We start from the raw sequence: 138,654 nt of genomic DNA on the forward strand, positions 1-138,654 counted from the left end.
AGGTTGGTCATTTTCACATGCCTTTTTAGAATTCCAGCACCCCTGCTATGTCCATGCATTTGTTCAAGACAAACTTGAACGTTAATCTTGCTCTTCCTTGCTCCTGATCTCAACTGTTTTAGCATGCTTGTGCAGAGTTCTTTAGGTCTTTTTTCTCCTTGCTTTCCTCGGATGCTATTTTGGTGTTCTAAATACAGAAGGGTTGGGCTTCAGTTACATGGTCTTTGCATCCTTCTCCCATCTGTGCTTTTACTCGAATAATAGTGCACAAGAGCTTTGGAAGCTTAAAGTACGCACATCTGAAATTTCTCCTATAGCTTACAATTTACAACATCGGGAGAGGTGTCATTTACACAACATTCTTAGATTACACCTATCATCTCCCTTATGCTGTTGATTTTTTCCATATCGGTCCCTCCTTTAACTCTTAAAAGGTTGATCCATGCTTTCCTCATGTATAGTTTCGAAGTCATGAGAGCATTTTCACTTGTATACAAGTAGGCTAGGCCCATTTTGGGCTGTGGTGACTGCTACTAAACTGCAAACTCAACAGCCCCTAAGTCAGATATCTGAACGAAATTACACATGCAGGTCTTCTTTCACGTGTTTTAATGGCTGGTTGTTGCTTCAGTCAAATTGTGACTCGATAGAACAAGAGAACAAAGAGTTTTTTTTTTTCCAGGGAGAATAAACTAGTTGACACCAATGATAATTTACTCGACTTTAAACATTTTCTTCACCTTGTCTCTATATGTGAATCAGTGCATGGAAGATTGAGAGTGGTCATTGATTTACTTTTATGCATGTGTGAGATGAAAGATCTAATTTAATTTCATCAAAATTAAAACATGAACCTATGCTGGAATCTTTATGCACTTTCCAATGAACCTAGGACTACGCAATGAGGGATAGCCTCCTACATTACATTGTTATAACACTAGAAATTGCTGTCACTGGGACTTGGACCTTGCTTCACTTAAGGAAGCTATCGGTAGGCTAAGTCTGATATTCTGGTATGGTTTCCAATGAGATAAAGAATGCAAAGAAATCTGCAATTTCACGCCCAGATATTGCTTGTGTTTCATCATCCATCTTTTTTCTGTATACATATGAACATTGTTTTAATTTCCTCCTTTAATTGTGGTTCTATGGTTTACATTAAGTTTCTCTGACCTTTTCAAATCATTGCAATTTTCCAGTTGAATATTACTTGACATCAGAAATTAAAAACTTCAAAGAGATTGCCAGCAAAAACAACATAGAATCAGCTACAGAAAGCATGTTAGTGTTCTGTTGTTCATGATCCTTAGTGAGAAGAGTTCCCCATAAGTGCAGAGAACGCTGTTTTGCAAGTGAAAGTGGCCTAACATACAAGTGAAGCATTCAGCTGACTTTCAAGTGTTTTGTGCCTCTTGCCATGTGATTTGATCGATGCACAATATCATGGAGAATGGTTTGTTTGGTGTTCCAATAGATATGGCAGGAAGGAATTCTGTTGCTACAGATCGATCATCACAGAGAACCCCAAACTCACTTGTCCAGTTTGATTCATTCAACCTTAACAACCATAGTCAGACAGTGGTTGGATTTACCATGCTTCCGACATTGCAAGGAGAACCTATCAATGATCTCCATGCAAGCATTCACTTGGCCAATCGATCTTCAGTTATGAACTCAGAGGCATTAGTTACATCTCTTGGAAGGAATGTAGTGGGAGATGCTTTACCTGGCTGTTCACGTTCTATTAGTAACACTCCGTTTGATGAGCAATTTGGGGGTGGAACAACAATTTCTAGTTCTTCACTTGCTACTCTTTTAGCCACAAGAAGTGGTCTTCAAGAAAATCCGAACGACTTGGCAATTTCAGGACCGTCAAGCTACCCTTTAGACGAGTTCAGGTCTTTTGTTTCAAATGACTGCACCAATGCTTTGAGCTCTTCATTTGCGTCGTCTTTGAATTATGGATGTGGTGAAGTATTTGGTAACATGAATAGTAAGGAGGATTTTGACAGGTTTCCTGCTCCTTTAGAGCTTGGTGGACGAACATCTGTAAGAGCAGGATTTCAACCATATTCGTCCATTGGAAGCCTGCAGCTGAATAGCTGGGTAGAGCCAAATGGTGTGAATGTGAGTGCAGGTGACCCTTTTGCATCTGGTAAACCTACTAACGAGCTCTCTTTGAGTCTTTCCACATCCCAGCCTTCTGTCATAGATAGAAGTATCCCAGATCAATGCTTGGAGATAAGTTGTAATCATTTAACACGCCATTGTTTGAAAGAAACAAGGTCATGCTCTGAACAAACTTCTTCTAGTAGTAAGGAGCTTTCTTTGAGTTGCCATTCTTATAACGCTGGTCAATTCTCACAAGTATTAGTAGGATCCAGATATCTTCATGTAATACAGGAAATACTTGCTAAAATTGCAAGCTATTCACTAGAGAATGTGGACCAGATAAGCTCTTCTACTGTTTGGTTCAAGACTGGAGCAAGTACACCATTCTCTTCAAGTTACCCTACTGAAGGAGGTATGTTGTCGATGGGTTCTGATGAATCTCCTGGTGTGAATGGTAGATTTGAAGTTCAAATGGATCCAGCACTTCAGAAACGGGCACTAGAAGCAAAGAGAACACAATTGCTAACCCTACTACAAGTGGTATGTCGATTTAATTATTGGTACTGACTAATTATGAAGCCGTAAAATCTAGTCTAGTTATGAATCATAACTCGTGATTAGTCTATATAATCACCACTTACTTGTATGGTTGAAGCTAGCTAGCTTTTCTCTTGTTACTATGTCTGGGTTTGTTGGACATGACATATTTGCATGAATAACGCACCCTATTTATTGTTTGCGCAGGTTGATGAACGATATAGCCAATGCTTGGATGAAATACACACAGTTATATCAGCGTTCCATGCTGCAACTGAGTTGGACCCACAGATTCACACTCGTTTTGCTCTCCAAACAATCTCTTTCTTGTGCAAACGCCTTAGGGATAGGATTAGCAACCAAATCCTAGCAATGGGAGCTCAGTTAGATAGTGGAGACACCATAGAGATAGAAGGATCTTTTGAAAGTTCGTACTTACAGAAGCAATGGACTCTACAGCAGCTGAAGAAAAAAGATCATCCGCTGTGGAGACCCCAGAGAGGATTGCCAGAACGATCTGTCTCAGTTCTGCGTGCATGGATGTTCCAGAACTTTCTTCACCCGTGAGCTCTTTTCTCCTAACTAACCTTGTCAAGAGCCTTTTAGTATCGGTAAAATGCATTAGCCAGGTTTGACAACCATGCGTCAAAAGTGAGTTTTGTTATCCGTTCGATTTCTTTCAGGTACCCTAAAGATGCAGAAAAGCATTTGCTAGCAGTAAAAAGTGGACTCACAAGAAGCCAGGTACATAAAGATTATACAGTCGGCTTGAATATTTCAAGAATCTTAAGGACATGCTGATACCTTGTGTTTTAGTCACTTGATACTATTAAATAGATTTTTTTTGCCAAGTTCTCGTGTTTTCCTTTACTAAATTCCGGAAATGAACAGGTATCCAATTGGTTTATAAATGCTCGTGTTCGTCTATGGAAACCGCTGATAGAGGAAATGTATGCTGAGATGAACAGAAGAAAGGCGCACCAAATCGAGGAGGGAACCTACAGCAATCACAGAGGCCAGATTAGCATCAGCAATCCAAGATTTAATGTGAATTAGAGAGCGGGAAGTAAAACTAGACATGGTGGCATAAAGAACCACTTGTTAATTACTATTATTTAATAGATGAAAAAAGAAAGACATCCACAGCTGGATATAATAGTATATAAATGTTCCACAAAGTTTTGGGGTTCACGATTTAATCATGTATTATTAGTATTAGTCCTCCATTAGCCTGGATAATTAAGTGGAATTATTTTGTATGCGTTGGACATGCCATGCCCAACCTTTCTTTTATTGCAGACCAGATTATATGTAGTATTCTTTTGACTTATGCCACATAAATAACTAAAAACTAAAGAGTGGGTGTAGCGTGTAGCGGGTGTAGAATCATGTTTGTGTCTTCTCAACTAATTCCTTGCTTTTATTTTTACGAGGTAGTGTATCAAAATTATGCCACTATCGTTATTTTATACTACACATGATCAAGAATCTGCAATCTGTCTACCATCTGTACAGTACAATTGTGTATAATTTGTAATATAATTGTAAGCTGTTTTTGTTGACCTTATGAGTGGACGTGCTGCGTTTACCATTATATCAGCTGTCTTGAATTCTTCCTGGGATATGAGCTTATCAGAGCCAGCATCTGCTGGAAGTTGTTTTACTTGGACACTTCCATGGAATACCCTGTGAAGTTTGTCTCCTTCGCAAAAAGGAATTAAGACTCAATTCTGTTACCTAAAGAGAACAGATTCTAGTCTTGTAATAGCTCTCGTATCGTTGGTCCTTCAACAATTGAAGCACATACCTGGGAAGGGAAGTGATAAAAGCTTTTCTCATTCTCAACGTGTGCAGTGCAGTGTATTGAATGAACCAAATTACATGTGTTGGTGAAGCAAATGGGGCTGACGAAAAGAGGGATGATATTGCATGGATGATTGATGACTCTTTTATAATTAGGTAGAACTTTATGGATTTTAAATTTTAATTGCTCTCGGCAAAAAAAGGAAGTAATTGCGAAAAATTTGATTATTTACTATCTATATTTTAAAGGTTTCAAACCCCAGGGCTGGCAAGGAAGAAGATGCATGAGGTTTGATCTCTATTGTGTAGGTCAGTTTTTGAAGGGGACAGGAGAGGATGTCGATTCAAAAACCAATGGACTATCCTTGTAACCTTAAAAGAAAAGGTAGAACATGCATGTTTGGCCTTTAAACCGTATTAATTATCACTAATCTTTACCCAGAAAAACTATGACCAAACTCAGACAGTGAACTCGTGGACGTCCATTAGGAGTTCAACTTTTAACAAAAACACAAGCACTCCACTGCATACGCGCCATGTCTTTGTAGTGCATGCAAAGCTGTCAGCAATTTCTGGACACGCCGGCCCTATAAGAACCCGCCTTGCCAGTTGCCACACCACTCTCTGTCAATACTCAATAGATCAGAAACTGGGAGTTGGAGGAGTGGCAATGGCAAAAGTGGTGGTGGTTTTCGACTTTGACAAGACCATTATTGACTGTGATAGTGATAATTGGGTCGTATAAGAGTTAGGTTTCCATGACTTGTTCGCTCAGCTCCTTCCTACTTTGCCTTGGAACCATCTCATGGTTAGTTCTTAAATATGTATCACTGATTTACATTAGTTTACCACACATTATTAATGTCAATGTTGCATGTAATTGGCAATGAACTTTTTACAAACGGGGTTCATAACACCCTTGATTCTTTGATATATAGTAGTAGGAGAATGATTTCCTGTTTGTTTTACTAAGGAAAAAACAAATAAATGTTGCTGCTTTTTGTCTGCTCTATATAATTTTTTTTATTATTATTGGTTCTGGAACATTAGAGGGATTGATTACTTAGTTCTAAAATTCGTTTTTCTTTGTAAATATCAGAGACTGACATGCAGCTAGTATTTTTCAGGATAAGATGATGATGGAGCTTCACTCCTGAGGGAAGACAATACAGGTTATTGCTGAGTGTTTGAAAAAAGTCCCAGGATTATCTCTGCAATTAAATCAGCCCCTGCTTCTGGGTACTCTAACACAACTGTTTCTTCTTCTTCTTCTTTTTTGGTCCAGAGGGAGGCTCGAGTCAATGGGATTTAGGCTAGTCCTTCCTCGGTCCCTAAACTCCAATCCCACCCCTTCCAGGGTTTTGGTTTGAACCTGAGAGTTCCTAGTGGAATGATATTCTTCACAGCTAGGTGTCGCCTTTGAGACATGCGTCAACTGTTATTTTCAATGATACACATAACCATGTTAGGATAAATTGCACAATTGGTCTTTCAGGTTAAGAGTTGATACCAAGACTGTCCCATATTCTGATTTTGCCAGTTTATGTCCTAGGGGTTCGAGTATATGATGTATCAGCTCACAAATTCTTAATGCTGTACAGAAAAGAAAAAAACATTGCATGCATGGATTGCTCGGGTGTGATTTAGCGATTCGAATGACTTCTTTATAGAGACATTCTTGATGGACTGATGGATTGCTTCTCTGAGATCAACACAAGCCCAAGCTATGTTGATGCAGAAAGAAGCTAACAAGCCATCTTCTCATATGTACATCATTTGCCCTCCCAATATGTGCAAGGCAAGTTCATTAGTTCCCACTCTAATGGCGTTTTTAATCCCTACTAAAAGAAATTCTAATTGCTGCTGTGCATGAGCGCGGTAGCTCGTGTGTGCTTGAAAAAATTCAACCAAGCCAAGAGAATACTATAAAGAGAATTTGAGGCTATAATATCATGTCAAACACAAGATTTTGGTGTGAATACTCTCTTTATGAGAATTGCTTTCTTTACATTGAGACTGGAGCACATTACAAGGCTAAAAATCAGCCATTATATCGGACTATACAAGATAAGAATAAAGTCCATCAATTATATACCTATATAATAAATATTTCTATATATAGCTAGACTAAATAAGATAACACGTATTAAGCCATCAATTTTGCTACTGATTTTCTTAGAAATGACTTTGCTAATGACAAGTTTATCATCATTGAGAATCAGAAAATGACAAGAACACTCGAGGCCAACCACACATAGCACCCTCAACCACCCCGTTGTCATGAGTGGTAGGAGAGCCCCACCATCCTGGACATTTCATGGCGGGTTGTGATTTCATTTTTTATGCCAAAACGCAACCAATCAAGATCCATGTCGTTCATGAAACTTCTCCAGCTTTGCCAGACAAGAATAATACTTAATGCTAGAAGAATATCCTGCTATTATATCTAACAATATTGACGCTCCATTTGGCTACAGTTAACCACTCATTATACTTTTTAAGTGCCAGCTCGGCTCTAAACACTGCATTTGGATCTCTTACAAAGAAGATGGTTTAGAAGAAATCCAAACCAAACTCAACACCACTGGTGCTCAGGTCTTGTCGCAGTTATGAGGCTGAGGGAAATATAAAAATTCCAAAAAGGTTCCCATCATTCAATACCATCTGTAATAGGAAAGGGACTTTCCACTGGTCACAGCATCAGCAAGCTTAAATTACCAAAAAAAAAGATTAAAAACCTGCCAAAAAGCTTGCTCTCTTACCTTATTAAGAAAGACATGGCTGAATTGACATGGAACCCAACAAGAAGAAATATGTATACTTTAAAACCTGTGAAAATGCAAGTTCAACGCCCAACCTTTATTGTCGCTATCATTATTTGCTTATCAGTGTAAAAAAAATTATTTCAAGGATTTACAACTGAACCCCTCCTCTCAACCTCAACTAACGTTTATGATACAAATAAAAGAATGGCAACATCTGCTTCTTTCTAAATATTTTTCCCTTGTATCTTTCCTCTTGACTTCTATCTACATTCTTCTAGCAATCCTCCAACATTTATAATCCCAACCAATCAAAGAAATTAAAAACTCCTCCAATAAATAGATTACAAAAAGCATTCTCCCCTTCCCCGGCCATTCATATCCTTTTAAACTTCTAGAGATATGCGTGTTTTTATTGGTTTTAACTTCAAACCCATGCTTTCCGGCGATAGAAGCTCTGGCGAGATGCAAATTGGACTCAGAGGACTTCTTGGACTAACACTCAACTTAGGTGGCCTGTACATACCGTATCCCATGAGAAAGTATTCCAGTGGTATTAACATGGCATGGGGCTGCTCCTCTGTCACCATTGACCCACATGCCTGAACCTGTAGGGAATAGTTTCAATAAATAAAACGTGATTCCAGAGTCCCGGGTACACACACAAACCAAATTTTAAAAGTAATGGAAATAGACCTGTAATGCATACCTCAACTAAGGCACTACATCTTCTGTCAAGTTTTGAGTTCATGTCAAGAGCCTCAAAGTGAAACGGAGAGCTCTCACCAACATATATTAGTGAGCGACACCGTAGTTTTCTCAATCCATCACTAATGTCTTGTCTCCTGCAAGAAACCAGTGAATAACGAACTTAAGTTACATTGCATAGCATGTGTTTGGCATAGTTGCTGCATAACATGTGCCACCTATCTATGGGCATGATGAACACAAAGCAGTGCCCCATGGCATAAAAAACAATACTCAACAAACACAAAGGGCTTGTATGATTTAAGCTTGTTAGATGGGTGCAAATGCAAGAAAAACTAAAAGGAGAACAGGCATTACCCATTCATTGCTTCAAGAAATCGCCACACATTTAAACCCTGCCTCTCATCCAGCAACTGACAAAAGAAACACACACGCCATCAAGTGTGAGTATATGTTCTCGACTGCCAATAATCAGTTGATTTCAAGTTCTGGTTTTATAAATGGAATCAGAAAATGAATAAACAAATGGATAGGCAAGGCTGATGACTAACTCTTCTGCAGGCCTGGACTACATCTGATTCTGGTACTTGAGCACTACCACGAGCTTCCTGCTACATTGTTTAGAATCAAATCATCAGAACAAACCAATTGCAGATAGACTTAATTTATGAACTAGAAGCACAAGAGTACCTTGCTGAAATACCGCTTAAGTAATAATTCCTTCACCACACCACACATGCCATAATAGTATAGTAAATTAGACAAGACCTGCAAGTAATTTAAGAACACATGTAAGAATAAGAATGAGAATAGGATAACTTGACCGACAGCAGATCACAAAAAGAACTGTTACAAGAATAAGAAACCTTGTTATACAGCCATTCTGTCCAAGAGGGTGCATTGCATAGAGGGGAAATAAGTATCAAGCCAAGAACACGTTGTCTATATTTCATCTGTGGCCAAAGCAAAATAAAAACACCAGTAAATCCCAGGTCAAAACAGAACTTGGAATCATTAAGTAGAAAATCATGTGAACCATGCCAAGGATGAAAGCATACAGCAAATAAGGTAAGAATGTAAGCTCCAGCAGTAACCCCCATACACATCACTGCATCAAGTCTGAAAAAGAAAAGAAATGTGACAGAACAAAAAAAACCCATCAGATTATTCCCCACCATAAACTAAATAAAGAAACAACAATGTCCATGATATACAAAAGGAGACAGTCGAGGCCTTCTGAGCATGCAGTGCTATGCCTGGATAGACCATCTAAAGAAAATTTTAAGCATGTCCAACGACATGTGCTTACCCAAAATAATTGAGAACATCAGCAATTTGGTCTGCCAAGTCATCAACAGAAAGCAAAGGGTCATCAGGACTAATTGTGGCAGCTCCCAACTGCAATAACTCTTGAAGAAAGTGCCACATAAGAAACACAGGGAAAGCATAGCATTCCACAGAACCAGAAATTAAAGCAGTGTGGGCATGCAACACGTTCAGAACCGAGATATGCAATCAGTGGTCAAGCTACAAACCTCATGCCCAGGAGGACTGATGTGATATATGCAAAAGTTGTGAAGGAGCAACGAGCATGCTTCAGGACAAAAGAACAATCCTTGAAAACAAGAAATATCTGCTTGCAGGGTGCATAGAAAGAAGTTTAAGTTAGAGCATGGTTGACACTTGGCAGCGTGTCTCCAAAAAAAAAAAAGAAAGCTCAGTAAAGTCTATGGTATTTTCAGAATCATGCTCTGATAGAACTACTAAAAATAATAAACCACCTCCATCTTCAGTTCCTAATCCACAATGTGTGAATTTTCATTCAAGTTGCATCTGTGAGCTTAGAAGCAAATATTCTAATGAGACATGGACATAAATCTCTATAAGTTCCCACATTATTGGACAACTTGATCTATTTCTCCACATGTATTTTTCAAAACAAAAGCTACTTCGACATATGCCAAATGCCAGTTAATGAAAACTTGAGAAGTTGAATGCGAAAAAAAGCAATGCAAAGTCACATATGCATAAAAACCAAATATCTATAATCAGCATGACAGACGGGAAAAATGAAATGAAATATACAATCGCAGTTTACTTACGATTTAGAGCTAAATCAGGATAAGTAACAAGAGCGGGCTTGTCTTGGTCTCCATATACAGAAACCGACACATAACCACAGCAAGTTTCAACAACATACTCCTGCAAAATTGAAATTCAGTCAACAAAACACTCAAAAACAAACAAACAAACCACTACCTTCATAATTACAGGTTCATCGAATTTGGTAACAAGATCAATGCATAAACCAACCAAAACCCTTTTCTAAACAGATACAAAGCATTCAAAAGGTAAACCTTTGATGAAAAAAGGACCACTTCCTTTTACCTCTTACTTGCTCCACAAAAAAAAGCAAGTTTTAGGCATGCCCAAGTTAAGTATATTCTACAAGCAGATGGAAACTTCCATGTGCATCACTTCTTTTTTCAAAAACAAACCTTAACTAATTTGCCCATTTGGCATACAATCATTACTCAATTAACGAAATGCAGGTCTTCACATAATAAACCATATCATTTATTAATACAAGAATCAAACAACAAAAACATTTCTTTATTGTTTAATGTTTACCAAACCAAGAACCCAAAAACAGAAACGGAAATGGAAATCTACAAGAATTAATTAATTTCCACATCATTCAAAAGAAAAAAGAAAAAGAAGACTGAAAGAAAACCTTGCCAGGATTCCTTTCCTTATCCCACATTTTCTCAGAAACCAAACAAGTTTCAAGAAATCAAAATATCAATATATATATATATAATAAAAATGTGAATGTACCTTTCCACTAAGAGAAGGAGTCTCCATATCAATGGAGACTGAGTCACTTGAATCTCCCATTTCTTGATATTTCCCTCGTTTTCTTCTCTCCCTCTGTGTTTTTTTTTTTTTTTTTTTTGCCTTCTCCTTCTCTTAATTTGAGGGTGCGGTGGGCTTGTCTTCCCTGCTTTTTATATCAATTATTTTTCCTTCTGTCAATCATTTATTCATTTTCTCTTTCTTTGAAAAAAAAATAAATAAATGAAAGAGTTAACTCGAGAGCGAGTCACCGACGCTCGCAGAGAACTCACGAGAGGCCCGTATCTAACTTAAGCTCTGGTTAATTTTAACCTGGGTTGGAGACCGACAGTTTCTTAAAATTACTATTTTGTCCCTTTTTTCAATGGACATGAGCTGCTACTTCTGAGGATTTTTTTAATTTATTTTACTTATTTATTGGGGTTCTTTTATATACGGTTGATTATTGACTTTTGACTAATCAATTACGAGTGTTTGGGTAATTGTGGGGCATAGAACCGTTTGATCAATAATTCCAACCCTTGATATAGTTTCTTCGAGCATGGTGTTGTGTTACAGTTTCTACTTTCTACTATGATTAGTGCGTGGATAGTAATATGGAGCAGGTTAATTTTTAAAAATATTTTTTTATATTTTTTAATTCTAACACATTAAAATATAGTAATATGCAATATATTTTTTTATACTTTCTACTTTCTACTATGATTAATCACGCTATTCGCTTGAATTTATTGGTTTTTCTTGTATAAATACTTTCTTTTTTCTCGCTATAGCTTGATTTTTTTCCAGCTACATTTATTATCTCAGTTTTATATGGACGACAGCCTCTTGTTTCTATTGTTTCTTACACTACTACTACACACACTGTTCCATTTATTGCATAGTATGTGACCTGGCGAGCTAGAAAAAAAAAATCTTGGCACTAAAAAAAAATTTAAAAAATTGGGATTCAAGTCATGGACTCGGCTAAATTGAATAAATTTATTTTATCCCACAACATTATATACATTAAACAAAGAAACAAAAAAGGAGTGATTATGAAAAAAAATATTAATTTAAAAGAAAAATACAACAAAAAAGGTAAATAAATCTAAGGGGAAGAAATGACTCAAACAAACTTGAGCGTATTTATCGGCATACAACTCATGCATGAGACCATGATAATTTTAAAAAAACCTGAAAAAAATGATAGAATACACAGCGTAAAAGAATAAAAAAAAACCAATATCACCCGAGTCAACTTTTTGAACCTGTCACCTCGATTATGAGCCCGACACAAACCTACTAGCGATAACCACGACTCTCAATTCACAACCAATCTGGTATTAGAGGATAAAACTGGAAAAAAAAAAGAGTTAATTTGACAAAAATCCCTTAAGAAAATAGTAATATAAAAGAATAAAAGCCAAATGCTAAAAAAAAAGGTGGAAAAACATTGATTGTTTTAGGTGTGAAATTAGAAGAAAAAAACATTTAACAAGAGAAATCAATTTAAAATTCTAAAGTCAAAATAAAGAAGATAAAATTTGAAATCAAAACTAAATAGGAGAAAAAATAATATTTCAATGTTAGAAGTTGAAAATTTCAATTTGATAAAAGCACAAAAAAAAAAACAATGTAAAAGAACGAGGACTAAATGCTAAACAAAGAACTAAGAGGGTAAATAACATTTATTGATTAAAGGGTGAAATTGAATTTAAAAAATCAAACATTTCACAAAAGAACCCAAAACAAAAACCCAATATCAAAATAAAGATGATCAAATTTGAAATCAAAACAAAATAAGAGGAAAATTAATATTTCAATGTCAGATGATGAAATTAAAAAATAAAATTTGATAAAAGGCCTCAAAATAAAATTAAAAAAAATAATATAAAAGAATGAGAACCAAATGATAAATAAGAAAAATAAAGATAAAATAAAATTAATTGATTAAAGGGTAAAATTGAAAAAATCAAACACTTGACAAAATAAATAAATAAAAAAACTCAAAAAAAAGAGAGGATCAAACACGAAACCAAGACAAAATAAGAGGAAAAGTAACATTTTAATCAATGATGGATTAAAAAAATTAAAGTTTATAAAAAAATCAAGACAAAAATGATACAATAGAAAACAAGAGGGTTATATCAAATACCATGACAAAATAAGAGGAAAATATGGATTTTCTAATTGGACAACATGTTTTGCAAGGTAAAGAGAGAGAGAAAGGAGAATAAAAAAAGAAAATGTCGTCACGGCCAAACCGCCACCCGGACCACCACACATTTTATCTCATTTAGAAGAGAATGTCGTGATCTTTCTAATGTCGTCATGGATGGAAAATTTCCACTGCCTAAATCCTCTACACATGTTGCTTGAAGCATACAAGGTGTTTTAAACACGCTGACACATGAATAGAACACGATAACAAACTTTCTTTTTCTTTAAGCCCTCGTACCCTAGCTAAAACATATTTATTTCAAGGGGCAACAAAGTAAATTTAATGGGTTTTTTTTAAGAAAAAAGACAAAATTGCCCCAGCATCAAAGCAATTTCTTTTATATTTCAAGGGCATTAATTCAAGTCATTACATTATATAATTAAAAAAGAAAAAGACATCCTCAACCCTAATCAAAATAATAATGAGTGATTGGTCCATGTACCATTACTATTGTACCTAGAGACCACGTGAAAACGTGAAATGAGTTTTTTTTTATAATAAAAGCAGAATAGTAATTACATTATTTCCATCCATAATGCACTGAATATGTATGCACAGTAATTTCTCAAAATTTTATTTATTTATTTATTTTTAATGATAGTGTAATAAAACAGGGAGAGATTTTGTGGGACTTTTGAGATGCAAAGTCGCTCTTTCAACCACAGGATCATGTAGTTGAGACATCATCATGTGGTTAGATTGAAGTGGGAGCCAAAAAAATTGCATGCAAAATTATATGAGCAAGAATGTCACTCTCCATTTGAGTTGGTATCTGTCATTGGCATTCACCAGACAGTAACCCACAAGTCCCTCTAGATGCTGCTGCTTCCATGTCCTTGTAAAGGACTATTCAGTATTCTCGTTAACTTCTTTTTTTTTTTTTTTGTTAATAGAGAAGAAAAAATTATTCAGCTTACTGAGTCCTATTTATTTTTATATTTCAAAAATATTTATACAAAAATTTAAATTTTTTTATTTCAAATTAATATTTTTTGGTATTTTCAGATCATTTTGATGTGCTGATGTCAAAAATAATTTTTTAAAAATAAAAAATATTATTTTGATGCATTTCCGAGTAAAAAACATTTTAAAAAATAACCGCAACCACACTCCCAAACTGTTTTAAGTTTTTGAATTGGAAATATATATATAATTGTGTTTTAAATATTGGTTTTATAAAATATAAAATAATATCTTTTTTATTTATGAAAATATATTTTATTTTTTTTATACAGTTTTAATAAAGTATTTATTTTTTTAATTGTAATTAAAATTGTTTTTCTTAAATCTATCCTTTTTTTTTTCAAACTGCAAAAACAAAAGTTATAATAATGCTAGACACCCACCAAAAACGTTCTCTGGATAAAAATAAAAAATAAAAAATAAAATTAGGGTTTCAGCAAAAATTGCCGTTTTAACACACACCGAAAGGAATTTATTTGATTCAAAGAAGCCTATTTTAATTTGTAGATACGGGGTCGCCATCGTTTTCACTGTCATTTGTAAATTACTTGATTTTGACTCTCGAAACTTTTCACATGGTCATGGATATTTTTCCTTTTTCTTTTTTGGGTCCCCTTAATTCTGGAATCTTCTTTTTTGCTAAACTAGCTAGAAAAGCATACAGAATAGAAAAACAAAACACGAAAAATAAAAAATATTTGATTATTAATTTGTTTTTTTTACACTCATCTTATATATAATTGCATTTCAAATCTTGATTTTGTAGAAACTAAAATAACTTGTTTTTTTATTAATAAAAACTTATTTTTTATTTACTTTACATGTAAAAATTCACCTTATAATATTTTTAACTAGACATGTATTTTTTTAAATTATAATTAATTTTTTTAAAAATATTATATTTTTAACCTGAAATAAAATCCATAGTAATTCCAAACACACTTGGAATTCACCAAAAACGTTCTCTTTGCTTGATGGTTTGCATAATCCCACTAAAAAAGAAAAAAAAGTACAGTTGTTTGGCAGCATTCGTAACTTATGGTGCACTCTTACCCCAATTTTATTTTTATTATTTTTTTTTTTTTATCTTTGACCAGATCCAGGAATGTGCTCTCTAAATCACATCATTAACACACCAACATAAATATATATTTATTTATTTTTTTGTAATCATAAGGCAATAGATTGCTCTTTTTTCTTTTATGCATGTGCAGATCCACAAGTACCCCGTGAAATTCCCTAATAAATTACAAGGCTCCTTGCGTGTTTTACATTTCTTTTCGATTTTTCATCCTAATAAGTTTAAATGTTTGTTTTTATTACAATTATATTGATTAAATTTTGTGCATCGAAACCCTTTTATGCCTCGACCATTTTATATAAAGATTAGAGAATTTATTTAAGAATTTTACTTATTAAATTTTTTGCGGAATTTAAAACAAGGGAATATAGCAAAAAGAAATTAACATTTTGATATTTTTATTCCCGATCTTTCGTTTAGTTTTGTGTGCGTCTTTGGCCACCAAACTCAGGTGGGGTTGCAGGACGTAATTATAATTCACAGCACCGACAATTCCTCGCCTCCATTCAAATTCGAGTAGCCTTTAGTGCAATATTACAAGTTGTTTTTTAACGGGTTTTAATAATATTTTTTTATTTTTTAAATTTTATTTTTAATATCACAGTATTAAAATGATGTAAATACATATAAAAATAATAATTTCAAACAAAAAAAAAATTAATATTTTTCAAACCGTGTTCACAAGCGCTGTCTATAAATGATTGAGTCCGATTTTTATAGAATTTATGGCTCTAAATTTTAGAGGGCCCACCGGTGGCCTGGTCATCCTTTCCTTTGAAAGCATTGTACACTAAACAAATTGCTAAAGAGATTTATAAAGATAGATTGCTGAAGAGGAAAGTTTCTTTCTTTATCACTAATTCTTTGATTGTTGTTCTCAATCATAATTGTTTCACTAACCCTTTAATCTAAAAGCCAAAACACACCTGTCGGTGACATGGTTTTCATTCCAAGAACAGTGCAGAAACTTTCACAGAAGACCAAGCTAGCTTGTGTGGCATGTCCAAGGAGGCAAAAAGGCTTGATTTGGCGAGGCTTTTCATGATTGTTTAGGGCTCTCGTGTGTCTCACGTTTGAAGCTATTACCGTCACAAGGGCGATGTTGCTTTGGGCACAGGTGTTGAGCCATGTAATGCCTGCCTAGCTCTACAAATAGCTCTACAAATGTGATTTTTTGTAATAGTTTATAGTAGGACTTGCTTGCCACGATGCTTCTTTATTAGAGCTTGTTTAGCTTATAAACGAAAATACATGGAGATCATGGTATCGTCATTATTCGTGGAGGAAAATCACGGTGGGCCCACCCGTGTCATTGACTCGTGGGAGCTTACAGCATGTATTACACGTGACACAGAGTTAGTTTTCACGCTTGGAGAAAAGTGCCTTCGAAAAGAAAATTCGGCTGGTATCTTCATTTTTCCCTTTTATTTATTTATTTATTTATTCAAAATAAAAGGACCCAGGACTTAATTGCATATGGCTGGATGTGGCTAGAACAGAAAGTCAGAGAATCGAACCTAGGCAATATTGTCGGCAGAGTATCTGGTCCCTCCTCACAGCTGGATCAGAGGAACGTCAAGTGCTGCTCAGATTGTACTAGTTATGACGCAAGAGGCCCAAACCAAAATGGATGGCAGCTCGGAGCCCATGTGGTTTTCTGTGCCTTAATGTTGATATGGGCCTCACAAACTTGCTTATGGGCTAGGATCTTTCCTAAAATGAATGGGCTTTTCTGGATTCAGTAACTTCCAACACTGAGAATGAGAATTTCATAGTTTTGAAACTCGATCCAGACCAGTTAATCAATCCAAGACTAGAACTAGACCGAATTAAAAAAAAAATAGGATAAAAAAAACCCAATATGACCCGGTCAAAAACCCAATTGCAACCCGTTAACTTTTGTTTTTTTTTTTTTACTAAAACGACATCATTTTGATTTTTTTAAAAAAATAACCCGGCCGACTCGGTTAAAACCTGGAATCTGAACCTTAAACCGGACAGGGTCTGAAAACTATGCAAAGCATAATCATTCATACGTTGATTTTTTTTTTTCCATTCGGAAACCAAAGAAAAAGGGAATTTAAAGGGAGAAAAATATCTAGAAATACAAGATAACCATGAATGACTACCGTCATGGAAGCCTACACTATTACCAGGCTTATATAGTGCTTAGCCGACTTCAATTCCAGTTTCAATGTTTGCAAGAAGATAATATCCTAGCATATATACTTTTATGAGCATCTATTGATACATGGAGGCATAAATCTAAAACCCGCAGATAAATTTAATGCAGAAATTTTGGCCTCTGAGCGTCCATCAGCAGGAGGAAAAGATAGCACAATCCAAGAGCTGCAAGTCATGCCGCAAAGACAAAAGTTCTCATTCCATCATCTACTCGCAAAGAACTGCCACTGTGGTTAGCCTGTCCACTGTTCTCAGCTGCTGCCTCAGTCAAGCTTATTGCTCCATAGACACTGCATTTTCAACAGACAAAGGATTGTATATCTCACTCCCACTGCAAAAACCACCACCATCACACAATGGCCAAACCTTCTCCTCCTTTGTTAACTTGTCACCAAGCTGACATTTGAAAAACTTAACTCGTTTATCCCCTTCGTCGTTTCTTCCTTCTTTGCGTTTCCTTATACCATCAGTTTCCGTCAATCTCATCAATCCAGGAGCACCAAGGAGCATCGTGTCCGCAGAATCAACCATCTCTAGATCACCATCTACTTTATCTTCAGCTTTAAGCTCCTTACCAGGGTAAAAAAAGTGATTTTCATTCAAATTCTTGCCACCTGACTTATCAACCAAAAGCTCACACTCTGTTCTTGATTTACAAATAATGGCCTTTGCATATATCTTGGAGATGCCACTATCGAACACCCTTGAACCTTCATCCTCAACAATAAGTAGCCACTCTGGAAATTAGTAAACTCAAAAAATTAGAGAATTTAATAAAAATGTCGTAAAGCATCTTGAAATAGAAAAGAACTGCAAAGTCGACAGCCCCTTTCTAAGTAGCTCCTACCAAAATTTTCCAGTTAGCAATGACAGTGGGACACGTTTCAGAACAGAAGGCGCTCACAGTGTACCAAGGACAGCTGATCAAGAAATCTAATGCTCCAGTTAAACAATCATACAGCAGAAGCCTCTCCGTGTCATAACATGCTTGCTGAGAATCATAACTAGACAAGAAAAGGTGCAAAAGGTCCTAAAACCCTGACATATGAGGAAAAAACAAGGAGACAGAGGTAACAAAGGAACTCACTGATGACAGCAACAGGAGTGAAAATATCCGGTGCATTTGTTTTACTCTGCACACCAGGCTGGCTCATAACCCACTTGATCAAATGGGAGAGTAAGAAAGATTCAGAGAAGGCTTGCAAATAAGAAATGACTTTTGTCCGGTCCCCATTTTCCCTACAGCAAATAAGATTATGAGGTGGATCAAAGAAGAGGTGCTAATAAACTATTGCCTCACAACTACTATTTATTGTCTCATACCTGACAAATCGTATGGCATTGTCAGCAACAAACAACCATGTCAGAGCAAGATTTTTCAATTGTACACCAGGTGGCTCAATCCCTTTTTGAGGGATAGAGAAGGAATATGACATCGTTATCACAACATCATACAAGACTTCTCGTAAAATGACCTCATCTTTGGGATTCTGAGAGAACACAAAAAAAAGGAACATACGGTGAATTAAAACCAGATGCATGTTTCATTCACTAGGGGAAGTTGATGGCAGATGGACTCTTTCAATTCAATACGGCTAGCCAAATGACATGTGACGAAAACTAACTATCAAATCACAAAACTAAAGGGTCTCATACCTTCCATATTACATGCCTATATTGAGTCCTTAGTATCTTCATTACATGGAAACATAGAAAATGCACTAGGAATGAGTTCTGGAGGTACATTGTAGTCATGAAATGCAACATGTCAGCTAAGGTTTGATCAATATAAATATGAGCCAGGATTATGCACGATCTTTTAGGCTTAAACCACCCTTGAATTGAATAAAGCTGAACAAGTCAACTTATGGCTTAAGCTAGCTATGGCTCACATATTTTCTGAGGTATACAGTTGACTTTGGCACATGAATTACTTGTACGCAGCATGTTATATTATACTTACTATGAGTTGTTATATCTTACATGAGTACCAGGCGAGGGAATGCAAGTCCCATGCATTTCTAATCCCATACTCATGTTTTGCTGCATTCTGTACCAGTTAGAGAAAAAAAAATGGCCCTATATTCCATTCTAAAAGATTTTCTATAGCGTACAGCATGTAGTTTAGATATTGCAAATTGCCTACAGGAAGATCAAAAGGTTCTTCACAGGCTATTCCTATAATAGAAGCTACAAAAATGGTGAGGGCAACCCCTTTGATGTCAAGTCCAGGAGCACCCCATATTAGTTACATATCACAACGCATACGGGTTCAAGGAAAGACAAAGGCAACCCTCCACCATAGCCCAAACATTGGATAAAAAAAAAATGGTTAAGACAGCTTTACCATGGTTAACTACAGCAAGGGTAAAAACACTTACCAGCATTGCATTGACAGGTAAAACTGGCTCCAGCAGCATCCTAAGCAGGATATCTGCTAACAAAAACAATCCTTAAGGAACTCAAGGATCAATCGAAAAAATGAAAAAATAAAAATAATATATATATATATATAGAACGACAAAAAAACGCGCAATCACTTCAATGGCTTTAAGTTTCACTGCCTCATTTTTTTTTCCTTTGTTTAAATACTTTTATTAGTTTCACTGCCTCATTTTTTTTTCTTTGTTTAAATACTTTTGCATCTCATAAAATAGAAACATAACTTCACAAAACAAAATAGCTTAGAAATTACCACAGTTTAAGGCCTAACCAATGTCAATCAATTTTTTTTAAAAGGTCAAAAGGATTTAGTTTTGATATTTTTTTTTATAAAAAACTCAATCGATTTTTTGACTAGGTAAGCCAAGTCACGGGTTGACCCACCATGTTGGACGGGTCAAACCAAGTCAACTCCAGGTTGACTTTTTCTTACACCCAGCCCAAGCCGGGCGGCCAAGTCCCGGCTAGGTTTAACAACAATGGATTTCACATTAGCTTGCAAAATATCCCCTGGGAAGACAAGTCCAAAATCTAAATGTGAAAGAACTCCTTGAGACATCATTTCACCATTGCTAACGCTGAAAATTTAGATAAATATACAACATGCCACGATCTATATATTTCATAAATGTAAGCATAACAATACTGCCAATGAACAAATTCAATGATCAACAAAACCTGATAAAATCTAAATAACAGAAATCCATTCTCACCGACAAAATAATAACTCCGAAAAGCACTTATCATCTGAGCCGCGCCGTTAAGCAATTCTTTCTCCAGCTCTACTCTTGAAAACCCACACCCAAACTTCAAGCACAACCTCAACAAAAAAGCCTCACACGTGACTACACCAGCCAAGTACCCAACTCCAAAACCCTCACTTACCATTCCTTCGCGTACTCCATCGCTAACAACCGGACAAAACAACCTCAAATCCTCCCCAAATTTACAGTCACCCCCAATTTTCCCAACCATCCACACGCGCACTAGCTCCCTATAACACGAAACTAAATCCCCAAACCCTTCATGTTCATCAGAATTATCAGCACATTTAATGCTAACATAACAGATGATCCCTTCAGTTAAACTCTCAATCTCTTCTCTCAAATCCTTTTTACCACTCACTGCAGTAAACAGCTCGTGAATAACCGGAGCGAGTACGGCAATTTTTTTAACAGCATTGCATGAGGAAGAGCAGGAAACAAGTAACTGAAATAGGTCCTTAACTAATAAGACTTGCTTTGAAGTGTCAGTAAATTTTGTGGAGTGAAAAGTTAAAGCGGAGTAAAACCAGACGATTTCTAGGGGTGGGTCGGGTAAATTGTGGAGAAAGCGAGAGAAGATTGAGGTGAAATTTGAAAAATCAGTTGCACCGTTTTGGTGTTCAATTAAGAACCTGTGGATTGATTCTTTCAGGAGCGGTTGGAGAGAGTTGGAATTTGAATTTGGGGAGTGTTGGTTCATGATGAGTGGTTTTTTGCAGTTGAAAGGGATGCGTTTTGGTGAAATGGGAGAGAAACCCTAGGTATGCGGAGTGGTGTGGGAAGCGGAAAAGAAGAGGGAAGTTAATGGGGGCGTTTGGAGACTCGGCCACATTTTGATTTTGAATCTGTCGGTTTTAACAGTGAAATTAACAAAAACTAGACTTTAGCTGAAATCAGTGTTCACGCTCTCACGAATCACCGTTGGATGTTTTTTAAAATTCTCAATTTGATTGTTCAGCTTTTTCTTTATATAAATGAGTTCTCTTTTTTTTTTAATGTAAAGAAAGAGAATTAAAGTGAAAAGGAGGGTTAATATGGGTGGAGTATTTAAATTTGTTTGTGGAATATATTTCAGTGTTTTATTTTATTTTATTTTATTTTTGTTATAAGGTGACGTGTTTCTATAATTTAAAAAATATATATTTTAATGTTAAATTTTATTTTTTTTATTTTTCTATTATTTTTTATGGAATATGAGAGAGGAGTTGACTTGTTATGGCATTCAGGTAAAAAAAACTCTTTGTTGGTAACAATTTTGACTATCAAACAGGTTAAGATTCGTGTTAACATGTTCTACCAAGTAAGAGGAGTCTTATGGTAGTTGTTTTAAACTTTTAAAGAGCCAAAAAAACTAGATTTATGTCAATGATGCCATGTTTTTCTATTTTGATTTAGTGATTTGAACTATTTTTTGGGTTTATTAGATTAATAGGTTGGTTTAAGGGTGTTTGTAGAGTGCTTTTGTGGTTGAAAACAGGTTTTTTTGTAGAAAAATTATAGGTCTGATTTTTAACCACCATAATGGTGGTCAAATTTTGTAGTAACAGAAAACAACTCGTCTGTCACAGCAGATAACGTGTCATTTATTTGTTCTTTTTTTAAAAAAATAAGAGCGGAGGACAAGTTGTATGTCCTTTTAAAAAAATATATCAAACCCATGCGCCCAAGTTTTTCTTTTATTGGTATTTTTTTGTTCAGTTAATACCTTATCTTGATGTCTTTTAAAAAGTTTTTTTTTAATTAATATCCTTTCTATGTTAATTTTTTTGGCTTATTTAGCATTTTTTAATTAATGATTATTTTTTAATTATATTGAGTGTTTTTAATTTTTCATGAGGTTAATACGATCCATCTATAATTTTTTATATATATTTAATATACATTAATTTTTTTATATTTTTTATGATATTTTTAATATATATAGTCTTGCATGGTTTTTTTTTATTCAATAAATTTTATGCGTGAGTCAATTTCTATTACAAATTGATTTTAATAAACAAACTCATTAAATACAACCGAATAAATAACTCATGTTGCGCTATTAAATATCTTAATATATTATCTCTTAAGTTTTGCAATTTCAATTTTTATTTAAAGACAATTTTTTTTATCGAATTATCTTAATCTCATGATCAATAACGCTCGATAGACACATAATCTTAACATATTTCATGTCCAGGTTATAAACTTTGCGTGTTTACCTAGCTCTGCTCAGAGTAATATTTTTTTTTTTTTGTTATTGCTTCCTCATTTTTATAGTATTATTAAGTTAATCAAAATTTATTTGATTATTAAATTTTTCTTACTTTTTAAAGACATTATAATTTCTAAAATAAATTTTAGTTAAAAAACATTTGATTCGGTCTCCGGCGTAGCGTTGTTCACCACTTTAGCTATATACTAAACGTCAAAATCTTTTGTTCCCTTCATGTTTTACATACGAGATAATAAAAAGACTTAAATAACACCAGTTTAAATACCTTTTTAACTGAACAGTCAATTTTAAGTTTCTTCTGTGAAATTAATTTTAAATCTCGGAAATAAAATTTAATATCATAGTTTTAATTATCTATTTTAGAAAATTGGTTTAATTTAAAAAATAATATTTTAAGGCTAGTGGTGTTTTTTTAAGACGAGGAATGGATGGTATTTAAAGCTGCAAGTTTTTTAATTTAAAATCAAAATTTATTGATGAAGGATGAAAATAATATTATTAAATTATTATTTTTAAATTAATTCTATAAAAAATAAAAGTAATCAGATTTGATGTTATATATATATATCAGTTAAAATTCTCTTAAAAAAAATAGAATGTTACGTTTTTTTCTTATGGATAGGGTCATGCAGTCCATGATCAATTAGATAAACAGAGGAGGCGGGCACCACTGCAAAAACAAAATGCTATCTCATAAATTTAAATGTTATGATTTATTAAGTTTGAGAGTAGGATAGAAATTGTTTATTTTTTATTAGAAATATATTAAAATATTATATTTTTTATTTTTTAAATATTATTTTTAGTATCAATATATTAAAATGACATAAGAATTAAAACTTTAAAATTTTTTAAAAATATAATTGGATCATAACGATAAACAAAACTCTAGCATTAAATCATACGATGACCACTGATTTTTCTATCTCATAAATTATTTTGTCCTCTTATTAAGCATTGTCATTAACACGCAGGGCAATTATTGTTTACTCTCGATTTATTGTATTGTGGACTACAACAATAATTTAAGGTGTAATTTTTTTTTTATCTTTTGTTATCATTTAAAAATTTTATTTTTTTTATTTTATCTTTTAATACTAGATGATTGAGAATTGAGTTTTATATTTTTTTATAATTTTACATTTTTATAGGGTTAAGGTGGTTTATAGATTTGTTAGAACAACCCAAGTTGTCTCAATTTATGAGTTCGATTGGTTGTCTTTTTTTTTTTTAATTGAACTTGATTTTGTTATTATTTGTTGTTTTTTTAATATAAGAAGATCACTACTCTTTTATTTTTTTTATTTTATAAAAACTGTTATTTTACTGAAAAAAATATTTTTATTTTAGAATTTTTGTTTTTTCTTTTAGGTTTTTTCATTATTTATGAAAACCTTTGTTTTTTCTTTTAGCTTACGAGCGTGTTGTGTATCTTAAACTAGAGATATACCGAGGTAATAAAATATATTTAGTGTTTTAAAATAAATTATAGCATATAGATATATTAAATTGAATCGATATAATACACTGATAATTTAGTGCTTTAACTTTTCATATTAGATATTTATTTTTTATTAATTTTCCAACACAATCCAGCAATATAATAAGTTATATCGAGTTTAATGTAATTGCTAATATATAAAAGTTTAAATAGGTGGAACACAGAGTGATGAATGCTACTAGAATATGTTCGTTAAAAAATAAATAAATAAAAACCAGCAACAGGAAGCAGAATCACAAATCTGAAAAACAATATTTAACTGTTTGTCCTACTAGAATTTTCCATGTAACGAAAGAGAATGTTTGGTACTGAGATTAAAACTGTTTTTTTTATTAAAAACAAATTGTTTTAAATTTTTTTCAGTATTTTTTTATTTTTATATATTGATATTATAAATAATTTTAAAAAATATATATTATTTTAATATATTTACAACCAGAATACTTCAAAAAAATAATATTTATTATATATTTAAACACCAAAAATCCAATGAAAAAAAAATGAAAGAGAGCTTTCGACTTAAGTAGAAGGTTCAAGGGCCTCGGGGCTTGTGTCATGAAGTCCAAGTGACTTTATTTTGGAGCGAGTTTGTGGCCCGTTATGATTAATAAAACTTCAGCATGATTTTTGTTCAGGTTAATTCAATTAAAAGTTTGAATGTAACTTTTAAAATGGCCAAAATGTAAAGAGAAAGATGGCCAAAATGTAAAACACAAAAAAAAAATGTGGCGAAACTTAAATTAAAAAAAAACCTTATGATCCACTTTTTTTCCTTATTTGTCCATTTCAACCCCTTTAATTTTTTTCCTTTTTATTACAACCCAAAGGTTATTTTGATTGTTTTCAATGTTTGGGTTTGAGAGATAAAAGAAAAACTTACTATAAAACAATAAATAAAAAAAATAGTTGATTGACTACATTACAACAACAAAAAAAAAAACTCAGTTTTAGTGTTAGCAAGTTTTATTTAATAGCAAAAGTTATACAAGGATGTTTTTAAACCTTTATCTTGCTTGGAAAAAAAAATCAGGTCGAGAGGATATTTTTTCCCAGATTAATTTTGTGTTCTTTAATCAACTTAAGATGTTTTAAGTACAGATATTAGTTTATTGATATTATAATAATTTTTATTAGATAATTTATAAGAAAATAGATTGAAAAGTAATTTTTTAAATTAAAAAACCCAACATAATTTTACAGTCACCTCTCTAATAGTTGAACGATGGGGATATGAATAACGTGCCCTCTATTTTTTTATATATAAAAAAATGATGAATGACATGTTATTCATCATTTTTCCCATAAAAAAATAACATGGGTGCCATTTTTTAAAATGAGCCAGACATCTCAAACCTGGCCTTTTTTATTAGGCCATTTATGTTTTATTTTTTAATTAAATTTTATTAAAATAAATAACTTTAAAATATATCCAGAACAATATGTTATGTTACTTGTCTATAAGATTAATGCGCATTTTTTTCTGTCCACACTGTGTTTTTTTTTAAAAATAGTTTTTTAGTTTTTTTTATTATCATAAAATTACATAGAAAATATACCAAAATAATTATAGGGTATCATTTCTATATTTTTTTTAATACACCCACTGCATAATAATAAAATCATCCGTTGTTTTTTATATTAATTTTTTATTTTATAATTCTAATAAATTTTTTCTTTGAAAAAAAAATATTTTGATGAACAAATTCTAAAAAATCATATTGATAGGAAAAGGACATTTTAATTTAAAAAAAAATACATTTTTATCATTATTTCCGATCCTTTAAAGTCTATTGGATATTTATTCTATATTAAATAAAATAAATTATTAAGAAAACTATATTTTTTGTTGTGAGAAATAGATTAATAGGAAAAATAAAGATTTAACTAACGAATTGTTTTATTTTGATGAAATTTAAATTATTATATTTCTTGTGTATAAGAAAAACTACCGACACATAATGAAAAACAATATGTGAATAGCTCCACCAACTTGTGATGGAATATTTTGACTTGTATTTATATCTAAGTTTCCTCATTTAGTATTTGATCCATGTCAATGTTTTTTTTAATTTATTTGTGTATGTAATTATTGATTTATTTTATAAAAAAAAAGGTGTTAGTATTTTTTTCTTAATAAAAAGTTAAAGCTAAAAAATGTATTAACAATGCTTGCACTTTACTTATTCTTTATTAAAAAATAACTTTTAATTCACTTTTAATAGAAAACAATTTAATTCAAAGTCAGCTAGTTAACAAGTTAACATGTACTAAAAGGGCTTGGCATTTTACTAAAACAATGAAGAGTGAAATGTCAAGATCTTTTTCACTTTGATCCTTGAAATTTTCAAGAACTTTTTTTTAAAAAAATTAAATTTAGTTTTTTTTTAATTTCATCCTTTAATATTGAGTTTACTTGGTATTGAACTTCATAATTTATTTTGATCTGCTTTTTACATGGTTATCCTGACTCATGATCTGAGTCACAAGTTTTGCAAGTTAGCCATGTTAACTCGAGTTATTTTTTAATTAATTTACCTCTCAACTCAATCATTCAACATTGCTTCAATTGAAAATTAAGCTTCATGATTGTGGTTTTTTTTTTTTTTGCTTTATATAGGGCTATCATGGTCATATAACCCCGGTCACGAGTTTTGTGAGTTGACTAAGTTAACTCAATTTTTTTTATTTTAATTGAACATATTTGTCTTCAATTTCATCCCTCAATATTAGATTGGTTAAGAATTGAACTTTATAATTTTTTTCATTTTGCTTTCTATATAGTCATCTCGATCTCATGACCTGGGTTTGGTAGGTTAACTCGAGTTGACTCAAGTTATTTTTTGTTGTGTTTTTATTTGATTTTTTTTTTCAATTTAGTCCTTAAATATTGAGTTGATTGAGAATTAGGTTTTATGATTTTTTTAATTTGTTTTTTATAGGATTATCACGGTCTCATGATTTGGTCGCGGGCTAGACTAGTTGACTTAGGTTTTTTTATTGTTATCTTTTTTAGTTGGTTTTTTTCAATTACAGGTAGGTTGACTGAGAATTAAACTTCATAATTTGTTTCGGTTTATGTTTTATGAGATTATCCTGATCTCATAACCTGAGTCACGGGCTTGATCGCTTGACTCGTATGGTTTTTGTGCCCTTTTTCAATTGATTTCTCTTTTTTTTTCAAACTGCATCCTTTAACACTGGATTGATTGAGAGTTAAGCTTCATAATTTGTTTATATTTACTTTTTAGAGGGGTATCATGGTCTCGTAACCAAGTCTTGACAGGTTAATTCGGGTTAACCCGATTTATTTTTTTAGTTGAATTTTATTTTTAATTTCACCATTCAACACTGAATTAATTGAGTATTGGGTTTAATATTATTTTTGTATTTACTTTGTATAGGATTATCAGGGTTTCATGATTTAAATGGTAGATCTGACATGTTAATTTGAGTTGATTTTAGTCGATTACTATAGTGAAAATGCCAAGGCCTTTTTTCATTTTTTGTTGTTGAAATTTCATAGGACTTTTATCATGTAATTTAAAACTTGGTTTTTTTTCCTCTTCAATTTCATTATCTAACATTTCTTTTACTAGGTATTGGACTTTATAATTTGTTTCAATATGCTTTTTATGGAGTCATTTCATATTCATAACCCAAATCACGAGTTTTGCGGGCTAGCCGTGTTTTCTTGAGCTATTTCTTTTGTTATTTTTTAAATTATTTTCTTCTCAATTTCATCATTCAACATTGAGTTGATTGAAAATTGAGTTTCATAGTTAATTTTTTATTTGCTTTTCATTGGGTCATCATTGTCTCATGATCCGGGTCGCTAATTTTGCGGGTTGGTCAGGTTGACTTATATATTTTTTGTCTTTTTTTTTTAGTTTCATGATTCAACACTGAGTTGATTGAGAATTGGATTTTTTTTATTTGCTTTATATAGAGTTATTTTGTTCTCCCGACCTAGTCTTGACAGATTAACCTATATTGATGCTGATTATTTTCTTATCGTTTTTTTTTTCATTTAATCACTCAACATTAGGTTAATTAGGAATTAGACTTTATGTTTTTTTTTAATCTTCTTTTTATAGGTTTATCACAGTCTCATGACTCGGGTCGTAGGTATCCAGTTGATTCAGGGTTTTTTTTGTTATTTATTTTATTTCTTTTCAATTTCATCCCTCAATATTGTGTTGTTTGAGAGTTAGAGTTCATAATATGTTCTGGTTTGCATTTTACAAGGTTATTTCAATCTTATGATTCAGGTCACGAGTTAGATTGATTGACTATGTGGTTTTTATGTTATTTTTAAAATTTTATCATTCACCATTAGATTAATTAAGAACAGAGTTTTATAATTTGTTTTGATTTTTCCAGGGTAGTATCCCGATTTCATGACTCAGGTCTGGCAAGTTGATCTAGATTTAGTCAACTCATTTTTCTAGTTAAATTTTATTTTTAATCTCATCCTTTAATATTGAGTTAATTGAGATTTATGTTAAATAATTTTTTTATTTGTTTTTTATAGTGCTATTAGAGTATCATTATATGGGTAATAGACTTGATAGGTTAGCCAAAGTTTATCCGAGTTGAACTAATATATTGTTATGTCAATATTTTTTTAAAATATCACATGATATTTTTACCAATTATCTAAATTATTTTTAAACCTACAAAGCTAATAAAATTATATTAAATCAATCGTTATATAATTTAATTTTTTATACTAAAAAAACAAATTACCAACTACGTGAGCAATTATCTAGTCTCAACTATTTCTTCTTGTTACGCGGCTGGCGCTCCATTTTATAAAAGAAGGAAACAAAAAAACAACTGTAGCTGGCCCTATAATTTAATTTCTTGACATCATGGAAATTCACATGTCATGGTCATTACTTTTTTTTTTACTGTTGACGGTAAAGTATTAATTTACAGAAACTGCAACAATACAATCAAAATAACATATGTATTTGATTATAAAAATTATATTGTTTTATAGAATGAAAAATAACTAATCTAAATGTTTCAAACTTTGATATCAACATTAAAAGAAACTTATTTAAATTATTTTGAATATATCAATTTAACCCTAGAGTATTTTTTAAAATATATTGAAATAATCCTTAGCGCCAAACAATTTTTTTTTTAATATTTTAGTTCTAAAGTGATGCGGATTTGGCGGAATCTTAATTAAAAAAAAAAACGACATCTCGTGCAAAAGAAACAGCTGACCAGACATTCACTCAATAAATTATACTTTTTTTAAATATTTTTTATGGTTTGCTCACAGCGCTCGCGTCTTTTTATTATTATTATTTTTGGTCATAATCCATAGTTTTCTATCGATTTGGTCATGGTAACTTTTATCCAAATGGACAAAAATCGCCGTAGATCGATGAAGCACCCATGTGGAGGCAAGGGCTCCTCTTTTTAACCACTCTCAAATATTCCACTTGCCTTCTCTCTCCATCCTCGTCAGCAACCTTTAAATATTTTTTCTTTAAAAAAGTTGCACAATACCATTGTTAACGTCAACAAACATCATTTCAAACCCTATTAATAAATAATCCCTTTATACCTCGGATAGTTTAATTAATATTTATGAGTTCGAGTATTCTTAGAATTATTAAAAATTTAAATAATTATTAATTTTAGAATTTATAAAATTAGTTAAGCTACGTGTAAACTGTCTGAATATTCATGTTAATAAATAAACAAATAAATAAATAACCCATTTGTTTTTATATTTTAAAAGTATTTTTAAAAAATATTGAATTTTTTTATTTTAATATATTTTTAAATAAAAAATATTTTAAAAAACATAAACAATGCCAAACCAACTATTATAGGTTAGTAACGTTGAAAACAAATAAAAGTAGTAATAATACATGTCATTTTCAACAAATTAACATCACATCCCACATTTCTACCGCAAGGATGTGGAAGAAAGAAACTCTGAAAAGAAATACTATTATGTTCCTACATCATTGTCGTTTTGTCTCCAATAATATGATTCTATGCTTTATTTTCAACACAAATACTCATTGATTATTATCCTCTCCACTTCATCACTCTTTTTTTTTCCAAACCATGTTGTGTTTATATAACTCAATCAATTTGTTTTTTATAGCTTTTTGTTAAAAACAACGCGGTTTGCTGCAAATATATTTACTACAATGGTGCGTTTGTTCTGGAGTTCCAATCCTTTTAAAGTTTTTTTTTTGTTTATTTAAAAATATTAAATTGATATTTATTTAGGTATTTTTCAAAGGTTTTAATATAATAATAAAAAATAAAAAATATTATTTTAATATATTTTTAATCTAAAAACATCATACATTGGGATACTAAACACATACTAAGAACAAATATACATGAGATGCATCTATCTATTATATCAATTATATAATGTTATTAAACTCGATCTAGTTCTAGCTGAATTTTAATAAAAAATAAAATTTGAATTAACATGCTTTAACCGGGTTGACCTAATATGTTAATTTACAACCCTATCATAATCATATGTTTTTTTTTAAAAAAGATCCAACGAAGTTGTTTTGACTAATTTCTTTTAAAATCAATTGGTTTCTAACCAAGTTTTACTTGATTGAACCAATTAATTCAGATTTTTAACTAGGTCAGATCGAATCAATTCATCCATTTATTTTTTAAATATTCTAATTGCTCTAGATTTTAAGTTGGCAAAGTGCAAGACAATTCGCCTTAATAGTAAGAGTTTTAAAATTATAATCAAAACTGTTTTAATTTTTTAAAATAATATTTTTTTAATTTTATTTATTTAAAAATCTTGAAATGATATTAGATTGATATATTTAACCCGCTTAACTTTTAATATGGATTTAATAAGTTTGATTATAAACATAATAATTCATAGCTTGAAAGAATTTAATAAATTTAAGAGGAGAGAGAGAGAGAAAATAGCTAGTGATCAGCCTAAAAAGTTACGTCGCATCTCCCACTCCGTCATTATCTTCCATCTATTTTTTTTCTTTTTTCTTTTTGTTATAGTGAAAGGAAAAAAAAAAAAGAAGAGGAAATTAACAGAGAGAAATGAGAGTGTTTGTTTGTGCGTGTGAAATCAAATCATTCTTTCCACATATCAAGATTCAAGAGAGAGAGGGTGTCCGTGCGTGAGATTTAGATAGAGAAAAAAAAAAAAATAGAAAAAAGAAAAGAAAAGGCATCGACAAGAGAGAGAGAGAGAGAGAGAGAGAGAGAGAGAGAGAGAGTGTGCATTTCTCTATGTGAAATCTGTGGATTTTTTTTACAGTTCTAATGGTTGATTAATCAAGAAGTAGCATTCTAAATGGAGATGGTTTCTAGCCGTTGATGCTGTTATTTCAAATCTAAGCATCAGATCGATTCTTATTTCTTATTATTTTTTAATTCCTGGATAACGAAGATTTAGCTTGAAATGAACGGAGGCGGCAGCGAAGAAGCTGCGGAGGCTGTGACGGCAGCGGCAGCACCGGTGGGAGCGCCGTTGCAGCTTGAATGGAAATTCGCGCAGGTTTTTGGAGAGCGAACGGCCGGTGAAGAAGTACAGGAAGGTACGATACGATCTGTGGTTAGGGTTTGTGATTTTGTGCTGTTGGATTATTAATTATTGATTCTTGTTTAATTGTGGATTTAAATGTTCATTTTCATGTGAAATTAGTTTTCATTTATTGTTTTTGTTTTCATGTGAGATTAATTTGGTCTCATTTTGATGATTGAAACGTGTTCGTGCTATTGAATGGTATTAAAGTTGGTGTCTTTGTAGCAGTAGAAGTGTGGCTCTGAAGCAATGCAGTGTAACTGAAGTTTCGGAGTTATTATGCGCATAATGATTAGTCATTAGGAAGGGATTTGCAGCTAAAATTAGAATATTGTTGCATGGGGGTGTTACTGGTGTCACGCGACGGTGGTTACCTGTTTTGATGTTGTGGATGATAGTCTGGATGGTTAGCTGAACCGTTTATTGATGGTAACAAGGCTCATGGATTGTGTGTTATGTCTTGCAAACCTGCTACAGAGTAACAAAGGGCTTGTTGAATCATGCATCAATCTAATAAACTTAGTTTCATGTATGCAGTCTCTGCATGGGTTCTTGCAAGCCAGGAAATTTGGGGATTTAAGTTATCTTTTGCAATGTTTGTGAGAAAAAAAAAGTTGTTTTTTTGTATTTTTTTTTTGAGAAAAAGTCATCTTTTAAATATTAGTTGGTTTGATGTGTAGCCTGGTTATCAGGCTCAAAATTTGTGGACTGTCACACATCTCATGAATACATGGAAAACACTTCCTATGATAGCCGGTATTGTGATAACACGATGGAAAAGGCACCGGTAGGGAGGCGAGGGATTTTGGGCTCAAATATTATTGTTGATAAATGAAACAGAAGGTTTATATCAAATGATAACATTGTAAGTTGTCAATGCAAACCTGCTTTACTGTAAATTTGGTACGTTTGGAGCTGAGTCTGTGCCCACTAGTTGGTGTAGAAAAGGTAGAAAAATGAAACAGTCATAGCAGAATGACTGAATGTTGTGGGCTTGTAATGTTTCAAGCCAAGACTTGCTGTACTGAACAGTCAGATTACTGGCCCACTGTTTTTTCGGGTAGGTGGTATTCAGACAAGAGGATTCTAAGCTTCTCTATGAACGCTATGCTTATTGGGGTTTCTTGTGGCTGGTAATCAAGAAATAAGAATTATTCCCCACAACCCAATATCCTTCCCCAGCGGGATGAAACATAGAAACCAAGTAAAAGTCAATTTGGAAGACATTTTTATCCATAAATCTCTTTTACCTAGATTTTCCTTGGAATTGTTGCTTCTCTTCCTCACCTTCTTACTTCTTTTAGTTATGGGCTTTTGCAGTCGATATCATATCTGCCATTGAATTTGATAGAACTGGCGATCATCTCGCTACTGGTGATCGTGGAGGTCGAGTGGTTTTATTTGAAAGAACTGACACAAGAGATGTAAGCAAATATAGGCATATCTTTAAAGCATTTTTTCCCCTTCCTGTCTTGGTGATATAGCTCTATGACATGAACTTACATTGTTTAGCATGGTGGAAATCGGAGAGATCTAGAGAGGATGGATTTTCCAATTAACAGGCACCCTGAGTTCCGTTACAAAACAGAGTTTCAGAGCCACGAACCGGAGGTATTAGATTTTTCCCATTTCAGGTGTTTTTTCCCCTGTTAATCACTGAGATTCACATCTGTTCAGGTATACTGGTATATTTGTTTTAATCTTTCCGGATTCGGGATTTGATAAGTATTCATTTTTGTCCATCTATCTTAGTTTGATTATCTGAAGAGCTTGGAAATTGAGGAGAAGATCAACAAGATTAAATGGTGCCAGTCAGCCAATGGTGCATTGTTTCTTCTGTCGACTAATGACAAAACCATCAAATTTTGGAAGGTAGGGTGGAACATTTTTTATATTTTTGATTTTTTTTATTATCAATTTCTAGCTACAGTGTAGTTGGTGATTTGTATTCCTCTAGCTTTCTCGGTGGTTTCATTCCAAGTTTCTAACCAATAGAAATGTGTTTAGTATAATCCCATAAGGATCAGTCTATGTTGTATTTTTTAATGTTTTGCATCATTATTAACTAATAGAACAACTTGACGAGTTGTAGAAAGCTGAAGAAAAATAGATTTTTTTTTATCAGTGGTGTTTATCTAATGTGCTTGCTCTTGTGGTGGACAGGTTCAAGAAAAGAAGGTCAAGAAAATATGTGACATGAATGTTGACCCTGCAAAAGCTGCTGGAAATGGTCCTCTTGTAGGTCCAAGCATATCAACAAGCTCCAAACCATATACTGCCAACGGGGGATGTTTGGATAAACCCTTGGGTTTGAGCAATGACTTTTCTTTTCCACCTGGGGGTGTCTCGTCTCTACATTTACCTGTGGTAGTTGTATTCGCTCTAATATACTGTCTGTCCATGGAAATCATGATTTTGACATCTGGAAATGCTTATTATAATATTTTCTACTTTAGTGATCTCTGGTTCCAACACCTATTATATTTTTGTTATCCAGTTGACCAGTATTGAAACGAGCCTCGTGCCTAGGTGTCGGAGAATATATGCTCATGCCCATGACTATCATATTAACTCCATTTCTAACAACAGGTGCACCCCCTTATTTCATGAATGTGTAACTCCATTTTCTACATACCTTGTCTTTAACATCCCTTGTTAAGTTTAATATATATGTTTTTTGTGCCTTTTCACTTAATGTCCATTTTGATTATGCTATCATTTCTGTTTAATTGAGTATTTGATCTTGTAATGACATTTGACTTCGAAGAGCAATGTAATCTTATGGTACTTCTTTGAAGAAACAAGTCTGCTATATTTTGATTTTTTTGGATAGTTTTATATTGTTGTCCATAATGCATGTTTTGAAATTTTCCAGAACGTTGTCAAATCTGAAAGCATGCTTGTTTACAATAGTCATGACATTATGTATTATCGGCTATTCCTTTGTTTTTTCTTTTGCAGTGATGGTGAAACTTTTATATCTGCTGATGATCTGCGAATAAATCTTTGGAATTTGGAAATAAGCAATCAGAGTTTCAATATTGTTGATGTAAAGCCTGCAAACATGGAGGATCTGACTGGTGAGAACCCCTGTATTTTGCATGAAATTAAACATCCAAGTATTTTATGATGTTTTTGGTTTTAAATGTTGTCCAAGGGGTATTTTTGGATAGATTCTAGAAAGATTCTGTTTAGAGTCTTATTGAGCTTGATATATGATCTTTCCTGTTGTGTATGTGCTGTTGTTTAGTTCTCTTATCCCTTTTCCTGCAAGCATGGGTTGTTTGGCGCGAGACCAACTTTTCTGCTCTTGCTGTGCTTCTTATTCATATAATTTTTTTGATGATTGAAGCATGCATTTATCTAGTAGATTTCAATATTGAAAATCACTTGAGAGTTCTGTTTGCTATATGGAATTGTCTTTGTATATTCACACATTTGAATTCATGTATGCAGAGGTGATAACTTCAGCAGAATTTCATCCTACTCATTGTAATATGTTGGCATATAGTAGTTCAAGGGGCTCAATTCGTTTAGTTGACATGCGACAGTCAGCTCTATGTGATTCTCATAGCAAATTGTAAGTACTTAAGGTTTTTTTTGTCAACATGGTTTTCCCTTTTGTTGAGTTTTCATGTATTATATAACAGCTTGAAGCTATGAACGTAGCATGGGATTTTTTTTTTGTATCTTGTACGGAGTTACTTTTATTTTTCTTTTCTCATGAATATATACATTATGCTCTCTACTGGCCCAGGTTTGAGGAACAAGAGGTGCCTGGTTCAAGATCCTTCTTCACGGAGATAATTGCCTCAATCTCAGATATTAAATTTGCCAAGGATGGAAGATATATTCTTAGTCGTGATTACATGACTCTCAAGGTTGATTTTTTTTTTTTATATATGTTTGGTATTTATTTCTCAATTTAAGCACACTATTTCAATACGGACTTCGCTGTTGTTTCATAGTATATAGTACCTTGTGCTGGTTGATTTTCTAAACTATGTGGCTTGTGGAAGTTGATCACTTAATCTAAGCTGCACACTACAAAACCTAATCGTGTGTTTTTATTTTTAATGCTAATGGTGCATTTGTCATGAGGTTAAAAGATGGAGGTGAATTGTCAGAGGTGTAATTTTTATTAGTAATCATTTAAATTGTAAAGGTTGGTTGTTTGGTTGTTAGTAGAAAGAAAGAGAAAAAGGATTAAAATACTGTTAGTTGTAAGAGTGATGATCAAAAAATTATTTGAGTTTTATTAACTTATTTGAAAAGGAAGAGGGGAAAAAATATAATAGTTCTGTGTGCATGAGGGGGGCTTGGGCACCCTCATTTTGGGATTACTACCCACCCATAAACCTCCCAACCAACCAGATCTAAGAGTGAAAAAGTATTGACAGAATATTAAAAATTGATAATCTTGTACTTTCCTTCTGCTTTTGTTCTGTTCCACTGTGGCGCCTGTTTTCACGAAGTCTGGATTTCTTGGTTGTCAGTTGTGGGACATAAATATGGACTCTGGACCAGTTTCCACCTTCCAGGTTCATGAATACCTTAGACCTAAGGTGATATATTCTTCTTGAGAATCCTCTTTGCAATTTTAGATGGCATTTAGTAGAGATCATGCTGTGTTCTAATCCAATGTGATGTGGTTTTGTGTTTTGCTATTGATCAGCTTTGTGATCTGTATGAAAACGATTCCATCTTTGACAAATTCGAGTGTTGTCTGAGTGGAGATGGACTTCGAGTGGCAACTGGTTCCTACAGGTGTGCTTCATATACTTGAATGATCCATTAGCCCTTACCATTGTCCTGGTTAAAGGATGCGTTACACATCACATGATACTCTTTCTTTGTCATTTCAGCAACCTATTCCGAGTGTTTGGTTGTACTGATGGAAGCACTGAAGCAACAACATTGGAAGCCAGCAAGAATCCAATGAGGTACATTTGAGTGTGAATTAAGGAGATTTCATGTAAATGATAATATAAGAAGCATTCTTTTGCACACTCCAAATATACAAAATTGTGTCAAAACACTCTTGATGATCACTTCCTCTGTTATGTGAACTGAAATTGAACATAACTATGTTGGTTTTCATACGACTCTTGCTGGCCAAATTCTTGTTTCATGTGGTTAATTTATATTATGAACTGAACAGGAGACAGGTTCAAACCCCATCAAGGCCTTCTAGATCTCTGGGCACCCTTTCCCGTGGTTTTAGGCGAGGTCTGTATATGCTGGAGGAAGTTTACTGCTCCTTTTTGCTGAGTTCCCTTAATAATTCCATGTGGTCTCACTTAATTGTCCATCATCTGAGCTAACCCTAGAGATGTATTTTTTTCTCGAGTTTAACTTCCCTTTTCCTTCATGACTTCCAAAGGAGCTGACACCTCTGGAGCTGATACAAATGGAAATGCGTTTGATTTCACAACCAAGTTGTTGCATCTAGCATGGCATCCAACCGAGAACTCACTCGCCTGTGCTGCTTCAAACAGCCTTTACATGTATTATGCATGAAACCGGTCCTGGAAGAACATGTACTTCGGCTAGGAAAAGCTTTAGGTGCTACCTCTCTGCAAAGGCCTTGCTGCCTTCTCTCCCAGCACACATGTGGAAGCTTCACCATTTAACGGAGATTGATGTTGCTGTTCAAATATCAAGGAAGTACTATGACTTTTGCTCCCAGGGAGGCATGCCTCGCTAATTATATTCTTTCACAAGGAAAGTGCAGTTCTATCCTCATATTTTTTTTGTTGGTTTAGGTCAAAGGAAATCAAATCTTAAACAATTGTTTCTACATAGTGCTGCAGTGCTTCAACGTTTTGGGCCTATAAGGTCTTAAATCAAATCTGGGCAAAGGAGCTGTTAGGTCGAATCAATCCTCATTGATACTTTGGGCGTCAACCATGTGTACCATTAGAACCTAGAACTCGAGGCTTGTGAAAACTTTATCATGATTATTGTTATTCCATATTCTAACCATTCTTTCTCCCCTTCCTTCCACAGAGTTTGCTGGTTTTTTTGGTCTTTGCAAAATAATGGTCCTTTTGGGAAGAACCAAAAGTCTAATGCGAATGGTTCTTCACTTGGTAGTTCATTTATGTAAGACTGAGTATTAATGATTTTGAGGGCACCCAGCGTTCCACGAATTGAAGAGTTACCGTTTTCTTTTGTTGGGTCTCTGAACTGCTCTTTCCTTGCTTGCCTGTAAGAGATGCGATAGAGGTTGCGTGCATTAATTATAAGCAGTGGGTCCTATATGCGATAGAGGTTAGATATGCTTCTTAGATTAATTCAGGAAATGCCTCAAGCCAGGATGAAATAATACTGATGTCGTCATTTAACTCATTTATGAATTTATGCCAAGTGACCCGCATTGTATTGGACAGCGCAATTCCTGGCACAAAATCATAAAAATTATTTCTTGTACTTGCTATATGAAGCTAAAAAAATAATAATATTTAGAACATGTTTGGGAACGCGGTGTAAATTACGTTCTCAAAAAATTTAATTTTTTTTTTTACTAAAATTTAATATGGTTTGTACGTTTTGATGTGCTGATGTCAAAAATAATTTTTTAAAAATAAAAAAATATCATTGACATGCATTTCGGTACAAAAAATTATTTGAAAAGCAACCGCTACCACACTGCCAAACACCTTCTTAGAAGATGTTAGAGATTGTGGTTATTGTTATTTTTTAAAGTGTTTTTCACTTGAAAATTCATCAAAATAATATTTTTTATTTTTTAAAAATTAATTTTGATATTAACACATTAAAATGATTTGAAAATATCAAAAAAATATTAATTTAAAGCAAAAAAAAAATTTAAATTTTTTTTAAAATATTTTTAAAATACAAAAACAAATAGAATATTAAAATTAAAAAGAAGCGCTGTTCAATTGTGATACTGGCCCGAGAAAATTTAGATCAAAATCTTGATTCTCATTTTTTTTTGTTTGAAAATGCTGTTCTTTTACTTAGAAAATGTCTATTGATGTTAGTTAAGATATATTAGTTTTTTATGGTTTAAAATTGAAAATGGTCGAAAAAGGAGGTTTTTTCCAATAGTGATAAATGAAAGGACCATTTTTAATGTCTTTTCTATCATTTTTTCGTTTTTTTTTTCTTCCAAAGCTCTATTTATGTAATAATACTCTAAGGATTCATAAAAAAATCAAAAAGAGAAATAAATCAAAAGGTGGGATTGACATTAGCTTATGTAGCTATTTAACTGTTTGAGCCATAAGAAAATGTTATGAAAATAAAGGATTAAAATAGAAAATTTACTTTAATAACCAAAATGTAACACCTCTAAATACTAAGGGACTAGAATAGATTTCACCCATTACTTGAACTGGAAGTAAGCCTTAACCAACACGCAGACGCAGACATACGTGCTCTCGTCAATAACTGTTATTCTTCTAAAATGACTGTAATATCCTTTAATTTTTTGACAAAACGATGTCCTTTTAAGCTGCTTTGACCCCAAAACATTGACTTTAATAGCCCCATTTCAGTAATTGAGCAAGTTCAGAATCCAAATCCCACGAGGAGAAGATGACCGCCTCTTGCCATTGCCAATCCGAGTTAGTAACGGTCTTGTTGCCGCAATAAATACCCTCTCTCTCTCTCTCTCTCTCTCATTTCTCATCAAATCTTTAAAGAGAGCTTTTCTTCCTTTACATAAGAATCTCGGTTCGGTTCTGTCAATTCTTGTTGACAAAGAGAAGAAAATGATAGAGGAGGAGGAGGAACAAGATCAATTGTCAATGTCAGTAGATCATCAAGAGTATATCGTGGAGGATGCTAGTTCAGAAACCGACGAGTCGTCTGATCCACGACCTGATTCTGCCGCTGATCAATTCAAGAATTTTACTCGAAATGGAATGATCAAGATTGGAGAAGAATCCAGCCAATATGAATCAGTGAAGAGGAGGTTTCTTGCGGGCATGAAACAATATGCCAGGGACACAGATGTTGTTGCCTTACACAAGATTTCGGGTTCTACTCTGGCGGTGCAGGCTCGGTTCGCTGCGTTTAGGGTTTATGAAGGGGCCGTTTTAAAGAAGAGTGAAGGGAAATGGCAAGGAGAAGGAGAAGGAGAAGGGGTTGCAAATATAATGTATGGTTGGTACGGTGGTTCAAAGGAGGAAATTACTCAAATAATTTCTCATGGGTTTAGTCGGTGTAATGGTCAATCACATGGTGTTGGTGTTTATTTGTCTCCTACCAATTTTCTCCTTGATGGGTATGTTTCTTTTCTTTATAAATTAGTTTGAATTTACTACCACTTATTTTTCACTATAGGAAAATTAATGCTAATTTAGGACAGAACTCATACATGTTTTAGTGTTTTTGATATTGGGTAGTGTTAGTTTAGTGATAATGCATCGCGCGCGCGTGTTTCACGTTGGAAATCATTTATTAAATTCATTTAGAAAGTAATTGATGATCTTGTCCTAAAGGGAGAAAAAGTTGAAAAGGACTTGAACTCCGAGCTTGGAAGTTGGCATTCGGTGTTAAACAGTTTAGTGTATAAAGTAAAATTTGATGCTGATGAAATTTTGGTGGTAGTGTTTGGAGCGAATGTGGATTGTTCCGTGTTAGTGAATGCAGCATCCTTCTTCTCCTCGCATTTCTATGAATAGTTTTTATTTGCTAATCTTTAAAAGTTGCTCAATTATGTATTACTGCAGTCTGGCATCTTCAAGTGCTGATGAAAATGGGACAAGGCATATGTTGTTATGTAACGTTTTGATGGGGAAGATGGAAGTGATTCCTGCGGGTTCCAAGCAAATGTATCCAAGTTCGGAGGAGTTTGACACCGGTGTTGACAATCTTGAAGCACCAAGAAGATTGGTTGTGTGGAGTGCTTTCATGAATTCTCACATTTTCCCTATTCACATAGTGAGTTTTAAGGTCCCTTCTTTCCATGTTTTGCTAAGAAATCAGATCAGTGAACTGAAAAAACACGGTCCTATTAGCGTTGCTGCTCTATTTCCTGTACTGGTAAAGTTCTTGGGTCCTACCAAGAAGGCTTTGATGGAAAAAATCTTTGATGACTTGCGCAAATGTAAGATTACCCGACTGCAGCTGGTCAAGAGTCTGAGGCGGGTTGTTGGGGACGACCAGCTGTTGATTGCGATCATTGAGTCATACCGAGACAAGCTTGCGTTAAGAAAGCATCAAGCAGTACAAGTGGGGCACAGGCAGCAGCTTATATAAGAGGGAAAATGTTCTGATAAGCAAGATGGTGCTCGGTGTACATTCAGATTTCATGATACCATGATTTTACTGGTGGCATATTATTGTCAGTTTTTTGCACAAACTAGAAGTTTGCTTGTTATCTCTTCTGCATTGTTTTGTTTTGTATAGCTGGTTTTATTCATTTGTTTTTGTGCTGTTGGGTATTTTTCCATACTTTGTAGCAGGATATTCCTGTTGTAGTTGATTTTTGACTAATGAAATGAAATCATTAATTCATCAGGAAAGAAAGATGGAAAATGGCATAGCTGACTGATGGTGTTCTTCTCTAGAATATGACATTAGGTTAATTTTATTATCACTTCTTTCTGAAACCAGAAAGCGAAACATGAACTGTGGAGTATTTGTTTCTTTGTATTAATTATGTTCAACATTAATCTAAAGTAATTCAAGTCTAATGGAAATTCATGCAGGTATTTGGGGAGCAAACTTCATTCTGAAACGTGTGAAGAGTATTTGTTTCCTTGGATTTATGTTAAGCGTCAATTACTCTCTGCCAAATTTATTATATCCCAATTTATAGATAAAGAGTGATGGAAATTGGGAGAATAGAAATGTGATTGTTAGCGGTATGTTAAATGATTATGTTGTGTGTTTCACATGGAGGTGTGGTAGTTTTTTTTCAAGTTTTAATTTTTTTAAAATATAAACTATATCTTTAAAAGCTAACAATACATGTTTTTTTTTATAGATCTCACAAAAAAAAAAAAAAACAAAGCCATCTTCAAACCAAACACCCCCCAATAATGCATTGCAAAATAGTTTTGCAAAAATATTTTTAATTAAAAATATATTAAAATAATATTTTTTAAATTATATATTTATTTTTTATAATAGCACAATATATTAAAATCATAAAAAATCACATGAAAAACATTAATTTAGTTTTTTTTGAATAAAAAATATTTTAAAAATAGAGTTGAAACACGTTTCCAAATATAGGCCTCCATCCTTTTTTATTTCTAAAATGAAATAGAATTTTAATATGAATTTGAATTCAAATGATTCAAACATGATTTTTGTTTGGTTTTTTTATACATCTTGTTTAGAATCAAATTGTTTAGAATCAAATTACATGTGAGACTTGAATTCAATTGATAATCTATTATAATTTTTATATTTAAAATAAAATATTACATTATAAAATTAAATTTAATTATACTATTTGAAATAATTATGGAAATGAACTAAATTAAAAATTTTAATTATTTTACCCTTAAATCATTTTTTGTTTGAAAAACCGTTTGAAAAGAGAGTTGAAGCATATTACAAAATAGAAGCTTAGTCTATCAAAAACTTTTATTTCTAAAATGAATAGAATTGGAATAGGAATTTGAATTTGTCCCTTCCTTTTATTATTTTATTGTCTTGAAACATAAGAAATAAAAATAATAAAGACATGTCTCTTGTATTTTTTATTTTAAAATAACATAAATTCATTTCAAAACTATCTTAAAAATATATTTTATATATATATTTTTTATTTCTTCAACTAAATTTTTTTTATCTTTTCTGAAACATCAATTAAAAAAAAACTAAGTTAAAATATAATTTTTAAAAAATTAAAGTGGATAAGAATTTCAGTTTTAGGAATCCAAGTATAAAAAAACTAAACTCTTTTTTTCAAATGAGGAAACTTTCCACCCTTTAGAGATTGAATTAATCCAGAGAGAAAAAAAAATTGAGCCAAAATGAAAAGTAAAAGTATTTTTTTTTCTCAATTTGTTTTGGGTTAAATTGAATTTTTTTTGACAAAAAAATGAAAAACTAAATGTATTACATTCCAATCCCGCCATCCTTACCTACTTTTTAAAAATATAGTTAAACATTACCAGAAGGTAGTCCTCTGCAAAAACTCGACAAATGATTTTGTCTCGAAACCTAATATCCTTATCCCAAACAAAGCAAGCCCATGCTCGCATCATTGTCTCCGGTCTCGCAGGCAAAGCATCCCTTATGGGTCATATCCTTTCTTTCCTTGCTACATTCCCTTCCAGCCCCTTTGATTACTCCCTCTCAATTTACCGTACAATCAAAAACCCAAACGTTTTTGCCTCCAATAACATGATTCGGTGCTTTGCCAAGAGCGACTTGCCTCTACAATCACTTGTTCTTTACTCTAGTGTCTTAAGAAACTGTGTAAGACCCAATAACTATAGTTTTACTTTTCTCTTGCAAGCTTGTAGTAAGGGTTTGGGTTTGGTTGAAGGGGTTCAAGTTCATGGGCATGTGCTTAAACTTGGTTTTGGTGAGGATGTTTATGTGAGAAATGCATTGATCCATTTATATTCTTCTTGTTGTAGAACTGAGAGTTCAAAACAAGTGTTTGATGAAAGTCCGCATCATTGTGACGTTGTTACTTGGAATGCAATGTTGGCTGGTTTTGCAAGAGACGGGCAGGTTAGTGTTGTACAGAAATTGTTTGATGAAATGCCTGAAAGAGATGTCATTTCGTGGAATACGATGCTTATGGCCTATGTTCATAATGGGAAGCTTGGAGAAGCCTTAGAGTGTTTTAAGAGGATGAGAGAGAGTGGGTTAGTACCAGATGAGGCCACGTTGGTGACAATGCTCTCAGCATCAGCACAATTATGTTTGCTTGAACATGGTCAGTCGATTCATTCGATTATAGATTCTTTGAGTCTCCCAATGACTATCAGCATCGGTACTGCGCTTCTGGACATGTATGCAAAATGTGGATGCATTGAACAGTCTAGGCTTTTGTTTGAAAACATGCCTCGAAGAGATGTTTCTACATGGAATGTTATGATTTGTGGATTGGCCTCGCATGGACTTGGAAAGGATGCTCTCACACTCTTTGAGAGGTTCTTAAATGAAGGACTTCATCCCATGAATGTAACCTTTGTGGGGGTTCTGAATGCTTGTAGTCGAGCAGGTTTGGTTAAGGAGGGCAGACATTATTTTCAGATGATGACAGATAGCTATGGCATTGAGCCGGAGATGGAGCATTATGGCTGCATGGTTGATCTCTTAGGACGAGCTGGTTTAGTATTTGAGGCTATCAAAGTGATTGAGAGCATGGCTATCTCACCAGACCCGGTGTTGTGGGCAATGGTTCTGTGTGCTTGTAGGATTCATGGATTAGCAGAACTGGGTGAAAAAATTGGGAATAGACTAATAGAACTGGACCCAACCTATGATGGACATTATGTGCAATTAGCTAGTATTTATGCCAATTCCAGGAAATGGGAAGATGTAGTTAGAGTTCGAAGATTGATGGCTGAGAGAAACACTAGTAAAGTTGCAGGTTGGAGCTTGATAGAAGCCCGAGGAAAAGTACATCGATTTGTTGCAGGGCATAGAGAGCATGAGCAGTCTCTAGAGATACAAAAGATGCTTGAAATAATTGAAACTCGGTTAGCAGCAGCTGGCTATGTTCCCAACGTTTCACCTGTCTTACATGATATTGGAGAGGAAGAAAAGGAGAATGCAATTAAGGTGCACAGTGAGAGGTTAGCTATTGCATTTGGTCTTCTGGTTACAGGGCCTGGAAGTTGCATTCGGATAGTGAAGAACCTGAGGGTTTGTTGGGATTGTCATGAGGTGACCAAGATGATATCAAGAGTGTTTGAAAGGGAGATAATTGTAAGGGATGGGAGCAGATTTCATCATTTTAAGGAAGGGAAATGCTCATGTCTAGATTATTGGTAGAGTAAAAGTATTCGTTGTTAGTTTGTTTTCTTTCATTAGGTCTTTGCTGGAAGTTTCCAGCTTAATCTCTGTGTGGCAGGTAATAAGGATGAACGAACCTTTCTTCTTTGCTTTTTTGTTGTAACATCCATTGTGCTACGCAAGTCACTGCTAGCTGATCCGTAACTCTGCCTCTGTTTGATTTGACTACTGCCAGGTGCAGCGTAGCTGGACCCAATTCTGGGAAAATTGCGAAGCCGCAAATGCATTAACTTCCAGCATAAAAGTAGCTGCCCTATTTATAGCATGGAATGAAAGGAGTTGTCTTGTTAGCAATGTAAAGGTTAGGGTTTACACGTTGGTGTACCATCCTGGTGCTATCATGATTTATCTTGGCTGTCTTGTTGACAGGCCATCTTATTTATACCTTCATAAAGAAATTTCATTTGGACTGTTAGCAGCATCATTTTTTGGTATGTTTCCTCTGATGCGTAATATTCATTACATAATGATGGGGCAGCAAATTTTCCAATTTTACCAATGCGTGCCATATGCCACCCACAAACTTTCTGCATAATGCAGTAGTAAGCCTTATTAACCCTGGAACAGGCTATTTCGTAATGATTTTGTGAAATCTTATTTCTGAAGTAGCCTATATTATAAATAGAATACCTGTATTTTATCTTAATGTCAAAAGAGAGGAAACCTATGAAGAGAGTTTTGCCATTCTCATTCAAGATGGTGCTGACTTTTGTATTATTTTTGGTGCTAGAATGATCAGCAATAGATCATGTAGCAAATTATCTTTAGAAGATTCTTTTACATAGTTGCAATCATCTCTTAGCTTGTATTTTAAACAGAGCTATAATTATTGCTCATTAGAATTTAATTAGATTAGCCCATAGCTGTTTGTATGCAGAAGTATGTTTGCTGGCTTGAATTTGATTCAAGTGCATTGGCAAATTGTTTGATCAGACATTTCCATAAGGTAACGATTGTAGATAATCTGTGCTATTTTAGATTCATTAGCTATTTTTGTTACTTCTGTGTTCTGAGTTAAAAACAAAGTACTAACAATTTTCCAACGGAGAGTACTTTTGGCACAACTTCATCAAGTTGTTTTGTGAATTAATGACTAAATACTCTCTTTTTCAGCTGATTTGGTAATTGCATTGATTCTGACCAGTATTGTTCACCATTCATTTCTGTTCAAGTTCCAGTTAGATATCAGAGTTAACAATAGAGGTATATGACATGCAGATTTTGGGGTTTCTGCACAGTTAACAAGAACAATATCTAGGAGAAAGGTACTGCATCGTATTCATCTAAGCTTTGTTCTTCAACTAGTATAGAGTGTCGCTTATTGGAATGTGCCTTGTGGATTTTCTGTTTATCATTTATTGTTAGGTTTCCTGTTTCATGATCTATTCCTCGCTAAACACGTAATATGCACATGTATGTTTTTTGTCTGTTAAACTATTGTGAAGGAAGAGCAAATAATTGCTATTGCAGAATAGTGGATCAGCAGAAACTGTTGTTGGAGTTCATAGAAAATGATAATAGATCACAATTCATTTGTTAAATTAAAACAATTTAAATCTATGTTCAACTCATAGAAAATTAAAATAAATAAACAAATGAACCCCTTATCTGATTGAAAAATAAACTTTCATTTTTATTGCTTTCTGTAGTGGCCTTTTATCTTGGACCAAGAGAGAAACTATTTAGAAGATGGAGACATCACCATTAAATCCTCTAGGAACGAGTGGTGTGGTTTCCCTTGTGGTTATCATTCCTAGTTGGCTCATCTGCAATGGCCATTTTGGGCCACAGACCTGTTGACTGTCCTTTTATTTTCCGAAGTTTTCTAATTCAAGTTGGTAGCATTTGTTGGATGACTGGAATTTATCTTCCTTTTCTGATATATTCATTTAACCATTTCTTTTTTCTCTTTTGCAATTTAAGTTCGTAGGATTCTTTGGATGACTGGAACTCATCATCTTCTGATATTTATCATTTAACTATTTTTGCTTTGTGCTGGCATTCGATTATGAATGAAAAATTTGTTCAGCAATGTGCTAATTCGGTTAACAACTACAGAATTTTGTAGGAACACCATTCTGGACAGCTCCGGAGGTGATTCAGAATTCAGAAGGATACAATGAGAAGGTACTGTTCAAGACTTGGAGACTTTTTTTCATTTAAATTATAAACAGTGTTGAGAGTGGTTTGTTTGTTCAGTGATTGTAACAGCATTTGTTATTTATGTTCAAAACAGTCATCCATGTTGAAAAAGATGATGCAATTTGTTGGCTGTAATATGTAAATTCTCTCTTTTAAATAAGATTTCAGTGAAGATTTATAATTAGAATGAACAAGTGCTTCTTTAGTATCACGTGGATGTGTATGTGTAAAAAATCCAAGTAAATCGAGTTGCTTTTGATGTCTGGTTCACATAAACAACCAAGCTCATTCATTTGTGAAAGCATTTAATTCTCGTTGTGCTAATTACTGAACCTGAAAAGAGAGTTTTAATGCTATGGTATGCTATGACCTTGTTAAAGAAGGCAAAAAAATCTAATAAGATTTGCTACAGCTTGCTACTCTGCAGTCAAAACGGTGGTCCTAACCAGTCAGTCTATAATCTCTAGCATCAAGAGATCGCTTGGTAGGGAATAGATGATTCGAATGAGGCATATTCACGGACTGGCTGGCGAATCGATAATCATTGAAAAAAAGATAAAGCAAAAGTACACTGAAATCATAACTATGAGGACAGAGCGAACAACAATGAGCAATAAAAATAGGACAACAATCCTCTTCTCTTGCTTTTGATCCCCTTTAAGTCTTCAAACATGGACAGAAAGACAATCTACAAATAGCTTCTGCTAAAAGTTTGTAGAGGAATATGGAAACAGGTGTTACATTAATAACTCTCAGAATTTACATGAGCATCATCTCTGTTTAATGCTATCTTATCAATTAAACTTCTACTGGCAGTTACATTACTATGAAGAGAATCAGAAATTAGCAGCTACGAGCATGAATTAATAAATTGAGAAGTGTTCACTAAAGAAATAGAAAAAAGACGACTGGAAATCTCCAAGCGCAGCTTCCTTGGACGTCACCAGCCAGCCCTCCTCTTGAGAGAAAGAAATGAGAAAAAAATGGTATCAGCGGTAACGCTCCATGTGGAAAGGATTTGAAATCATCTGAATCTCATTTTCTTGAATCGGGCTTGTAGGGTCTGCTTCTGGCTGCATTTGCAAAAATGACCCTGAGCAATTGGTAAGGCTGGAATCAGAAACTCCACGTTCAAGATAGTAATCAATAGCATCAGCAGTGAAGGATGGATCAATAGTTGGTGTAGCCTGAACCCAATAAGCGCTAGCCTCTGCTGTTTCCCAAGTTGCTGGAAAGCCATCTTCCTCGTCACAGTAACCACTCAAATCTAGCAGCCCAAAAATTTCTGGATGGAAATCATCATCGTCACTTGGCTGCAAGTTCTCTGCAGGATCTAACATGAATACAGTTGGTGTTGCAGCATTGCAAGTGGATGTAATACCTGAATCAGCATCCATCAGATCATATTCAAGCACAGCTGATGGTTCACAATAAAAAGACTCGAAATTGTCGGGTTGCACGCCATTATCAAAGACTGGTTCAAGCTCCAAGTGCAGCTGCTGGTTTTCCACTTGAGATACGATTTTTGCTGCCCCGTTGAAACCCATGATTTGTTGCTTCTGGGCATCTTCTTCAACCCTGGGCTTTTGAAACATGGTGTTTGTTGCACCATCAAGACCGTCAGCATACCTCTTCCTCTTTTTTGTGGTTGTGCTTGTTGTTTGTACTTTCTCGGAGGCGTGGACTTCTTTCCTTTTCAATTGACACAAGACAGTTTGTTCGGAAAGAGATGGTAGACTATACTCAAACATGAACCAGGAGCCGTTTTGGTCAGATTTAGGATTATGGTAAGTGAATAGCTTTTTGATGGCTGCGACTTGGCAAGTGTGGTCGATAGAGACATTGAAAGGAGGGTGTTTGCACTCCTGGTGCCATGTTCCAGGACCACGGCAGATTTTGCGGACAAAGTTCTTGCCTTTCTTAGTGAGGTGTGTGAAGAAGAAGAGATCCTCGCCATGGCGTTTGGGGAAGGAGTCCCAGATTTGCCAAGGTTCTCTGGCTTGGTCGCCAAAGAGGGGGCAATCTCTAACCGGAACATTGATGGCGGTGAAGAGATCAGGGTCAGTGATTTTTTTATAAAGATAGAATCGAACCAGTTCTTGATCATCGGGGTGGAATCGATAACCATGAGGCATTTGTGGGGTTATCGTTTCTGGGTTTTGTAATATCGACATGGCCATTCTGCCAAAGCTAAGATCGTGTATTTGAATTACATGAAGAAAAGGAATTGATGAGGATCGGATTCAAACGAAAGAGAGAAACTTTATCGATGAATAGAGGATGGATGAACAGGGAAAACCAGCGTACTTGAAGATTTGAAAGACAGAGGCAAGGCTACTTACTTCCTTTCTTGATGGTCAAGAAAGAAAGAAAGCATAATTGGTCGCAACAGGGAGGGAGAGAAGAGATTATAAAACCCTAAAAATTTGCAGAAAGAAAAACGGAAACGCGTAATTGAAAAGCAAAGCCCATGAATTGAAATCTATACAAGAAAAAACGGTTTGTTTGTTGAGGCGGAGGCGGTGGCGGTTCAACGGTAACTAAATTTCGAAAATTTTTTTATTAATCTGTTGTTGCTGACGTGGAAAAGGTGTTATGGAGGCAAACGTAGTACGGTAACGTACTAAAGTACACATACCAAGTTACTAGAATAGAAGCTTGATAAAGGGGGTTGGATTGGATGATGATCATGGATGGCTGGGGACTTCGGGTCTTTCACATTTGTGGGCTCCATTAAAAAACTTTTTTGTGGGTCCCAATAAGTGGAATTGCCTTTTGTCCTGGATTTGATGGTATCAGGATTTAATGACTCTCTTGCTGTGCCGTGATTGATTGCTAGGGTAGGGTTTGTTGTTCTTGCAATCAATTTGTAGTCATTGGTAAGAACCTTGTGAACTTAATGGGTCTTGCTGTCTCCTTTACTTGCTTGTAGTTCCTACTATTGTTGTTTGCTTAGGCATACGTTGTGTGGAGTAAGTAAGAATTTGTGTTAGAAATTAAGTGTGGAATTGAATTGGTTTTGATGTAGAAGAATTAGGTCTCGAGTCGGATTCGATGCCGCGAAGGGTTAATTATGAACCAGAGAGGTTTAAAGAGAGTGCTCTGTAATTTTGGACACAGGTTTGATGAAATGTGCTGCTTTAGCTTATTTATACCGGAACTGTTTGATGAAATGCCAGAGAGTGCGGGAGAGAGTGGATTTTGGTTTCCCTTCAATTCCAACTACACAGGTTACTCCTTTTCTTTCGTTCGTTTTTTTTTCTTTTTTAAATTTTTTTGAATGAATTGCAAGAAAGTATTTCTAATGTGCTACTCATCTTCTCAGTGGTGCTTATCTTCAGGTTTTTGGTGGCTTATGTGTGTTGTTCTGTTTATTACCTCTAGACAGGCAGCAGTGGTGATTATTTTGATTGTTTCATTGTTTGGCAGCAGGTAATTGTCTTATCAGGCTATTGAATTGGGTGCATTAGTTGGAATGCAAACCAGGGAACAGAATAGCATTGCCAAAGTTTGCTCATATTCAAGAATTCAATGTGTATATTCAGAATTTTAGTTGCTGATGGAAAAGAATGGCGCTTTCATAAGATGAAGTTTGAACAGGGTTTCCCAAAAGTGCTTTCCCATGAGGCTTTTCTTGACCCTTCCAGGGGCTTCCTGGTTGGTGACTGTTGCATATTTGGAGTGGAAGTTTTTGCTATCAAAAGCTCTCATCAAGGGGAGCATCTTTTTTTGGCGAAAGAACGACAATATGTTTGGAAGATTGACAAGTTTTCAGTTCTGGAGGATCTGTTTTTGCATAAGATTTAATGGTACGTATGCATTCGAATTTGGATGGATTAGATGTATATTATCACTTGAATAAGATTTAATGGCACCCTCCCCTCTCTTACTAATTAACATATCAGAGTGCCATTATATTACTAGCTGAGATCTGATAACATGATGATCCTAAGAATTTTGCTCGAGGCTGATGTTTTTTTTAAATATCATCTTGTACTGAATCCACGAGGCTCATACTTTGTCGCAAGGGACGCTCAAGGACAACAGGAACACACCTAGCTCTTCTTCTCGCATTAGGGATGATCCCGAAGCTGTTCGAGCCAGGAAGAAAGTGTACGTGAAATGTGCGACAGAGAATAAGTGACCAGAAAAACAGAAATCACCACGAAAGTATATGCGATTCATGTAATGGGATTTCTGTCACTTAATAATCAATATTCGTAAATTTCATTCAGTGACCACCACCCATGGAGAAAGCAGCAGACAAACTTGGAGAAATTAAATAATGACAGATCATTCAGTGATTGACAATGAAGTTTTGTTTGATGCTTGGCCCTTGCCCCTTGGACTGTTCCTTTAAAACCAGGTATAGTAGAGGGTGGTCACCTTTTGAGTGTGGAAATGGCGTGAAATATGGCGAGGTTTCATAATTTTAACCTCCTCGCCTTCGAAGAGAAGGCAAGAAGATCTAAAAGAAATGAATTGCTGAGATGTTTTTGTGTGATATCGCTCGTGGTTTATTGCAAAAACTCAATAGTTGCATGGTGAGCTTGAGGTCCAAAAGCAGCCATCTTCTTCAAGTTCATTTCTCCCAACTGTTTACTCGGCTCTTGAATTGAAATTATTATCTCAATTCAAAAAAAAAAACTCCATCTGAAAGTATATGACTACAAACAGTTCATCCCCAACTATCCTACATTTCCATCAAATAATTCAAATCTTTTATCGAGTTGAGTTTAATAATTCAGTTTCAAAATCACAGAAAGCATATCATCAGGTGATAGTTTAGGCATTATTTAATCAGGATAATGTCAAGGACCATGAAAGAACAATAATCCAAAGCTCACCTGCAGTAGCGTCCATGGCTCGATCCACCTCCACTTGGACAAGTTAAACTCGAATTTATAATCACCTAAATTTCAGAAGCAAATACAAAACGTAAGAACATGAACCCTGAGAGAAAGGCCATCTAGTCTATCATGCCTAAATGCATGTCCTACGCATCCTTGTCAGCCTCCATGTCTGAGAGGAGCCGATCATCTCCAAGAAAATACCCTAACCAGGCATCTCATGTTCCTCAAACAACCTGTCGTACGTGGTGAGAGCTCAATGCATGTATATATAATATATTCCTTAATTAGAAAAAGGATATATATAGAAATCTAAAAGTACAAGAGATGAAAAATGATTTACTCTCTCTTGATTATGATGACGCTGTTCTTTCCTTTTCATCGCTCTCTCTTCTTGCTTTTTCTCTTTATTTCCTCTTTCCCCTCAAGATTTTTCTCCAGTCCTGATTTGATGTCATTGCACGGTGAGATCTATGCTCAAATTCGAAATCGAAAGACTAACTATATTAAGATATTAATGTATACATTGCTTGAGTTATTGAAATTGCTTGAATAATTGTTTTGAATTTAAGTCTCAAGATTTTAAAGTGATCATAGTTTTACGAGACTGCTTTTTTGTTTAAATAAATAAATAAAATGGTAACAAAGTCATGTATGAGGGATTATGATCATCGAGTTGTATAGAACACGTGTAGGATGCTTGAACAAATATATTTTTAATTAAATATATATTAAAATAATATATATATATATATATATATATATATCAACAACACATCAAAATCATAAAAAAAAATTCTTTTTTTAAATAAAATATATTTTTAAAAAATATATTAAACCACAAAAACAAACAAAAATGAATTCAAAGTTCAAAAGAGTTTTTGGTGATATTATAATTAAAGCAAGATAATCAATGAAATATATTAATTAAGGAAGAGAACATGTAGCGAATCAAAAGGATGGCTTTTTACCACCGTTGGATATGGAAGAAATCAATGATTAAAAAATTGTGTGTTTTCCTACGAATGGAGGATTTTTTTTATCCGTACTTTGCAAGTGAGTGTGTGTAACTGTGTATATAAACTCAGGGGTAATTAAGATAATGTGTATATCAACTTCTTCTTTTTTTATGGAAGAACTCGTCTTAGTAAAAAAATTAATTATTATAGATATTAAACTTGGCTCGATTTAATTAAATAAATTAATATAATAAAATCATCATGATTCTAAATTTAACTCAGAATTTTAATTTTAAATGATTTTATATTGATTTAGCCAGATAAAAAATTTGGAAAATTAAAAAAATATATAAAAAAATATCATTTTAAAAATAAATAATAAATTTATATTAACATGATGGCTAAGAGATTCATCTAATAGTGTTTAAATAATAAATTTAGATTAACATCATGATCAAATGATTTTTTTTATTTTTGACATTAGAATATTAAAATAATCAAAAAAATACAAAAAAAAACTTTAATCTAATATTTTTTAAAAACAAATATATTTTTAAATAATATCTAAAAATAAAAACTACTGTATTCCCAAATAAATTCTAAAAATTCAATCGACACAAGGTTTTTTCCCGATTAGATTCCGAATCGGTCAGACAACTATTATTTTGACCTTATTTAATAGACAACAAGGTCATTTGGGTAATTTAATCACTAGGAAAAGGCATGGCTGCCTCTTGGCCCTTGCAGTTCCTGCTCCTATTTGGGATTACAACAGAAAGAAAGAAACCGTGGCACAAAAGCTTTACTTTTATAACGGTCCACCTGCCGTTATAAATATCTCTCTCTCTCTCTCTCTCTCTCATTCCATCTCTACTCACAAAGAAAAACCCTTCTCTCCCTTCCCAAAACCATAAAAGAATTACGATGGAAGAGCAAGATGATCAAGTGTCAATGACAGTAGAAGATTTCGACGGAGGAGAAGCTATTTTGGAGGACTCAGCTGGTTCTGAAACCGACGATCAACTCGCGCATTTCGCTGGACTGTTGAAGATTGGAGAAGAAACAAGGGAGTATGATGGAGTGAAGAAGACTTTTCTAACGGGAATGAAAGGGCATGCTAAAGACACACAGGTTGTTGCCATTTACAAGAACTCTGCTTCTACTTCGCCGATGAAGGCTAGGTTTGCTGCGTTTAAAGCTTTTGAACAGGTCGTTTCGCAAAAGAATGGAGGCCAAGGAAATGCAAATGTTAAGTATGGGTGGTATAGTGGGTCGAAGGAGGGAATTTCTCAGATCATTTCTCATGGTTTTGGTTGGTGTAATGGTCAATCACATGGCGTTGGTGTTTATTTGTCTCCTACTAGTTTTCTCCTTGATGGGTATGTTTTTCCTTCTTTTTTTAAGTACTAATGATTCTTTACTAAATGGTAATCAATACAGAGACTATATTTGCTTTGCTGTTCTTGTTAATCACTAGTGCTAATTGTTTGTTCAAGAATGGAGATTGAAAATTTGTGGATTTCTGGGTCAATTTGATGTTCTGGATATATGCATGTCACTCTTGTTTTTGATAGAAAATATTGAAATATAGTGAAAATATAAGGTGATCAATATGGAAAAGTGATATTTCTTGACTTTATTTCATTTAAATCTTCAAAGGCTGTTGGTGGAAGTGAAATTGGAGTGGATGTGGATCATTATTCCTTCGTAGTGTATGCAGCATGCTTCTTCCTTTACATATCCTTATGTATTTCTGATCCGTGAGTCTTTTACCATAGCAAATCTGTTTAGGATAAATCCTTTCGGCTTAAGAGTTACAGAATTAGTTTTTTTCACTGCAGGTTGGAATCTTCAAGGGCTGATGAAAATGACACGAGGCATATTTTGTTGTGTAAAGTGATCATGGGGAAGATGGAAGTGATTCCTGCTGGTTCCAAGCAAAGATATCCAAGTTCAGGGGAGTTTGACTCCGGTGTTGACAATCTTGAAGCACCAAGAAGATTGGTTGTCTGGACCACTTTCATGAATTCTCACATTCTTCCTGATTACATCATAAGTTTCAAGGCACCTTCTTCCACTACTTTGCTAATAAATCGGATCAGTGAAATAAGAAACTTGGGTTTTGTGAGTGTCTCTGCTCTACATCTCACAATGGTAAAGTTTCTGGGTCCTGCCAAGGGAGCCTTGATTTCCAGAACCTATGACGACTTTGCCAAACGAAAGGTCACTGGAGTGCAACTGTTCCAGGCTGTGAGGCAGATCACTGGGGACGACCAGCTGTTGATTGAGATCTTTAAATCAAGCACAAACAAGCGTGTGAGACGAGCATCAAGGAGAACCTGTGCAGCTCAGGCAGCAGCTGAGCTGAGAAGGAGATAAGCAAGCTAGCATAGTGTTTGATTCAGATTGCATTCTATCAGGATTTTATGGATGCATCCAAGATTTTCAGTTTTATGCAGGAACTACAAGTTTGCTTGTTAGCTCTTATTTTTTTATTATATAGATATATAGATGTAATTGTGTTCGGTTGTTTTTGTCTTGTTGCTTGGAGTTTTTCCATGCTTTATAGCAGGATGTTCCGGTTGAAGTTGAATTTTGAGTGACAAAGTAACTTCATATATTACAAAAAAGAAACAAAGGGAAGTGCTTTGCTGACATATGGCGTTGTTCTAGTTATTGAAGTTGTTACGAGGGTGCAACAGGCTTTATCGTCTCTTCATTCTGAATCCAGAAAGCAAAACATGAAAAGTGCAAGAGGATTTGTTTCCTGAGATTTTTGTTCAAGCGTCTGTGTCTAGAATATCACTCCTTATTGATGACCAGTTCAACAATAAGCTAAAGAGATGCAAAACCTAATGGATTTCTAGCTCTGGTGGTTGATTAATATAAGAACTGGTTCTTAATGGAGATTCTCTCACATTGCTGACTCCGTTTTTGTAAATCAGAGAAGCAGATTGATTCTTAAAGCATTGAGTCGTGTTACTCTTTTTTTCTCATTAAAAAATACTAGCTTGAAAAGAAAGGTGGCAGCAGTGAGGAGGTAGTGTTGGCAGCTGGACTACAAGTTCCGAATGCGGACAGATATCTAGCCTGGTTATCTGGCTGAAAATAAGTGCTATACAGCACAAGGATCCAAGGTGAATACTGACCACCTGGCCTGTGGTGGTTGCAGAATGGCAAGTCACTGGCAGAGAGGAGGGATTTTGGGTTTAAATCCTACTGTTGATAAATAAGATGGAAGGCTAGACCAGATGATAATATTGCGAGTTACTAAGTTGTCAATGCGCTACGAAAACTTGCACTTCTGTTTGTTTAGTGCATATGGCTCTGGGTCCATGTCCACGCTCTTTTGCATGGAGTGGTAGAAAACTGCAATGGTCGTGATAGAATGACTACGAATTTTGCGGGCTTTTCATGGTCTAAACTAAGACTAACAGTGGTGAGCAATTGTGACCTGAACCGAACCCTGAGCTGAGGATTGAGCAAGTTAGCTCAGGAAATGTGGCAGCCCACAAGGATGGAACAAACACTGTTCTTATTTCTATGCCATTTAACGCATCATGGACTGGATACTGCAGTTCTAGCTCTGGACGATTAATTTTGTCTCGACTGCCTTGTACCTGTTCCAGGAAATAAATTCTATCTTTCAGTAAGCCAATTTCAATTTCCTTGGTACTTTATCTTTCAGGGATTATTATAGTCAAATCACCATTTTATAGCAACATTGGTACTTCTTTTCCGCCTGTCTGGATATTGACATCCATTACTCTGGAACTAAATGGATTTTTTGGAAGATGATACAGGGTTTGATGTTCGCTTCCTTTTTTGAAGAAAAAGATGCTACCTACTTCATGATTCTAGCATCAGAATGAAGTGATGAAAAAGCAACACTAGTAACATGTTCTAGAAGAGGGCCATCAATAAGCTATGCCATTCCCTTCTGCTATCATTTGTTGACTCTGCCGTCATCCTTGCTGCTGGATGCGCTCGCTACAGCCTGTTCCGGAATAGGGTGGTCAATATTTGTTTCGATATTCTCAGGCCATGTTAGCTCTATACAACAATGCAAACACAAAATTGAACTTCAAATGTATTACCATACTTCCCGTGAAATCCTAGATCGATTCAAGCCCATGCTTGTCTTGTCAAACGTTTTGCACAGAAGCAAGCCAAAATCTCAACAATAATTGGATTGACTGTCATACAGGCCTATTTCTCCTTTGTCTCTATTTCTTACTCTATTGTCAACTTATAATCTGAAAACAATTCCAAAGGCTCCCCATTTTCATGGTTGACATGCAAGTGTGAAAAAAAATGATAAAAATAAGGCATGTGAAGGAACGAATAGATTTTTGTTATAAACAGAGCTCACTTATGATCACAAGCAAATATTGATGAAACTATGATCTGTCTAATATAAAGTACAAGAATGGATTTCTGTTATAAAAATATCATTAACACGGCCAAGCATACGAACCAAGACACCATGCGACGGTGTTATTCTGTTCAAACAGCATGTAGCAGGACAACAAAACCCTTCAGAAACATTAAAGATCAAAGAAATGAAAGAAAGTACACACACCTTGTCTATGCTGGATTTAATTATTGCAATCAGCCGCCGGTCGTTCCCAATGATCCGCCTCGTTGTCTGGATCATTTGCTCTTGGGTAATCTTACATTTTTTACGGTCTACAAGGCTTTTGTAAATCAAACCCGCCTTGGCTGGACCAATAACCTTCACCAGTATAGGAAACAAAGCAGGGAAAGTCAAGGCACTTCCGTGGAAACTTAAAGTAATTCCAGGGAGTTCACTGATTTGATCTCTGGACAAAACAAAACCAAAAAACGGGGCCTTAAAAGTTATGATGTAGGCAGGGCAGATGTGAGAATTCATGAAAGCACTCCACACAATCAATCTTCTTGGTGCTTCAAGATTGTCAACACCGGTGTCAAATTCCACTGAACTCGGATATACTTGCTTCGAACCGGCCGGAATCACTTCCATATTCCCCATTGTCAAATGACATAACAGCATATACCTCATGTCATTTTCATCAGCAATTGTAAATTTCACCCTGCATTGAAGTGAATTAATTTACCCTAGAAAATGAGTCACGCCTCCTTCTTGGACAAACAAATTGCAACAAATAAATGTAAAATTAAATACAAAATCAAATTAGCAATAAATCAACACAACCCATTATCAGGAACAGTTAAACAAAAATGGGCCGTGTCCTTAATTACCATTTAGCTATAAATTAAAGTAACATCAGCAATAAAAAAAAACGGAATCAAAGAAACATACGCATCAAGGAGAAACTCGAAAGGAGACAAATAAACACCAAGGCCATGTGATTGACCATTACACCGACTAAAACCATAAGAAATTATTTGAATAATTTCCTCCTTTGAAGCACCAAACCAACCATGGTCAACCTTTGCATCTCCACGGGCTCCTCTCTTTTGCAAAATCACCTTTTCAAAACTTTTAAACGCAAAAAACCTAGCTAGCTTGAGCGGAGTAAATCCCATGTTCTTGTGTAAGGCAATAACCTCAGTGTCGTTAGCATATTGTTTCATGCCCATAAGGAATTGAGTCTTCATTGATACGTATTCCTCTGTTTCTTTTCCAATCTTGATCATTCCATTTCGAGCGAAATGCGTGAATATATCGTGATGATCAGACGAATCTTCGGTTTTGGAGGTAGCAGCGTCGTCCAAAATATCTTCTTCGTCATAATCTTTTATTGTCATCGACACTTGCTCCTCCATCTCCTTTCTTGACCAAATCAAGATTTTAGTGTAGAAATGGAGTGAAAAGAAGAGAGATTTAAATAAAAGACAGAAGGGTTCCTTTCTCTATATTTATTGGCTCCTCAAGAAGATTGTTACAAGTATGTACAGGTGTTGTTTCAGTGTTGCAGTTACTAATCCAAATGGAATGGGATGGGATTTCTGAAAGGTGGCCATGCCTTACTTTTATCGTTGGGATTCTGGAGTGATGAAATTACCAAAATGACACACCATTTATCACAAATTAATATTAACTGAATCATACGTGATATGCCGCGGGTAGAATTAATTTTTTAACATAAAAAATATTTATATATTATTAACATTTTCTTTTTTAGTCAAATCATAAAACATATTGAATGACATTTTATTTTAAATATTAATATAATAAATGATATTTTAAAAAAATATTAAAATTATAATATCTCATATTTATTTAGGTTAACTTATTAAATATATAAATATATAACCTGAATCATGAGATCTTGATAACCATGTAGAAAACATGTCAAACAAAATTATAAATGTTAATTTTTAATTAACTCAATGTTAAAAAATAAAATTATAAAAAAATATTAAATAAAAAAAACTATATAAGTCAACCTAAATTAACCTGTCAAATCTCAGCCCAATTCATACGATCAGGAAAACCTCATAGAAAGTAAATTAAGAAAAAATACATAGCCTGATTTCAAAACAATCTAAGTCAACTTGAGCTACCCTGTTAAATTCACAACTTGGATTATGAAACTGAGATAACTTCATAAAAATCAAATTTAAAAATTTAAAAACTTCGTTTTCAAGAGATCCAATGTTAAAGGTTTGAATCAAGATAAAAAAAATTAAATTTATGAGACCATGATAACTTCAAAAAAAATAAATAAATAAAAATTATGAAGTTCAATTCTCAAAAAACCTAATATTGAAGAATGAAATTGTTAAAAAAAAATAAAGTTATTAGAGGATGAAATTAAAAAAAATAACTGAAAAGGTTTATAAAAAGAAATGAACCGAGTCAATTCGGGCCAACCTTCCAGCCTATGACCTGAATCTTGATATTGGGATAACCTCGTAGAAAGTAAATAAAAAAAATTACAAAAACCCAATTAAAAAAGACCTCAGAAAAATAAATAGAGTCAACTCAAGTTAACCTACCAAACTCGTTATCCAAGTCATGAGATCAGGAAAACCCTATAGAAAATAAAATAAAAAAATTACAAAGCTTAATTTTCTAACCAACATGATATTAAAGAATGAAATAGAAAACAAATCATTTAGAAAAGGTGACCTAAAAAATAAATCGAGTCAACTCGGATTAACATATTAAACCCACGATCTAGATTATAATAAACTTATAGAAAACAAAATGAAAAAATAATATAAAGCTCTAATTCTAACATATCTAATGTTGAAGGTTAAAACCGAAAAAAAATAAACTAAATTAATGAAATCAATATATAACTCGATAGAAAAAAAATTATAGTGTGCAATCTCAAAATAATCAAATATTAAAAAATAATATTGAAAAAAAAAATTAAAGATAAGATTAACTTGTGGAAGGGTAAAAATAATAATAAAACAAAAAACATACAACACTATTATAATAAATAGTGTTTTGCAATACGATTATAGTAATTTAGTTACACTTTTTATTGTTTTGTTAATAATAATAATAAAATATACTATAAAATGTAAAGAATATTGGTTTGATAAGAATAAATTAATTTTAAATAACGAAGTAATGGTCACGAGTATGTTACTCTAATGCCTTTAAATTTAAGAAGATAACAAGATAAGATTCACCATACATGAAACACAAGTATTTCTTAGTTCCTAATCATTTTATAATATTTTTTTTTGCTAGTTAGATAGAATTGTTCTTTCCAACAAGGTATTTTTTAGGTAATAATTATAGTTATAATGGTAGAGTAATTAGTAAAACCGAACCATGAAAAAAAAACAGATTAAAATTTTAAAAAAACCGACCAGTTTGGTTTTATAAATTTAAAACCGAAAAAACCGAACCAAACCCAAATAAAAAAAAAAACCGAGCCAAGTTGGTTTGAACCGTTTTTTGTCTAAAAAAACCCTAACCAACCGGTTTCGTTTTTTTTTAAAAAAATTTGGTTTGGTTATTTTTTTTTTATAAAAACCAAACCGAACCGAATCGAAAATGATCACCCCTCAATTTATTCGACATTAAGTTTTCTCATCAAGGGATCTTAAAATTGCAACCTCTATATTAGTATGGTGTATTTAAAAAAATCTAATAAATTTTGTAGAATGTTTACCCGAAATTAGAACTCATAAAATTAGGGAAGAAAGATTGACATTACGATTTAGAAAGTATGTTTCATTTCTTGATTTACTTGATTAATATCTTAGAGCTAGCCTATAAAAGTCTATGTGTATGTGAACTTAACAGGAGTGAATTAAGTTGCCAATTAAAAATGTTTTTATTAACTTAAAATAATATACAACTCAACTTAATACAAATAAGCTCAAATAATAATATAAATAAAATTAAATATGCACTAAATCAATCAATACAATAAGTGAAGAGATAAATTTAAAAGAGTGTGAATTGAGAATTTACAGTGATTTAAACAATTGTTGGCTTTACTCCTTGAACTTTTATTTAAGTATTCACTCATAAATAATCTTTTTAATGAGTGATACTAAACTAATTTCACAAAAAAAAAAAAAAAAACTTAAAATTAAACTCAATCTAACGGTCTAATAATCAAATCTATTAGAGTCTTTTTATGAGATCAATATTGAACTCAATCCTTCTGCACACTAAAGATCAAACATATTACAATAATTTTCACAGGTGAAAAGACTGAAACCATTATCAATAATACTTGTAAATAGCCATGTTTCTCTTATTTTTGTGCCATCAAGAGACTCAGTCAAGGTCTATATCAAGCCCTGGAGTTGCATGAAAAGCTTTTGTTTCTGCCATTTCGGAAGCGTTTGGGAACGCGGTTGAACTTGCATTTTTAAAAATTTTAAATTTTTTTTTGCTAAAATTTAATATGGTTTGTACGTTTTGGATCGTTTTGATGTGCTGATGTCAAAAATAATTTTTTTAAAAAGAAAAAACATCATTGGCATGCATTTTAGCACGAAAAGTTATTTGAAAAGCACCCGCAACCACACTGCCAAACAAACTCGAACTTTTTTTTCCCCAAAAAAACCTACAAAGAATAAGAATGAAACGATATTTTTTTTTATTGATGTGTTTTTTCCTTTTTAAATAAAACGCACATTTTCACTTAGAGTGAAACTACATTATTTTAGTTTTTATGACAGAATTAGGTTTTTTCTTTGATTTAATTGTGTCAAACTTCATCATAGTCTTTCCATTTCGGTGCTTTTTGCTCCTTAGTCCATGGTCTTTAAATTTCTTATTGGTGGTCATTTTTCATCCCTTTTTTTTTTCTTCTTAATTTCATTTAATCATACCCCTTACAGAATTGTAATATGTTTTCTAAATTCCCTGTTTTATTTGTTTCAGTTCATGCTCCTTTAATTCTTTATTTTTAAGCCAAATTGACTTATAATTTTAATTTATCTCTTTAATTAAGCTCTCAGTTGATTTTCTAACTTGACTATTTATTCCAAATTCATCCTTAAACTTCAATTTTAGTCAAATTAAAGCAATTTAAACCTTTTTCTTTTCAATTCAAACCTCAATTCTAACTAAAAAATTTTCTTATTTTTTTATTCATGATACTCAAATATCGGTCTAATTGCAACCCCAACAACATATTTTTTTTAATATTTTTTGTATTGATCTTGAAATGCATGTAAGTTTCATTACTTTGTTGGCTGGTTTGCTGACACGATGGACATAATGGTTGACCTAGTAGCGAAGCTCTGCATCAAGCATCACCTTTGAAAAATGTTTTGGTATCTTGTTTTATATGGGAATTGGCTAAAATTTGATTTTTTTAAAAAGATTTTACTTTTTTATATTTTTTTTATCGATTTGATGTGCTGATATTAAAAATAATTTTTTTAAAATAAAAAAGTATTAATTTAATGCATTTCTGAGTAAAAATCAATTTGAAAAATAACCACTATTACATTTTTAAACACCCCTTAAATCTCAAATATTTTTATTTTATTAATTTTTTCTCAAATGTAATTAATGGAAGACAATGCCATGCATCAATTAATCTATTACTGGTGATAATTAAAAACTTTTGTCTGATTTATACGTGCTAGTTAGGTGTTAAAAATGAAAGTGCCAAACACAACCTACTATGGTTTAAAGATAATATTAGTATCAAATCATAATCAATTTCGTTCAACTTTAATAGCTCATAATAAAGGACAATAGAGAGAGATTTAGTATAACCTTGCGTTAAAATTATTCTACAAGTTGGGACTTACGTTTACACTTTAGACGGAAACATTTCCATGATCACGTGCAAGTTTGATGAAATTTAAAATTATAAATATCAATGGATGAGGGGGTGAAATTGTTCGATATTGATTTTGGACTCAATTATTAAAATATTTATTTTAGGGGCTAAATTGATTTATTGAGGATTTTGTATTGTTTTTAATTGTTTTAAAAAAGAAGGATAAAAGGATGTAGAAGAGTGTTCGAGATTACGATGGTTTTAAAAAATATTTTTTATTTAAATTAAAAAAATATTAGTTTAATATTTTTTAAAACCAAAAATATTTTAAAAAAGTACTGAAAATATAAACAAGAACCAGGTCCTAGCATAAAATTCCACTCCAGGAGAAAACGACTGGCATCTATCCTCATTCCCCCTTTAACCGCGGTAAAAAAATACTAAATAATAATATATACAGTGAATGTAAAATCCAAACCTCATTTAACAAACCCAACCACACGCATAAACGGAGAGAGAGAAGGCTAGGTGTCGTATAATCAAACAGAACTCTGTGTGTCCGTGTCCTCCACAAACCATGGCAATGATCACCAGAAACACCGCCACACGCCTCCCACACCTCCTCTCCATCCATCGCCCCGCCACCGCATCTCTCCACACCACCCTCCCATCTCTCTCCCCTGAACCAACACCAGCTCCCTACACTCGCGCACCGCCACCTTCCTCATCCTCACTAACAGGTCTTTCTAAGCCGGCGGAGTTTGTGATTTCCAAGGTTGATAGTTTGATGAACTGGGCTCGCACTGGATCTATTTGGCCTATGACTTTTGGGCTTGCCTGTTGTGCTGTTGAGATGATGCATACCGGTGCTGCCAGATATGATTTGGATCGGTTCGGGATTATTTTTAGACCGAGTCCTAGGCAGTCTGACTGTATGATTGTTGCTGGTACTCTTACTAACAAAATGGCCCCTGCTCTTCGCAAGTAAGTCTTTGATTTTTGACAGTTTTTTTTAGGGTTTGGGTTTTTGTGATTGATTTTGTTTGATTTGGATCTGTGGTGGAATTTTTATGGATTTTTTTTTGGTTTGCGTTAATTTCTATATCGTTTATATGCTTTTTAAGAGTGATTAATTGATTGCAGTTGTTAAATTAGCGTGTGGCTGTTGTTGTGTTTGAAATAAATAAAGAGGTGAAAAGGATAATTGGAGCGTAGTTTTGGATTAAGTGAATGTTTCCTAGGCATTGATCGGCTTATAAAAAATTTAAAAGTAAAACTTGCGTTGGTGATGTTCGAACATGACTGGGAAACTTGGCTTCAAGATTTTTTTTTTGTTTGTGTTGTTAGTCTCGTACTGTTGGGGCTTAAATACCAAGATAACGAGACAGGATTGATTCATGTAGGATTTTGGATAAGTGGAATAGTTATTTATGTGGAACAAGGAGGCCAATAAATGGGTTAGAATACTGTTTAGATATCTACTGGATAAATGGTTCAGAAGGATTGCCTAGAGTGCAGAAGCAGTTCTTTCTCGATAATACAATATGTTGACCTAATACTCCGAAGTGTTCTGTGGATATTTTTGACATTTTTTATCTTATGGCTATAGCTTACTATGCATAAATGGTGAAAGCATTACTGATGTTGTTTTAGAAAGGTTCGCGTTGGATGAGCTTAGCTGTATTAATTTGATTTCTTTTATCAAGTCTGAAATTCCACTACTACGAGAGGTAATTGATTATAAACCTTGTTCATGCTCTCAATAGTGGATAACATTTCCAGGAAAGGGATGAGACAAACAGCTCTCTTTTACTCCTGATTAGTGGCAAGTGCAGTATAGTACTGGTCTAGCTCGAATGATGCATCAAAAAGTGGTTTATTTGGTAGAATTCTTGAATCTAGAATCTGTTTAATTAAACCATTCTTAAGAGAGGAGTTGGTTGTCTTCTAGCTTTGCTTAACCAGAGCTTGAGTTTATCTAATCTCTTGCAAGGATTTTCTGGCTTAATTTGTTAGTGCTTAATCTAAATTGAGCTTCGATCACCCAAATTAGACAATAACATATTTTCTGAGTTCAATGTTAAAATACTTCAGTTGCTTTGAGGTTGTATGGTTGTTGATTTTACTAGCGATCAATCAACATCCATAGGATTTTGTGGCCTTTATAGCCATCTAGAGTGAATCTTAAAGTTTTTCTGGGTTCTTGAACCTGATGTATCTGAATCATCCTTGACCACTTCACAAGCTGTATCAATCTGAGCTCGGGGTTGATCATTCTCAGATAGCTTCCAGACCTGGGTTGAGTAAAACTCATTTGATTGTTGTATGTCTCTTAAAAAGATGTGATGAATGAGCAAATTGCTCCACCGCAGTATATGGGAAAACTCTCTGTTTTTTAAGTCTTTGCCTGAGCTTTATAGTTTAGATCCTTGAATTGTGAAAACAAGCACAATTATCTGTAATATGGTAAATCCGCCTCTGCTGCTCAAGATGGCAACTCAATGATAAAAGCACCAACTTTCTGGAACATTAGGTTTTATTTCAAGTTTGTAAGACTTAATTTACCAATTTTCTCTTCTAATGCCAAATGCCTTGTATTTGAAAATTTGGGACTTGCTTCAAAATACATTTAGCACAGGCAAGGTGTTCAGATCAGATTCCTTTCTGTCAGCACATGCATATCTGTCCAGTGAAAGGGGAGTGAGTTTCTGACTGCTTTTGAAAATTGTTTGCAGGGTTTATGATCAAATGCCTGAGCCTAGGTGGGTCATCTCCATGGGCAGCTGTGCAAATGGTGGTGGATATTACCATTATTCGTACTCTGTTGTTCGTGGTTGTGACAGGATTGTCCCTGTTGACATTTATGTTCCAGGATGCCCACCCACTGCTGAGGCCCTACTTTATGGATTACTCCAGCTGCAGAAAAAGATCCACAGGCGCAAGGACTTCCTCCATTGGTGGACCAGATAGGTGGAAGTCTTGGCTGCATTTTTATGACCTAATAAAAGAAATGGTATCTGTTTCCCGTTCTAAGTGCTGTGTGAAGGGAGAGGCTGTTATTAATACACTCCTTAGCCATGGATCCATCTCCTATATTCTCTGGAGCTCTTATTGTTTTTGCAGATTCTCTAAAACCTTTTTTTGTAACTTTGATGTGCTGAACTGCCCTTTTGTTGTTTTGCTTGTATGTGTACTTCTCTGAAAGCTGTATTGTTTCGATAACCTGTGGACTAAATAAAGGGCTTGTGTAAAGCTACTCTTTTTATGTGTGCTCCTGGACTTTTGAGTCTCGGCAGTGGCTTCTTTGGTCTTGTTGCTTCTAAGTATATAGTTTACCCATGAACTGTTGCTGGAAAAATTGTTTACTCAGGATGATGCCCAGTTGGTAGATATTTGGTGGTCAGCTCTTGACCGCGCTTTCCCAAAGTGAAGTCCTGAGCTAATACGCACTTTGATATGTATGAGGGTGCCTTTCTTCAACATCTGATGAGCAGAGTTACATGTAAACTAACTAATTCTACGTGGCAATTATGAAAGACCCCCGAGTGAGAATACAGGCTCCCCTTTATATGACATCTGGTACCGGGAAGTGAAAGGTATACCTATTTTGAGCATCTCTGCTAAAAAAAGGAGGTGTTGCAGTGTAGATTTCGCCATGATAATCATGAAAAGTTCAATGGTTTTGTTTAGACTGGTTCAGCTCTCGAGGAGTATAAATGACAAAGCAAAACACAGGTAGGGGAGTAACCATGTAATGTCTTGGGAGGACATGATCTCGCCTGACAGGTAAGGCAATAGCTCTGCACAGGTGTGAAAAGGCTTCTAGGCTCTGGCGTTTACTGGATTATTGAAGATGCTTAAACAAACCTCATTGGATCCAAGCCTTTGCTGAAAGTTAAGCAAGTGCAACTCTGGAAGCTCACAGACACGTATAATAAGCCCTTTGTGGAGATTTAGGGACCCATGAAATACACAGCTCGCATGGAGAATATGATATATCTGGGAAATGACCTAGTTTATGAGCAATTATTTAGAAATGATAATATCAGGTGGCCTTACTTTAACACTATTTTCTAAGCCCAGCTATAATAGGAGAGTCATGTTAACATTTAATCCTATCAGCTATATAGAGCAAGTATATAAAATTGGGTTTGAGTGTTTTGTGCCCTAGTGTGATAGCTTTGTATCCAGGCTTACCCACCTAACATTAACCCGAGTCTAAACAAGGGTTGTAACTTGTAATGGGTTGGGTGAACCAATCAGTTTCCTTGTAAGTGGTGCCAATCAGGTGAACAAGGTCACCTTAACGTTTGTGTTGGTTGGGTCAGTTAAGTTACAGTAAAACCGTTTTTTCTACAGCAATGTTTAGAGCCTATTTATTTTTTTGAAAAAATTAATTTTTAATTTTTTGCTCATTTTAAAGTTATTGTGTTAATGATAAATTTTAAATTTTAAAATTTTATTTTAATATATTTTTAAACAAGAAAATATTTTAAAAAATAACAAATATTACATTATCAAATTAAATCTTATCCTCACATGATGTATGGCCCTCAGATCCCTCGGCGATCTTGATGAGCTTGCCTTGTGTCTCGTGCCAAGACTTGGTGATGGAGGAGGCAAATCCCCCACCCAGGCACAATCATGGTTATGTTGGTACGTTCGGTTTGGTCTTTTAAAGACAGGTACCAATGAATATTTGAGAATTATATGTTATTTTTAAAAATATTTTTTATTTATAAATACATGTATTTTTTTAAAAAATTATTTTTAATACTAACACATTAAAATAATTAAAAAATACTAAAAAATAATTTAAAATAAAAAATAAATTTAATTTAATAAAAAACAAGTTGAATTTCAATACCAAACACCCCACAGGTCCACGCCCACAAATTATTCTTGTACCATTTGCGATCATGGAAAATGCATATACTAAATTGTATTACATGCCACTAATGATAGCATATGCTAATTTGTTCGATGTTGACGGTGGAGAATGAAAGCTTATTCTAGGTTTGCCGTCCTTTTTAATCTAAAAAAAGTTTTAAAATTCCTTTTTTTCCATGGCATTTTTTCTTGGCTAATCTATATTTTTGTCTTTTCACTTCTGCCTCCACGTGTTAGAATTTTCCAATGTTACTTGTATAATTCTTTTAAAATTTTTATTTCTTCTTTACAACTAAATAACTTATATATAAGTTGGTTTCTCATATTTTATTTTAATTTTTCTTAATCTCTTTCATATTTCCTCTCAGATCCCAAAACTATTATAATATATCATATGAACACTTAAGAATTAAAAAAGAAAAAAGAACTCAAAAATCCAATTCAAAAGGTAGGATGTTTGAGGACTAGGGGCGAAATTGGAGCTTTCTTAGAAACTAGAAGGGGTAACATTAGAACATCAAACTGAAGGGATAGAAGTGAAATATTGGGGCAAAAATAAAGTCCACCCTTTTTCTTTTGCTAATTGCACAAAGTATTGCTTCAGTGGATTGGCTTCGAAGCTGTTAGGTAATTAAGCCTTTTTTCTTAGGGCTGTTTATTTATTTTTTTCTTTGAAATGTGTTTTTTTTTAAATTAATTTTTTTTCTTTGAATTAATATTTTTTTTGGTATTTTTATATTATTTTAACATGTTTATATCAACAATAATTTTTAAAAAATTAAAAAATATTATTTTAATATATATTTTAAATAAAAAATATTTTAAAAAATAATTAAAAATACACTACCAAACACCCTCTTAATTAAATACATTAACTCGCAAGTGGGCTCAAATCTCATAAGCCCGCCTTATTCGGCCTCCTCGAGTCTGACAATACTAAAAAAAAAAAAAAAAAGAAGCAAAAATACAGAATTAAAAGCTCGCCCAAAATTCTAATCAAATCCGCTAGCCGAGAGGACCAACCACAAGACTTAGAGCACACCCAACCACAAAACAATCTGTCCACACTCCACACACTATAATTATCCAAAAGATCACGTGCACCACCACCTCCCCGTATAAAGTCTCGATTCCTCCCTCCTACATCACCCAATCAATCTCTCATCTCTCTCTCTCAATCCCCTAGGGTTTCTTTCAATAATGGCAGACGAATCTCAATACTCGACGGCCACTGACACCACACCACCATCATCCAACAAACGCAAATATGATGACCAATCAGCACCGCCTCCGTCGACACGTAGGCAAACTGGATTCTCATCTCCGATTTCTGACCCCGCTCCACCTCCATCTTACAACAGCGTGGCGCCGCCTGCTGACGAGATCCAGATGGCTAAACAGAAAGCTCAGGAGATCGCCGCCCGTATAATGAGTGGTGCTGGTGCTGATATTAAGCGACCCAGGGCTGAAAACGGTGCGAGTGGGTTTGATTCCAGTGAGAATAACAAGGGATTCAGCTCTGCTCCTCTAGGTTCCATCTCTCTTGATTTATCTTTTTTGAATAATCTCTTCTCGAGCTGCTCTCTATGTATGTGTATGCATATGTATTTGTGGATCTGTGCGCTTTCATCTTATTTAATTATTTGAATTTTACACTCTGATTTTTTAATTGTTTGTATTTCTTGTATGAACCTCTGTTTTCAATGTTTTTAGGACTTTGATTTTTTTGTAGTACTGTTTCTGTTGGCTGTTTATGCAAGTATCGTTGTTAGGGTTTTGTTGTTCTGGAGTTTTGGTGTTTTTTATACTCTATGCCTTTGGATTTCATCCACTGTGTGGCGTTGACTCTCTTTGATCATGTAAAATCTAAAAAACATAGCTAATGGGTGTTTCTATTCAGCTAAGATGCTGTAGGTATATATAATGGTTGCTTATTTAAGTATATTTTAGCCAGGGTCTCTCTTTTTTTTACGGTTTCTGATACTCTATTTCTTAGAAATATCGTGTTTTTGTTGATATTTACTGTTTGTAGTAGAGATCTCTTATTTGTGGTCGCCAACTTGATTTTCATTCTTTTTTCTCAGTTTCATTCTTTTTTTTAGCGGTATAGTAAGCAACTCAAGATGAAATTTAGGTTTGATTTGGAACTTCAACTAACTTCTTTGATTGACAACAGATATGAAGTCTACCATGTCAAACTCAGCCCCTTCATCAATTCCAGTTTCATATGGCTCATACCTGGGTGGTTCTGGTTCGAGTAAAAAAATTGATATTCCTCAAGGCAGGGTTGGTGTTATCATTGGTAAAGGTGGAGAGACTATCAAATACCTTCAGCTTCAGTCTGGAGCAAAAATTCAGGTCACTCGAGATATGGATGCAGATCCCAACTCCCCAACCAGGATGGTTGAGCTTATGGGCACTCCTGAACAAATTGCCAAGGCAGAGCAGTTGATTAATGATGTCCTTGCAGAGGTAGGCAACTGACTTTGTATTCAAACTTGTACGTGCTGCTGTGGCTGGTATAATCATTCATGCTTTTCAGCCCCATGGGATAGTTCAGTGATTTTAGGTTTTAGTGATAATCAGTTGATACCATGCATTTTTAGATGCGTGTATTTTAGGTTTTTGTCATTGATGATTTATCATGGTGCACATTAGTGGCTGACTTATGCTTTATACGTTATTTTTCCAGTGAGGTTTTTCTTCCTACAACTATATTTTTTTTTAATTTGATTTTAAATTTTTTTAGGGTACTTATAGTGGTGAATGTTTTGCTGTCCAGGCCGAGGCAGGGGGTTCTGGTACAGTTTCCCAAAGGTTTTCAGGTCACGGTGGTTCTGAACATTTTGCAATGACGATTCCCAACAACAAGGTGTGTGAACGTTTTGCAATGAACATTTTTGTTTCTATTCTGGGTGATTTGGTTCACGATAGTTTGTGATTTACAATGAATTCAGGTTGGTCTGGTTATTGGCAAAGGTGGTGAGACAATTAAGAATATGCAAGCTAGGTCTGGAGCCCGTATTCAGGTCTGTTTTCTGAATCACATCTTCACCCTTTTTTGTTATATAGAAACCATCTTCACATCTTTTGATTTCATTATTGTTCTTCGTGAGAGGTGTCTCTCTTGAAGTATGCTACTTTAGTGAATGGTAAATTGGTTATTTTTCATGCTGTCTATTATTCTTGTTGAGTAAAATTCTCAGTTGTCATTTACTCAGCTCATTATTTTTGAACGTCTGCAGGTTATACCTTTGCATCTGCCCCCAGGTGATACATCTGCAGAAAGAACAGTTCACATAGAGGGCACCAGTGAGCAGGTCGAGACTGCAAAACAGTTGGTTAATGAAGTCACCAGTGAGGTATGTTTGGTTGTTGATGTTAGTTTGCAGAGTTGGCCCCGAGGAACTCCCAAGTTTTGTTGTTTTGGAACATTAAACTTTCAGGAAACAGTTCCATATGCATGCCTATGACTTTTTTTTTATAGCTGCTTCTTTTGGATTTTTTTGTAGGGTTAGTGATTTGGTTGTGAACATGTGGTTAATTTATATATATATATATATATATATATATATATAATTCTGATAGCTATGCCATTCTTTTTGACAATATAGTTTCTTAATCATGATATAAAAAAAATATTACGTACATTTCTGTTCATACGGTGAGAAATTGTGGAAGTCAATGTAGCTTTCTTTTATTGTGCTGCTTTAGGGTTGGGTATATTTTTCAGATTGGTCTGTGTATATTGTATGTTCCAGTGCAGGTTACAAGGGGATTCTTACTGTTTGTCTGGTAAAATATCTCGTATAAATCATTTTTGGCTTTTTTAATGATATTATACATTGTTCTAGAAATATTTCTAAACATCTTTTGGATATCTTCAAGTTCATAATACAGTCTGGGTTTTGCAATTCTCTTTGTTTCTTCACAGGTCAAATAGTTTTTGCTTTGTTATACACTTCGTAATTGTTTTTCTATTTATTTCTTATGCATTTCATCGGAGAATCTGTTTTAGTCTTGTTTTATTTAGCTAGGCTGTTTTCTGAGCTCTTCAATTAATATTTCATTATGAGCTTGGACCATATATCGAACTTTTGTCCCTGTGCTGTCCAAGGAGCTTTTGGCCGCTTTTATAATGAAGGAAATCATTTTGTCTTTCCTTTTCCTTTACAAATTTCATAGGAAGAAGCTGATTTAACTTTTCTATTTATGCTTCAAAGTCAAATCAAATTTCATAGATATGCTTGTTTCTCTTATCCTATTGTTATGCTGAATACCTATGAGCCCTGGTTATTGGACATAATCATATAAATTGTTATTATTCACTTATTGGATTATCAAGATTCAGATTTGCAGGCAGCTTGTGCTTGCACCTCTTGGCATGTATATGCTTAGCTGATGTTTTTTTTTCTTTTGCCTTTGGCAATCTGAGCTCGCGGAGAAGAGTGTTGACTGTGCAATGCTAACTATTGTGGTGGATACTATTGGCTTGTTTATTAATATTTTGCTGGTTTATAGTTCGCTTAGGAATTGGATGGAATTTAAATTGTACCCCTCAATATACATCTGGATTTCTCATAGATCAACTTGATAGAAAAACTATAAACCGTCACTGTTTTCTGGTTGCAACTGCATTAGTTTCTTATATAAATGCAGTTAGTGTCTCCTTGCTAAATCTCTTGAGGTGGATGGTGGATATATGGTTTAAGGCTATGGCAGAGGTTTATTTTGAAAGCTTAAAAGTGCCAAGTTGTTATTGAGAGTGATTACAACTGTCATGAAGTTGGTAGGACTTTGTTGATCTATTGAATCTTCGATGATACAAGTTCTCATACCTCTCCTGCTTAGGTTGGTAAGCACTGTAAAAGCTTCTTTAGCCAGTGATTATTTGAGCAAAATATTTGGTCATTCTTGGTTGTGTTCCCGAGTGAATGGTTCTTGGATATAGCTTGTTCTGCCGCCATATGTGCTTATTGATTGTGTCATATGACTGATATTATTATTGGGAACTATTGTAGGGTTAGTGTTGTTGGAATTTTGGTGACACCAACATAAATTCCCTTGTGTTGGTGTTTCCCTCGGCATTGCCCTGGTATGGTTCTGAATCCTGTTTTCTAATATTTAGTAAATGATATTTATGGAGAGGAGCTGAAAGTTTACTTGTGATGGAGGTGTTCCTTTAGCTTGGATAACTTGGTGTTGGATCATGAGCCTTTGGGGTAATTTCATTTGTTAAAGATTTTCCTCTGGTATCCGGTTGAGTGTTTGACTTCAAGGTTATTATGGAAATAACTGTTATGTCACCTTTGGTAGTTTGGACTTCTCTTTTGAAAAAATGAAGCTTGAAGATATTAAATGTTTAATTTGTCAATCTTTTCATCTGAGTTTAAAACTGTTTTAGTGGTATCTTTGGCAGTTCTTATGAATTTGTTTCTGTTATCAATAATGTTATTGGTAAAAGTCCCTAACAGTTAACAATCGAGTTCTTTATCAAGTTGCATACCATTATATTTTTTTTATTCTTGCTTTTTTAATGTGGATTCCAATCTCTGTTGGTGCCCCCCTTATTCAAGGGTATTATGCTGTTGAAGAATTATAAAGGTTGATATCACATTTATGCATTCTATTGCTCTTTGCTATTTCATGCAGAAGTGTTGTCTCCATCCGTCTCCATCCTGCTTTCCTTTCTTGTATTCTTCTGGAGTGATTCACATGCATTCAGTTTGCAATATGTTTGTCTTGTTGTCAAGGGCCTTGTGGTGAAGCTAATTAGACAGCTTTCTAATAAGCATTTTCCTTTAGGTTGATAGCCATATGCAGTTACTGAGCTATAGAATCACCATGGTATGCTTGCATTTTCTATTCAATGGTTCCCTGAAAGATGGTACTGGTATATTACTGAAATCGTGTAAGGTTCATTTAAATCAATTGATGCATCATTAATGAGACCGTGTCCAGTTTCCATAGATAGGGTCTTTCAAGGATGCATATCAATAAGTATGCATCTCTCTTTCTTTTTGTGGTATAGCTTGTATGGTATTTGTGGATTTTGTTGTACCCATTCACTTCAAGTAGGGTGAGGTTGAGCTTCTGCTGGAGTAACTCAGTAATTCCTCCATCCAAGTACGGTATGTAGGCATCCATACCTCTTCCTGGTAAAATATGAGATCCATTAATCCCTTAATTGGACCTATTTGTTTAGTTATGTTTTATGCAGTTTTTTATATTTTTCTCATTTTAGTTGTTTCATGTTTTATCTGTACATGCACAACAAATTTTCTCATTTTAGTTGTTTTCATGTTCATATAAAAGATGTTTATATTTGTACCCATCCTGTATCTTGCAATATGTGGTTTGAAATGTGTTTTTTTTCAAGTGCCCTTCGGTTATATGAAACGTCTATTTTCTGCAGAATCGTATGAGGAATCCAAACATGGGTGGAGGTTATCCCCAGCAAGGATATCAAGCTCGGCCACCTACAAACTGGGGTCCATCTTCTGCTCCACCAATGCAGCAAGCTGGCTATGGCTACATGCAGACTGGAGCATACCCTGGGGCATCAGCACAGTATAATATGTCTCAGCCAGCTTATCAAGGCTATCCTCCACAACAGCCATCTGGTGGATACCCCTCTAACTGGGACCAGTCAGCTGTCTCGGCAAATCAGCAAAATCAAGTTTATGATTACTATAGTCAGCCACCTTCATCTCAGCAACAAACCCCTGGTGCTTCTGCAGCTCCAGCAGACAGCACTGGTTATAATTACAGTCAGGCACCAGCTTCTGGTTATAACCAACAAGGGCAGGGTTATAGTCAAGATGGCTATGGTGGGTATCAACAGCCTGGGTATGGTCAGCCACCACCTTATGATCAACAGCAAGGTTATACTGCTGCTCCTAACTATAGCAATGTAGCTAACCCAACTCAGGAAGGACATACTCCTTCATATGGAGCTCAAGCAGATTCAGCTCAAGGTTCATCTCAACCATCTGCAACAGGACAGCAAGGTTATTCTACTGGCCAGCAGCCTAGCCCAAACCCAGCAAGTTATCCATCTCAGGGAGCTGCTCAGCCTGGTTATGGATTGCCCCCGTCTTCCCAAGCTGGCTATGGGGGTCAACCACCTGCACAGTATGCAAGCTATGGAGCACCTCAATCACAGAAACCTCCAGCCAATCCACCTGTTTATGGGCAGAGCCAACAGTCACCCAGCACCCCTGGAGGCTATGGCCAGCCTGCTGGACAGCCAGGATATCCACCCTCCCAGCCACCACCATCAGGCTATGTGCAGCCACCAGATTCAGGTTCCCAGCGTGCTGCACCATCCAGTTACGGTGCCGCAGGTGCTCAGCCAGGGTATGCTCCTACTTATGGTGCGCCACCAGCTGGCCAACCAGGTTATGGACAGGGGGCTCAACCATACAATGCTTCTTATGGTAGTGGTTATCCACAGCCTGCTGCATATTCGGCTGATGGCAATGCAGCTAACAATGCTCGTGGGACATATGAATTAGCACCAGCATCACAGACTGCTGCTCAGCAGAGTGGAGTGGCTAAAGCATCGCCACAAAGTTGATTTCTGTTGGACGATTCCATTTTGTTTCTGGTGAATGGGGTTTATGTACAAGTACTTTGGGTGTAGACAGGTTTTGTAGTGCTTTAAGATGCTCTTATTCTGTGTTTTTTATTTTTCTTTTTCTTTTTTGTACCTTTTAAATTTGTTTCTTCGGATGGTTATATTGCTGTGTTGCAAATACTGTCGACTGTTATTTTCTGGCTGTTTACTTCGAATGTTTCATGGATTGCTGACTCGGGTCAATCGAGCAAAGCTGACTGAAACCTTTTAGGACCTATACCCATAAAGTTTTTCCTTGTGCTATGAGATACCAGGTTATCATTCTTGTTGCTTTGTATGTCGTTCTACGTGGTCATGACGTCAAAAGCTCAAGAAAGTTGGGATTCGTACTTTGAGCTGTACATCCAATTGCTCAAGCACGTGCATTGATAGAAAAAAGCGTGCCAAGCGATTGCTCTGGAGTGTAGTTTTTCGTGAGCGGCCTGATTCCTCGAACATGACCATTATCTTCCACGCTCTTTTTCGACAATTTCTGTGATGATAAAAGGTAGTATTTGATTATTATTTTGGGACAGGACAGTCGAGACATGTCTTTATGTTCTGTTTTTATAAGGATATAGATTTACTCTTTGTTTTTATGCTATTATTTTTATCTTTGCAGCCATACATGTTTATACTGCTTTTATTATTGAAAACTATCCAAAAGCAATGTGTGTTTAAAGAATAACCATGGGAAGGACGATAAGTTTGGCGAGTAGGAGAAGAAGTTTGTCCTAATTTGCCAGCGAGGAGAGTCTCTTAAAGTCGTGGGTATGGAGAGTTACAGAACACACTAGCTGAATTCCCGTGCGATGCTGCGGGCTGTAACATGAATAATACAAGAAATGTAAGTCAAAGATTACTCAAATTAATTCAAGAAGATTAATAGGCAAAGAATATAATGAACCGAAAAAAACTATGTTAAAATATGCAACCATACGGAGAAGGCTACCATTACGATTTCAATTCAAAAGGGCCGAGCCTTAAACATTTTAAATGCAAATTATGGTTGCAATGCTAGTTAAGAAGTGTTTAAAACTGATGTAACAAAACAACGCATGAGGAATGGAAGTGGAACAGTTGCACATGGGTAGAAAAAGAATATGATGCTGGAACTGCAGGAACAACAAGTGTTCTCCACGAAAAACTGCAAAAAAAATAAATATAAATAAATAAGGCAAGGTGCATTCATTTTAATTTGTTTTTAGGAGACTAATTCCCATTAATTTGACGAAAAAGGTTATGAATTATCTTCATTATTACAAATGTCAGGCTTTAAAGTACTGGATTTTTATGAAACTTCCAAAATGATTAGTAATTATCTTTAAGCTCAGTTAAGTTGAGATGTAAATCTTTGATTTAAGTATTGTGATCTTCAGAATTGTGCCACCTTCGCCACCACAGGCTTGCACACAATTGTTTTAGAAGGGCTCAACTTGATAACAAGAGATCTGCATATTTACTCTGTATGCTTCTCATCGCCTAGATTCTACATGAGCCCCTCCTGATATAATTAGACTATGTTCGAAATTCCAATAAATAAACTGATTTAATGTCACGGATTATCACCTATACCTTCAGAACTACTGTTTTTTCTTCAGAAATAAAGCTTACATGTTTATGTGGATGGACATCATTCATATACATTAATAGATAACACAGCAGCCATTGTAGGAAGAGAATGCAAACCCCCATGGCAGCCGTGCAGAAAAACGAAGGCAACCACCTAATTAGTCATTGTCAAAAGATTTATCACGCAGGTTAACTCAAGTAGCAACTGCAATTACTCTAAGATGATTGAATCGCAGCCGAACAAAACCAATAATCAATAGAGTTTGAGCAAAAAAAAAACAGAGGCAGAAGCAATTGAACTCACCAAAATGAGTCCTAAAAGGAAACGATAGTAGGGCAAGAATAAGAACTCACAGGCAATGAAACCCTAAAAAAAAAGCCAATGTAGGAAAGAAACCAAGAGAGAACTGGACTTTTCTGGGAGAGAAAGCAACAAATTAAAACCTGGTATTCTCTTAAAAGAAAAAAAAAAGACAACTTGACATGATGGGAAAGCAAGAAATGGAGGCAATAGTCATGATAGCTATAGAAAACATAACAGCTCATTCCCAAACGAAATGACATGGAGTGGCAGCATTGTACTGAACAAAATTAAACAGAAGCAAACCAATCAAAACTGAAAATAAGGCATTACTAACCTCGGCACATGCAGACTATACCTAGACAACCCCTCTACAGAGAAGAAGAAGGAATGGCTAACCCAAAAAACCAGGGGCACACGGACAACATGTTCAATCAGCACCTCCTCCAACACAAAATGGCATCCTGCACAACTTGGTAGCGCATTTCATGGACAATCATTCCATTACAGCAATCAAGCAAAGCCCAAGAGAAAAAATTAAACATGCCCCTCGCCCAAGTTCATCAACAGAAGTTGAACTGAAGGGAATGAAAGTAAGCAAGCCGAGAAGCAGCCGGGAATTATTCTGATGAATAATAGATGGTCTTATTTTCTAGATAAAGTGTTTGCATGCAATCTTATAATCTTTACCTTTTCTTTTTAGCTTCTCAAGAAGAACTGTTGTGGTGAATATAAAATTGCATTCCACAGTAATTCTCCAATGCCTTTTAGTTTTTTTTTTTAGATTTTTAATTATGGAACAAGAAGCGGACACGGAAGTTTTGCCGAAAGAGGCAACATAATAATCCGATACCGTGGGCTTGGAGAACAGCTTCGATAGGTCACCGGATCTTTTTCGAGTAATTAAGTTTTTGAGGCTTTGATGGGTGACATTTTGTTGGAGCATCGAGCAAGCGATACATGTGGAAGCAAGTCGAGGCCGAAAAAGTCCTTCAGTGCTTACAAGAATAGTTCGCTGGGCTTTGATTCGATGCAAGCTGCCATGCAGCATAGAAAATCTGTCCAGGGCCCAAAATGAAAATTATATAAAAAAGAAAAGTAAGGGAAATAACATATGGCAAGAGTATAGTGGTCAATGCAAGACACAGTATCACCTTCACTGCACAGTATTTCCAGCAGATCAACAAGATAATAGTCCCGGCCAATACAAAACCCTACCCTCTCTTTCTCTATCTCGCTCGCTTTCTCTCTCTCCCATCACGAACAGTAGAAAATTTGAGGTATTGGAATTAATCTTAAGAAATTAATGTATTGTCCTATTAAATGTTGCGTTTGATTTGACACAAAGATCTGATTGTATGACATTTAGGAAAGGAATGGCATCGAAGCTAGCGCAGTTGCAATCCAAGGCTGCTCAAGCCTCGCAGTTGGTGGCAAAGCATGGTGGTTCTTATTACAGGCAGTTGCTAGAGCAAAACAAGCAATACATCCAGGACCCACCCACTGCTGAGAAATGTAATCTTTTGTCAAAGCAATTGCTTTACACTCGTCTCGCCAGGTTGGTTTTCTTTGTTTAATTGTTTAATTCAATTGAATATTGCTTGACTGCTAATTCTTTGGCTGTGTTTTATAGATTTTGCAATGGCAACAACAACAACAACATGGACTGTTTTAATTTTAATTTTTATTTCGTATTAGGCAGTATAATGGTTAGATTTTGGTTCAAATAACCTGTCTCAATTGGCTGCTTAAGATTTTATTTGGGTTGTTTATGTTGCATTCGAGTCCTGAATTTAGGCTGCCCGGGAGGGATTAATGTCATAATATAAGTAGTTGATTGCCATAGAATATTTAGTCTATATAAGTTTTGGATATCACGTCGGGTCATTTGTGTGCCCTTTTTTATGCTCGAACTGCCTCATAAGGCCAACTAATTGTAATTGCAACCGAGAAAGAATTCCATTGTTTAGTGGGTCAAGTCTGTTGCCAGTGTTCTTGTTTTTTTGTTTACCTTTTCATTCTATACCAGTCTAGTAAGTCTGTAATTGGGATATTTCATCCTTTCTAGTTGGAATTTGACCTGGTTTCTCATTATTAGCTTCCCTGATTCTATATGGATTCATTTTGAAGGGACTAGTTAACTAACTAAGAACTTTACAGTGTACATCTGTAAAGACTTTGTCTTTAACAATTCACATTTTTTAGATTTGAAACGATGGAGTTGAGTGGTCCATTGTCGAGTAGTTGGTGGCAGATTGTTTAAGGTTAGAAGCGTTAGTGATATATCTATCTCCTGCTAATTCTTGAGATGTGGAGATTTATTAGTCGTGCCATTTAGTCAAGAACTGCTGTTAAACTAGCAAATGGTGTTGCATTGGAGATGAATCTTGAAAGAGTTGATGGAAGGTTGAACCTGCTGGTGATTTGTACGATCAAAATAGAACAGTTTGATATCATGAAATCAACCATTGAATGGAGAAGCGGACATTTTTCAAAACTTCAACTCTTTCGGCAAGGGGTTGCACACAGTTTCAATTTTTCTTGCAGGATGGTCGTGTAATTGTGTCTCGTCTATTGCCAATTAGGTTATATCTGTTGTCTGGCTGGTACTCATGCACTGTTGTGTTTGATTTGTGCTTTTATTATTTCTAGATTTAACTGATACATGACTGAATTCCGAGTTTTAGTGCAATATGGAATGCAAAACAATGCTTATTCGTTTTACTCATCTCATATAAATGTGTTTTTTAATATATGTACTGATGTTCCTAGTTCAGAAAGTTAGATCGGGAATTGCTAAGATAATAGTATTCTGTATCTTTCATTCTTCCTTGTCTTTCATTTATGTTCTAAACACTGAACAAAATACCATGAGAATTGTGACATATAATTTGAGTTTTTAGACAAGTAAATAGTGACTGACAGTTGATTCCATAAATAGTGTTTGCAAACAATATATATGACCCTGAAAAAAAAAATGTTTGGTAGTTTTTAACAGAAAATGTTCCATAAAAAGTAATCAAAATTGCTGCTGTATTTTAACAAGCAAAATCTACGTGTTCCTCTTCAAAAACATCTGTGTTTGCTTAGCTTCTTGCCAATTCTCAGACTATTTCTTGGACATTAATTTCAATATTTTTCATATTAATCCATTCATTTGGGTATGTGAAACAGTATTCCTGGGCGTTATGAAGCCTTCTGGAAGGAGCTTGATTCTGCCAAGCAGCTGTGGAAAAACAGGAAGGAATTGAAGGTTGAGGATGCTGGCATTGCTGCTCTGTTTGGGCTGGAGTGCTTTGCATGGTTTTGTGCGGGTGAGATTGTTGGTCGAGGGTTTACATTTACCGGCTACTATGTCTAAGTACTGCAAGAAGAAGAATGTGCCATTGGAGTTGAACTGATAAAATCTTGTTCCTCTATCTTGTTGTCAATTGGCCAAGTATGCATATTAAATTTGCCATCCTGCAAAAAAACTGAGATAGGAAACTCATGTCAGCTATGATTTTCCTTTTTCTTACATTTTCCCATGGATCGAGAGCTGTCACTTGATCATCTTAGCATGTGGTGCAATATCTTTTGAGCAGTTTTTTTTTTTTTTCCAAAAAAATAAAGATTAAAGGAGAGTGGGGAGGGGATGACTCTAAGTCCTCCAACATATACTTGGAAATTACATAACCTTGGTTTCAGGATTAGTGCCATTTACTGGAAAAAGCAGTTTTGGTCAAAACTTAGCTATGTGGTTGGCTTTCTCTGCCAACCGATTTATAACAATCGTCACTAGTACTTGAAGCTTATCGAATATAGAGCTTCCAAACTGTCATTATCCACCTTATTTTTTTCACTTTTAATTGTTGAACCTTCTTCACCACTAATGCTTCTAGATAATGTATTTGCTACGAAACTCTCTTTACCTTTCCCGTATAAAATTTGCTGCGTGAATCCTGTTAGTTTAGTTAACTCTTTTTTATGTATTGGAGTATGAATCTTTTGTTATAAAATATGTTTTAAACTCCCAAGATTAATTTTAATCATGAATTGATCATCCTCTAATTATCATCAATATGGTTATATACTTCTTTTTTATAAATTGATAATCCTAAATATCTTTTTCTTAATGCCTTGCTAAATAAGGTTAATGGCCTCCCTTCTTATCTGAAGATTGCACCCAATCCATTCACATAAACATCAATTTCCACTGGTGTTGCACATAAAGATTTTTTTAGCTCGTTAAAATCTTCTTGGGCCTATCTAATTGAAACTATGATTCATCGATAGATCGGATAATGGTGGATAATGGTTTACTGATAATACGAAGTACCTTGATGAACTTTTTGTAATGTCCTGTTAAACCCAATAAGCCCTTTAATTCTTTAACTGTAAGAGGAACTGACTAATTCTTAATGGCTTCTATTTTCTTTGGATAAGTTGCTATTATTAGTTTAATATGTTTTATAATCAATTAGTTGATTATACATGAGATTGTTATATTCATATAAATATATATTTGTAAGTAATAGAAGCTTAATTTATTTTTAATATCCATGGTCGATACTCTCTTAAATACTGAACATTCATTTAAGTGATAGAAACTAGTACATATTATATTATGTTCTTTTTTTTATGAGATGAAACAGTTGTTCTCATAAACCGAGGTATAAAGGATACCTAGAACTAACATGTAAGTGTTTGTTATAAGACATGTACAATGAATTGTCACGCATGAGAAATTCATATGGAAAGATCACTTATATCTATGAAAAGGTTCATATGACAGTTGTATAAATGATCCTTAAATTTGAGATTACTAAGTTATTTTATATAAAAAATATTATGTTTTGATCTTATTATATGTTGCATTAATCGAGATAACCAAATGGCAGATATAATATGAACTATATGAAAGTACTTGAGTGATTAAAAGATGATTCATTATCCTATGTGAGTTAGGGAAAATGTCTCATCTATTCTCGAGTGGTATTGACTGAGAAATCCTTGGTCAATATAAAATGAAATTTGAAAAGGATTTAAAATATTATTCAAACAAACAATCAGTGACTACTATGTAGATAACAAATGTGATCTAACATGATAAATATATTTCATGCTTTAATGTTAAATCGGAATATTATTGCTGAAATGATATTAATTACACTAAGAAATCGATCACTTAAAAGTTAAATCAAACCACTAATAACTTTTCTAATATTCGGGGTATCATGACACATTATCAGACGATGCACCTAATCTTTAAGTATATATTAAAAAATTATTGAATTGATAACAAATTAAAATATTTAATTTATTTAATTCTATTTAATTAGAATTACAATTTATGTTTGGGCCAATATATTAAAAACCTAATGAGCCACACATATCAAGAACCATTAATTCAAAATTAAATTGTTTATAGTCAGCACATAATCTTCAAGGGTTGTTTTTCTTTTTAACCAACAATAATGGAGAAACAAATGTGTTGCAACTACCTTGAATAATTCCATTTTATAACATCTATTTTACAAACTTTTCTATCTTTTTTTTTGTACATAAAAAGCTTTTGTATGGCTTGATATTAATTGTTTTATCTCCCGATATCAAGGGTGCCTTGTGATCTAAGCTCTTGGCAGGTGGAAGATGCTTTGGTTTTGCAAACTTAAATTCATGCTTTTCAAACAATGCCTTTACTTCTGAATTTTACAATCCCTTTCTTGGTGCTTCAGAAGCTTCCACGGGGAAGCAATAATTGTCCTATAAAACCATACAATACTTATTTTAAACTCTATCCTTGCGGTTGTGATCATTTACAACCTTGTTTTTTCCACAATCATTTTCAACTTAATTATTCTGTCATTTTTCTGACAATTTTATTTTAATAAAATCAAATATAATTAGTAAATAAATTCTCAATCAATATATTTCAAGAACCACAATACACGTGTAAAGATCAAATTATGCTATTTTTTCAAAAAAAAAATTAAAAATTCTTATATATTAATTCACTATTTATTTTAATTTTATGTGTTAATTGTCAAATTTGTCCAATATTCAAAACCTGATCACGTCAGGTTCGGATATAGATAGTATCCGTGAATATCCGTTGACATGTACAAGAGCCGACCCAAACACAGAACTTAAAACCCTACTACACTGTATTCCCTGCTTGCTCTCTTTCTCATCACCAAGAGAAGAGATAGAGAGAAAGGTATGAAACTTTGCGCTCTATAATCTGCAATGGTTTTCTTTAATCCTTTCATTTCATTTTGATTTTGTATTCCTCTCTCAAATCAGATCAAATCAGATCAAATCTTGCTCTTAGATATTCCTACTTGGTTTTGACCCATATGGTTTTCTCATCTAATTACGGGCTGGTTTCTGATTCGAAACCCTAAGCTTAATGTAATCATTCAAAATTAATTGTTCTTTTGATTTTATCGAGGCAAGATCTGAATTTGATGGTGTTCAACGTTTTATTTTGGACTGGGTTAGGTAATTCATAATGGCTTCAAAGCTAGCTCAGTTGCAATCGAAGGCTTGTCATGCCTCAAAGTTTGTGTCTAAGCATGGTGGTGCATATTACAAGCAGTTGTTAGAACAGAACAAGCAATATATCCAGGATCCACCCACTGTTGAGCAATGCAATCTTTTGTCCAAGCAATTGCTTTACACTCGCCTCGCCAGGTTCGTCTTTCTTTCTCCATTTCATTTGACTTATACGAAGCTTCATTGTTTTTTTTTTTTAATTATGGTATTTGTAGCTTTTAGTATTTGTTTCTCTTATTTTGAGTAATGTGGACTCTCTTTTAAAGACCTACCTTGTAAATGTCGTCAATTGCTATGTTACCCAAGTGTTGCAGATGCGGATGAAATTCAGAATTATGAGGAATCTTGTATTGTGTGTCTATTTAAGCTTAATTGTGAAATTTGGGATCAGATGATCTGTCTGATATTAACCAGCAAGCCCGGATCTGTTTTGGCTTGTTTGATTTGCATTTTAGTCCTAAATAAAACCGATGTATGGAATCAAGTAATATAACAATGCGATCTAGATTTTTTAGCCTACAAAACATTATTGAACTAGCTCGATTTGTAAACATGTTAGATAGATCATATGTTGTGTCTTTTGTGTACACTCTTGTGTTTGTCCATGTGAACTGGGTGGATTACACTAGTTAGCCAACTAATGATTGTAGGCACCGAAAAAGGATTAGACAGAAGTGTAGTGATGTTGGATGAAAAGGGCAAAAGATAGCTACAATTAGCTAACCCAGCCAAAGGCGGGTTGTCTTGGTTGAACAACAACCAGAACAGAACAAACCTCTTATAAAATTATCAAAATATCAAAGTTGTTTCTTAGTACAATAGTAGTAGCCCTTAAATACTAGCAAAATCCTAAATAAAAGAAACCCTAGCCCTTAAAAATAACTAAATCTTAGCTGTCCAAACTGCCAAAATAAAAAATATGTAAATAAACTATTAAAAGAAAAACCCTAATTATATGAAGACTACTACTGTTTTAGCTCCTGCATCATGTAGTATCATTTCTCATTCAGGGTGGGCTTTCCTGCTGCTAAAAGAATGCATTTGAGGGGAGTGAACTGGCTAAGAACTTTATTGGTTACTTTGAAAAGAATATGCTTTTAAGAACTCACTTATTTGGACTTAAATGTTCAAATTGAGTTGTCCATTTTAAATAATTGGCTAGCAGCTTGTTGAAGGTAAAAAGGCATTATTGATAATACTATGAGCTGCTGATCCTTGAAATGTGAAAATTTACATGCATGGTCGAGAATTGCTGTTGAATTAGTAAACGATGATGCATTGGAAATTAATCTTTCAAGTGCTGATGGAATCGAAGTTTTAGAAAGTAAAATTGTTGATAATACTAGGCGCCGCTGATCCTTGAAATGTGAAAATTTATGTGCACCAGTCAAGAATTTCTGTTGAAGTAGTAAATGATGATGCATTGGAAATTAATCTTTCAAGAGATGATTGAATCAAAGTTTACATAAGGAAATCGACTATAAATGGAGAATTGAACACACTTTTCAAAACTTACTATTTCCAGCTAGAAAATTGCATGTGTCCCTTGTTTTCTTCTAGGAAGGTTATGTAAAAGTGCCTGTATATATTGTCAATTAGTGTTTTTCAAAACAGGATTATGCATTATTGTTGTTGATGGCTCATATTAGTGATCTTGTTGATGGAACCAGAATAGCAATGCATACATGTTTTCTTTCTCCTCTCATATTCATGTTTTTTAAGTCATGACAATGTGTTTTCAAAAAGGGAGTACACAATCACTGAGATAGTTTTCTATAACTTCGATTCTTCCTCATCTGGAAGGCTTAGGTAACATCATTAATGTTTTGGATACCGAACAGGTTAAATCTCATGGGTTTTTATGGCATATGATTTGATTTTTAGGAACAAGAAATACTGTAGAGATGCCAGGGATAGATTCCATTCCATAAAGGTGCCTGCAAGCTGTATACGTGAAACAGGATAAAAATATCCTGAACCTGTGGTGATTTTGAACAGCACATATTCCTTAAGTATTCAAATCAGTGTTGCATTGTGAACCAAGAAGAAAAAACATATTTCCTTATAAAAAAAATTGGAGCGTGCATTTACTGAAGTAGCATCTTTTTAGTGAATGTATAGACGATTTCTTGTATGCAAAAATGAGGGAGGCACTATTACTGTAACAGTTAATGCACTTTGTGTTTAAACTTTTATTTCACATATTAATCCATTCATTTGGGTATGTGAAACAGCATTCCTGTGCGTTATGAAGCATTTTGGAAGGAGCTTGATTATGCTAAGCACCTTTGGAAACACAGGCAGGAGTTGAAGGTTGAGGATGCTGGCATTGCTGCTCTGTTTGGGCTGGAGTGTTTTGCATGGTACTGTGCTGGTGAGATTGTTGGTCGAGGGTTTACTTTCACTGGCTACTATGTCTAAGTGCTGCAACAAGCCGACACACCTCCGGAGTTGAACTGATAAAGCTTGAGATTCTGTTTTTCCCGTTCATCTTGTTTGCAATTGACCATTGCATATATACTAAATTTGTTATCCTTCATAAAAATTGAAAAACTAGGCCAGGAAAACTCGTTTCCGTGTCACCTTTTTCCTTGCATTTTCGCTTATGCCATGCGGCTGTCCTTCAGGCTCTATTCCTTCTGCTCAGAATAACATGTCTCTGAAAAAAAGAACTACAAGGAAAACATTTTTCTTGAAGGTGAGTTATTTTCTAGCATTTGAATGTGTTAATGCAAATATCAAGTATTCTTATGATACCATATCCCAGTATTTGTTTGAGTACGGGGGATGACACTGGCTTAAGCCTGTGCGTGACTTCCATGTTGAATCTGAAAATTTACCGTGGCGGCTTAGGATTTGTACCACCTGTACAAAGCTGTGATTTACCGGTCAAAACTTTAGCACCCAGAAAGATTGATATATGATACTCTTTATCACTTAAATTATCCGTGGCCGACCCATCCTGTAAAACTTGTTTAATATCATTCGTTTCTGGCTAAAGCAATTGAAGTGATTGAAATGTTTTTTGTGGCATTTTGTGCTGTTGTCCTGGGTGAACGTTTTTGCAGGTAGTAGTAATTTTTTATTTTTATTTTTATTTTAATTTTTAAAAATTTATTTTTAATATAAATACATTAAAATAATTTAAAAACACAAAAAAAAATATTTAGAGTAAAAAAAAATAATTTTTTTAAAAAAACATGTTCACACTTCACACTGGAAAGTGCAAACACAATCGTAATATGTTGGTCCCCTGTAGAGGAAGCTCAGCAGTCGTAGCGATGTAGCTCCATGCACTAAAGCATGCCTTTTCAAGTTCCAACATAACTGCAAAGGAGAAATAAGAGAAGGGTGGCTACCCCGAAAAGAAAAAAGGGAGGAACACTAGGAGACAAATTACATTGAAGATATTCATATGTAACAAAGAAGGCAAATCGAAGTAGTACATAGTTTTACAAATGGTTCATCAAACAAAATAGTTTTTCCACTGATCGCAAATTATATAACCCTAATTGCAAAATTACATCTCAAAATCCTCATGTCTGCCTTGTATAGCATCAAAAACAGGACGGTGTGAGTAAGGGAATTGTGTGTAAGTTTATACTGCAGCTATTATTTTCAATTAAGCAGCCTGTATTAGAATTTTTTTTATTAGGCAGCCTGTATCAGATATCCCTGAACTCTCCACGTTTAAAAGAGAAGGTTCCTGAATGCCGTAATCACTTTTGGGGAAAAAAGCAAGACAAATGCCAAGACTGAACCAAAAATCATTTTAATAGCATAGCTCAAAAAGTCACGGTCAGATTCTTCAGAGGTGCTCCTTGTGGTTGAAAAGGATTTAGCTGAAGGTAGGGCTTCTATCACTGCATCTGCCAAATCTGTGATGAAGGATGAAGTGCAACCCAGAGCAGGTACACGACCCCAATTCTCAATGCCAGATTCCAGAGCCAACTCCTTATATTCCATATCAATCTCTTCAAGTGTCTCTATGTGCTCACTGACAAAGCTGAGATTTTAAATCGGAGTTAACAAGAGATATCAGTGTTAAATTTCTGATTAAGATTAAAATTGAGTAGGACGAGTTGTCCCGCTGGTTAAAACATATTTCAACCTACCACACCACTAATAAAGGGAGAATGTTGTGTCGAAACTAGGACAACTTTATTGAGAACAATCTTACAGGACTCGAAAAACAATAGAACTTAAAACACACACCAAAGGCCTCTGGCCTCGACACAATATGTTCGCATCAATATTAGCTTGTGTAGTCAAATCCAAAATATCATCCATACAGCAGGTCCAGAGGTCCCTACTTTAAAATAATTTCATATAACACACAGGAATAATTCATGTCCATAGATGCATGAAACATCCAAAAAGATCAGCATGCTGCATGTTTTAAGACCTATAATACCATCATGCATTTTGGTATCATAAATTCTTCAAAGTAGCATCTGTAGCAGATTGATGGAAACTCATACTTGCATAATTGGACTCCAAAACATTTATGGATTAGTCAATAATATTTCTTTTCAAACACAAACAAAATGACTCTATCTTCAGAGTGAAGCCTTCATAATGATTGTACTGCAGTATATAGAAAGAAGTTACTGGATCAATATATTCATGGTTTATGGCACCGACCAAACAAACTGCTAAAGTTGGCGAAGTAAATATTACTTGGATCAATATATGGAATGCACAAACCTACTGAAAGAAGCTTGAATAACACCAATTAACTGCACGAAAAAGGAAAATGCAAGTTGCATACCTTACTGGTACAGCTAGAAGACTTTTGACACCTTTCTGACCAAGCTCAACAAGAACTTCATCAGTGTAGGGCTTCAGCCATTGCACAGGTCCAACTCGGCTCTGGTCAGGGGAAAAAAATCAAAGGAATGATAGGTCATATTGCAAGATCTCAGCAATAACAAAACATGAAAGTAGGCAAAACCTAATGATGGGAAATAAGAAAATGAATGCTTAAGTAAAATAGACAGCAGCCAGGGTAGCAAGCGCAATACTGTATGGTAAACCTCATTAAATTAGATTATAACCAACCTGGTAAGCAAGAGTATGATCATTGTAAGATCCTCTAGCTTTCAACTCTTGCATTATTAAGTAGATGCACTCTTCCATTTGATCTTTGTATGGGTCTCCTGCATCCTCCACGTAAGTCAATGGCACTCCATGGGCACTGAAGAATATCATGACCTAAGATCCCATATAAAATTAGAATAACCAGGGGACAACAATCTAAAAAAAAGATCAGTTTTGTGCCTCAGAAAATTATGCATAATATTCAATAACTCACCTCTTCAGGTTTAGCAAATTTTTGCAGCTCTTCACCAATCAAGTCAGCCATAGACTTGATATAACCTTCTCGTTGATACCAGGACTGTATAATGGCAATTGGAAGCCTTGATAGATATGCATCTTCACTGAAAGTTCACTCACATCCAGAGAGGTTAAAGTTAAGCAATATTTTCAATGTTCTGCAAAAAGAAGGAAAGAAAATTGACACGGATATAACACCTAAATATATTCTGGAGAACACGGAGGCTTGACCCAGTTGTGGAGATCGAGAACTGCGGATAAAGTGGCAGCACTACAAGCTTCGTTATCTTGTCCTTCTTGATCTGCCAAATAAAACAAGTATGATTGATCAAGTAAATGTTATTAGGAGATTCACAACGAACTTCAAAGGATACATAAATTGAATACAAAAGTTGGAGTCTCACCTGATGAATTGCTTCCTCAGTGAATGGGTACCAATACCTCATTCCAACGTAGACATTTGCAGTCAAACCCTTTGCTTTCAAAGCCATTTTGATTCCATCAGCCTGCAACAATTTTCTCAAAAGTCTAAATGTATTTGCCTTCAGGAAGAAGCAGTGGTACACATAAAACTGATAAATGGAAAGAAAGCAGAACGTAAAAACTGAAACATGGTTTTCTCAAGGAAAAACTCTAAAGCCACAAGCAAAGATCACCCAAAGAAGAAGCCAGGAATCTTAATTCTTAAAAGGGCATGCATTCTACCTGCTCATCCGTTATTTTACGCAAAGGCGAGCCCCCTCCAATAGAAGCATACCCTTCTTTACTTTTAGGAGCACGAAGCACAGAAATTAATTTTGCCAAAGGTTTCTGAAGAAATTGAAACAGCCTGGGAAGTCTTATAATATCCTGCATTATAATAACATTACTACTGTCAGATCAACACCAAACCCTAAACTAGGAATGTTGTCTAAAATAAAGAATCGACGAACAAGCGACATACTGGATCAGCAAACAAATTGAACAAAAACGGCTGGACATCATTAAGCGTTTCGGGCCCTCCAAGATTCAAAAGAAGCACGCCAACCTTTTCTTCTGTCACATGCAAATGAGAATCAACAAAACCTTCACAATATGCGCCTACTCCAACTACAGAGGCAGCGCAGAATGCTTGCCGAACCGGATTTCTCTTCATAACCGGACCAGACAAGTATGATCTCCCGCTAGCTGTCATTCCCTTGTTAGCCGAACTAAAACTCGAAACCACTAACGATTCTCGAGAATAAAGTTTATCCGGCTGCTGAAATTCCTCGGACGAGTGCCTAGCTACTGAAACAACAGATCTAGCACGCGGGCACGACCTGCAAATTAACCAACAATATCGATAATAATTAAGATCAATTGAATAAAATCATCCGACATGATCCAGACCATCATGAATTATCAATCAAGTAAAAATAAAATCTATCAAGAAAAAATGCAAAAAAAAACCCGAATTACCTTGAGAAATTACGATTGGAAGCAGAGAGCTTCGTCTGGGGAAGCGCACCACAGAACGACGTCGCGTCCATGGCTTCGATTTGAAGAATAGCAATAAGGAAAAGAGTAGCTAAGACGGAGAAGACAAGGACAAGAGAAGGGAGGTTGGGGATGCAGATGGAGTTTTGGGTGTTTTTATAAAATAAAATAAGGGAAAAGTCAAAGAAGAAAGTAAATGGCTTTGGTATTTAGGTGGGTTTCCAGGATGCTGGGGTTTGACTGTTATCTCTCCCTATCACCCCTCTTTGGTCTCATAAGTTTATAACTTTTTAGAGTGATGTAAATTTTTATTTTAGATGAATGTTTTATTTTAAAAAATATTAAATTAATAATTTTTAATAATTTTCATATACTATATCAAAAAATAAAAAAATATTTTAATATATTTAAAAAAATACTCCGCATAGGATACCAAATATAGTATTTAAAAAATTTATTTATCATATTAATATGAAAAATACATTATTAAAAGAATCTAATTTTAACTGAGAGTAAATTAACCCGGGACTGTAGGTCATTGATGATTATTGATACTATTTTTTTTTTATCAGGATGTGTGAAATTAAATTCTTTTTTTTCTAGATAATTTTAAAGATTTATTTTTAACATCTATTTATGTAAAAAATTAAATTAAAAGAAAAACATATTATTATTGCGTGGATGTCAATTTGACACGACTGGAATATCAGAGTACCAACCAGAATTTGTCGTCTTCTTATCTCGGTGGCAGTCAAAGAGGGTAGGTTTGATTTTCGAGTAGCTGCGAAAAGAAGGTGCACAAATCCGCGTCGTTTTGATGGAATAAGTTTTGAATCTTTCTTTCTTTGGTTCCTTAATTTACCCTTCGTTTAGAAGCTAATCTGGATGAAAACCCTGTCTAAGATGGTACTTTCATAACCTGCTTTAGTTTAGGGTTTTTGGGAACCACTATATAAGCTTAACTCCAAAACTACATCCTGCGTGGTTTTTCGGCACCCACAATACAACTCTGTTTCTCTTCTATAGAAGGCCGCTTGTTCCATGGTAACAAGATCTTTCTTGCTGTGTTTTGATTGGTCAAAGCTGTGATTTTATGTATACTAAAACAATGGTTTTATATGCAAGAATGAATTTGATTACGTTAAGGTGTGGATAGGCTCTATAACAGAGTCAGCAGCAGGCGCCGATCCATGGCGACCTGACTGCCGCTTAGAGCCAAAATTCAGTTATGGCCGGATGAAGATACCTTGAAACTCATCGTTGTTTCTTGACACAATAATCCGGTTACATCTCTATTCACCACTGTCTTTCTCTTCCCGTGTTTTGCAAAAATGGCGGCGCCCAGTCAGACACGGGTGATTATTGGTTTTATTTAATGCCAAATCACCTTTTGCATGGTGCCCAAATTGAGCTGCTTTCACGATTGGAGGGAGCCATTACTTGATCATGGCTTCCTTCAAATTCTAAGCAGCTAAATTCTTTAACTGTTCTTCTTTTTAACCATTTCAAATAACTCAAAGCCCTTTAAAACGTATATTTTTTTTAAATCTGGAAAATAATCCAATGGGTAAATCCACCAGCCTTTGGGTGCTCAATTCCCTTATTGAAAATCTTTTTTATCTTGTTAAACATATACATCTTTATATAGATCTCCATTTTGCCAGCGGCATTCCGTGATCAAGGCTAAGCCTTTGAATTCGATGGCATTGCTGATCTCTTTAACTGCTGACTGTCATGTTTAGTTCTCGCTTTCGAACATGTAATCAAAATACAGGTGTTGAACAACAATGACTTTAAACAAGTCTAAGTAGTAGGAAGCCCCACTCTAGGAGTTGATCAAGCACCAATCGAAGTTTGCTCTTTCTGTTGAACATGGGAGAATGTCAGTTGAAATGTAAATGTTTGTCATCAGAGTATCAATTCAGAAACCAAGCGTTTCTCATCAAACTGGTGTATGTAAACATGGAAAGACTAAATATCCAATCCAGATCTGGAAGGTAGGGGTGAAGGAATGGATAAAAGGAAAGCCAGGTCACCCGAGACTGTTAAGAGAAGATGAGGCAGGAAGTGTTTAAAGCTTATGTTGGAGCTACTTCGGGTGTTTTTGGAGTTCCAACATGGTTACCTTTGAAGTTAATTCACAAAAGCAAAGCACCATGGCAATGATACATGTGACTCACTCATGAAAGCAAAATATGCGCAGCTTCAATTTCATTCCTAGAACTCGAAACAAGCTTAATTGTTGGTGATGAATGGAACTCTCCAAGCTTAGATGCAGTCGTAAACATGACTACCGAATGAACATACTCACAGAAAATAATTTGCTTGCAAAGGGATCAAAGGACAATCCTAATAAGTTAATGCATGACAGAACGCTAATGGTTAACAATCAGAGGGATATCTTAGATCCAACAAATCCACACTGGTAAGAGCCTTAAGGCGAACTAAAGAAAATTGGCATCACAACCTACTTTTTAATATACGTTTTTCGCTGTGTAAAAGTTAACATAATTATCTCAGACCAAATTCAGTTCAATACTGAGACTGGTGTGGTAATTCAGAAATCAAGGATAAGCTTTTGGCACGATGATATTGCTGATCTAATTATTTATTAGACATCAAAACGATATTTGAACTTTCATTTCCACCAAACCAGAAATTTCATCTCTTTTAAGTAATGCATTAGTTTGCTAATGAATGCACCAATTGAAGTGTGCTTGAACTGTTGAACGTGGGATGGCTTTTCAGCTGAGAAACCAACGGTTGTTCATGGGAGTAAAGTATGCCAACTTGCTGTGACAAAACAACTCTCCAATTCTAGGAAGGAACAAGTGAAGGAATGGAGGAAAGGAAAGTAGAGCACACAACATAGGCAAGAGAAGATAAGTTGGAAGCGTCAACAAGGAGAAAAAACAAGAGTCATATAGGCACAACATTTGGACATTTTTGGAGTTCCAACATAGTTACCAAGATTTGTAGTTAGTTTTCTTATTGTCTTCCCGTTTCAATCTGCAACTGCAGGTGAAAAGTTCAGAACCCAATTGCCAATTACCAGACTGGAAATTCACAATGAACAAAAAGTCAAGCAGAGTCAATTAGAAAATGGAAGTACAAGAATATTTGCATTTGATACGAAAGCATGCACAAGTATTATGCTCATCTAGTGAATCTGATTCTACCAAGGACTTTTTATACTCACACAGTGCCTTTAAGTTGATTCACAGAAGCAGGCATTATACTCGAACCAATCCTAAAAGTTGATATACAGAACCATCCCTCAGTCACAATTGCAAGTATGCATACCTTTAAGTTCATTCATAATACTAAGCCCTATAATCAGAACAAACCTAAATGATGCTGATAAATGGAACTCTCACCAAGTCACAATTGCAAATAGGCATGCATTAGTTGTTTCCATAAAATGACCAAGATCAGATTTGCAAGTAGCATGAATAATGGCTATCAGATACCATGCATAGTGCCCCACTGAGTTCTCAATAGTCAATTCATCATAAAAGAACTTGTACAGGAATTGCTAGTGGATCAAAATCAGAAGCATATCTAAGATATAACAAATCCACCCTGGCAAAAAAGTTCTAAGAAAGCTGGCAAAATTGATTAAAATACCAAGTTTCATACAACAAAAATTCCAGTGCACGGGAAATTTTTTCACAGAATTTTCAGCAAACTAAAAATTCAGAATCACAAAACTACATTGATATCTCAATAAGTCCACTCTATCAAGGAAGCAGCTAAACCCATCAGCAAGGATCATTAAAAACAGCAATCACAATCAAATGGGCAAAGAGGGGTATCTCCACCACTGCTCTTGCTAAAACCCAATTCCTCTTCCGTATATATGTTCATCCCATCTTCTGTTTTCTTCCGAGACCTACAAGGCGGGTCTGTAAACCTTCCCTCTTCATCTTCTTTACTCTTCTTCTTCTTCTTCTTTGTCGTCAATTTTGGTTTCTCTTCCCCATTTACATTTGCCTTGTCAACTTTCTTTTGTTCAGATTTCTTCCTCTTCTTTCCAGAGAAAATTTCATCTATCTCATTACCCACTTTCATTGGTGTTGAAGAGGGTTTTGCCTGCTCTACGTCTGCATTTTCTTGTTCTTGTATAGGTTTCTTTGAATAAATCTTTTTGGGCACATTCAATGGAGAAGGTTTTCCCTGCTCTATATCAGCACTTAGTTGTTTCTTTGAAGAACTCTTTTTGGGCATACTGAATCGAACTGAAAGTTTGATACCAGTTGTTTAACTAGAATCCAAGAAAAACAAGAGCACCAAGCATCAAACACCCAATTCAATTGCCAACAAAATGTACACTAATAATTCACAGATTACTCGTGTTTTAAAAGACCTGCTGATATAAGTCAGCCAACTGGAGAATAGCAGAGGAACAAACAAATAACAGCTAAATACAATGGAACATCTAGCTCAAAATCAGTAAGCTGAATTCGCACATTTTCAGCCACAAAATGCAACAAATAGTTCAAAATTGAGAATTTCTTCGAATGCCATTTTCTTCATTATTCAGTAGCAGAAATTTTTTTTTGAAGATTTTCAATTGAAACTCAAGAACTTGTTTGATTTTTCATTGTTTAGCACCCGAAAAAAAAAGGTGTAAATTTATTTTTACAAATGTTACTTTTTAAAAAAAAAAAAATAGTCAAATTAATCAAATTCGTTCTCAATAGCAAGAGAGATTAATTTGTCTGAGCTGAATTCATCATTTGCATGAAAATAAATTCGGTTTTGCTACGTTTCCAGGAAAGCAAACACAAACAAGTTGGGGATTTTTATTTTTATTTTAGGTTTTTTAGCATGAAAATCAAATAGAAAGAAGTAATTAAGAAAGAAATAAGAGAGTTAAAAGATATGAGAGATGAAGAACTAACCTCTGGTAGCAATCTGTAGAAGGAGAATAGATTGGAGACGGACAGTCAGGGAGGCAAAGAGGCAAAGAAGCGAGCGGGCCAGCGAGGATTCTGTGGTTTTATAAGAAACGCTATTCAAGTCGCTTCCCCAGGATAATACCATGCGGTTTTTAAGGAGTTAAACATGGACGGTTCGATTTTGATCAGGAAGTTAAGGATGCTAAAAATCAAACGAGATTAATAATATCATGTGAGCCTGACTGCCACGTAAGTCTTAACGAATTTCTCACAGCTTTCTACAATAATTGTCATATACTTTATACATAATATAATTGCAGCCTAAAACAACCATGTCATTTTTTATTTTTTTTCCTGTTTAGAGTTAAAAAGAATGTCACTTAGGGAATTGGGAAATTATTGTTTTTTTTAACACTCCAATACTGCATAAATATAGGAGTAATTTCAAATCTGTAAGAGATTTATTTATTTATTTATTTTCTTTTTTGAAATTGATTCTGCAACAAGCATGGACTAGTAGCAGCAGTAAAGCAACCACGAGACTATTTACTTCATGTAAAATATTTTTTAGATTTTTTTGTGTTTATTTTAAAAAAATTGAAAAATATTCTTAGCTGTTAAAATTTTATAAAATATCTTATAAATAGTAATTAAATTATAATATCATCTAACTATTTCAATCACCACCATGATTACCACTATTACCTTTTCTTACACCACCACCACTACAATTATTGCACTATCATTTCAACATCATCTCACCACCACCTTTTATTTTAATACCGTCATATCACCACCACTATTTCATTATTGTCGTATAACCACCATCTTTTTATTTATCATCACCGTAATTTCACCACTATCATCCCCTTTTTTTTTTTCATTATTGTCACAATCATCTTATTATTATCTTTACTATCATTATCATGATTTTTTTTTCATTAATATTACCATTTCACCACTAGAAAATATTTTATATCTAAAATATCTCAGATAAAATATGTTACATATAATTTTTTTTTATTTGTAAAACATTTTACGCAAAACAAACGGAATATAAGAAGTGTTGGACACTTGTATTTAAGATGTTTCCATGTTGCTTCTGTTAAGTTACTCCAATGCCCTTTTTTTAAAATTAAATAATCTATAAAAATATAAGGGTAAAATAATTGTCTTTCAACCTATTCTTTTGAATATAAGATGAACATAATCACGTATATATATGGTTAAATTAAAGTAAATATAATCAAATATGCTATAGGACTAGTGTTTATCAAACCCCACGGACCAAACTTGACAGATCAATCTAATCTATTAACTATCAACCTGAAACCTGACCTGGGACAAATTAATGAAAAACTTGATTTTGTTTGACCAAAACAATATAGTTACATTATTTAAAATAAAAAATAAAAAACAAACCCAAATCAACCCATCCACCTGACTTGGAACCTAGAGCTTGAGTACATGAAGTCATGAATGGCAAACATGAAAGGGGTATTTAAAATTATAGTACAATTAAAATAATTTTTTGTTTAAAATAATTTTTTGTTTTAAAATATTTTTTTTTCTACTTACTATCAACCTGGAACGGACAAATTAATGAAAAACTTGATTTTATTTTATTAAAACAATATAGTTCCATGATTTCAAAAATAAATAAATAAATATATATATATACACACACCCAAATCAACCCCCCCCCCCCTAAGCCTGGGTACATGAAAGGCAAATTATAGTACAATTAAAATAATATTTTAAAAGAAAATACTTCAAAAACATTAAAATTATTAAAAAAAAAAAAACAGATACCATAACAAACACTTCCGAAACATGCACAAGGAAAAGCAGAATCAAATCAAAGCACGTCACTCTTGCCAAAAATGCCCGTCACGGTTAGAGCAAGAAGATTTTAGTCTGCTAACATTCGGAATGCAACACCAAACTGCATCATCATCTTCTTGGAGGCTGAATCGTTTAGGGAGCATTTCCCAAATGCAATAATGCTATTGATTCCAAAATTTCTTATTTTAGTATCATCCATTCAAATAACTGTTCTTGCACCATACATGGAGCGATACAAGGCTTTTCACTCTCACTCTGTTCTCATAACAACTAACAAAATTATAGGTCTCGTCTAGCCATACAACACGCACTTCAAGTATCAACTTAGCGCAGTCATACAGCTCATAATCCTGGGATTGGAAACTGAGTTGTAAGTGCTTCAACTCTTCTTTGAAGATCTGATACTTTATCTGTTAGAGGGAAATCAGGGGATTTAACAAACTTTAAGAAATCCTGGAGCTTGGATCCGGATACTGATTTTTTAGCTTCAAGACTTATTTGTACTCCTTCATGAATCAAGTCAGCAGTAGCTACAAATTCTGTCTCTGTAAATCCTCTGGTAGTCATCGCAGGGGATCCAATGCGAATGCCACCAGGAACTAGGGCGCTCTTATCACCTATTGAAATTAGCAGAGCAGCCATAAGCAAGCAGCGGCAATAAAGGGAAAGAGATTGGGATTGAGAGAGACAAGGAAAGAGAATATAGAACAAGGCTAACCAGGCACAGAATTCTTGTTGAGGGTGATAGAAGCCATGTCAAGGATTTTCTCCACCCGAGCCCCATCAAGTCCCTGTTGACAGAACATATATTGATAAATATGCAAGAAGTAAATGGGGACAGATGCCACCGCTGAAAAATGATGCATAAAACAGTTTGTCATAGTAAGATGCTATGTGGTCAAAATAGCGACCATGCCCTTTCAGGTTAAAACTCTGCAATAAAAATCAAAGCTTACAAAATCAGGCCGAACTAATTCATAAGCATTACAATGATCATGTACAGACAGAAGTGCTCTCAACAGTACAGGTATGAACACAAACTACATTGCCGCATTCATTGACAAGTGACATCATATGGATAGGATGATTCTGAGAATTGGTTCATAACATCTTATACAGCGTTTATGAACAATATATGGTTAGGATTCTTCTGAAAATTGACCATAACATCTTATGCTCCTTTTGCAGCCATGTTACATAAATTGATTTTACACTTGAGATTATGATATCCAAGTAATAGCAAAGGGCATTCATATCTGGGAAAAACCTTGATGGTGACAGATAACCAGCAAAAAATTGCAATACATCTCAGAAAATAACGGAGACAATGAAGCAACAAGACACTTACCAATGGCCTTAGATCTACAAGAATGAGATGATTGTCGCTGCCACCAGAAACCAATTTATATCCTAATTCAACCATTCGGTTTGCAAGTGCTCTAGAGTTACAGATGACCTACAGGGAAAAGCAACAAGAATAAGTTTGGATGAATTAAAACGTATCTTGGACCATGTTTAACCAAGAGAGTACAGTACCTGCTTCTGGTAAGCTTTAAATTCAGGGGATTGTGCATGCTTCAAGCAAACTGCCAATCCACCAATTGTGTGATTATGAGGACCGCCCTGCACAACATTTCACAAACTCTGTTAGTTTGAGAATGATGTGAAGGTGAAACTCCATAAAGCAGAAAATCTAAATCAACTTCTAACATGCATTAGCAACCCACTTGTAAGCCTGGAAAAACAGCATTGTTGATGGCAGATTCCATGTCAACTCCTAGAACAGGATCTTTTTTGAAAAAGATCATTCCACCTCTTGGACCTCGTAGTGACTGAAGAGAAATGGAGAATTTTCAGGTCGTCTATTTGCAGATCAACACAGCAAGAGTTGCTATTCGCATGTCAATTGACAACAAAATTATGCAGGGCACATTCACATCAAATTAAGATCCATACAAAATCCGCAATGCTATATCCCATGCTAGACCAGGAAACATGAAGTGGCATTGAGCCCAAACTGTTCGTAAATACCAGAAAAATCTTCTCAAATAGTCATCTGGACTTACCTTGTGTGTTGTAGTTGTCACAACATCACAGTACTCAAAGGGGTCGGCAACAACAGAAGCAGCAACAAGACCACTTATATGAGCCATATCCATCATGAGAAAAGCACCGACAGCATCTGCAATCTTTCAATGCACATAGATTGTAGTTAGTTAGCTGTTAAAGCAGGGGGAAATTTGGGCAAAAATCACCTTGTGCCCCTATATTTTTAATTTAGAGTCATATCTTTCACCCTCTACTCCATTTTCCATCATGACAAACCTTCTGCTTAAACTTTTGGAACTTTTTAATCCTTCCATCCACCTCTGTCATGGAAGTCTGTTGGTTTATTAATGCTATCAGTTGATCAATCCTTAACCAATCAAATATCAACAAGCATTCATTCTAAAAGTCATCGGATACCCCTCTACTACACAATTTTGGCCAAATTAACCCTTTTGCTATGTATTAGACTTAACTAATAAATAAAGCATAAAGTGACTGGTTTGATTAATTTATGGATTATCAAGTTACATCAGCAACAATAAAATTTAAGCCTAAAAAAATGTAAATAGATATTTAAGTCATTAATTTTATGCTTTATTTAAAATAAATCATAAAAAATAAAAATTATTGAAAAATTATAAGGTTAGGTTTAATAATTTTTCATGCTTTATTTTATTAGCTAAACTAATTTAAATACCTAATAATAATTAAATTCTTCATTTTTTTGCTTTATTTTATTAGTTAAGCCTAATTTATTGCAAAAGGGCTAATTTGATCAAACTTATATAGCAGAGGGGGTATTTGATGACCTTTAGAATAGACATGTGTTCACATCTAATTGGTCAAGGACTAGTCAAATGAGAGCATTAGTCGAACTAGAAGACTTTCGCGACAGAGTTGGATGAACGGGTTAAAGGGTGTCAAAAGTTGAAGTTTGGCACGGCTCAAAATAGAGTAGAGAGTTTGATATGACTAAAAGTTGAAAATACAAGGGCACAAGGTGGTTTTTGCCCGGAAAAACAAGGACAAAAAATAAGCAAAACAAGATTAACAGCGTGTAACATCTACCTTCCTCATGCGAGGATAATCAAAATCTCGAGGATAAGCACTAGCACCAGCAATAATGAGTTTTGGTCGAAAGAGGATAGCTGTTTTCTCAAGCATATCATAATCAACCAGGCCTATAATAAGTGTTGGGGAAAAGGATTAATAAACATCACCAAACCAATATAGTCAACCATTTTCTCCTAATCTGATAACAATGATATATCACCTGTTGATTCATCAAGTCGATATGGCATAGACTCAAAGTAAATTGATGTCCCAGATACCCGCCTTTTAGGGGTCATGAACCCATGAGACAAGTGTCCCCCATGAGGCAAGTCCAAACCCTAATGTAATCACATTAAATATAAATATAAAGATTTTGCATTTTGAAACTGCAAAAGCATTAATCAGAGAGAGAGAGAGAGAGAGAGAGAGAAACAATTTACCATGATTCGGTCATGTGGTTTAAGAAGTGCAGTATAAACCTCAAAATTAGCAGGGGATCCAGACAATGGTTGAACATTAACACCCCACTTCTTTCCATCCAAGTTAAATGATGCCAGAGCCCTTTTTTGACAAAGGGTTTCAAGCTCATCAATGTACTCATTTCCACCATAGTATCTGCAATATATAGACAATCATCAGGCTATAAAGGACATTCAAATTTTCAACACAAAAAAGAAAGGCATCTAAATGAAAGAAATTTACCTTTTACCAGGAAGTCCTTCAGAATACTTATTTGTTAAGCACGAACCAACTGCTTCCATCACTGCTCGAGATGTGAAATTCTCTGATGCAATAAGTTCAAGGCTTTTGAACTGCCTATCCTTTTCCTTATTTATAATTTCAAGCACTTCAGGATCAGCTTCACCAAGTCCATAATCTTTGAAGCTACTTATGTCAGCTAGGCAATTATGACAAAAAATTCCATTCACAAAGAGTCAGTCTCACCACTCATCACCAACAGATTCTATCTAGAGTCATATTATATATCATTCTATTTGTCATTCTCGTTGCATAAAGCCAACCAAACAGCTAAATAAATAACTGACGTATTCTATTGAAAATTGATAGCCCTTAAAACCTAGACACTCTGTGATAACATTTGAAATACAGCTAAAATATATCAATAAAGCACAACTTTTTTCTTAAGAAACCAACCCTTTCAATAGAATCACAACAATTACATACGGTCTATGTTCACTTGTTCGGACTTCAAGAGACGAGCAGGAGAACAATAAAAAAGAACAAAAGATATTATGGTTACCTCCAGTTTCAGGGATAGGAACAGAAACAGAAGAGGGGGGTCTGCCAGTGACCAAGCTTCCTTCAAGGGAAGAAGCCCTGCATGGCTTCACTGAATTAAGCTTAACTTGATACGGAAACCCAATGATAACACTCCTTTTCATTGGAAAGGCTGGCCCTTTTGACAAAACAGGCTGTTGCAAAGAACCCATCACTGCGGCTCCACTGGTGGCTTGCATTTCTAGATTTTTACAAACACCTCACAAAAAAAGCACCTACAAATTCCAATCAAATAATATAAGAATTCAATCAGAAAGTTTAAATTTCTGTTTAACGGAACTATCAGGCACAGTAACATCAATTTCACAAGGAACAAAAATGGAAAAAGGAAAAAAAATATGAAGGGAACTAGCTTGCCTTCAAAATCTTGTTTGCCTTTATCTCTCTGGGTCTCGAGCCGTGTGTGCAGTCGATTATAAAGCAAGTTTGGAGAGAATTGTGCTAAAAACCCTAGTCTTTGCTTGAAAAGTGTGAGCCGCGCTTTTTGAGAAGATAATAATAATCTATCTATATATATTATTTTAAGGATATATCTTAAAAATAATCAAACTATCTTTAATGATTAAAGTCAATTTTTTTAAAAAATACATTATCAATATTTATATATTTTTTTACTTTTAATTTTTTTATTATTATAACCCGTGACATACCACGAGCTAATAAGTTAGTGAAATTCTAAAATTAAACACAATTTATAATTAAATATAAAAACACAAATTCAATAACAAAGTATTTTATTAGACAACAAAATCCTTAAGTTTTAATATCCGTGACATGTATTGAAGGACTTTATTGAAAAAGTAAACATATTGTCTTACTTAAAAAATATTCTACATGCCAAAATAAAAAAAAAACTTTATTCCATATATGCCAAAAATTCTAAGTGTCTTGCTTCTTCCTTTTTCTTCTCAGAAATTATGTTTTTTTTTTAAAAATAATTTGTTTAAATTTATTTTTTTATATATTTTTAGATATATGTTGATATAAAAAATATTATTTTAATATATTTTTAAATAAAATATGTTTTTAAAAAATAATTGATATGACTGAAACAATTTTTAATCTGTATTTGCAATTGCGATGATAAAGTAGGAAGAGCATCTCCTTCTCGTCCAAGATGGTCTGTAGAATTTAGGATTCTTTCAACCAAGATTCATCCATTGTATTTTACTCTCCTTTTTCTTTTTCACAAACACAAATATATATATATATATATAAGAGTATATGTGAATCAACTTAATTCAGTGCATATAAAAAAATACCATAAAACACCTAAACAAATCTCATATATAAATACAGACTTAAAAACCTAGAAATTTTCACATAATCGAATAAAAAAAACTTATGTAATGAGTACCATATATAAATACAGACTTAAAAACCTAGAAATTTTCACATAATCGAATAAAAAAAACTTATGTAATGAGTAACATTTTCTCCTTTTGGAAAGTAGATGAGCAAGATTAAAAAATTCAACTTTTAATATCGGATCAATTAAAAAAAAAGCTTTATAATTTTTTACTTTGAAGTTATTTTAATTTTATGATTTAGATTAAGAGTTTAACAAATTAGCATGGGTTAACTTTAATTTTTTTATTTTTTTATTTTATCTTTCAATATTGAAATAATTAAAAATTAAGTTTTATAATTTTTTTATTTGTCTTCTATGAGGTTATCCTGATCTCATAATTTAAATTGCGAGTTTGACAAGTTAATTTGAGTTGACTCATGTAATTTTTTTATTCCTTTTTATTTAATATTTTTTTTAATTTCATAATTCAATATTAGATTGATTAATAATTGACCTTCATAAATTATTTTAATTTTTTCTTATAGAACTATCACAGTTTTATAACTCGAATCGTAAACTTATTAGGTTAACCCGAGTCAATTTAATATGCTGCAGTTTTAATATTTTAAAAAAATATCATTTAATATATTATCAAATCAATATTTAAAACAAATATCGTTCCCAATATACATCATATTTTAAATTTATAATTATTATTTTATTAGAAAATACGCAGGTAATCATTTATGGTCAAAACTTAGGCATGAACCATAAGAGGGCTTAGCTACAACGAAACACCATAAAAGCTTCTTTATAATCATGACAAAGTAATTAAATACAAGCATATTCATTTCCAAAGAGAATCCCCAAAAGGTTAAAAAAAATAAAGCATAAATATCTCAAAAGGAATTTGTAATTTTGTACATCCCCGGTTTATAATATTAAGCCATTACTAATTTATTTTTATTTTTTTTATCGTGAATAAGCTGTGGCTAGCTCTACTGAATATTGTTCTATCTTTTATAAAAAAAGTTTTGAATTCAAATATCTTTTATAAACTACAAGGGTATAAGTGTAACATTTATAAATAAATAAAAAAGAGAAACATCCTGTCGTTGCCGCACATAAAACGATTATGACAGAGGACTAGCAATTGGTAAACCATGTTAAAAATGACCCAAAACGGTGCGTGTTCATCCAAATAAACGAAGAGGCTAGAATTATTCTTATACAATTTTAAAAGCCAAGTGTTAAGAACATAAAAAATATAAAAAAAGATGAAGTTTCAAGCGATCCTCGCAGAAGCATTAAATTCACCTCAGTATCCATAAACTGGAAAATTTTACTAGCACTTTATTAATTTTGGCTCCAGGATCTGGAGCTCAGACATCGAATTTGAGTTTACAACAAAACCCCACAATAATGGTGCTATTTATTTTAAGCCAGCTTGATATTCAATATTTTCTCCTTTTAGCTACAAGCACCAGCTGCAAAACCAATCATTCCTTTAGCACCATCATAGACAACCTCGTAGGTCTTTTGCTGATGGTTTCCGAAAATCCCAAATTCACTGTCATCCTTATTTGCTGCAAATGCCAGGCAGACCATCTTGACACCGTTCACCAGGTACAGGATCCCCGATGCATCAATATCCACTTCAACCCCACCTTTGAAGGACACACTGACCTTAGGAAATGAAACTGTTGTATAATTACTAAAATCATAGCATGTGTCAAGCAGTTCATCCCCGTTTGTCTTGGGATAATTCGACATTTTTTCGTCGAATGCTTCCTTGAGTGCCTTGTATGCTGTAGGAGGCAGCCTAGTGATGACCGTACCGGAGTCGATGATGGCTCCACTCGTAGTAAAAATTGATGGATCTATTGGTAGCTGGGAACCTGCAACACTTATTCCAACGATGTCAATGCCATAAAAACTTGAGAAAGCTGGGGATATTGGAGTGAATCCCGCAGTCTGGGAGACTTTTCCACCAAAGTTTAGGTAGCCGGTTGAGCTAGGTGTTGAAGGTAAACAATAAGAGAATTGCTTTTGGTATTTCTCGGCAGTTTGTGATGGTAAGGATACCGAAGAGGAGCTTAGTCCTAGCAAACCGGCTGCCTGGCCGAACAAGCCATTATTGCTTTGGCCGCACCCGAACAGGAAGTTTGTGAAAACGTCCGATGATGAAATGGTTAGTGTTTCGGTGGCGAAAAATCCTTGGGAGTAGGATTGGTCACCATAAATAATTTGGTAGAGGCATGTCGAGTTTGAGGCAGAGCAACCCCTTTCACCTACATATGAACACGACAAAGAAGTAAGCTTCAAATATTTTTTTTATTCCAGACCATTGTTTTCAATTATGAAATTTACACGTCAAGAATTTGGCAAAAAAAAAAAATTACTGGTAGGGAGCAAGTTGCATGATGCTGAGGAACACGAAACATTATTGTATGAGGTTGACTTGGTTGGATCGAACTTTTGTTCCTTTTGCGGATAGCAGGACCCTAAGCATGGCTGACATTGAGTCCAAGTGATGCCACTGCCGGTGTCGAATACAAGGGTAAAATCCTCTTTTGGTGTGCCAAGGCCGACAGTAACCACGTAGTTGCCTGTGCCGATGGCTATACCAGACTGGGCTGGTAGTTTTGTCACCATCTCCTCAAAAATGCCATGGCCTGAGATCTTGGAAAGTCTAGCTTGAATCGAGTCCACTCGAAGTTGGTCTTGGAGGAGGAATTCTACATGTGACCGATCATTCAGTACTTGCATGCACGGACCATACTTGTGCAGAACTTGCAGAGATGAAGCCTTGTCGATCACTGAAACACATAACCTATAGTTAGTGCTGCTTAGTGCATTAATTAGGTAGAAAATTAATTTCATTTCAACATCATAAAATATACATATGTATTTGTCACACGATCACGAACCCTTACTAGATTGGTCGCAGGAATCTGATGCCAACAGAGAATTGACTTCCAGGGTATGAACATATTTTTTTATATGCTCATTTGCTTCAACTGCATAACCCTTCTTCAGAGAACACAAAGGGCATAGAAAAAGAAGAAAAACATAGATGAAACCGGTAAATTTGATGGAAGAAATGAGATTGGCCATGAAAAACAATCAAGTTGTATTGCTGTTAATTATGTTCTCATACAACTCATCAGTGCTCTGCTTTCTTCCCTAGCTAGCCTTGTATACTCTACACACACACACACCCACATATACAAGCAAGGCATGGCTCACAATGAAAGACTTGAAGGAAGGCTGACTTATCAAATGCACTGAAGTCAGCGTGCATTGTCTCCACTCTAAATCTCTAATACTACAAGTCTGTCATCAGCTGCGCGACTTTTCATCCAATGAAAAGGATGCATCTCAAATTTATGTGGTATAATTTGACCAGATTCTATATTTTTTTTTTATGTTATCCATGCAAGTATCACAAACTTTAAGATTATTATAAATTTATATGGTTGTTAATTTTAGAACATTAAAAAATTAGTTGAGATATACATAAATTGTCCCATATATATATATATATATATATATATATATATATGTTTGTTTGTTTGTTTTGGCCTTATGCCCTGTTGTAACAAATAATTATAATAATTAAAAAAAAATCAAAAGGATGTATTACGTTGGCAATAATATGAAAGGGTGCTATGACTCTAGAAGTAAACTTACAAGCATATCCTATCTCCTTAAGAAGTGCCATGGATTTGTGCATGGTGTGTTGTGTATAAAAAAAAACACCTTAAATCTTAAGAAACGGAAATTGTATATATAAATATGAATTATATTATAAATCTCGGCTCTCTTTCACTTTTGTTTTGATTTTCTAATCCTTTACGTGAAGTTGCGTGGAAGTTTCTCTCTCAAAGTTGCTGGGTCTATTTGTCAAATAATTCAAATCAAAGTGGACTAGCTTCTTATAAAAAATTGATAGTATCTTTAAAATTGAAAACATTAGAATATGTGCCTGTTTACGTCTCTCATTCAACCTATTTTTCATGAATTTTTTTTAATTTTAAATTAATTTTTTTAATGTTTTTGAACCGTGTTAATATAAAAAATAAAATTTTAAAAATAAAAAAAATATTATTTTAATATATTTTAAAACAAAAAGTATTTTAAGAAGATAAATAATCACTGTTGCAGAACAAAACAGCCATTAAAACACTTGAAGACGTTTATGGCTGACAATAATTTGTTTGCAATGCCTAACATGACAAGTCATACCCTGCAAATACCAAACTGTTGCTGTATAGATTTCCCCACCATGTGGAATTCTCAATCATTCTCAATCACAGGTCATACAGGAATTGATGGTTTGTTTTTGTGTTATGATTTATTTTTTAATATTTTTTTTTAAATATTAAATTGATATTTTTAAAAATTTATTTAAATAATTTTAATGTGTTAATATTGAAAATAAAAATAATTTAAAATAAATATTATTTTAATACATTTTCAATTAAAAAATATTTTTAAAAACCATACTATATCATAATATTAAACATATACTTAGAACATGTTTATTTTTATATTTTAAAAATATAAAAAAATTTAAATTTATTTATTTATTTATTTATTTAAATTTTTTATATCGTTTCAATGTGTTAATATTAAAAAATAATTTTAAAAAATAAAATATTTATTATTTTAATATATTTTTAATTAAAAAAAACATTAAAAAATACCTCTCATTATCGTACCAGCAGGAATACATGTCCAGAAAGTGATAATTAGAATCGTTCTCCAGCCAATCAACGGACAAAACAAGCACTTGAGGGTGGAGCTCAGTGGTCAACCGTGTGACTTGTTCCGCCCTCGTCCCGAGTTTAATTTTCTATGTGCATGCCTGTCACCCCCGCGGTGCTTTACCTGCTCACTAGGCTTGCAGGATGCTCAGTGGGCCGTGGGGAATAGTCGTGGTGCGCGCAAGCTGGCCCGGACACCCCACGATAATTAAAAAAAAAAAAAACAAGCAAATACATGGAAACTTTATTTCAAAAAAATTAATTTACGTGGAAAAAAAACAGATGGAGACGAGGATCGCTTTACTCCTTTCATTTTAGTTGATCAATTCAAATTCCCTAGTCCATCATGTGTTTTATTATTGGATAAAAGTTGATTACAGGAAAGACTTAAAACTATTGAAAGTTAGAACACGTACGGCCTTTCTCAATTGTTGTTGATCATACAAGCTCCATCGCCCTTGCCTCGAGGGCTACTGTAATTTAAATTTTCCGTGAGGGATATGGATTATTGTAACTAGATTTATCTATCTAAAGTTTATAAAGTCATATAACAAGATATATATAAAAATAAATATATATATATATATATATATATATATATATATATATATATATTATCTCTCTGGTTAGATTATTGAAACAATTTCTTGATTGTTTAAAATTATTGAATTCCTTATTTATTTTTATTGATTAGAAAATAATTAATAATATTTTTATTGGTTATTTTCTTGACAGGCAAAGCCCAGGTATTCAAACTTATGGTGAAAACATTTTTTTTTTCTCATTATTGGTCTTGTTAAATAATATTTATGTAATCTTATTTATTAAGGGTAGAATAGTACTTTCAGTTTAACCTATATATACTTTATTTGTATTTAGGTTAAGACAATGCATTCATAATAAACAGATTATTCAGAATTGTAGCCTCCTTTTTGTATTTGATCTCAATTATTTTAACATGGTATCAGAACCTGGTTTTATGAAACGAGGCTTAATCCCGAACACAACTTCGCGGATCCAACTCTGCGGTGAGTTGGCTGGGGGTTTGCAGGGGCAGCGCGCCCCTGCCGGGGTGAGATTTTGTCTTCCGCTTCTGCAAAATTTAGTATTTCGTCAGTTTCTGCAATTATTTTGGTATTTCATCTTCCCTTCAGCTTTTGCAATTTGGTATTTCCGTTCAGTTTCTGCAAATTTGTTTTGTGTTTTGGAGTAATCGTATAAGTTTGAGAAGATATTTGTTTAGTTTCTGCAATCTCTGTTCAGTTTCTGCAATTTGGTATTTTGTTTTCCGCTGCTTTTGCATTCTGGTTCTCTGTGATTGTTGATTATGGTTACTAAAAGAGATGATTCGCTTCAGTCTGTGAGTGTGAGGTTGGATGGGAAGAACTATTCGTATTGGAGCTATGTAATGAGAAATTTTCTTAAGGGTAAGAAGATGTGGGGGTATGTTAGTGGAGCTTATATGATACCTAAGAATATTGAGGAGGGGGGTGTTGCTTTGATAGATACATGGGAAGCAAATAATGCAAAGATCATTACTTAGATCAACAATTCTGTTGAGCATTCGATAGGTACGCAGTTGGCGAAGTATGAGACAACAAAAGAGGTTTGGGATCATCTGCAAAGGTTATTCACGCAATCAAATTTTGCAAAACAGTATCAGTTAGAGAATGACATACGAGCTCTTCACCAGAAGAATATGAGTATTCAGGAGTTCTATTCTGCCATGACAGATCTTTGGGATCAATTGGCTCTTACAGAATCGGCAGAATTAAAAGCATGTGGTGCTTATATTAAACGTAGAGAGCAGCAACGATTGATACAATTTTTAACAGCACTTCGCAGTGATTTCGAAGGACTTAGAGGTTCAATTCTGCATCGTTCTCCACTACCTTCTGTTGACTCTGTTGTCAGTGAGTTATTGGCTGAAGAAATACGTCTTCAGTCTTATTCTGAAAAGGGAATTTTTTCTGCTTCAAATCAATTTTTTCTGTACTAGCAGTACCTTCTAAGCCATTCTCTAATCATCAGAACAAGCCTTACACAAAGGTTAGCTTCGATAAGTGCAGTTTTTGTAAGCAGAAAGGTCATTGGAAGGCTCCACTAAAATATTATTTAAGCCAAAAATCTCAAATGAGAAGACGAAACATGACCTAGACGAGAATGCCATAAATAAAAACTAGAAGATGAAAGACTCAAACGAAAAGAAGACAAATCAACAGTAGTAGCAGAAGCGGCAGCAGCAACAACTGATACTTTTAACTCATCCAAAATATATAGTCCATTCTCCATACGGCCTGTCCCAATCAGTTTCTGAGATTGCAGGTCCTGTACACAACAAAAGGAACCAGAAAACATGACTAAATAATCACCAGAATCACATATTTGACCAACAGACGCAAGATTTAATTTGAGTTGTGGAATAAAATAAATATTAGGGAGAGACAAGTGAGGTGTGACAACGGAACCAACACCTGCTAAGGGCATAGGAATGCCATCAGCAGTCATGATTCTGCTCTTTTTATTAAGTGCACTGATGCAAGTCGTATCATTCTGTCTCTATATGTTGATGACATGATTATTACTGGTGATGATATTGACGGTATTTCAGTTTTGAAGACAGAGTTGGCTAGACGATTTGAAATGAAGGATTTGGGTTATCTTCGATATTTCCTGCGTATTGAGGTAGCATACTCACCTAGAGGTTACCTTCTTTCTCAGTCGAAATATGTTGCAGGTATTCTTGAGCGGGCTAGACTTACTGATAACAAGACTGTAGATACTCCTATTGAGGTCAACGCGAGGTACTCTTCTTCTGATGGTTTACCTTTGATAGATCCTACTTTATACCGGACTATTGTTGGGAATTTGGTATATCTCACCATTACTCGTCCAGATATTGCATATGTTGTTCATGTTGTTAGTCAGTTTGTTGCTTCTCCTACTACTGTTCACTGGGCAGCTGTTCTTCGTATTTTGCGATATCTTCGGGGTGCAGTTTTTCAGAGTCTGTTACTTTCATCCACCTCTTCCTTGGAGTTGCGTGCATACTCTGATGCTGATCATGGTAGTGATCCTACAGATCGCAAGTCTGTTACCGGGTTCTATATCTTTTTAGGTGATTCTCTTATTTCTTGGAAGAGCAAGAAACAATTTATTGTTTCTCAATCATCCACTGAAGCAGAATATCGTGCCATGGCATCTACTACCAAAGAGATTGTTTGGTTACGTTGGTTACTTGCTGATATGGGAATTTTCTTTTCTCATCCTACTCCTATGTATTGTGACAACCAGAGTTCTATTCAGATTGCTCATAACTCGGTTTTTCATTAGCGCACTAAGCACATTGAGATCGATTGTCATCTTACTCATCATCATCTCAAACATGGCACCATTACTTTGCCTTTTGTTCCTTCTTCCTTGCAGATTTCTTTACCAAGGCACATTCCATCTCTCGTTTTCGTTTTCTGGTTAGCAAACTCTCGATGCTTGTAGCTGCCGTATCGTGAGTTTGAGGGGAGATGTTAAATAATATTTATGTAGTCTTATTTATTAAGGGTAGAATAGTACTTTCAATTTAACCTATATATACTTTTTTTGTATTTAGGTTAAGACAATGCATTCATAATAAACAGATTATTCAGAATCGTAGTCTTCTTTTTGTATTTGATCTCAATTATTTTAACAGGTCTTACCATGAACCCAAAATATTTAGATTTATATTGAGGTTCAATTTAGAAACGATCCAATCCAATAGTATCTGGGGAAGGAAACATGCGTGGGTTAAATTTATTTTGTGTCTTGGTAATTATTATGTTTTAATTTTTGATCAATTTTAACATTTATGAATTAGGAGCATAAAAAAATAATTACTTAAAGCAATGTTTAAAAAAAAAAAAAAGACTTTGAGAAAAGAAAACATTTCTGAAAAAAAAAAACAGATAGTGTAAGTTAGAATCTATTAATTAAAGTTAAATTTTAATTAAATCAAAGCTTTAACTTAATTTTATAAAAAAGAAATTATCTGAGTTAAATGTTATTAATTTCTAATAAAATACATTTATAACTTTGATATAAATCAAATAAAATAAATCAATTTACAAAAATCATACCAAATCTCTCACCTTCAGGCTTGAAGCAAGATATCCACACCCGCTTGAGCAATATTTACCTAGACAAACCCTTTAAAGGGTTCAGTTATATTAATTGATTAATCAATACTCTAAGACGCATGGGAAAGCATCAACATGTTTTTTTTTATGGTTTTACATGTCTTTTTTTTTCTTTTTTTTCTCAAAATTAACTTCTTCTTCTTCTTTTTTTTGTTCTTTTTTTTTGTTTTTGTATTTTTTAAAATTATTTTTGTCAATTTTTTTAATATTAAACTGGTTGAGAATTTAGCCATGTAGTTTTTTTCTTTAAAACATTATAGATTGTTATAATATATCTCTACATAGTTTTCTTCTTTTTATTATGATTTTTTTCTTTTTTTTTTCTAAAATGATCTTTGTCGATTTTATCTTTTTCATATTGAGCTGCTTGAGAATTTAACTTCATAGTTTTTTAAAAAAACAATACCGTGGATTGCTATAGTATTTCCCCCCGTGGTTTTTGTTTTGCTGCAGTATTTCTCCACATTTTTTTTATTTTTTTATTTTTTGTTTTTTGTTTTTTTCCAAAGTTGTCTTTTTTTTTTTTTCATTTCATTTTATTTTTTTGTGTTTTTTTCAGAATTGTTTTTGTTGATTTTATTTTTTTAATATTCAGCTGGTTGAGAATTTAGTTTTATAGTTTTTTTCTTTAAAATATTATGGATTACTACAGTGTTTCTCCACATAGTTTTTTTAAATGACTTTTTTTTCTTCTTTTTCATAATGGTCTTTGTCGATTTTATTTTTTTCATATTGAGCTGGTTGAGAATTTAACTTCGTATTTTTTTCTTAAAAACACTGTGGATTGCTACAGTGTTTCCCCATAATTTTTGTCTTGCTACATTGTTTCCCACATGTTTTTTTAAAAATTATATTTGTCGTATTTTTTTTTAATATTGAGCTAGTTGAGAATTTAGCTTTTTTTTTCCAAAATTGTCTTTTTTTTTTAATTTTTTGTGTTTCTTTTTTCAGAATTTTTTTTGTCGAATTTTTTTTTTATACTGGGCTGGTTGAAAATTTAGCTTTGTAGTTTTTTTCTTTAAAACACCGTTGATTGCTACAGTGTTTCTCCACATGATTTTTTTTGTTATGATTTTTTTTAAAAATTGTCTTTATCGATTTTATTGTTTTTAATATTGAGCTGGTGGAGAATTACAATAGTAGATTTTCTCATGAAACATTATAGATTACTAGAGTGTTTCCTTGTACGGTTTTTTTTCCTTTCATTTTTTTTGTTATGATTTTTTTAAAAATTATCTGTCGATTTTATTTTTTTAATATTGAGCTGGCCACATGTTTTTTTTTGCTTTTTTTTTCCAAAATTGTCTTTTTCTTTTTTTTTGTGTTTTTTTTTCAGAATTGTCTTTGTCGAATTTATTTTTTTATACCGAGCTGGTTGAAAATTCAGCTTTGTAATTTTTTTTTTTAAAACATCATTGATTGATACAGCGTTTCTCCACATGATTTTTTTTTGTTATGATTTTTTTAAAAATTGTCTTTATCGATTTTATTGTTTTTAATATTGAGCTGGTTGAGAATTACAACTGTAGATTTCTTTATGAAATACTATAGATTGCTGCAGTGTTTCCCTGCATGGTTTTTTTTTCCTTTCGTTTTTGTTGTTATAATTTTTTCCAATATTATGTTTGTCGATTTTATTTTTTTAATATTGAGCTGGCCATATGTTTTTTTTCCATTTTTTTTTCAAAATTGTCTTCTTCTTTTTTTCATTTTTTTTGTGTTTTTTTTCTTCAGAATTGTCATTATCGAATTTGTTTTTTTTATACTGAGCTGGTTGAAAATTTAACTTTGTAATATTTTTTTTAAAACACCGTTGATTGCTACAGTTTTTCTCCACATGATTTTTTTTTTGTTATGATTTTTTTTCAAAATTGTCTTTATCGATTTTATTGTTTTTAATATTGAGTTGGTTGAGAATTACAACTGTAGATTTCCTCATGAAACACTATAGATTGTTGCAGTGTTTCATTACATGGTTTTTTTTCCTTTCGTTTTTTTTTGTTATGATTTTTTCAAAATTATCTTTGTCGATTTTATTTTTTTAATATTAAGTTGGTTGAGAATTTAACTTCGTAGTTTTTCTTGAAAACATTGTGGATTGCAATAGTTTTTCTCCATATAATTTTCTTTTTTATTTTTTTATGATTTTTTCTACAAACTCACGACAACGCACAAGAATGCCACAAGCCCACAGTATCGCGCAGACATGACATCTAGTTTGTATCTAGGCCTTAAATGAATTTTGGTCCAGTTGGATTATTACGCAAATTAGCACTTAAATGGTTGGAGCATTCATATTTATATTTTTTAGCTAAATTTTAAATAAAATAGTTGAAATTTATTTTAGCTAATTCTTTTAAAAAATATTATCATAATCATGTTTTCTAAAATAAAGAATCACAAATATCTTATTTTTATTTTATTATCACATTCAATCTTGTCATGACAACATGCAACAATGCAAAAATACAACTATTTTAAAAAAGACAACTTCCAAAGTGAAAGTGAAATGATGGATGCATGGAGTTTTAGCAGTATGAAAGCACCATGCCAATGCTGCCTAGCATTTGTAGATACTTCAGCATTAAACTTAGCCAAATATTATACAAAAAATAAAAAATTTAAAGAAATACTAGAGTGGTTTGGATAATAATTGTAAAAGTGGGGAAATTATAAATAGAACACAGTACCCATGTAAGTGCAGCCTCAAAAATGGTTCCAAATTTCCAGGACATTGAGAGGAGGACCATCCTTTTCCCTCCACTTGTCATTTTTTATTGTAGCGATTATTTTTTGAAGTGTTTTTCACTCGGAAATATATTAAAATAATATTTTTTATTTTTAAAAATTTATTTTTTATATTAAAATAATCTAACAATATAAAAATTCAGATTTTTATAAAACGCTGTTTATATCGCGTTCCCAAAAGGTAAGTAAATAAGAAAGAATTCTAGAAAAAATAATGTAGAATAATAAAAATCAATCATTATTTGCTGGTTAGAAGTGTTATTCCTTGAAAACCATTCCCAAAAGTCTTTGCCCTACATGCTAAAGTCCATACCAAAGCTTCCAATTTTATAGAATTGAAAATGCCAATTTTCCAATTATTTTAACTCGTTAATTAAAGTTATACAATGTCTATCAATAAATTTTCAATCCCAAATCATAGAATCCTAGAACACAAGGTAAAAATAAAAAAAAAATGTTAAAATCAACATCGAAAAAACTAGCTCCTAACAATTTTGCACCTTTAAAATTGGCTTGTCTTGGTATGGATTGAAACAGACGAAAAAAAATAAAAACTCAATCATTCCATTACAGAGAAATTAACCAAAAACAAATAAAAAGAGAAGAAATCCAACTAAATCATAAATTATCTTAAAATTAACAACTGGGTTTTGTTATTTATATTCATATTTTAGAATAACAATCATTATAGGAAAAAAAAGACGGATATTTTTCAACAAATTTAGGATCTATTTAATACTGCTATGCATATACATAAAACAATGCTTTTAGAAACCTTCTAGGTGGTAGCACAGTGGTAAGAACTTGGGATCAAGAGGTTTGCTCCCTCTGTGGTCTCACGTTCGAGCCTTGTGGTTGCTCATATGATGGTCACTGGAGACTTACATGGTCGTTAACTTCAGGGCCCGTGGGATTAGTCGAGGTGCGCGCAAGTTGGCCTGGACACCCACGTTAAACTAAAAAAAACAATGCTTTTAGATTTTCTTTATTTTTTTGTGAAAAAAAGAAGAGCTACATATATATGGCTTGTACAAAGTCAAGGATTACGCGTGTAAGAGTAGAGATTGTTAAAACACTTCAATTACACAAAAATAAATACAAACATGAAAGAGAGGAGGTTAGAATTCTCCTCAATTGATTTATCTTCAAGTTTTTTTTTAACCTAAATACAAAGAGCTTATATATAGGTTAAGTTAAAAATATTATTCTATCCTTAATAAATAAAACAAGATAAATATCTTATTTAACATCTCCCCTCAAACTCACGATGCGACAGCTATAAGTATCGAGAGTTTGCCAACTAGAAAACAAAAATGAGAAATGGAATGCGACTTGGTAAAGAAATCTGCAATCTGCAAGGAAGAAGAAACAAAAGGCAAAGTAATGGTGTCATGCTTGAGATGATGACGAGTAAGATGACAATCAATCTCAATATGTTTAGTTCGTTCATGAAAAACTGAGTTGTGAGCAATCTGAATAAAACTCTGGTTGTCACAATACATAGGAGTAGGATGAGAAAGTGAAACTCCAATATCCGCGTGTAACCAACGTAACCAAATAACCTCTTTGGTAGTAGATGTCATAACACGATATTCTGCTTCGGTTGAGGATTGAGAAACAATAGATTATTTCTCGCTCTTTTAAAAGATAAGAGAATCACCTAAAAAGATACAAAAACCAGTAACCGATTTGCGATTTGTGGGATCATTTTCATGATCAGCTACAGAGTATGCACGTAGCTCCAAGGAAGAGGTGGATGAAAGTAAGAGACTCTGAAAGATTGTACCCTAAAGATATCATAAAATACGAATAACAGCTGCCTAGTGAACAGTAGTAAGAGAAGCAACAAACTGACTAACAACATATGTAATATTTGGACAAGTAATTGTGAGATATACCAAGCTCCCAACAATAATACGATATAAAATAGGATCTGTCAAAGGCAAACCATCAGAAGAAGAATACCTAGCGTTAACTTTAATGGTCGAACATGGGAGAGGGTATCTGAGGTACTAGGAACCTGTGATGATATATTATCAGAATTCTTAAAAAAGGAATCTATACAGATAATAACAGGTCTAGTCAAGTTATGAGTAGTGAATGGAATAGAAAAGAAAGGTATATGCTCAAGAATGACAGCATGACGAGACACATAAAGTTTATGAGTTATTGAATCAAAATAACGATATCCCTTTTTACCTTTACCATAACCTAGAAAGACACAAATAGCAGAACGATAGGACAACTTACTACGTTTTGTATGAGAACAAAGAACAAAACAAGTACAACCAAAAACTCTAAAAGAGGAATAATTAGGGACATGCTCTAAATCTTTTCAAAAGGAGACAAACCTGAACTATGAGAAGATGAGATTGTATTAATCAAACTTACAGCAGTAAGGATAGCTTCTTCCCAAAAACTCACTAGGAACAGGAGCAAACAACAAGAGAGAACGAGTAGTTTCAACTATGTGCCTATGTTTTCTTTCAACAACACCATTTTGCTCAGGAATATCTGTACATGAAGTTTGGTGAATGATTTTATCTAAGGCAAGCAACTGACAAAATTTATTAGAAGTGTATTCCCCACCCAAATCACACTTAAAGTATTTTATTACAACAGAATGTTGAGTTTTCACAAGAGCTCAAAAGGCTGTATATATATCATAGAATTCAGAACGTTGTTTCATTAAATAAACCCAATAATAATGAGTATGATCATCAATAAATAAAACATAATATCGAGACCCTCCTTTTATGGTAATAGAAGAATGTCTCAAATACATCAGAATGAATCAAATCAAAAGGTGAAGAAGAAATAGAAATACTTCGATTAAAAGGTAAAGCGAAAAATTTTGTCAGTTTACATTGACCACAATCAGAAATATCACAAGTTTTCAAATTTTCTAAAGCTCGTGTTTTTTCTTCGTCCAACAATTAGCTCCATTGTGGGCGACAAGTCTGCGCCAATGATAGCTTTTCTAGTTTCATTATTCACCTTAAATGGTATTTACTAAACCTTATCTTGCACCACTAAAGTGTACACACACACACACACACACACACACACACACACACACACCCCTCTCTAGTGTTGCTATGACTGAACAAACAAATTTTAACTATCTAATGTCTAAGCTCTGGTATCCAATAAAATGAAAGCATTACTAATGTTTGAAATTGTGGGTTCGAAATAAATAGAATAATTTTGAGTGAAATGATAGTTTAAAGCTACAAATCATGAACCAAAGAAAAAGGTAAATATATAATCTAATAAATTTTAGTGAAAGAAAAAACACATTTATCTATTAAGCCAAGTGTGACAAGTGCACCATTAGCATCCCATTTTATGAATGTAGATGGAGGGAGTCTTGTACTTTTTGTTCATTACTTGATCTCTTTTGTTGTAATCTGAATTTTTACTTTTATTTTTGTATATGTTTTCAAAAAATAGAAAACATTCAAAAAATATATTTTCAGTAATTTAGTTGATTTTAATAATTTTATTGTTTTCTTTTTTTATTTAATATTTGTGTGTAAAAAATCTTGAAAACCAATAAAAAAATGCAAAAATAGCTGGGGTTTGAAATTGGACCACGAAGTGAGCATCATAGATGAACAAATTGAGTTTGAGAATTTTGAAGCCATGATCGAGGTTTCAATTGGAGAGAAAATTTAGAAAAAGATTTAATTTGACTAAGATTAAAAGAAACTTGAAACTCAAGGATGATTCTAAAATAAATAAAAAAGTTAGAAGCCAATTAAAGGCTCAGTTGAAATAGTAATTTGAATTTAGGAGTTAGATTTGTTAAAATTGCATAACTTGAGGAATTAAGAATGAATTTGCAATAAGTAGTTAAATATGGAGGTCTAAATTGATTCAATTAGAGACACAATCGAAGAAAAAAAATAAGATTAAAGGATTTTAGAAAACCAAAGACTAATTGGAAAGATCAATTAATTCAATTTAGGGTTTAAATTGAAAGAAATTTCAAAATTAAACATCTTAATGGAAACATCTTAAAGCCAAGGACTATAATGGAAAGAAAGAAATATTTTGAGGACCAATTAAATCTATTTACATAACTTTATTTCGATCCTATTTGTTTTAATCCAATCAATTCAGTTCAATTTATTTCAATTGAGTCCAATTGAACTGATTTAATTCAATTCAATCCCAAATTAACTCCTTGCAATTCAATTATCTTTAATTGATTAAATTTAGTTCAAATTAATCAATTAATTAAACCATATTTTCAGTAATCAATTTCAAAATCTTTTGATCCTTAAAACTCAATTTCAATCTCACAATTATAGCCAAATTATCCCAACAACTAAACCTAGAATCACAATCCCTTAATTTTAGCTTTTCAAAATCCTAAACATTCACCAAAATCCCAGCTTAAAAAATCATTTTTATTACAACCTAAATTATTTTCAATTAAAATTATTTTACATGATTTAGCATTGTAAAAAAAAAAATTGTTCCTGCAAGCATTTTTGGGCTTGATAACAAGTTTATCAAGCCCATTAAAAGGCTAAATAAATTGATTTATTGAGGCTCATATAAAAAAAAATAAAAACACAAACGTTTACTTTAAAAAAAAACAAATGAATAAATAAATACTCACTTAGAAGCCTAAAAAAAATTTCATAAATAGAAAAAAAAAGGCTAATGTAACGAGTAACAGTAACAGTGGCTCCTCTTGGAAAGTAGAAGAGTAAGATTGAAAAATTCTAAACTATAAGGGTATAAGTGTAACATTTATAAATAAATAAAAAGAGAAGCAAACATCCTGTCGTTGCCGCCCATAAAACGATTGGTAAACTATGTTAAAAATGACCCAAAACGGTGCATGTTCATCCAAATAAACAAAGAAGGTAGAATTATTCTTATACAATTTTAAAAGCCAAGTGTTAAGAACACTAAAAATATAAAAAAAGATGAAGTGTCAAGCGATCCTCGCAGAAGCATTAAATTCACCTCGGTATCCATAAACTGGAAAATTTTACTAGCACTTTATTAATTTTGGCTCCAGGATCTGGAGCTCAGACATGGAATTTGATTTTACGACAAAACCCCACAAAATGGTGCTATATATTTTAAGCCAACTTGATATTCAATATTTTCTCGTTTTAGCTGCAACCACCAGCTGCAAAACCAACCATTCCTTTAGCACCATCATAGACAACCTCGTACGTCTTTTGCTGATGGTTTCCGAAAATCCCAATTTTACTATCATCCTTATTTGCTGCAAATGCCAGGCAGACCATCTTGAGACCGTTCACCAGGTACAGGATCCCCGATGCATTAATATCCACTTCAACCCCACCTTTGAAGGACACACTGACCTTAGGAAATGAAACTGTTGTATAATTACTAAAATCATAGCATGTGTCAAGCAGTTCATCCCCGTTTGTCTTGGGATAATTCGACATTTTTTCGTCGAATGCTTCCTTGAGTGCCTTGTATGCTGTAGGAGGCAGCCTAGTGATGACCGTACCGGAGTCGATGATGGCTCCGCTCTTAGTAAAAATTGATGGATCTATTGGTAGCTGGGAACCTCCAACACTTATTCCAACGATGTCAATGCCATAAAAACTTGAGAAAGCTGGGGATATTGGAGTGAATCCCGCAGTCTGAGAGACTTTTCCACCAAAGTTTAGGTAGCCGGTTGAGCTAGGTGATGAAGGTAAACAATAAGAGAATTGCTTTTGGTATTTCTCGGCAGTTTGTGATGGTAAGGATACCGAAGAGGAGCTTAGTCCTAGCAAACCGGCTGCCTTGCCGAACAAGCCATTATTGCTTTGGCCGCACCCGAACAGGAAGTTTGAGAAAACGTCCGATGATGAAATGGTTAGTGTCTCGGTGGCGAAAAATCCTTTGGAGGAGGATTGGTCACCATATATAACTTGGTAGAGGCATGTCGAGTTTGAGGCAGAGCAACCCCTTTCACCTACATATGAACATGACAAGAAGTAAGCTTCAAATATTTTTTTTATCCCAGACCATTGTTTTCAATAATGAAATTTACACGTCAAGAAAAAACAAAAAATTACTGGTAGGGAGCAAGTTGCATGATGCTGAGGAACACGAAACATTATTGTATGAGGTTGACTTGGTTGGATCGAACTTTTGTTCCTTTTGCGGATAGCAGGACCCTTAGCATGGCTGACATTGAGTCCAAGTGATGCCACTGCCGGTGTCGAATACAAGGGTAAAATCCTCTTTTGGTGTGCCAAGGCCGACAGTAACCACGTAGTTGCCTGTGCCGATGGCTATACCAGACGGGGCTGGTAGTTTTGTCACCATCTCCTCAAAAATGCCATGGCCTGAGTTCTTGGAGAGTCTAGCTTGAATCGAGTCCACTCGAAGTTGGTCTTGGAGGAGGAATTCTACATGTGACCGATCATTCAGTACTTGCATGCACGGACCATACTTGTGCAGAACTTGCAGAGATGAAGCCTTGTCGATCACTGAAACACATAACCTATAGTTAGTGCTGCTTAGTGCATTAATTAGGTAGAAAATTAATTTCATTTCAACATCATAAAATATACATATGTATTTGTCACACGATCACGAACCCTTACTAGATTGGTCGCAGGAATCTGATGCCAACAGAGAATTGACTTCCAGGGTATGAACATATTTTTTTATATGCTCATTTGCTTCAACTGCATAACCCTTCTTCAGAGAACACAAAGGGCATAGAAAAAGAAGAAAAACATAGATGAAACCGGTAAATTTGATGGAAGAAATGAGATTGGCCATGAAAAACAATCAAGTTGTATTGCTGGTAATTATGTTCTCATACAACTCATGAGTGCTCTGCTTTCTTCCCTAGCTAGCCTTGTATCCTCTATACACACACACACACACAAGCAAGCAAGGCATGGCTCGCAATGAAAGACTTGAAGGAAGGCTGACTTATCAAATGTACTGAAGTGAGTATTGTAGCTTAATTTTATTAATTTTAAAATTTATAAAATTAATTGAGATATATATAAACTGACTCGAATACCAACATTAATAAAAAAATAAATTCTCCATATCTGTTTATTTCTTTTGGGCCTTAATGCCCCTGTTGTAACAAATAATAATTAAAAAGAAAATGAAAAAGAAAATCAAAAGGATGTATCACGTTGGCAATAAGATGAAAGGGTGCTATGACTCTAGAAGTAAACTTAAACGCATACCCTATCTCCTTGAGAAGTGCCATGGATTTGTGCATGGTGTGTGTGTAAAAAAAAACACCTTAAATCTTAAGAAACGGAAATTGTATATATAAATATGAATTATATTATAAATCTTGGCTCTCTTTCACTTTTTTTTTTATTTTCTAATCCTTTACGCGAAGTTGCGTGGAAATTTCTCTCTCAAGTTGCCGCGTTCAATTGTCAAATAGTTCAAATTAAACTGAACCAGCTTCTCATAAAGAATTGATAGAATCCTTAAAATTGAAAACATTAGAGCATATGCCTGTTTACATCTACCATTCAACCTATTTTTCATGATTTTTTTTAAATTAATTTTTTTAGTATTTTTATAGATTAATATTAAAAATAAATTTTAAAAAATAAAAAATATATTATTTTAATATATTTAAAAAATACTTTAAAAAATAAATAATCTCTATTACATTACGAAACAACCATTAAACAGTAAATGTGACCCTTTGAAGACGTTTATGGCTGACAATAATTTGTTTGCAATGTCTAACATGACAAGTCATACCCTGCAAATACCAAACTGTTGCTGTATGGATTTCCCCACCATGTGGAATTCTCAATCATTCTCAATCACAGGTCATACAGGAATTAATGGTTTGTTTTCGTGTTATGATTTATTTTTTAATATTTTTTAAAAAATATTAAATTGATATTTTTAAAAATTTATTTAAATGATTTTGATAATTCAATATTAAAAATAAAAATAATTAAAAATAAAAAATATTTTAATATATTTTTAATTAAAAAATATTTTAAAAAGTATACAATATCAAAATATTAAACACACTTAGAGCATGTTTATTTTTACATTTTAAAAGTATTTTTAAAAAAATTTAAAATTTAAAATTTTTTTATTCACTTCAAATTAATATTTTTTTGATGTTTTTATATCATTTTGAGGAACTGATATCAAAAATTAATTTTTTAAAAAATTAGTTCAATATATTTTTAAGCAAAACACACTTTAAAAAAAAATCCAAAATTAAATGTCTACGAAAGTGATTTTAAATAATTAGAATCGTTCTCTAGCCAATCAACGGATAAAGCAGGCAAATACATGGAAACTTTATTTCCACAAAATTAATTTATGTGGAAAAAAAACAGATGGAGTAAGGATCACCCTACTCCTTTTTGGATAAAAGTTGATTACAGGAAAGACTTGAAACTATTGAAAGTCAATACACGGCATTTCTCAATTATTGTTGATCATACAAGCTCCATCATCATTGTCTCGAGGGCTATTATAATTTGAAAAAATATTAAATTAACTTTTTAAGAATTTTAATATGATTTTAATGCACTAATATTAAAAAAAAAACATTGTTTTAATAACTTTTCAATTAAAAATATTTTTACTTCCAAGTCTTCCACATTTACATGCAAAACCAAAAAAGAAGGCATATAACCATCTAGGTGGTGGTCCAGTGATAAAAGCTTGGGACCAAGAGGTTTGCTTCCTCTGTAGTCTCAGGTTTGAGCCCTGTGATTGCTCATATGATGGCCACTGGAGGCTTACATGGTCGGGATTAGTCGAGGTGCGCGCAAACTGGCCCGAACACTCACATTAAACTAAAAAAAAAAAACATATATATGTCTTGTACAAAGTCAAGGATTACGCGTGTAAGAGCAGAAAGAACGTTTACTTCCAAGTCTTCCACATTTCTTGATTGAAGTTTTAGCAATGAGTCTTCCACCTCTTTTTTTCAACAACTAGAAATAAATATTCTTGCATTCAGATGAGACTTTAAATAGATTAGATAGAAGCACAAAATCCAACCGGACTTGCACTCGAACTCGAAAACATTTTATTGCTATTGGTTTGGAGCTAACTCCATCGAGATTCATGTCCATATCTTAATTAGTTACAACTACCGAGGGAAAATCCAATCCTTTCTTTTTTACGATCAATAAAGACTACAGTACAAGTCCTTGGCTGAGCATCTCCGAAGATTGCAAATGGATCATCCAATGCTGCAAATGCAAGACAATCAACCTTCGAACTAGGTAAAGAAGAATATTTGGAAAAGATAAAAAGGGAGCGGTCTAGCCCTACGATACTGGACTCTCCGCGCGCGTGTATCATGCTCTTTTTTTTTTTTAATAAAATTTCCTTAAATTATCAAAGATAGAGAGACCTAGAAGTCCTATATTCACATGTAGCTGCAAAACTGTCCGAAATTCCAAGCTTCTAGTCCTACTTTTTAGACTCCAGGAAAAAAAAAACATGTTGATTATTGACTTATATTACAGCAAAAAGGATTACACTCCCAAATCTCATTCCAAGCTTCTAGTCATTTTACAACCCTCTGGTTGTGATCACGCTAATTAATGTTATAACTAAACAGCTAAAACAAAAACAGAAATGGATTCCTAAAGCATCTTTTAGAAATTAATGCCAAAAATATTATTTTAATCTCGAATGCTTTTCACATCTTATTATAAGATTTATTTTCTCATTTTGAAGAACACAATCATATATTTCATTGCCACATATATTTCATTCTTAACCCCAATATTTGAGTTCTCGGGGATAACGCTTCACTTGTTCAAAAAATCAGGAACCTATTAGAAAACCAGTGGATTGTCCAGCTTCAACAAGTTTATTGAGAGGCGGTCGATCTATAATTTTGGCATACATTCGTAAGCAAAGTTGATTAAGAATTGCTCATCTATAATTTTTTATATATATAAAATAAAGCGATAACTAAACTTCAATAATTTACCCATATAGAATGATTTGAACTATATTTGTGTGTCTAGTATAATGCATCGAATCTCATAAAAACTTCAAAGTTAAATATACTTAAACTAGAGCAGTACTAGGATATGAATGATCTCCTAAAAATCATCGTATACATTAACCCGCATGCTTACGAAGCATGTTTAAATTTAGGCTAAAAATGATTACTTTAATTGATTTCAAACTTCAATTCCAGGGAAAATTTAAGCTTAAAACACTCTTACTTATAAATTCTACCACATATATGAGTCATCTCCTAGCCCTCTTTTCAGCTAGAATTCTTTTCTGGTAATTCTTTTACAAAGCAAAGCAGCAAAGAAAGGAATCCCAGATCCTTTGTAGAGATTATTTGCCAGACATATGTTGTATGCAATCTTTCTTCTTTAGCTACACACACCTTCTTGTATGCCCTATAAATTTCATTGCAGCTCATATCCACATATAAGTTGATCACCCATGCATTTATTTATTAATTATACGGAGCTAATTACTGGAGATTCTTTTTGCAATTTTAGTTACAACCACTGGGGGCAAACCCTACCCTTCCTTTTGCATCATCATAGACCACTTGATAAGTCTTCTGCTGAGTATTTCCAAAAATTGCTGCCTTAACATCATCACCATTTCCTGCGAAAGCTAGACAAACCTTCTTCAATCCATTCACCGGATACAAAATCCCTGACACGTCAATATCCATCTCGACTCCGCCTTTGAAGGACACACCGACCTTGGGTATTTTAATCGTTTCATTTTTACTAAAATCATAGCACGTATCGAAAATAGAATACCCATCTGTGGAAGGATAATCTGTCATCAATTTTTGAAATGCTGAGCTGAGCGCGGAGTATGCTGTCGAAGGCAGTCTTGTGATGACCGTGCCAGAGTCGATAACGGTTCCAGATGTAGAGAAAATTGATGCGTCTATCGATAGTTTGTTCCCTCCGACACTAAGTTCGGTTATGTCCAGGCCATAAAAAGGCGTGGATTTGAAGTCTTCAGACAACGGAGTGAATTTCACAGTCTTAGAGACTTGTCCGCCGAAACTGAGGTAACCTTTTGAGCTGGAGGATGCTGGTAGGCAATAAGAGAAGAGCTTTTTGTATTTTTGAGCAGTTTGTGATGGTAAGGATAACTTGGTTCGACCAAGACCTAGCAAACCGGCTGCTCCTCTGAATAGGCCACTGTTTTGTTGGCCGCATCCAAATAAGAAGTTCTTGAACACGTTTGATGATGAAAGGGTTAATGTTTCTGTGGCGAAAAACCCAATGGAGTAGGAGCCGTCTCCATATTGGACTTGGTAAAGGCATGTCGGAGAAGAACAACTCTCTCCGCCTTCTGCATATATAATAGGCAAACATAGCTATAATAGCATAACACTAAAATGTGGGCAATATAGTTAAAAGAATTGCTACAATAAAATTAACTTTTTGGGCAATCTTTGAGAACCATACCAACATTTTGAGGAAAATGCCATTAACAAATACATTTTATAAACTTGCAATATCTAAAATCGAGAAGTTCTCAGAATATTTACCTGTGTCGAGTAATTTGCAAAATGCCGAGGAACACGAAATATTTTTGTATGATGTTGACTTGGTAGGATCTAGCCTTGGCTCCTTCTGTTTATAGCAAGTCTTCGCACATGGTTCACATTGAGTCCAAGTGAGGTCGCTGCCAGTATCGAATATGAGCGTAAATTCCTTTTTTGGTGTGCCAAGTCCCACAGTAACAGCATAATCACCAGAACCGATGGATGCACCAGACTGGACCGGCAATGTAGCCTGTTTCTCTTGGAAAACACCATGACTTGAGAGCCTAGCATGAATTGAGTCCACTCGGTGTCGGTCTCGAAGGAGGATTTCCATGTTAGAAGGAGCATTAGCTGCTTTTTCTTGATTTAATACCTGAATGCATGGGCCACTCCTGTGCACTACTTCCAGGGATAAACTGTTGGAAACTGAAATGCATAAACCTTGAATTAGTGTGATTATATAAAAATCAAACAATTAAATATTTGCAATTAAACCAATATATTTTTTTTTTGATGAAAATTAAACCAATATATATATATATATAATCAACATAAATCAAGATATGATTGTTCAAATGGAGATTAAACCTTTAAAAGTTTGGTTGCAAGCTGTTGATGGCAGAAGAGATTTGACTTTAATAATATGTAGATAGCCTTTCGTAATCTCATCTTCTCCAACTGCATGCCCCTTATTCAAATAGCACAAAAGAAGAAAAGCATTGACAAAAAATGTAAGAGAGATGGAAGAAATGGGGGTGACCATTGGAAACAAGTAGTTCTTCTCTTAATTGTGTCTCCACAACTTATAAGCTCATAGGGGCCTTATATACTATAAACCATAAGCTATGGATGATGAACAATATACAAATCATGAAGAGTGATCTAATCAAATGTGATGATCAACTAAATAAATGGAAGTCTTGTCTTCATTATCAGCAATAGACCGTGTTTTTTCTTCGTACACCACTTTAGCTTCATTGTGCAATAGACCGTGTTTAGAACGTTTAGAAACGCGGTGTAAACTGTAATTTTTAAAAATTCAATTATTTTTTTTATAAAAATTAATTTTTTTTTGTATGTTTTGAATCGTTTTAAAAAATAAAAAAATATTATTTTAATATATTTCAACACAAAAAACATTTTAAAAAGTAAATCGCAATTACATTCTCAAAACAACACGTGCACAGACTGTGTTTTTTATTCGTCCACCACTTATTAGCTCCATCGTGGGTGACAAGTCTACGCCAATAATAGCTTTTCTAGTTTCATTATATATCCACCTCCTTAAATGTATTTACTAAACCTTACCACCACCGAAGTATATATATATTTATATAGACCCTTCTCTAGTGTTGCTATGACTAAACAAACAGATTTTAACTATCTAATGTCTAAGCTCTGGTAACCAATAAAATGGAAGCTTCACTCGTATTTGAAATTGTGGGTTCGAAATAAATAGAATAATATTGAGTGAAATGATAGTTTAAAGCTACACATCATGAAGAAAAGAAAAGATAAATATATAATCTAATAAATTTTAGAGAAAGAAAAATACATTTATATATTAAACCAAGTGTGACAAGTGCGCCACTAGCATCCCATTTCATGAATGTACGTGGATGGAGGGAGTCCTGTACTTTTTATTTATTACTTTATCTCTTTTGTTGTAATCTGAATTTTTACTTCTATTTTTGTATATGTCTTGAAAAAAAAAAACATTCAAAAAAATATATTGATAGGATCCTTTAGGCGAAGTTGCGTGGAAGTTTTTCTCTCAAGTTGCCGAGTCCAATTGTCAAATGGTTCAAATCAAACTGGACCAGCTTCTCATAAAGAATTGATAGGATCCTTAAAATAAAAAAACATTAGAAGATATGCATGTTTACATCTATCAATCAAATTATTTTTCATGATTTTTTATAAATTAATATTTTTTAGTATTTTTAGATCATTTTTATATGTTAATATTAAAAATAAATTTTAAAAAATAAAAAAATATATTATTTTAATATATTTCATAACAAAAAAAATACTTTAAAAAATAAATAATCACTATTACATTACGAAACAACCATTAAACAGTAAATGTGACCCTTTGAAGACGTTTATGGCTGACAATAATTTGTTTGCAATTTCTAACATGACAAGTCATGTTAGAAACTTTATTCGCAATCAACGGATTAAAGCAGGCAAATACATGGAAACTTTATTTCCACAAAATAAATTTACGTGGAAAAAGCAGATGGAGACGAGGATCACGTTGCTCCTTTTTGGATAAAAGTTGATTACAGGAAAGACTTGAAACTATTGAAAGTCGGTACACGGCATTTCTCAATTGTTGTTGATCATACAAGCTCCATCGCCGAGGGCTACTATAATTTGGATTTTCCATGATGGACATGGATTATTGTAACTAGAATATTGATGTATCTAGAGTTTATAAAGACATAAAACAAGATACATAAAAAAAAAAAAATAGAGTTTATTTTTATATAAAGTTTATAAAACCATGTAACAAGATACATAGAGAAATAAAATAAAATAAATTATAGAAAATATTCTTGATTATCTTCTTCGATTGGAGTATTGAAATAATTTCTTGATTGCTCAAAATTATTGAATTCCTTAATATCCTATATCCAAACTTTATTTGTTTTTTAAAAAAAAATTAAAATTTTTTTTTGCTTGAAAAAATATTAAATTAATTTTTTAAGATTTTTAAAATGATTTTGATACACTAATATTAAAAAAAACAAAAAAAAAACATTGTTTTAATAACTTTTCAATTAAAAAATTAACATGCAAAACCGAAAAAGAACGTTTACATGCAAAACCGAAAAAGAAGGCAAATATATATGTCCTGTACAAAGTCAAGGATTACGCGTGTAAGAGCAGACAAGAACGTTTACTTCCAAGTCTTCCACATTTCTTGATTGAAGTCACTGGAACCTACCAAGCCAAGCATTTGCCCGCTTGACGGTCGGAGCGCTCCTTTATGATATGAAGAAGAAGCGTGTATATTTTTTTTTTTAATTTAACATGGGTGTTCAGGTTAGCTTGCGTGCACCTGGACTAATCCCACGAGCTCTGAAGTTAACGACCATGTAAGCCTCCAGTGACCATCATATAAGCAACTACAGGGCTTGAACCTGAGACCACAGAAAGAGCAAATCTCTTAGTTTCAAGCTCTTACCACTGGCCACCACCTAGATAATTGAAGCGTGTATATCTTTTTATCTATGCTTGGCTGGTGGAATAGATGATTGCATTTTTTAGATAAAAGCTGGCGATGACTTGTCAACTCAATCGAGATCGATCGCTTTCAAGTGTTTTTTGTTTCCCTCCCGAAAGAAAATTGGAAAGAAGAAAGAAGGCGCAACACTTTCACTGCCCGTCGCCTTGAAAGAATTCACACGCGGGCACCAGCTTTGCCAAAATAAGGAGAGATCTGCTGCTCACTGCTCACGAAAACATTCGACCTATACTAGTCAAGTCGTCCGCGTATCTTTCTGATCTCCTTATGGCCGGGACAAAGGGTCGCGATCCCGCGAGGGTACCAATGGGTCTAGCCCTACGATACTGGACTCTCCGCGCGCGTGTATCATGATTTTCTTAAAATAAAATTTCCTTAAATTATCAAAGATAGAGAGACCTCGAAGTCCCTATATTCACATGTAGCTGCAAAACTGTCCGAAATTCCAAGCTTCTAGTCTTACTTTAGACTCCAGGAAAAAAAATACATGTTGATTATTGACTTATATTACAGAAAAAAGGATTACAGTCCCAGATCTCATTCCAAGCTTCTAGTCATTTTACAACCCTCTGGTTGTGATCGAGCTAATTATGTTATATCTAAACAGCTAAAACAAAAACAGAAATGGATTCCTAAAGCATCTTTTAGAAATTAATGCCAAAAATATTATTTTAATCTCGAATGCTTTTCACATCTTATTATAAGATTTATTTTCTCATTTTGAAGAATACAATCATATATTTCATTGCTACATATATTTTATTCTTAATCCCAATTGAGTTCTCGGGGATAACGCTTCACTTGTTCAAAAAATCAGGAACCTATTAGCAAACGAGTGGATTCTTAAACCTTACCACCACCGAAGTATATATATTTATATAGACCCTTCTCTGGTGTTGCTATGACTAAACAAACAGATTTTAACTATCTAATGTCTAAGCTCTGGTATCCAATAAAATGGAAGCTTCACTCGTATTTAAAATTATAGGTTCGAAATAAATAGAATAATATTGAGTGAAATGATAGTTTAAAGCTACACATCATGAACAAAAAATATATATATATATAATCTAATAAATTTTAATGAAAGAAAAATATATTTCCAAGGGTGACAAGTGCTCCACTAGCATCCCATTTTATGAATATAGATGGAGGGAGTCCTATACTTTTTGTTCATTACTGATCTCTTTTGTTGTAATCTGAATTTTTACTTGTATTTTTATATATGTTTTGAAAAAATAGAAAACATTCAAAAAATATATTTTCAGTAGTTTAGTTGATTTTAATAATCTTATTATTTTCTTTTTCTATTTAATATTTGTGTGTCAAAAATTCTTGAAAACCATAAAAAAAAATACAAAAATAACTGGGGTTTGAAATTGGGCCAATAATTGAGCATCATAGATGAAAAAATTGAGTTTCAGAATTTTCTAAGCTGTAATCGAGGTTTTAATTGGAGAGAAAATTTAAAAAACGGTTTAATTTGAATTAATTTGACTAAGATTAAAAGAAACTTGAAACTAAGGATGATTCTGAAACAAATATAAAAGTTGGAAGTCAATTAAAGGCCTAATTAAAATAATAATTTGAATTTAAGAGTTAGATTTATTAAAATTTCATAACTTGAGGAACTAAGAATGAGTTTGTAATAAGTAGTTAAATATGGAGGTCTAAATTGAATCAATTAGAGACACAATCAAAGAAAAAATTGAGATTAAAGGATTTTAGATAACCAAAGACTAATTGGAAAGATCAATTAATTCAATTTAGGGTTTAAATTAAAAAAAAATTCAAAATTAAACATCTTAATGGAAACATTTTAAAGCCAAGGACTGTCATGAAAAGGAAAAAACATTTTGAGGACCAATTAAATCTGTTTACATAACTTCATTTCGATCCTATTTTTTTTAATCTAATTAATTCAATCCAATTTATTTCAATTGAACTGATTTAATTCAATTCAGTCCCAAATTAACTCATTTCAATTTGTCTTTAATTAATTCAATTTAGTCCAAATTAATCAATTAATTAAACCATATTTTCAACTATCAATTTCAAAATCTTTTTATTATTAAAACTCAGTTTCAACCTCCCAATTATAGCCAAATTATCCCAACAATTAAACCTAGAATCACAATCCCTTAATTTTAGCTTTTCAAATCCTAAACATTCAGCCAAAATTCCAGCTTCAAAAATCCCTTGATCACAACCCAAATTATTTTACATGATTTAGCATTGTAAAAAAATATATTGTTTTTGCATGCATTTTGGACCTAATAGCAAGTTTATCAAGCCCATTAAAAGGCCAAATAAATTAGTTTATTGGGTCTACATACTAAAAAAATAAAAACACAAATGTTTTCTTTTCAAAAAAAAATGAATAAATAAATAATGATAAAAATTCTCAACTCACAAGATTTTTTTAACAAAAGTGCCAAAACCTATTTTTATTACTCCTGGGGTCTAAAGTCCAATTCTTTTAATCTATATGGGTACAATGCTTATTTTTTTAGCAAGTTCAATTTAATCTCCCTTTTTAAGATCATTTTTTAATGAGTCTTTATCATAGAGATCGATGTCAAAATTTTTAAAATAAGTAAAAATTAAAATTAAGAATAAGGATAATTAATGGCAATCACAAAATCAATTTAGGAGAAAAGCATGTAATAATGGTAACCTTTCATGAGAAATAATACTGTAAGGGTAATGTCATTTTTTCTTTAAATATAAATAATCCTCTTATCTGAATATTTGGAATAATGTATATTTTAATATCCTTAATTTTCTCTAATTATTAGGTGATAACTTTTAATTTTTTCACCTTGCTGTGCTGTGATGTCCACCGAGATGCGGCCCATATCAAGGAAGTTTCTTTAAGCATGCCAATTTACCTAAACAAGGATAAATTAAACCAAGTTTTGAGCTCTTTTTAATGGGAGACTAATGTTTTACAAAATCGAGATAATAGGCCCGACTAAATTTGCCGGTTGTTGTTGGACTGGGTTTCTCTTTAGATACTAAACACCCTTTTAATCCAAAAGATAATCAGAGGAGGTTAATGGACAAATAGCCACCCTGGAGTGGGCTGGGGAGGTGGAGATGGTGGCGGCACTGCCACCCTGAGCCCAAAAGACAATCGGAGTTTGTTACCTAGGTTAATAAACAAATAGCCTCCCCTGAGCCTAGACCCAATACTTATTATGAACGATATGTATTTCGTTGGATCCAATTCCGCTAACATGTAAATGGCCCGCACGTGACATGCCTCTTTTATTTGTTCAAAATGATATTTTGTATGAGATTAGCAATTTAGTAGAGTAATTATTAAATTAATGGTATAAGAGTTAGTTTTCAAGGATGTTTGTTGGATTAATAAGTTGAAGGGTAAATTAGCAGTGGAGAGAGAGAGATAATTGTAATATCATTAATGATTAGAGAGAGAGAGAAATTAAGATTATTTAAGGCCCGTTTGTTTACTGGAAAGTAGTTTCTTTTTGGAAAGTAAATTCCGGGAAAGTATTTTCTGATGTTTGGTAGTGTAATGGAAAATAAGTTGGAAAACATTTTCCAGTGTTTGGTTATGTCATGGAAAATAAATTGAAAAATAACTTATTAATGTTTTATTTTCTTCAAGTTTATTAAAATAATGAGGAACAAATCTTACAAATTAAAAAGTTGAATGAGAATGAAATTGAAAAAAAAAATATAATTTCATAAATTATCTCAAATAAAATAAATAATAATCAAAATAATAGAGATCAAATCTAAAAAATTAAAAAAAAATAAAAGGTGAATAAATTAAAATAATAATAATTTACATTTCATAAATTATTTCAAATAAAATAAGTAACAATAAAAAAAATGAGGACCAAATTTGATAGATAAAAAATTTCAATAAAAAAATGATAAGAAAAAAGCAAATAGCAATTATAAAAATAAGGACCAAAATTAATATAAAAATTAAATTTTAAGAGATGGAATTGAAAAATAAATATTCAAAACAAATTATATATAGCAATCAAAAGTTTGAGGATCAAATTTGATATAATCAGCAAATAATGACATTTCTAAATTTTTCACAACTTCCAAAAAATGTTTTCCACCCAAATTTTTCAGGAAAATACTTTCCTGAAAACCAAGCCAAAATTTTTTTTGACTGGAAAGTGTTTTCCGTTGACCAACTTTTCTAATGACAAACAAACACAGGAAAGTTTGGAAAGTGGTTTTCCGGAAACCACTTTCTGAAAAACAAACACAGCCAAAAGGGAAAATATTTTCCTGAAAACCAAACCAAATTTTTCTTTGATTGGAAAGTGTTTTTCGTTGACCGGAAAGTGTTTTCCGTTGACCAACTTTTCTAATGGCAAACAAATACAGGAAAGTTTGGAAAGTGGTTTCCCGTAAAGTGAATTCCGAGAAACAAACATGGCCTAAGTGTCTTTTAATGTAAAAAGTAAGTGAGAGAGAAAAACGAAATAATAAAACTTGGAAGTTAAAATTCAACCCCATTATGGTGTTTGGTAGAGGGTAAAAAAATAAAATTAAATTGCTACATGGGCAATTGTTATAATAACATTTTTTAAGGTTGTCAAGGTTTATTTTCTAAAATACTTGATGTATTAAGAAACCAGAGGATAACATGCTGAGAGGGAATTAGTTAAGATATTAGTAATAATCGGAGAAAAAGAAATTAAAAAAAAATTCAAGAGAGGGAATATAAATTAAAGAATTGAGGGTTAAAGTTTACCCTAACTTTAACCCCACTTTTACCCATTTCAAGGATAAATTTTACCCTCGTTTATAAAGTCTCCCTGCCTTTTTTTTCACTAAACATTCTTAAGTTGTACAAGAGTCCCCATAAAATTTAACCTGTGACAAAAAAGGAATCAAACAAGCTTGTTTGGTAGAAGGATGGTTTTTTAACCCTTATCATCCCTGTACTATATGTATTTTCAAGGTTAATAATGTTAAAAAAAAAAATTGAACCCCAAAACTTAAGCTTGTAAATAAGATTTTAATATATAATTTATATTATTTTTCAATATCTCTACTCAAATAAAAGTTATTTAGGTTTAAAACTTGTATAGGTTCATATTACTTTGTGCTTAAATTTTATTAAATAAATAAGGATAATAAAATTTAAACTCGTGACTATTTGGTTATAAAGCTCGAAACTAATTTAACCAAAAAAAACTTAAAATATATATATATATATCGATTCTTATTAGCGTTTGAGAATAAAAGGAGGAGGCACCATGTTCCTCGATGGAAAATAAAGAGCTGAAGCATTGTGAATGGAGTTGAAATTCTTGACAAGATGGCATGGTTACATACGATAAGAAAGCAGAAGGCATTCGGTGGACGCACCGAATTATTCAAGGTCATTGAACATGCGGTGTCAAGTGCGCTGTAAAATGTTTGGCACCAAAAGGATATTGCATCTTAGGGTTGCTGCCGTAAGCGTCATCATGGCATGGTCGGTCGGTCGCTCGAGTGGATTGGATGGCGTTAGGGTCTTCTCTCTAGAGATCACAAGAGGCGACCTTTCTTGTAGCACAGAAGAATCACAAAATTATATGATTCGGTGATTCATACCTTAATCTGTATGTTTGTACTTCTGATATTTTCTAGCTCGACCATTGATTAATTGTGAAGAAAAGGGGTCCCGTGCTTTCATTAAATTTCCAAGAATCAAGTTTTTTACGCACACACACCCAACTAAAAAACCTATAAATCATCATAGAATTTCACTGTTTATATATTTTTTTATATATATTTTTCCCATTTCCTTTCTTTCTTATTTAATATTATTTTCTATAATTTCATCCTTAAACTTTTATCACAATTATCCGGATTGATTATGAATTGATCAAGTCGACTAGATCATTTCAAAATAACTTTCACATGGTTTTATTTTAGATTATTAGGGCAAGAGATTTTTTTCCTTTCAATTTCATCATTTTTTTTTTAATTTCATCCTTACATCTTTTGTACCGGTTGACTAGGTTACCTTTGTATCAGCTAAATTGACTGAGCTATGTTGGGGCAACTCCCACTAGGCTAGTTAATAAATTAGGTCGGAAGGTTTCTTATGTCAATCTCATCTTTATACCGTTTTTATCGATCAGACAAAATGTTTTTGGACTGAACAAGTTAATTAGATTACATTGAGATAATTCTCATATAATTTAATTTTAAACTTATACTAAATAAAAATCATTTTTTGAGCTACCTAGCCATATAAATAAATAACACTCAGCATAACACGGGATTCAAATTTAGCTTTTTTTTTTTTTTTCCGGTCGAGCTTGATCATGATGTCAAAGTAAAAGTGAAGGTGCTATTCAATCACAGCACCACCACATGAATTGGAAAGCTTTCGATACATTTCATCTAATCACTTGTCATTTCATTAGGGGCTAAGGTTTTTCTCATTGTAAAAGGAATGATAGCCTCAAATGTCGCTAGCATTTGTATTTCTAGTGTTGTTTACCCTTCTTAATAAGTTCCTGCTTCCAGCTAAAAAGGATTTTATACTCAAGAAATTCCCTCCACCCACTCCTCCTTTCATCAATGGCTCCAAAAGCACATGGTATTTTCCCAGCTCCCAATCACGTAAGAGTTAAAATATTGGTTGCCCAACGGCACAACATTATTGGGAGTAGAACCCACGATTTAATAAGCTACCATATACCTGCCCCAAATCACAAGTCAACTTCGATTATCTCTTGCAATCAACACCGCCAATTTATCCTCGATGAATGACGTTGAAGAAAGTCCCCACTCTCTACGGCCATGATTGTTTGATTAACCTTCACGACGTGCATGGCTCGTGTGACGGGTCCCTGCTCTATTTCTCCATGCTTGCTTCAAGGCATTAAAAAGCATAATTCCACTCTATAAAACCAGGATTATCATGGCTCTAGCTTGATAGGGTGACCAGCTGTTTGAATCTCTCGATGAACCTGTCTAAACTGTCAGATGACTTGTAACTAACTCCATGGATTCAAGCTTTTAAATTAGGGCAACAAGTTGGTCAAGGGTCAGCTCCCATCTCTTTTTTTCAACTCTTGCTCTGGCGAGGGACCGAACATTCATTTATTTTCTCTTTTTAAGTAATGTATCCTGACACGAGGAGGGCACACTGTGTAGATTTCCACCAGTTGAGAGCATGGATGGGTCCCAGCCTTCTTGTCATGATGTTCGAAATTTTCTTAATTTTCTGATAAATCCATGTCCCAGACAAATCTGATTGCTCGGACAGTGGAAAAGGATGGAAAAACTTTGGCAATGGCTTGTTAATTTAGTTGGTAGAATTATTTGATGTTATCCCAACTTTTCTGAATTGATTTGGCACGACATCTCTGCAGCTTCATCCAATTGTATCGCCCAATTTCAATTAATTATCGTCTCAATTCAAAAAAATTAAATATGTTAGCTAAGGTTGTAAAATATAATTTATAATAATTTATAATATTTTTCTTTTTAAAGCTTGAAATTACTAGTATTATTTTTTATTATTAATTAAAAAATAAAATAAAAATGATGAGATTTAAACCTATAACCATAGATTCTAATAAAGTATCAAATAATTATCTCAATCCAAAAATTTAAGTTATTATATGAGGTTTCAAAATATGATTTATATTATTTTTTAACGAGTAACACAAATAATTTTTTTTAAAAAAAATTAAACATCTAGCTCACTAAAATATGATTTCAAGTTTTACTAGGGGTGTATAATATTATTTAGAGCTTGTTTGGTACTTTATAGATATTGCTTTTTAGAGTATCTTTGTCTTGATAATGTATTGAAATAATTTTTTTATATTTTTTAGAATTTATTTTTATATTAATATACTAAATCAATCTAAAAAAATAAAAAATTTTAATTTGAAAAAAATATCATCTTTTTACATAATCGCTTTTCAACTGAAAAAAAAAAAACGGTGCCTTTAATCTTTTCCTTCAGATTCACCATTTGGGTAAAGATTAAAGAATAGTTTCGCACTTGAGGGTCTAACTGCTGTGGTCAATCGTGTGACTTGTTCCGTTCCCGTCCCGGGTTCGACCCTCTATGTGCACGTCTGTCATCCCTGTGGTGCCTTACCTGCTCCTGGGCTTGCAGGGTGTCCAGTGGGCCGTGGGGAATAGTCGTGGTGCGCGTAAGCTGGCCCGGACACCCCACGTAAATAAAAAAAAAAAAAAAAGAATAGTCTCATACAGGAAATAGAGTGTATTAAAACATTAATCTTAAAAGACTACACCTCACATGGCCATTTTAAAGCGAGTCTTGTGGTCTAAAATAAGACCCAACATTAAAAAACAGCGAATTATTGAGGTAGCTTGTGCTCTCAGCTCGCTGGGAGCCACTCTAAGCTTTATAGATAATTAGTGTTGAGCTGACAGGCGCATTCTTGGGTTCCTTAAATTCATGATTTCGGAGGCTATTCTATTATATTCACAAGTCATTGGACTTGTAATAAGTTGGCAAGAGAAATTAGAAAAAACTTGTGCAAGTTGAGAGATGGGAATCTGCATATCCTCTGCATCTTCTGAGATACACCAGGCAGATGATGGCCTTGAAAATGTCATGCATGTCCAAGAAGATATTGTTTCTCATGGAATTGAGAAGCGTGGTTCTCTTTACTCTAAAGAAGGAAGCAAGGGAGTAAACCAAGATGCTGCTGTTGTTCACCAGGTTGGTTCATGCTATTTATTCTTCACTAGATTTCACCCTTTGTTGTTTGAAGTCTTGTTGCTGATTGGAACTTGCTCTTCTTACGAAGGGCTATGGAATGGAACATGGAGCTTTCTGTGGAGTTTTTGATGGGCATGGAAAGAATGGTCACATAGTGAGCAGGACTGTGAGAAATAGGTTGCCATCACTCTTGCTAAATCAGAAGAACGCTCTAGAAAAGATAAAGACCGTTAGAGATCACAACAATGAGAAAGCAGATGGTGGTTTAGCACCGTTACCAAGTGAAAGTTTTCATAAATGGAAAGAGGCATGTATTTGTGCCTTCAAGGTGATGGACAAGGAGATCAAGCTTCAAGAAGGTCTAGACTGCTCTTGCAGTGGAACCACTGCAGTAGTTGTCGTGAGACAGGTAAGAAAGCAAGCTATTTTGAGCATACAAATCCTCTTGAATCAATCTTTTCCTTTTCATATGTAAAGGAAAGGATGTTTATTTATCTATTTTCTCATTGTTTTGTTTGTTATTTGGAAAATGAAAACAGGGTGAAGATCTTATTATAGCTAATCTTGGAGACTCGAGGGCTGTGT

At 33.7% G+C, this 138,654-nt stretch overlaps 18 protein-coding genes, 2 long non-coding RNA genes and 1 pseudogene across 37 annotated transcripts in view; 12 read left to right on the top strand and 9 right to left on the bottom strand.

The window, feature by feature from the left end:
- LOC7470708 (homeobox protein ATH1) overlaps positions 1-3,977 on the top strand; it is a 5,189-nt gene extending 1,212 nt beyond the window's left edge. For 3 of the 8 annotated variants that reach the window (XM_024604630.2, XM_024604628.2, XM_024604629.2), the window contains exons 2-7: positions 1-2; positions 136-289; positions 1,200-2,652; positions 2,857-3,212; positions 3,333-3,393; positions 3,541-3,977. The exon at positions 1-2 is cut by the window's left edge and continues 71 nt beyond it. In XM_024604630.2, the coding sequence (XP_024460398.1) occupies positions 1,432-2,652; positions 2,857-3,212; positions 3,333-3,393; positions 3,541-3,705 (1,803 nt within the window). In that variant the 5' untranslated portion in view covers positions 1-2; positions 136-289; positions 1,200-1,431 and the 3' untranslated portion in view covers positions 3,706-3,977. Of the gene's footprint in view, positions 3-122; positions 290-1,199; positions 2,653-2,856; positions 3,213-3,332; positions 3,394-3,540 lie in introns of all 8 variants that reach the window. The other 5 variants (XM_024604627.2, XM_024604625.2, XM_024604626.2 and 2 more) reach the window with 2 other exon arrangements.
- A 3,313-nt stretch (positions 3,978-7,290) lies between these two features.
- LOC7470709 (protein NDL2) lies at positions 7,291-10,910 on the bottom strand. 2 transcript variants are annotated; one of them, XM_002309471.4, is made up of 11 exons: positions 10,761-10,910; positions 10,025-10,124; positions 9,458-9,555; positions 9,232-9,320; positions 8,981-9,041; positions 8,789-8,875; positions 8,613-8,690; positions 8,474-8,530; positions 8,280-8,335; positions 7,924-8,059; positions 7,291-7,822 (listed from the first exon to the last, which is right to left on the bottom strand). In XM_002309471.4, the coding sequence occupies exons 1-11, from the start codon at positions 10,818-10,820 to the stop codon at positions 7,601-7,603; spliced, it is 1,044 nt and encodes a 347-aa protein (XP_002309507.1). In that variant the 5' UTR covers positions 10,821-10,910; the 3' UTR covers positions 7,291-7,600. The 2 variants fall into 2 exon arrangements, with proteins under 2 accessions (XP_002309507.1, XP_024460400.1); XM_024604632.2 differs by having other exon boundaries at positions 8,474-8,533.
- A 6,311-nt stretch (positions 10,911-17,221) lies between these two features.
- On the bottom strand, positions 17,222-21,276 carry LOC7462264 (uncharacterized). 3 transcript variants are annotated; one of them, XM_024604799.2, is made up of 6 exons: positions 20,365-21,276; positions 19,591-19,661; positions 18,533-18,699; positions 18,297-18,448; positions 18,057-18,142; positions 17,222-17,946 (listed from the first exon to the last, which is right to left on the bottom strand). In XM_024604799.2, exons 1-6 carry the CDS (start codon positions 21,113-21,115, stop codon positions 17,809-17,811), a joined length of 1,365 nt encoding a protein of 454 aa, XP_024460567.2. In that variant the 5' UTR covers positions 21,116-21,276; the 3' UTR covers positions 17,222-17,808. The 3 variants fall into 3 exon arrangements, with proteins under 3 accessions (XP_024460567.2, XP_024460565.2, XP_002309508.3); XM_024604797.2 differs by lacking the exon at positions 18,057-18,142 and having other exon boundaries at positions 20,365-21,273; XM_002309472.4 differs by lacking the exon at positions 18,057-18,142 and having other exon boundaries at positions 19,591-19,643; positions 20,365-21,272.
- Positions 21,277-31,035: 9,759 nt separating this feature from the next.
- Positions 31,036-37,684, top strand: LOC7462265 (serine/threonine protein phosphatase 2A 55 kDa regulatory subunit B beta isoform). 2 transcript variants are annotated; one of them, XM_024603542.2, is made up of 14 exons: positions 31,036-31,705; positions 33,013-33,116; positions 33,205-33,303; positions 33,445-33,564; positions 33,856-34,059; positions 34,190-34,281; positions 34,654-34,772; positions 35,149-35,272; positions 35,450-35,573; positions 36,189-36,257; positions 36,368-36,459; positions 36,558-36,635; positions 36,854-36,921; positions 37,076-37,684. In XM_024603542.2, the coding sequence occupies exons 1-14, from the start codon at positions 31,570-31,572 to the stop codon at positions 37,210-37,212; spliced, it is 1,566 nt and encodes a 521-aa protein (XP_024459310.1). In that variant the 5' UTR covers positions 31,036-31,569; the 3' UTR covers positions 37,213-37,684. The 2 variants fall into 2 exon arrangements, with proteins under 2 accessions (XP_024459310.1, XP_002308570.2); XM_002308534.4 differs by having other exon boundaries at positions 31,164-31,705; positions 33,856-34,062.
- A 1,604-nt stretch (positions 37,685-39,288) lies between these two features.
- LOC7470710 (probable inactive poly [ADP-ribose] polymerase SRO3) lies at positions 39,289-41,193 on the top strand. Its single transcript, XM_002308535.4, has 2 exons — positions 39,289-39,946; positions 40,395-41,193. The coding sequence occupies exons 1-2, from the start codon at positions 39,432-39,434 to the stop codon at positions 40,921-40,923; spliced, it is 1,044 nt and encodes a 347-aa protein (XP_002308571.1). The 5' UTR covers positions 39,289-39,431; the 3' UTR covers positions 40,924-41,193.
- A 1,565-nt stretch (positions 41,194-42,758) lies between these two features.
- Positions 42,759-45,079, top strand: LOC7470711 (pentatricopeptide repeat-containing protein ELI1, chloroplastic). Of its 2 annotated transcripts, XM_024603541.2 has the most exons (3): positions 42,981-43,101; positions 43,266-44,713; positions 44,831-45,079. In XM_024603541.2, the coding sequence occupies exon 2, from the start codon at positions 43,333-43,335 to the stop codon at positions 44,632-44,634; it is 1,302 nt and encodes a 433-aa protein (XP_024459309.1). In that variant the 5' UTR covers positions 42,981-43,101; positions 43,266-43,332; the 3' UTR covers positions 44,635-44,713; positions 44,831-45,079. The 2 variants fall into 2 exon arrangements, with proteins under 2 accessions (XP_002308572.2, XP_024459309.1); XM_002308536.4 differs by having other exon boundaries at positions 42,759-44,713.
- An 8,312-nt stretch (positions 45,080-53,391) lies between these two features.
- On the top strand, positions 53,392-55,263 carry LOC7462266 (probable inactive poly [ADP-ribose] polymerase SRO2). The gene is made up of 2 exons (XM_002308537.3): positions 53,392-53,985; positions 54,448-55,263. The coding sequence occupies exons 1-2, from the start codon at positions 53,531-53,533 to the stop codon at positions 54,983-54,985; spliced, it is 993 nt and encodes a 330-aa protein (XP_002308573.1). The 5' UTR covers positions 53,392-53,530; the 3' UTR covers positions 54,986-55,263.
- A 758-nt stretch (positions 55,264-56,021) lies between these two features.
- Positions 56,022-58,558, bottom strand: LOC7470713 (probable inactive poly [ADP-ribose] polymerase SRO2). The gene is made up of 3 exons (XM_002309474.4): positions 57,912-58,558; positions 57,189-57,681; positions 56,022-56,603 (listed from the first exon to the last, which is right to left on the bottom strand). The coding sequence occupies exons 1-3, from the start codon at positions 58,376-58,378 to the stop codon at positions 56,553-56,555; spliced, it is 1,011 nt and encodes a 336-aa protein (XP_002309510.4). The 5' UTR covers positions 58,379-58,558; the 3' UTR covers positions 56,022-56,552.
- A 4,692-nt stretch (positions 58,559-63,250) lies between these two features.
- Positions 63,251-66,037, top strand: LOC18100652 (NADH dehydrogenase [ubiquinone] iron-sulfur protein 7, mitochondrial). The gene is made up of 2 exons (XM_024603543.2): positions 63,251-63,756; positions 65,508-66,037. Exons 1-2 carry the CDS (start codon positions 63,350-63,352, stop codon positions 65,740-65,742), a joined length of 642 nt encoding a protein of 213 aa, XP_024459311.1. The 5' UTR covers positions 63,251-63,349; the 3' UTR covers positions 65,743-66,037.
- A 2,754-nt stretch (positions 66,038-68,791) lies between these two features.
- LOC18100653 (uncharacterized) lies at positions 68,792-75,449 on the top strand. Of its 2 annotated transcripts, none has more exons than XM_024603539.2 (6): positions 68,792-69,193; positions 69,839-70,134; positions 70,412-70,534; positions 70,620-70,691; positions 70,908-71,024; positions 74,078-75,449. In XM_024603539.2, the coding sequence occupies exons 1-6, from the start codon at positions 68,863-68,865 to the stop codon at positions 75,239-75,241; spliced, it is 2,103 nt and encodes a 700-aa protein (XP_024459307.1). In that variant the 5' UTR covers positions 68,792-68,862; the 3' UTR covers positions 75,242-75,449. The 2 variants fall into 2 exon arrangements, with proteins under 2 accessions (XP_024459307.1, XP_024459308.1); XM_024603540.2 differs by having other exon boundaries at positions 68,793-69,193; positions 70,445-70,534.
- A 2,810-nt stretch (positions 75,450-78,259) lies between these two features.
- Positions 78,260-80,710, top strand: LOC7470716 (uncharacterized). Its single transcript, XM_024603544.2, has 3 exons — positions 78,260-78,433; positions 78,523-78,711; positions 80,328-80,710. The coding sequence occupies exons 2-3, from the start codon at positions 78,530-78,532 to the stop codon at positions 80,512-80,514; spliced, it is 369 nt and encodes a 122-aa protein (XP_024459312.1). The 5' UTR covers positions 78,260-78,433; positions 78,523-78,529; the 3' UTR covers positions 80,515-80,710.
- A 2,474-nt stretch (positions 80,711-83,184) lies between these two features.
- Positions 83,185-86,406, top strand: LOC7470717 (uncharacterized). Of its 2 annotated transcripts, none has more exons than XM_002308542.4 (3): positions 83,185-83,352; positions 83,637-83,828; positions 85,925-86,406. In XM_002308542.4, exons 2-3 carry the CDS (start codon positions 83,647-83,649, stop codon positions 86,109-86,111), a joined length of 369 nt encoding a protein of 122 aa, XP_002308578.2. In that variant the 5' UTR covers positions 83,185-83,352; positions 83,637-83,646; the 3' UTR covers positions 86,112-86,406. The 2 variants fall into 2 exon arrangements, with proteins under 2 accessions (XP_002308578.2, XP_024458731.2); XM_024602963.2 differs by having other exon boundaries at positions 83,289-83,546.
- Positions 86,407-87,083: 677 nt separating this feature from the next.
- Positions 87,084-90,733, bottom strand: LOC7470718 (ferrochelatase-1, chloroplastic). Its single transcript, XM_002309475.4, has 9 exons — positions 90,468-90,733; positions 89,971-90,328; positions 89,733-89,876; positions 89,432-89,533; positions 89,226-89,329; positions 89,005-89,131; positions 88,752-88,904; positions 88,462-88,562; positions 87,084-87,696 (listed from the first exon to the last, which is right to left on the bottom strand). Exons 1-9 carry the CDS (start codon positions 90,536-90,538, stop codon positions 87,381-87,383), a joined length of 1,476 nt encoding a protein of 491 aa, XP_002309511.2. The 5' UTR covers positions 90,539-90,733; the 3' UTR covers positions 87,084-87,380.
- Positions 90,734-91,167: 434 nt separating this feature from the next.
- LOC112327947 (uncharacterized) lies at positions 91,168-91,985 on the top strand. Its single transcript, XR_002982475.2, has 2 exons — positions 91,168-91,529; positions 91,611-91,985. It is a non-coding gene; the product is annotated as an uncharacterized LOC112327947 (long non-coding RNA).
- A 2,094-nt stretch (positions 91,986-94,079) lies between these two features.
- On the bottom strand, positions 94,080-95,546 carry LOC7462268 (uncharacterized). Its single transcript, XM_024603242.2, has 2 exons — positions 95,390-95,546; positions 94,080-94,723 (listed from the first exon to the last, which is right to left on the bottom strand). The coding sequence occupies exons 1-2, from the start codon at positions 95,529-95,531 to the stop codon at positions 94,260-94,262; spliced, it is 606 nt and encodes a 201-aa protein (XP_024459010.2). The 5' UTR covers positions 95,532-95,546; the 3' UTR covers positions 94,080-94,259.
- A 1,816-nt stretch (positions 95,547-97,362) lies between these two features.
- LOC7462269 (serine hydroxymethyltransferase 3, chloroplastic) lies at positions 97,363-102,127 on the bottom strand. 2 transcript variants are annotated; one of them, XM_002309477.3, is made up of 12 exons: positions 101,990-102,127; positions 101,595-101,847; positions 101,036-101,231; positions 100,774-100,948; positions 100,554-100,671; positions 100,349-100,461; positions 99,298-99,420; positions 98,959-99,063; positions 98,768-98,854; positions 98,580-98,687; positions 97,950-98,022; positions 97,363-97,848 (listed from the first exon to the last, which is right to left on the bottom strand). In XM_002309477.3, exons 2-12 carry the CDS (start codon positions 101,809-101,811, stop codon positions 97,574-97,576), a joined length of 1,590 nt encoding a protein of 529 aa, XP_002309513.1. In that variant the 5' UTR covers positions 101,812-101,847; positions 101,990-102,127; the 3' UTR covers positions 97,363-97,573. The 2 variants fall into 2 exon arrangements, with proteins under 2 accessions (XP_002309513.1, XP_024460409.1); XM_024604641.2 differs by having other exon boundaries at positions 102,008-102,109.
- Positions 98,017-99,652, top strand: LOC127905483 (uncharacterized). The gene is made up of 2 exons (XR_008059549.1): positions 98,017-98,258; positions 98,420-99,652. It is a non-coding gene; the product is annotated as an uncharacterized LOC127905483 (long non-coding RNA).
- Positions 102,128-104,251: 2,124 nt separating the features above from the next.
- Positions 104,252-106,236, bottom strand: LOC7462270 (aspartyl protease family protein At5g10770). 2 transcript variants are annotated; one of them, XM_002309478.4, is made up of 3 exons: positions 105,854-106,236; positions 105,326-105,742; positions 104,252-105,214 (listed from the first exon to the last, which is right to left on the bottom strand). In XM_002309478.4, the coding sequence occupies exons 1-3, from the start codon at positions 106,038-106,040 to the stop codon at positions 104,394-104,396; spliced, it is 1,425 nt and encodes a 474-aa protein (XP_002309514.1). In that variant the 5' UTR covers positions 106,041-106,236; the 3' UTR covers positions 104,252-104,393. The 2 variants fall into 2 exon arrangements, with proteins under 2 accessions (XP_002309514.1, XP_024459170.1); XM_024603402.2 differs by having other exon boundaries at positions 105,860-106,235.
- A 13,375-nt stretch (positions 106,237-119,611) lies between these two features.
- On the bottom strand, positions 119,612-121,630 carry LOC18100654 (aspartyl protease family protein At5g10770-like; annotated as a pseudogene).
- Positions 121,631-124,732: 3,102 nt separating this feature from the next.
- Positions 124,733-126,995, bottom strand: LOC7462271 (aspartyl protease family protein At5g10770). 2 transcript variants are annotated; one of them, XM_052454080.1, is made up of 3 exons: positions 126,704-126,995; positions 126,119-126,541; positions 124,733-125,916 (listed from the first exon to the last, which is right to left on the bottom strand). In XM_052454080.1, the coding sequence occupies exons 1-3, from the start codon at positions 126,876-126,878 to the stop codon at positions 125,096-125,098; spliced, it is 1,419 nt and encodes a 472-aa protein (XP_052310040.1). In that variant the 5' UTR covers positions 126,879-126,995; the 3' UTR covers positions 124,733-125,095. The 2 variants fall into 2 exon arrangements, with proteins under 2 accessions (XP_052310040.1, XP_002309515.2); XM_002309479.4 differs by having other exon boundaries at positions 124,733-125,919; positions 126,704-126,993.
- Positions 126,996-137,663: 10,668 nt separating this feature from the next.
- The window catches only part of LOC7462272 (probable protein phosphatase 2C 72), a 1,918-nt gene continuing 927 nt past the window's right edge, over positions 137,664-138,654 (top strand). The window contains exons 1-3 of the mRNA XM_002308543.4: positions 137,664-138,069; positions 138,158-138,478; positions 138,609-138,654. The exon at positions 138,609-138,654 is cut by the window's right edge and continues 72 nt beyond it. Coding sequence (XP_002308579.1) covers positions 137,896-138,069; positions 138,158-138,478; positions 138,609-138,654 — 541 coding nt within the window. The 5' untranslated portion in view covers positions 137,664-137,895. The remainder of the gene's footprint in view (positions 138,070-138,157; positions 138,479-138,608) is intronic.

The sequence above is a fragment of the Populus trichocarpa genome, chromosome 6 (genome assembly GCF_000002775.5).
Source record: "Populus trichocarpa isolate Nisqually-1 chromosome 6, P.trichocarpa_v4.1, whole genome shotgun sequence".
NCBI lineage: Eukaryota > Viridiplantae > Streptophyta > Magnoliopsida > Malpighiales > Salicaceae > Populus > Populus trichocarpa.

Bases quoted from the DNA above. Each gene is read 5' to 3' on its own strand.
- LOC7470709 (XM_024604632.2), bottom strand. From the start codon at position 10,820: ATGGGAGATTCAAGTGACTCAGTCTCCATTGATATGGAGACTCCTTCT. The intron at 10,125-10,760 runs GTACATTCACAT...TCAATTTTGCAG, and splicing joins CTCCTTCTCTTAGTGGAAAG to GAGTATGTTGTTGAAACTTG. The intron at 7,823-7,923 runs GTATGCATTACA...TATTCCCTACAG, and splicing joins GATGTAGTGCCTTAGTTGAG to GTTCAGGCATGTGGGTCAAT.
- LOC7462264 (XM_024604797.2), bottom strand. From the start codon at position 21,115: ATGAACCAACACTCCCCAAATTCAAATTCCAACTCTCTCCAACCGCTC. The intron at 19,662-20,364 runs GTGAGAATGGAT...GAGTTCCTTAAG, and splicing joins TCGGAGTTATTATTTTGTCG to GATTGTTTTTGTTAGCAGAT. The intron at 17,947-18,296 runs GTGAGTTCCTTT...ACTAATTTCCAG, and splicing joins CACTCCTGTTGCTGTCATCA to AGTGGCTACTTATTGTTGAG.
- LOC7462265 (XM_002308534.4), top strand. From the start codon at position 31,570: ATGAACGGAGGCGGCAGCGAAGAAGCTGCGGAGGCTGTGACGGCAGCG. The intron at 33,117-33,204 runs GTAAGCAAATAT...TACATTGTTTAG, and splicing joins AAAGAACTGACACAAGAGAT to CATGGTGGAAATCGGAGAGA. The intron at 36,460-36,557 runs GTGTGCTTCATA...TTGTCATTTCAG, and splicing joins GTGGCAACTGGTTCCTACAG to CAACCTATTCCGAGTGTTTG.
- LOC7470710 (XM_002308535.4), top strand. From the start codon at position 39,432: ATGATAGAGGAGGAGGAGGAACAAGATCAATTGTCAATGTCAGTAGAT. The intron at 39,947-40,394 runs GTATGTTTCTTT...GTATTACTGCAG, and splicing joins ACCAATTTTCTCCTTGATGG to TCTGGCATCTTCAAGTGCTG.
- LOC7470711 (XM_002308536.4), top strand. From the start codon at position 42,826: ATGATTTTGTCTCGAAACCTAATATCCTTATCCCAAACAAAGCAAGCC.
- LOC7462266 (XM_002308537.3), top strand. From the start codon at position 53,531: ATGGAAGAGCAAGATGATCAAGTGTCAATGACAGTAGAAGATTTCGAC. The intron at 53,986-54,447 runs GTATGTTTTTCC...TTTTCACTGCAG, and splicing joins ACTAGTTTTCTCCTTGATGG to GTTGGAATCTTCAAGGGCTG.
- LOC7470713 (XM_002309474.4), bottom strand. From the start codon at position 58,378: ATGGAGGAGCAAGTGTCGATGACAATAAAAGATTATGACGAAGAAGAT. The intron at 57,682-57,911 runs GTATGTTTCTTT...ACTTCAATGCAG, and splicing joins TTCGAGTTTCTCCTTGATGC to GGTGAAATTTACAATTGCTG. The intron at 56,604-57,188 runs GTGTGTGTACTT...ATTCCGGAACAG, and splicing joins TTAAATCCAGCATAGACAAG to GCTGTAGCGAGCGCATCCAG.
- LOC18100652 (XM_024603543.2), top strand. From the start codon at position 63,350: ATGGCAATGATCACCAGAAACACCGCCACACGCCTCCCACACCTCCTC. The intron at 63,757-65,507 runs GTAAGTCTTTGA...AATTGTTTGCAG, and splicing joins ATGGCCCCTGCTCTTCGCAA to GGTTTATGATCAAATGCCTG.
- LOC18100653 (XM_024603539.2), top strand. From the start codon at position 68,863: ATGGCAGACGAATCTCAATACTCGACGGCCACTGACACCACACCACCA. The intron at 69,194-69,838 runs GTTCCATCTCTC...GATTGACAACAG, and splicing joins ATTCAGCTCTGCTCCTCTAG to ATATGAAGTCTACCATGTCA. The intron at 70,135-70,411 runs GTAGGCAACTGA...AAATTTTTTTAG, and splicing joins TTAATGATGTCCTTGCAGAG to GGTACTTATAGTGGTGAATG.
- LOC7470716 (XM_024603544.2), top strand. From the start codon at position 78,530: ATGGCATCGAAGCTAGCGCAGTTGCAATCCAAGGCTGCTCAAGCCTCG. The intron at 78,712-80,327 runs GTTGGTTTTCTT...TATGTGAAACAG, and splicing joins CTTTACACTCGTCTCGCCAG to TATTCCTGGGCGTTATGAAG.
- LOC7470717 (XM_002308542.4), top strand. From the start codon at position 83,647: ATGGCTTCAAAGCTAGCTCAGTTGCAATCGAAGGCTTGTCATGCCTCA. The intron at 83,829-85,924 runs GTTCGTCTTTCT...TATGTGAAACAG, and splicing joins CTTTACACTCGCCTCGCCAG to CATTCCTGTGCGTTATGAAG.
- LOC7470718 (XM_002309475.4), bottom strand. From the start codon at position 90,538: ATGGACGCGACGTCGTTCTGTGGTGCGCTTCCCCAGACGAAGCTCTCT. The intron at 89,132-89,225 runs GTGTTATATCCG...GTGAACTTTCAG, and splicing joins GTTCTCCAGAATATATTTAG to TGAAGATGCATATCTATCAA. The intron at 87,697-88,461 runs GTATGCAACTTG...TTAAAATCTCAG, and splicing joins CTTCTAGCTGTACCAGTAAG to CTTTGTCAGTGAGCACATAG.
- LOC7462268 (XM_024603242.2), bottom strand. From the start codon at position 95,531: ATGGTATTATCCTGGGGAAGCGACTTGAATAGCGTTTCTTATAAAACC. The intron at 94,724-95,389 runs GTTAGTTCTTCA...TCAAACTTTCAG, and splicing joins TCTACAGATTGCTACCAGAG to TTCGATTCAGTATGCCCAAA.
- LOC7462269 (XM_002309477.3), bottom strand. From the start codon at position 101,811: ATGCAAGCCACCAGTGGAGCCGCAGTGATGGGTTCTTTGCAACAGCCT. The intron at 98,855-98,958 runs GTGGGTTGCTAA...AATGTTGTGCAG, and splicing joins CTGTTTTTCCAGGCTTACAA to GGCGGTCCTCATAATCACAC. The intron at 97,849-97,949 runs GTTAGCCTTGTT...TAATTTCAATAG, and splicing joins CAACAAGAATTCTGTGCCTG to GTGATAAGAGCGCCCTAGTT.
- LOC7462270 (XM_002309478.4), bottom strand. From the start codon at position 106,040: ATGGCCAATCTCATTTCTTCCATCAAATTTACCGGTTTCATCTATGTT. The intron at 105,743-105,853 runs GTTCGTGATCGT...TATGTGTTTCAG, and splicing joins CTGCGACCAATCTAGTAAGG to TGATCGACAAGGCTTCATCT. The intron at 105,215-105,325 runs GTAATTTTTTTT...GTTCATATGTAG, and splicing joins ATGCAACTTGCTCCCTACCA to GTGAAAGGGGTTGCTCTGCC.
- LOC7462271 (XM_002309479.4), bottom strand. From the start codon at position 126,878: ATGGTCACCCCCATTTCTTCCATCTCTCTTACATTTTTTGTCAATGCT. The intron at 126,542-126,703 runs GTTTAATCTCCA...TATGCATTTCAG, and splicing joins TTGCAACCAAACTTTTAAAG to TTTCCAACAGTTTATCCCTG. The intron at 125,920-126,118 runs GTAAATATTCTG...TTATATATGCAG, and splicing joins TTGCAAATTACTCGACACAG to AAGGCGGAGAGAGTTGTTCT.